This window comes from Mustela nigripes, chromosome 2 (assembly GCF_022355385.1).
Source record: "Mustela nigripes isolate SB6536 chromosome 2, MUSNIG.SB6536, whole genome shotgun sequence".
Lineage (NCBI taxonomy): Eukaryota > Metazoa > Chordata > Mammalia > Carnivora > Mustelidae > Mustela > Mustela nigripes.
In genome coordinates, this window is record NC_081558.1 from 159,880,781 (window position 1) to 159,999,627 (window position 118,847).

The 118,847-nt window shown below is 40.1% G+C and overlaps 2 protein-coding genes across 5 annotated transcripts; one reads left to right on the forward strand and one right to left on the reverse strand.

The window, feature by feature from the left end:
* The first annotated feature begins 70,754 nt into the window (after window positions 1-70,754).
* On the forward strand, window positions 70,755-82,701 carry NEPRO (nucleolus and neural progenitor protein). Of its 3 annotated transcripts, none has more exons than XM_059391966.1 (9): window positions 70,755-70,974; window positions 72,565-72,719; window positions 74,295-74,374; window positions 74,744-74,875; window positions 75,310-75,387; window positions 76,019-76,380; window positions 76,555-76,616; window positions 79,286-79,539; window positions 81,540-82,701. In XM_059391966.1, exons 1-9 carry the CDS (start codon window positions 70,872-70,874, stop codon window positions 82,000-82,002), a joined length of 1,689 nt encoding a protein of 562 aa, XP_059247949.1. In that variant the 5' UTR covers window positions 70,755-70,871; the 3' UTR covers window positions 82,003-82,701. The 3 variants fall into 3 exon arrangements, with proteins under 3 accessions (XP_059247949.1, XP_059247951.1, XP_059247950.1); XM_059391968.1 differs by having other exon boundaries at window positions 79,286-79,484; window positions 81,540-81,653; XM_059391967.1 differs by having other exon boundaries at window positions 81,513-81,590.
* A 3,198-nt stretch (window positions 82,702-85,899) lies between these two features.
* On the reverse strand, window positions 85,900-97,821 carry GTPBP8 (GTP binding protein 8 (putative)). 2 transcript variants are annotated; one of them, XM_059391970.1, is made up of 6 exons: window positions 97,398-97,821; window positions 95,706-95,804; window positions 93,801-93,931; window positions 93,093-93,192; window positions 90,840-90,958; window positions 85,900-86,148 (listed from the first exon to the last, which is right to left on the reverse strand). In XM_059391970.1, the coding sequence occupies exons 1-6, from the start codon at window positions 97,692-97,694 to the stop codon at window positions 86,046-86,048; spliced, it is 849 nt and encodes a 282-aa protein (XP_059247953.1). In that variant the 5' UTR covers window positions 97,695-97,821; the 3' UTR covers window positions 85,900-86,045. The 2 variants fall into 2 exon arrangements, with proteins under 2 accessions (XP_059247953.1, XP_059247952.1); XM_059391969.1 differs by having other exon boundaries at window positions 97,359-97,818.
* Window positions 97,822-118,847: the final 21,026 nt, after the last annotated feature.

The following is a 118,847-nucleotide window of genomic DNA, read 5'->3' on the forward strand; positions in this document are numbered from 1 at the left end:
TAGGACACATCATAGGAAGTTTTCTGTGTATGTCTAGGTACGTATGGGGAAGCAGGTTTTGAGTAGAAGGGGAAGCTGAAAGAGTGGGAGAATCTATTGCTTTTTACAGATTTTGTCTTTCTCCTTTGTCCCATCTGGAAAATTATTTCTGTTCATTTGAATGCCCTTGAAAAGTAAGGAAAAATAAGGAATGTAAGATAAATTAAGGAAAATCAGAAAAAACAAGGTGAAAACACTTCAAAGCTAACATAAATTTAAATTAGATAATACTGCCAACAATTTCCTAGAATTTCGTTGATGCTTGAGTGCCAGGTGATTGGGACCACGTGAAGAGGTTCATTAGGGAAGTGAATTTTGGCTTTAGGTCTATTCAAGCATGAAAAGTTTTCATGGCTCCTAGAGAAATGTTGAAGAGGAATCTGAGCCCATCTTACTTAGCCACTCGTTTTTTGAGATCTAACCATTCTTTTTTTTTTTTTTTTTTAAGATTTAATCTACTTATTTGAGAGAGACGGACAAAGAGCACAAGCAGGTGGATGGGCAGGGGGAAAGAGGGATCCCAGTGCCTGGCTTGATCCCAGAACCCTGGGATCATGACCTGATCGGAAGACAAATGCTTAACCTACTGAGCCCCGCAGAGACCCGTGAGATGTAACGTTCTTGGTCTCATTTAAATTTCAAGAGAACTTGAAAATCCAAGAAAGACATGATAAAGACTTTTTTTTTTTTTTAAAGACTTTATTTATTTATTTGACAGACAGAGATCACAAGCAGGCAGAGAGGCAGGCAGAGAGAGAGGAGGAAGCAGACTCCCTGACGAGAAGAGAGCCCAATGCGGGGCTCGATCCCAGGACCCTGAGACCATGACCTGAGCCGAAAGCAGAGGCTTCAGCCCACTGAGCCACCTAGGCACCCCTGATAAAGACTTTTTAAGACAATCATTTTGTCCTTATATTCTGATAAGGAGAGAAGAGATGGGAAGGGAACCCATCGCGAAGAGTACTTGAGAAGAGAGGCCCTGATCGTGACTGCTTCTGCAAGGCTATGGCTTATGCTTTTTATATATTTTATTGAGATATCACAAAATTCACATTTTAAAGTGCATTATTCAGGAGGGTTGAGTACATACCTATCGCCACTACCTAATTCCAGAACAATCGGATTCTTCACCCAAGCCCCGCCCTCAATCCAGTTGCTTGTGCATTGGCCTGCCTCAAGTATACAATGTTACTCCTTCACTCGGCAAACATTTGTTGGGCAGTGACCAAACTCTGGGAACAGCATAATTTAAGCCTACCCTTCTTCACAGAGAGACCACAGCACAAAGTGTCAAAGCTTCTTTAGGGAGCAAAGCCTTCAGGGGTACAGTAAAGTGTGCAGGAGTGGGACTGTGGTAGATGGGGGACGGGGGGGCATTCGCCAGTGGCTTGGTGCTAGCTGAACGGGGAGGAACTGTGATTGGCAGTGAGTGTGCGGAGGGAGCATATGGTCTGCAGGAAGATTCCCTTAAATACCCAGAGGCTCACGGCTTTCAGGAGTCATTACCTCCCCAGAGGAGCTTGGGCCAGCAAACCAGCCCTGTGTGTTTCCAGACTCCTACTCCTCTCGTCCACATTTCCTGCTCAGTCCATGCCCAGCTGCAAAACTTCTTTCCATCTTTAGCAAGTTCCATTTTCTTTTTTCTCCCTTAGTTTTCTTTTGCATGTCTTTCCCCCATTATTTCCCCCAGAAACCTCCTTGCTTTTATCACCTTTTCCCTTCACTTCTTTTCTCCTAGTCCCCCCCCCCCCCCCCACAGCCCAGGTACCCAGCAGGCTTGGCGGGGAGAGTTGTCACAGAAAGAACTGTTTAGAGCTAAGAAAGAAACTGTGTCCCTTCCTGCAATGCCATTACTTAAAATTACATTAACATAAAATAATAGCTATTCAGCTCTGACTCGGAACTAGGCACTGTACTAAAGTCTTGACAGGTTTTGTCTCATTTAATCCTCACCACAATCCAGTAAGGTAGATGCTGTTATGATCCGCAGTTTACAGATGGGAAACCCCAGCCTTACAGCAGTTAAATCACTTGTTTGATAGAAGCTAGTAAATGGTGGCAAGCCACCCAGGGCCAGCTCTGTTTGAGTGCAAAGCCTAGGTTGTGATTTATAAAACCTTACTTGCTTTCTGGGCCTCTATCTTTCCTCAGACCCACCTCCCACCGAAGCTGGCTCCCTCTCTCTTCCTGAAGTGAACTTTGCCGTAGAGTTGGCTTCTCTCCGGCGTAGCAAGCTAGAGGATCCTTGGCCTGGCCTTAGCTCTGAGCTCCATGGAGCATTGTAACTGCTGGTACTAGGGTAATAAAATCTTAACGGTCTCCAGAAAAGACGGCTGTAAATTCTTCTGAAGTCCCACTTTGGGTGTAAAGGTTCACGCCTCTCTTCCCCCTCCTCCTCTTCTTCCTCCACTCCCGCCTCCATGAACTCTCCTGGGTTTCATGAAAGGGGCCATGCACTAAAACAAGGCACAGAAATCCCAGCAGCCTCCAGCTGCAGCCAGGGCTGTGTTTTGTCTAAAGAACGTTCTTTAAAAACAAACAAAAAAAAGTTTGGAACCAACTTTGTTCAGGATCATAGACGCATAGCTTGTGCTTTGGGGAACAATATGGAGAAAAAAAAAGAAATAGAGGAAAATGGCCAAGAAGGATAAGAGAAAGGAAACAAGAATAACCCTGAGCATGTAAGGATGCCCAGAAGAAAAACTTTGTGAAAACAACACCCAAGGGCTTCTGGGATTTTTTCCTCCCTCAATTGTTTGTGATATTGTTACCTGGGTCCTGACAAGCCATCTGTGGTCTTTCTGAAAAATGCATTTGGCTGTTTGGAACTGAGCTGGGAAATAAATATCAGCAGAGACCCGAGAGGGACTCAAATCTCATTTCTTCCTTCAGGGAGCAAGTGAGCAGATTCGGAGCACCTGGGAGGCTGGTGCGGGGAGATTAACAAAGGGGCCCCTTTAGGAGTTCCCTTGCTGCCTCTGCCTAATAACTGACCCACTCACATTTAGAGAAAGTGTGAATGTCAGACAGTGACCTGGGAAAGTGACCACTGGGACAGATGTCTTAGGAGCAGTATGACCCATTTCCCAGCCATCACAGCACAACAAGGTCGCTTTGACTTCTCTCCCCCATAGAAGAGGCAATCCCAAGTGGGGGTCTGGAGGGCCAAGCTCAGACAAAGAATGTATGTGCAAGTTAAGGATGGGTGAAGCCCAGTGGCCTGGGTTTTATGTGTCCTGTGTGATAAAAGCCAAATATACTTGGGGCGCCTGGGTGACTGAGTGGGTTAAGCCTCTGCCCTCAGCTCAGGTTGTGATCTCAGGGTCCTGGGATCGAGTCCTGCATCCTTGTATCAGGCCCTCTGCTCAGTGGGGATCCTGCCCCCCGCCCCCCGCCCCCGCCTGTCTTTCTGCCTAGTTGTGAACTCTCTCTCTCTGTGTCAAATAAATAAATAAAATCTTAAAAAAAAAAACAAAAAGCCGAATGTACTTGTTCAAATCCTGCTTCTCTCTTCAATTCTAAACCCTTGTGTATTTCATAGGAAATGAAATTGATGTTTGTCAGATTCCTATACTCCAACCTCATTGAAAGGAGGATAGGTTGGAGTTGGCTTACGTACCAGGAAGTCTAGGATTTGTTTCTCTAATTTACTTCTCATGCTTTTCTGATCAAGATTAGAGTACAATGGCAGGACCAGCAGCAACTAGGTCCATCCTTGGCTGGCCAACTGGTCAAGGACATGATTGCTGCCAAAGTGTGTGCGTGTGTATGCGTGTGTGTGTGTGTGTAAAGGAGAGGGGGTAGGGAGTAGATAATCTGCATTACCACTGTTCTCTGAACCCCCCACCTCAAATTTGAGTCAAGCGCTTAAAGAAACTTTGGGGGTTGTTTTGTTCTTTTCCTTTCTTCAGATGTCATGTTGGGAGGAATGTACAAATTTTTTTCTATTTTCTTCTGTATATATTTCCATGTTCCTAGGGGGAGGAGTCAAGATGGCGGAGAAGTATTTCCATGTTCCTTGAAGGCAGGGATTTCATTTTATGCATTTCTCTGAGTCTAGCAGAGTACCTGGAGCCCAGTATTTGCTCAGTTATTGTTTGTGGAAGAGAAGTCAACGTCGTTAAGGGAGTGCATTTCAGCCACTGTCTTGAGCTCCTCCTTGTGTCTCCTTTTCCTTTTGTAGCCCTCCTGTAGATCAGGAGATGGTGTCTCCAAAGTCCCCAGACTTCTCTTTCTCTCCTTTTATTTTTAATACTTAAAAAATATTGCCTTTCTACAGACAACTTCCAAACTCCTTTGTTCTTGCCACTCCAAACCACCTTTTCCCCATCACCCCCTTCTGACTCTTTGGGAACCTTATTTCAGAAGGAAAGCAGTAGGCAGAAGATATTCTTTTGGCATCTCAACGTGGCTAAGACTGCTCTTCTGTGACTCTTTTTTCCTGGCAAAGCTTCTCCCTTTGCACCAGCCCAGAGCCTTAGACTCCTCCACTGTTTTCATCAGGGACAGAGTGGGGCAATGTAGTGTGCTGAAGTCCAGAGTGAGAGGGGGGTTGGAGGCGCCCTTGGGCATTGGCGTCTGGGGAGGGCCTAAGGTGTGGAGGACAGAAGGCACTCTGTGGTTGGCAGGTCTCAGAGTCTGAGTGTGGCAGGGCTGTGCACACAGTGCCTTTGCACCTGGGGCCTCATGGCCACTGGTGAGATGTCTATCCTTTGGTAGGATGCTTCGGGCTACCATCCCTCTACATTGCCTTTCCTCCTAATTTCAACTCACAATAGTGTGAAAGATCTTTGTCTCCGTTTCCTCTCCAGAGAAGGAGGTCCTGCCTCCTTCTTTTTTCTTCTTTTCTTTTCTTTTCTTTTTTTTTTTTTATGATTTTATTTATTTGTTGACAGAAAGAGACACAGCAAGAGCAGGGACACAAGTAGGGGTAGTAGGAGAGGGGAAGCAGGCCTCCGGCTGAGCAGGGAGGCCAATGCGGGGCTTGATCTCAGGACTCTGGGATCTTGATCCAAGCCAAAGGCAGATGCTTAATGACTGAGCCACCCAGGTGCCCCAGTCCTGCCTCCTTCTTGAGCACAAAGGAAAGACCCTAAAAAGCTTGACCCTAAAATGCTTCAAACTCTTTGCAAAGCCTCCAGCCTCCAGCCTGACTATCTACCCTGTGGTTCTCCAATTTGAGAGTAATTAGCTTATGAAAGCGCAGGGTACTGAGCCCTATTCTGGGAGTTTCTGTTCAGTAGGTACTGGGTGGGGCCTGAAATCTGGCATTTCTAACAGGTTCCCAGGATATGCTGACATCACTGAGGGGGGACCCCATCAGACCAGCAGGCCCATTGATCTGCTCATCAGAAACCACTCAGACCCTATCTCCCTCAGCCACGTCAGGGCTGCCGATTACTGAATTTGCTTCCTGCTTAGCTTTTCCAATGCTTTTATCTCAGTTAACCCTCACAACAACCCATGAGGTAACTACTGTCAATATTCACATTTTAAGGAGGAAGAAACTGAGCCACAAAGAGGTTATATATCTTGCCTAATAGAAATGGCTAAGCTGAGTTTCAAAGCTGGGCAGGACTGACTGAAGCTTGTGTATTTAATCACTCTGCCATACTGCTTTCATGGTCTAAGGATATTTTTTTCCAAATGGACGTCTTCTACCTCAGAAACATGGGGCTTTGCAAACAAGGTGCCCTTTCATTCCAAGCCTCCCCCTCCCCAAGTTTCTCTCCTGCCGGCTAAGTACAGCTGGAGAAAGCACACATTTAATCTCCATTAAGACCTTCAAACTTTTTGGAGAGGAAGTCTGACTCTGGAAAGAAGGCTGAAATACTGAAGTTTTTAAAGAAAGGCAGTTTTATTGCCTTCCATAACATGGTAATACAAATGAATGACTAATGGAGCAGTTCCAAGAATTCCTCTTAGCCTTTTGGAATAAATAAATATGGCTCATTTACATATAAACAACTGCGTTAAAGAGCTGGGGCTGATTATCTGAGTTCCGGTTAAAAATACATTAAGAATTTTGCCACTGGAGTGCCTTGGTGGCTCAGTGGGTTAAGCCTCTGCCCTCGGCTCAGGTCATGGTCTCAGGGTCCTGGAATTGAGCCCCACATGGGGCTCTCTGCTCAGTGGGGAGCCTGCCCCCCGCCGCCCCCGCTCTGCCTGCCTCTCTGCCTACTTGTATTCTGTCAAATAAATAAATAAAATCTTAAAAAAAAATAAATTTGGGTGCCAAGCCGTGAGGAGTCAGGGAATGACCAAATAATAATGAGTTAGCAAAGACATCAGACTTTATTTCCTAGGCCCTCTAAAACATTCCTAGGAGATCCCCAAGTTTAAGTTCATGTGGATTTACATATTAGTAATTATTTGTCTGACAGTGGCAAAGAGGACCGGGCATGAGAGAGAGAGGAAGCTTGGTTCCCTTAAACAGCAGCTCTTCAAAACAGGATTCCACATACAAAATGCCTATTGACATCGCTGCAGGAATGAGAGGGAACAGGAATTTTCCTGCCACAGGAAGTTTGGTGTGTCCGTGGTTCCCAACGCTCAACCCCAGCAGCACAGAAGAAGATGCAAGAAGGGAGCGAATGCACGGTAGCCGCAAAGTGGAAACAATGTAGCCGCAAAGTGGAAACAACCGGATAGCCATCATAAAGACAGTGGATAAACAAATTGGGGTGCATCTATACAATGGGATAGTAATAAGCTGCTGATAAGCACATGAATGAATCTCAAAAACATTATGCTGAGTGAAAGAAGTCAAACACTAGCGTGCATATATGTACCTACTACAATTCCCTTCATATGAAACTCTAAAGAAGCAAAATTGATCTCTACACTCAGCAGATTAGTGGGTGTCTACGACTGGAGGTGAAGACTGACAGGGAAGGGGCATGAGGGACGCTCTGGGGTGATGGAAATGTGGCTGTGTGTATACCTTTGTCAGAACTCATTGAAATGCACACTTAAAATGTATGCTACCTATCTGTAAGTTACACCTCAATGAAGTTGATTTTAAATCTAAAAAATAATAATAATTTTGCTACTGATTTTTTGGAGACTCGATATGAGTCAAGAATCCATGTTGTGGAATATGCAACCTTTAAGATCATCTCATCAAATGATTCCTTTACCTTTTGCTGCTAGATTTGGGTGTCAGTGTCTCAGGAGAACTCTCTGGCAAAATCCACAAACAGGTAACTATGAAGTCGAGACAAAGTTTGATGCCAACCAGGCAGGCTAGGATTTGATTTTAAACAAAGACAGTTCAGACCTCTTGGTGCTTTGCTTCAGCCCGGGTTCCTACACTTACTGAGAGCTTGCTTAAGTTATAGATTTTTCCGGCGATTCTAGTTTACACTGTGTCTAGAGGGACCATGGAATCTGTAACATATATTTTCTCAAATTTTATTTTGTTCTTCTTTTTTTCTCTTATCAATGTTTTTTTTTTAACCCCTGCCTCTGCAGTTCAAAGGCACCAGACTTTGAGAAACAATGCCAGGTTGTTGGGGGGAGGGGAGGGGTTTGGGGAGGGTCTCAGACACTTCCAGTGGTTCCAAGGCTTGCTTCACATTGGACTCACCTGCAGCTCTTTAAAAAACAAACAAACAAACAAACAAACAAAAAACACCAATTCCCTGTGCTCTCCTTAGGACTCAGGAAAGTGAAATTTTTAGAAGTGCACCTGGATAGTGGCATTAACAGAACAAAAAGCAAACCAAAAAAATGCCCCTGGGTGATTCTAAGGGTGTGTGTGTGTGTGTGTGTGTGTGTGTGTGTTGAAAACCACTAAGTCTGATTTGGGGCAGCACAATTAGGGGTCTGTGTAGCTGAGGGTAAAAAGCGAAAAAGGAGAAGACACGATATGCTGAATGTATGGGTGGATGGGTGGGTGTCTTTTCCAAATTAGAAGGAACTCCTGCAGGCACCTGGGGGGTTCAGTTGGTTCAGCAACGGGCTCCAGCTTGGGTCATGATCCTGGAGTCCCAGGATGGAGGGAGTCCCGCATAGGGCTCTCTGATCGGCATGGACTCTGCTTCTCCCTCTGACCCTCCCCCTTCTCATGCTCTCTCTTTCTCTCTCTCTCATTCTGTCTTCCTCTCAAAAAAATAAATAAAATCTTAAAAAAATAATAATAATAATAAAGAAGGAACTCCTGAGATAGAAGACCCCACCTAAGGAAAGAGCTGCTGCCCACTTTGGAAGCTTCTGTGGGTCCTTCCTGCATCCGATTCCTCTCCTGTGTACTGTAGGGACCATCACGGAGGGTGGGGGCCATCAGCTGAAGGTGTCTTGGGCAGGGACTCCATGCTCACTTCTGTGGGGCCCACAGGCACTTGGCTCTCCATCCGTCCTGGGCTGCTCTCCGCCACTCAGATCTGGCAGTCCCACAAACCTCTGGCACCCGGTTCTTTCTGAATGATATCCCTTCAGCTTCAGCCCAAGGGCTCTGGCTTTTCTGTTTGTTTTCTTTTTTCTTTCTTATTTAAGAAGCTCAAGAGAACTTAAAAAGCAGACCCTTGAAAGCTAAGCATTTCTAATCACATAAAGGTGTCTCTGCAGGGCCTGGGCTGAAGAGGGTTTGTTTGGGGGCTTTCATCTTTCTGTGGATCTCCTTCCTTCTTCAAACAATCTTTCTGGGCTCTTATCCACCCAGCTTGTTTGCTGGACGCCCACCCCCATCATCTCCACGTTTGGGGCCCAGAGAGGAGAGGAGTGGAGGGGGTGGCTGAGGGCCTGAGGGGGAAGGGAGGAAGCAGTCGGCCCCCATGCTGGGTCCAAGGAGACTTTGTGAGAAAGGCCCTCTCCATCTGCGGCCCAGCCCGGTGGGAGTCAATTAATTCTGAATAACCTAAACCGACAGAGGTATTTGCATTCACAACCTGACTGATGACCGTATAAAATTGATTTATGAATTAAAGTGCTTCCCCTCCCTTTATCCCAATTCAGGCTGTAATTGATTATACGTGCTGCAGCGAAATTAAATAAAAGAAAATTAAAAAGAAAAGAAAAAGGAAAGTGAAAAAAAGAGAGGCCCTTGCTTGGCGGTCTGGCCTTCTCAGGGCTCCTTGGGATTAGCCATTCTATTCATCACATATCAGTTTTTCTTTAAAAAGTTACTTCCCCTTTGTCTCCACCCCACAGCGGCTCCCCCCCCCCCCACCTCTGCATTCTCTCCAGCCTCCTCCCACCGGCTGATCCTTTGGGGGTGGGGTGCGGGTAACCAGCCAGTTACCCTCCTGTTCCCTGGACCTAGACAGGGAGAAGCGAGAAGGGCTTGTCCCAGGTAGCACTGTGCCTACAGACACTGAGAAGCAACAAGGGTGTCTTCTATCTTCTGCCTCCCTCTTAGGTGCCAGTCTCTGACCTTGTCTCTTTTCTGACTGCCTCCCATTCCACAGGCACACAGTCAAAATTTCCTTATTAGAAATATTCACATAAATGTTTTCTCATAAGTATGTAAGGCATCCACTTATGATAGCGGTTTTCATGGCTCATTCCTCTCAGTTACCAAAATAAAGTGTTGGATAAAAGAATAAATCTCTAATTGAAAAATTTCAAGCTCCTCTGCCTGGGGGAGGACCGTTTCTTGGTTCGAGGAGGGTCAGGACTCTGGGATGAGGGGAGCTGGTTTCAAACCTCCTAAACAGCATGAGAACAGGCTTTGGAAGTTGGAGGAAGACAAAATTATGAGTCGTGTATCCTTGTGCAAGTCACTTGACCTTTCTTGCTTTCATTGACTCTGATTTAACATAGGGATAAGGACCTAACCTGAGGTAATGTATGTAAATCCCTTGAAGTGGGGCTCAGAAAACATGGCGGTCCTGTGCAAGTATTTGAGCTCACTTCCTTGCTCGGTCCACTTATGAGGCAGGGCAGCAGTGACTCAAGTTTTTTAGTGGTAGGATAATCAATGGCTTTCTCCCAGATAGTAGTTGCTATCTGAACGACAAACGGAGAATTATTTTTCATTGCCAAACCAGTCTTGAGAGCAGAGGACTTCTCTCTGTATCCTCACAGATTCCCATGCACAAGACACCATAATTAGATTCCCCCATTCAATTCATCCTCACTACTTTGTCACCATTTCTCTTCCCCCTGCTACCTTGGGACTGCCAAAACTGGGTCCCCAGTTCCTGCTACTTCCTTTTCCTGCCTTACTTGTCACCTCAAAAGCCCACTTCCAACTTTCCTCCTTTCTTGTCTTTGACAGGTTACAGTATTGTTCCCTCTCCTCCAAAGTGCTAATGCGCAGTTTCATGGGTGATCTTGTGTGAAGTGCTGTTGGCCACGTTTCACACACACTTAAACAAAGTAGAGAGACAGTGTGTGGGCCTGAACAGGAGAAGCCCACTTTGCTGACAGCTGCCATGATGCTCGTGTTCTCCAACTAGGACCTCTCCCAGAAACAGATCTCTGAAAGTGAGTGTGGGGTGTAGACCCCCAAAAGAGTCACCATGAGAAATCTGACAGTTGAATCATCTTTGGGGAATGTTCAAAAGGTGAGCTATATGATGAGCAAGTTTCCGATAAATGTTTTGGCAGCTCTAGGATGCTAAGCTGAGAGGGAATTTTAAGTGGACTGGAAGGCCCTTCTCACTTCAGGAGGGCTAAATTGCTGAACTTTGACTGGGCTCAAGCCTCTTGAAACTTCACATGGCTACTCTACTGCTGGCTGATCCACAAATTCCCTCTCTGAGAGGCAATGAAAGGGATTCCAACTACCACAGGCCGGAAGACCTGGTGGTGCTTTAGCTCTTCTGGGCCCTCTACCCTTTAGTACAAAAAGAAGAGCGTGCCATCTGAGGAAACAGACCACTTCTGTTGCTGATGGAAGCTTCGTATCCACAGAAAACCCAAATACATTTTAATATACGTGGAAGTCAGAAGGCCAGCAAATTAACACAGAGAAGAACCCAATAGAAGAAGCCTAAAGCAGAGAGTTCTAATTAATAAGAACATCCCTTTTCTTAAAAAGATTTATTTATTAATTTTGGGGGGGAGAAAGAGAGTGTGTGTGTGTCCGAGCGATGGGGAGGGGCAGAAGGAGTGGAAAACAGAATCTCAACACAGGGTTTTATCCCACGACCCTGAGATCACAACCTGAGCTGAAATCAAGAACCGACCTCCCAGGTTCAAGTACTTGAGCCACCCAAGTGCCCCAAGAACATCCTTTTTGAAGTGAACCAGAAAACATGACTATTTCCCTGAGGCTGGAGCCCCCACATGGGTAGAAAGGTGATAAGCGTGGCATATGGGATAGTATCTAGCTAGCTGCAGATTGACCTCAGAAGATGAAAACTTTTTATATATGGCACATGACTAGAAATGGTATTTCCATGTGACTTCTAGGACAGAAGTCGAAGTTTCATGGGCCAGAAGCCCTGGTGGTATTGGGCTCCCCCCGATCAGCCGAGATTGTCTCTTCTCTACAATGGTGGTCTCTTAGGGCTCAGCTCACCCTGGACTGGGGTCAGACATTAGGCAATTTGGGTATAACTATGACCTTAACTTCTGTCATCGTAAGCTTGGAGGAGGACCGAGAGCAGTTGTGAGGACTCAGAAAGTCATGAGGGACCAGGTAGTCAGCAAGCCCGGTAGGGAAAGTGTGGGGATATGGAATTCTGGGAGGCTTGCTCCTGTCACTCAGCTTCAAAATTAGACAAAGCTGCACATGGATGTTCATAGCAGCTTTATTCATAACTGTAAAACTTGGAAGCAACTCCAAGATGTCCTTCAGGAGATGAAAGGAGGAACAAACTGTGGTGCTTCCATACAATAGGAGATTATTTAGAGAGAAAAAGAAATGAGCCATCCTGCTACAAAATTACAGAGGCACCTTGAATGCTTATTATTAAGTAAAAAGTCAATTTGAATGATTCCAACTACCAGGCAATCTGTATGGTTCCAGCTATATGAAATTTTGAAAAAGGTAAAAGTATGAAGACACTAAAAATTACCAGTAAATGCTGGGGGTAGAGGGGAGAAAAGAAGGGATGAATAGGTGGAACACAGGGGGCTTTTAGGGCAGTGAAACTACTCTGTTTTCATCTGTAATTGTGGATTTGTTTCATATCCTTCGTACCTTTGTACTCTCCATTGTACCTTTGTCAAAACCCATAGAATGTACAACACAAAGAGTGAGCCCTAATGTGAACTATGGACTTCAGTTAATACCAAGGTATCAATATTGGCCCATAGGTGGTAAGAAATGTACCAACACCATTACAGGAAGTTAATAGCAGGGGAAACCACGGAGGAAGGGGGTAAGGAAATGGAAAGGAGGAGACCATCTATGGGAACTGTCTGCACCTTCAGTTCAATTTTTCCAGGAACTTAAAACTGCTCTACAGATAAAGTCTATTATTTAAAAAAAAGAGAGAGGGAGAGCCCTCTGTTTTTAGTATTGACTTTTAGCAGCTTGTTGGAAAGATCCTACGTAAATGCCAGTTTACTTGCTTATTCCTAATGAAAGGTAGAAATGAATTCTGAAGACATAAAAACAGCTTGCTAATATATAAGAAAAGAGTCAGGCTGCAATAGTGACACTGTTGGTGTTGCTCAGTAGTGCCGAGGAGCCAAGGAGCCATCCCTGCAGTGATGCCCATGTCCCATGTCCTATACGCAGGACTGTCCACAGGGTGTGATGCACTCTCACAAGCAGAATCTGATCCTCTTTAAGCAGTGACTTCCTCTGACCTCCCAAAGACAAAGAGAACGAAAGGTCCAAATTCCCACTTATGTGAAGAAGGGCAGTCTGCAGAGAACAGATGACCGGTTGTCGAAACCCCAAGAATGAGATCCTGGAATCAGTGTTGCCGTAATGGCCCAGTCCAAGATTCCCAGCAGCCACACTGATGCTTTCCTTTGAACATCTTCACCTCTGGTGTCCAGTGGGTTTGCTTGCCGTTCTCAGTGCGGACATATCTTCTGAACTCTTGCCCACAAATGGTACAGAGGAGGCCCTTCCTTTTGTTCAGAGGAAATCCAATCTTAAACTTCTGTATCTTCAAAAATCCTAGATAGTCTGCCAGGGATCCCGTCCTGACCTAGGATCACCTCCCAACATGCCAGACTGTGGCCCAGGCCAGACCAACTTTTCTCTTATTCTTGCTCAGATGCTTTGTCTACTTGGCCTAGTTTCCTAATCAATTCACTGCTGTTACACTCAGCGATCAGACTTCAGGGAACGATGTCATTTATATATAGCACTCTCTCGAATTCAGCTCAACAGATTTGTCTGACCTACAAAACAAGACTCTGCAGAATCTTCAAAGAAAAAAGAATAGTTCTTTTCCTTGGAACCTGGTCTCTAGCTAAGATGTATGTAAATTAAATGAATAGAGAACAGTTCTGCGCCAAGATAATAAACAAAGCCTTGGCATTGAGGTACTGTCTGTATATGAAAGAGCCAAGAGGATTGAAAGAAAGGAATAGATACCTGGGGGAAAAGCCTTGTCAGTGAAAATTTTTGGGAAAAACTGATATGTAAGATCTAAAAGAAGACTTGTTTGTTCTAATGTACACATTTTCCTTGGCCCAGCAAAGTGATTAAAAACAATTGTGGTTTCGGTGTTCAGGAAGAGATAGGCTAAAATAGTAAAACCAACCTGGTGGACCAGAGGAAACACAAGGAAAAAGTAAAAAATTTCACCAACTGTGTATTTTTTCAGTTGAGTTATTCGCTGAAGTCTTCCCATTTGCTGTGATAATGAAGCTTTCAGCCAGGTGATTTGGGAACACCTATACCATCCTTGTCTTCTTTTAGATTGCCTTCGCTTCTAGTGCTGCTGGAATAGGGAATTAGTAGGATAAATATGAAGACTTGACTTGACCAAAATTGAAGTTGCCAAACATAACTCAGGGAGTCTTGAATAAGACGTTGTAGATTGTGGCGAGTTTAAGGCGGACATGGAGAAGGTGGCAAAAGAAGAGTAAGAGGAAGAGCTGTAATGACTGTCTTAAAAGGTAAGTCACTTCTAACTCTGCAAATGAACAAGCCATCAGAAAACCTGATGTGCGGCCATCATCTCTAAAGGCTGGAAAACAACCATGTACTCAGAACACTGTTGATGTCATTAACATTCTCTCTTCAGACAAGGAGGACAATGGTACTGCAGAGAGTATCCCGATAATTTTAAAAAAGGGATGCATATAAAGCATTTAGAACAGTGTCTGGCACATAGGAAGTATTATAGTATTAACTTTTATTATTCATTTGTGACAAATAAACACAAAGGGTTAAAAAAAAGGCAAACAAAAACCGAGTCATTCTTAACATTTGGTTGGTATATTATTTTTAAGTAACCACATATTTGCTCTTTCCAAAATAAATGATATCTAGGATGGAAATGAGACAGTTTAAATGAACGCTGGTCTGGGTTTAATAACAAATTCATGTTTTTGTTCGGATGAGGAAATAAACCTTAATAATTACATGAAAATGACCTTTGATTGCCTGATATTAAGATGTCCAAGATAGGCAAATGTTCAGACTGTTTAAAAACAACCATACTTTTTCCTGATTAAAGGCTGGTTTAAGAGGATAAACCAATATCACTAGAAATGGGGGTTTGTTCCATCAGAAGAACCTTCTTTTGACCTTGGAGACAATGTTCCAAACCTGCTGGAAGAGTGAGCTCTCCAGCTCTGTAAGTTTCCCCGGTGGCCCCCACGAGTCCTTGTGCCATACCAAAGTTCTTGCTCTGGATGGATGTCCTTGCCATATTATGGCCCCTGCTTGTCGATCCACATGCTGGAAGACGCAGAGAGAAGGAAAAGGTCCCTGAGGTGCCCACCAAAGCTGTGATTCAGTGGAACAGAAGAACAGCTGGCTAGAGAACTCAGCCCTCCTGGCTGGTTGGAAAGGAACATCCCTGAGACTGCCTCACTGAATTCTTCTTATTTTCTTCTGTGAAACTGAAAAGTGGGCAGACTCAGTATCTTGGCTGCTTGAATGATGTCTCTTCTACTTCTTCCAGCTGTCAATGTTAGTGCATCTAATAGATTGTTCTGGTCCTCGGTTCCTCAGGGTTTCCTTGGTGAGGAAGACCCTTCACATCATATATCAACCTCCAATCTTCTTTTAAAAAGAAACATTTTGGCTCCCCAAAATTACTTTTTCCTCAAAGTACAGGTATTTTGCTTGTAAGATTTCCTAGAGATATTCCACAGGAATATTCCAGAGACAAATCTTTCATTAAAAGAGGCTGGACAACAGAGCAGCAACCTGAGAAGGTAAGAGTCAGAACTACCGCGAAGGCATACCTCATCCCTGCAGGTCGTGAGCAATTGGAGGTGAGGGACAATTTTAAAGAAAAGTAGTCTGCAAAGAAAAAATGTGCAGAAAACTTATTCTGACTATCAAAAGGCCAAAATTAATTTTAAAAGCTTTTTGTATGGAGGGGCGCCTGGGCGGCTCAGTGGGTTAAAGCCTCTGCCTTTGGCTCACGTCAAAAACATTTTTTTTGTTTGTTTTTTAAAGATTTTATTTATTTATTTGACAGACAGAGATCACAAGTAGGCAGAGAGGCAGACAAAAAATGTTTTTTGTATGGAAAGTTGAATGTTTACACAAATACTATTTTTGAAATGAAGAACAGGTGCAGGAAGGTGAGGCCAATAATGAAAGAAAAGAAAAGAACTAAAAGTCAAAAGCATCAGTTTGTAAATTACCCGATAAACCATTCTGGCTTTGAAAACAACTTACAATTCTTAAAATCATTTCAACGTGTGTAAATTCGTGTGCTAGTCACATTAGAGGCCACTGCTTTTATTTTTATGGAGTCTCTTTACTATTGAAGACCATGTCCTACAAAGGTTTGAGTTTTGAAAATATAAAAGTCCTTGGAAGCTAATTCACCGCGGGTCTGTGGTAAATCAGTCTTCAGGATGTGATAATGGTGCATCTTTTCCAATTTTCTGTTTGGCCTAAACAATTTTAGCCCATAAACATGATCATTATTAAAAGGAAAAAAAATAATGTCCCCTTCTAAAAGAACAAAACAAAACACGAGATTGCTCAATAAATAAGATCCGTTGTAAAATTAGATATTTGGTTTCAACTCCGAGGATGAAGTTGTAAAGAGTTGGTCACTTTTGATTCTGAAGTGGGCCTTTGTAGCTGTCTTCGAACCCTTGGAATAAAGAGGGTTGATTTGCGATGGAATCTCTAGAGCCTGCAGTCATATATTACAATATGTTGTAAATCCAGAGGGTACAATATAGATTTCACAGGGGGCCCTGGGGTTAATTGAAATTCCATCTGTTTCTTCTCTGTGGCAAACTTAGTATCCTGGGATATTAGCTCAGGATCAGATATGACATTTACAACTTTTTAAGTTTTAGGCTAAATTAGAAGTTTGCCTAAATTAGCTCCTCCCTAGTTTCTACATCCTACCTTCGATTAAAAGAAGAGTTTACAAGACAGCCTTTATTTTCCCCACAGCTGCCCCCGAGGCACCCCCCCCCTCTTTCCAGTGCATGCCGGGCAATGCCATGTATTCTTAGACTCCCAATGGCCCCCATTACTGTCAATTAGTTACGGAATGCTACAGGGATTCATGCCTGACAGCTCGGGTAAAGGCAGGAGAAATGGGCCCAGTAGGGAGCGAGGGGCCTGATTCTTTTTTGTGCACAAGAAATACCTTTCTCAGCAAAGCTTTTAATGGCTTTCCCTTCATTCTTTCCCTCTGCTCTCGTGCTGCACCCCCCATGATCCCTAACACATCATACACACATGCACTCCCATATTCACACACTGACACGTTTGTGTGACTATCGCCCAGGACTGTGAGAACTCTCTGAGCGGGAGGCTCTGAGATGTCCTTCTAACCTTTGACAGTTAGAGAGCTTTAACATTCCAGTATGTATCTTTGCTATAATCTGAGTCCTAACTTCCTCTCTTGAGAAGGTTTCTTGTTACCAAGTGCCTCTTTGCCTCTGGCTTTTTAGCATATTTTCCTTCTGCAGTCCTCCTCCTTCCAAAAAAGAAATGTGTTCTCTCCAGCCACAGACTCTGGGTCGGGAGCCCACTGCACCTACCGTGTGGTCACTGAGTGGGGCAGACAGTGGTGCTTGGCATCTCCTGCCACTCCCAGGTCTTTGTGACTTCTTTCTCTTCCTCTTCCCTTCCTCTCTCCTACTTTTCTCCTTCATTTCTCCCTTTCCTCCTCCTATCTGTGCCTAGATCATTCCATTTATTCTGGAGACTTGAGGCCAGGGGTTTGGTTTTACTCATTTTTGTTCTCTCTCCTCTTCCTTACCCACTCCAAGTATTTATCACAATGGGATAAAAAACTTTGTTTTGTTCACCCATGTATCTGTACTCCATAGAATAGCACCTGTCCCAAGTAGGAGCTCAGTAATATGTGTTGAAAATGCATGCATTAAAAAAAAAAAAAAATGATGCCATTGGTGGTACACAGGGTTAAGGCGAGCCCAGCATCACATCAAAATGGTCTGCCTGTTCCTGGTCTACTGTCTTTGCGCTTTTGTAGGACTACCAGGCTTTTCTAACTCTTCAAAAACAAAGATACACTTAAGAAAAGCCTACTAGGGGGCGCCTGGGTGGCTCAGTGGATTGAGTCGCTGCCTTTGGCTCCAGTTGTGATCTTGGGATCCTGGGATCGAGCCCCGCATCACGCTCTCTGCTCGGCGGGGAGCCTGCTTCCCCCTCTCTCTCTGCCTGACTCTCTGCCTACTTGTGATCTCTCTCTCTGTCAAATAAATAAAATCTTAAAAAAAAAAATTAAAAAAAAAAAAGAAGAAAAGCCTACTAGGAAGGTAACAGGTCCCATCAGGAAATAAATAGAATGCTTAAAGTGATTAACACGTCTCTGATGGGTTTCAAAAAGATGACAGGGTAAAGGGAGGAGATGATGTCACATAGAGAAAAAACACTGGGCAATTCACGCCCAGGTCATACATCGTTCCAGAACATTCCTCTCCTGGAGCCCAGTCTCATACAGGGCACTGAGGAGTCACTCAAGGGCAGTGGCAGGAAGACATTTTCAGCCCATCTAACCTAGACATCTAGAAAAGGGCAGAGGAAAGATCCAGAACAGCGAGGAATGTCAATGTTGGAGAGATTTCTTGAGCCGAAGAGTAAGGCTGCAGGCATCTCTTTCCAGGATCTTGCATCCCGGGCAGTAATGGATGGACACTGCCCATAGCAGGACTCTGGTTTGCAAAATGCAGCTATTTTTATAGTCAACCCATCACCACCCACATACTGCTTTAAGATTCCTACAGATTCATCAAGCTTCTTATTTAGGCCATCTGAGAGATATTTCCCATGCTGTCTGTTTTTTCAAATCTGCTTTACTCCAGTGCTTTTGAAATGGGAACAGGAATGGGAATCACCTGATAATCCCACGAAAGTGCCAATTCTGTGGTGTCCCGGGATTCTGTGTTTCTAACAAGCTGCCAGGTGATCCATTATTGCTGGTCCACTGACACACTGAAGACTTTACTTCATCATCTTGGCAAGAAGTAGGGAGGGCTTCGTAAAGATGGATTGACTCTAAACTGAATTAAAGAACCCAACGTCTCATTAATAAAGATTTTGATTCCTCAGATAAGAAAAAAGATGTATGTATGATTCTCACATCTTTCCTTTTTGGTGAGTGTAGGAGGTGCTTGGAAGTAGTCAATGAACTCATGAGTTAGATATGCAAATGCTGTTTGTCCTGGGTAAATGTCAATGCTTTTTCTACTGACTTGAGCAGGAATTCTATTACAAAGTTTCAATTTTGTTTGTGTTTGTTTTAAACAGTGAAGTTACTTTGTCATGAAGAAAGAAATAAGTCACTGTATGATAAATGAATGAGGTTATTTGGAAGACAGTATGATCAGCTGTCTATCATGCTTCTTTCCTGCCTGCTAAAGAAGAGGCAAAAAGAAAAGAAGAGGTAGGGTACATAATATAGATTCATTGGTAACCAATAAATATGATTTGGATTGGAAAGAAATACAACAGAATATCCATATTTGTATATGGTTAATCCTGCCCAAGGTGCCTACTCTCATAAACACAGGCTTGGGATTCAATATACAGGGGCAACCTATATTTATAAATACACAGAAATTCAGAAATCAACCGCTAACATTTAATACATCTGGTGCTAGGTGCCAGCTGGGGGTCCAGATCCAAAAGGAGTGGACAGTCTAGTTAGGAATATAACACAATGAAAATGAAGCAATAATTTAAAATGTAAACTATTCCATAAACATCCACATTCCATTATTCCATAAACGTCCAGGCATTCATGATAGTTAAAGGAGTTTATAGGAAGAAAAGATTCATTGTGATTGAGATGGTCAGGAAAGGTTTTCTAAAAGGTAAGATATGAATTGGAATTTGAAGGAAGGTTAGGCCGGAAGAGATGGCAACAGAGTGATGAGAATGATGAGAAGGACGAAAAACTTTGTGGAGACAAGAGAGAATAAAGTGTGTGGGAGCCTATGGGCACAATAGCCTGCTGGAGGGATTTATTTAAAGGAAATATGGTAGAGAGAGAAATGTGAGAACAACAAAGTTGGGAACAGATTAAGAAAGGTCTTAAATGTTAGGCTACAAAGGTTGGAATCGATTCTGCTAATAAGAACAACAACAACAATAATAAAGCACTCGATATTTTGAGAAGAGTACATTTTAACAAAAGTATTTTGATAAATTGATTTCAATAGCCCGAGTGTAAGGCATAATTAGGACGGTGGAAAAGGACACCGACTACGTGGAATAGAAGGAGTCATAGACTTTAATGACTGATTATACTTAATGGATGGGCAGTGACTCTGAGGCTTGCAGTTAGTAGAATAGAAAAAACACTGTGGGAGGGATACAATTTGAGATACTTTAAGTTTTAAGTACTAGTGTGACAGATAAGTGGAAAAATCTAATAGTTAACTAGAAGTGTGACAATGTTACCCTGCTGAGACGTGGCGGGAACTGATGTCCTGGGAGTGAAAGACATCTCTAGGGAAAAACACGCAGAGACTGAATCTTGCGAAATGCCCGTATGTAGGGCCTAGAGGGAAGAGGCACAGGCACACAGAGAATGAAAGAAGAGAGGGGAAGATGGGGGTCCGCCGAAGGGAGGGGCCACAGCATCGAGTGCCTCAGAGGAACCCAGCATGACCGGATCAAGGGAAGATTCCCTCAAGGCTACTCGTGCCTTTCCCAGTGTGGACAACACAGAGCGGAAGGATGGAAACCAGATGACAGGAGATTAAGGGGTGAGCAAGTCATAACAAAGTTAGAGTTTATGGACTTCCCTTTAGATAAAAGGAAAAATAGAATGGAAGCTGAGAGGGGAAATTAAGACAAGCGCTTTTGTTGCTTTTTCATTTATTATCATGGTGACCCAGATTTCTTTGTTTATTGATTAAGGGAAAGGCAAAAAGGGGAGGGGAAAAAATGACATCTTAAAAACCGCACAGAGACAGGAATTTGAGGTGATAAAATACTGCCGGAGATAGGCCTCCTGGTAAAGGGTGAGCCCTATAAATGACAGCAAGACCAAACCAAACCAAACAAATCTACACCAAAAAATTCCCCAAACAACCCTGCCTCCATATACTTGAAAGAAAAGGGGGTACAGGCTCCTGGGAATACCATCACCTCAATCCTGTGAGACTTGTTTTTCAAGTTCTGGGTATGGAGGTAAAGTGGAAGAATGGAGACTATTTGTACTGGCCATTGTTTTCGGAAATTGGCAAAAGGGGTATAGAAATAACTGCCAAACAATTGTTGAGATGATGTTAACTGGCCAAAAAAGCACAAACACACACCTGAAGATGGTACGCAGTGGGCATGACTCAGGGGTATGGAACCAACACCACAGACTGGGGACCACGAAGCACCAGACACAAATGGTTAACAACCTCAACAGGCATGATCCAGAAACTACGGCATATCAACCAGAGGGGGATGATTAAGAATGCTGAACCAGAGCTGCTATTTAAAAGAGACCATTTGAAAAGCACTTGTTTCGAGTCAAGCAAAGGACAATAAACTTACTGAGCTCTGTATGTGCAGCATTTGGCTTGGGCATGTTGGGATTACAGAAGAGTCACCAGGTAGTGTTCCTGCCCTCAAGGAGCTTCAGTGTATTTGGGGAGCAGAGAGGAGCACAATCGAACCCTAAGAGCACATCCACATTGTGCCGCAGAGACAGGCTTTCAAGTGCCATGAGGAAGAGCTGACAGGAGAAGAGCCGGCTGAGAAGCAGCCAGAGCAGCGGAATGGGAGTGGTCCCCCATCCTGTGTTCTTCACAGCCTCACCAAGGGTCACAGCCGAGACTCACAAGGGGATACCTGTGAGATCGGAAATGCAGCTGAGGAAAGGGTAAGTGTGACTTTCTCCTCATGTGAAGGAGACCTGAAAGCTATACTCTCTCTCCTCAGAGAAAGAGCTGAAAGCAGTTCTCATCGTCCTTCTGTTCCTGGTGTGGGGTGCTCTGCTCGGCACAACAAGCCATGTTATGAGCAAGATAGGAGATCTGGGAGTGGGGAGAAGTCTGGAGTCCTTTAAAAAAATCTTTTTATTGATTTCCCCCCAGGTTTCTTGAAATATAATTGACACAGAACAGTAGATATGCTTACGGGTACAACACAAGGATTTGGTATCTGTATATATTGCAGAATGATTACCACAAGATTAGTTAACACCCATGACCTCACATACTGATGTCTTCTTCTCCTTGTGATGACAAATGTCAAGATCCACTCTCTCAGCTCCTTTCGAATACATGGTGCAGTACTATTGAGGATAGTTGTGGTGGAGTCCTTGATGAGAAGGCAGCTGCCAGACGCTGATCGACAGCGCACAGCCACTGAGTGCCTGAGCTGCCCTTAGGAACAGTCCTCTGTGCTGTGGGGAAGCTGCTTCCCCAGTGCTCCCTGCTCCAGGGGTCTCTCTTCACTTCCGAGCAAGCATTCTGGGTCATTCAAACCTCGGGGTCAGTTTTGGCTCTGCGATTACCAGCTGGGTGGCTTTGGGTTAGCTGTTTAAAACAAGTGAGTCAAATACTCTCCTCCAACAGGGTAAGAATTCTTGGAGGAAAAGTGTGTGGTATCAGGCAATTGCTTGATGTTCTTGTCATTTCCAAGTACTCTCTCCTTCCCTTATCTTCACTGCTTGGGAAAGAAAATGGTAGTTTCCTCCTTCCTATTTCTTTCATTCAGTCACACTGCTCGGTAGTGGAGAGTCCTCCCCTGATCCGATGGATCCTCCTCAAGCAACTGGCCATTTGCTTGGCGCTGGACCAGTGCCTGTTATTTGACTAATGACCCTCTGATCCAACACACACACACACACACACACACACACGTGAGGCCTAGAATTCATATTTTTAAAAGTTTCTACTCCTGATTAAGATTGTTATACCCACTCAGACTCAAGAATGCCATGAGAACACATAATGATATTGTATGAAAAATCGATGAATTGTTTTCTATCAAGACAACTGAGTTTGGAGGCGGCAGTTGCCTCAGTCATAGACTTGGGAATACATTGAAAGGGATTTGTCTTTTGGGGACTTGACATTTCAGAGAAGTCCCTCATCAAAAACAACTTCTTTTTATTTGCTGCTTTTTAGAACAGTCTACCGTGCAGGCTAAGGTTAGCCCCAATCTTTTTGCTTTTTTGGGGTTGAAAATTATATTCACTCCATTGTGGATCTTTCCTTTACCTGTGATCATGTGACTCGTGTCCTTATAAGGACTCAGGCATCTGCCAAAGGAGGAGAGGAGGACTGTACCACAGAGGATGGAGGGAGCAGAGGCTCAGTGTGGGGTGGTAGGAGAAGGCAGGCAAAGCAGTGGGGCTCACTGGCTGTGGGCTGTCCCATAGGTACAGTTCTGGCAGGTGGACGTTAACATTCAGCAAGACTGACCCAAGGGAAAAAACTTTTCAAATGTGTCTAAAGTCTTGCCCAGTGTCCCACACTTTTAGAGGGGTGTGTGTGTGTGTGTGTGTGTGTGTGTGTGTGTGTGTGTGTGATGGGGGTGGGGTGGCTGTATACTCAGAGTTGAAAATAAAAAAGCTCCCTCTATTGACTCCTGAATGGCTGAGATAAAGAGAACCACATGGGACCCATTGTCAGAAATGAGAGCTCAGAAGCTGGCCTCCTTTTTCCCATTATTGTGCTATTCTCCTCCTTCCCCCTATCCCTCCCACCTCAAAATGTTTCCCCAGCCTCCACCCAACCCCCACCCCCCCTTCCCCAATAGCCCAAAGACCCTCTTTTCAAGCTCCCACTGTTGAGGCCCCCTCCACAGAGCCCAAGACCTCCATTCAGAGTCACTGGTTTGGGTAAAATCCCTTATTCACCCCCTAGCCACCCCCCTGCCCCGTCAGCTGAGCCTCAGTTCAGACCTCACAAAACAAAACAAAACCAGCCCATAGAATTGATGGTTGCTGCTGGAGGACCCCCCTCCGCTCTGTCCTCCAGGGGCTCCTGCCCAGGCAGCTTCTATTCTCCGTGTTCCCTCCCTCCCTGCCCCCAATCCTGCTGGATTTTTGTAGTTAACAAGCGCACACTGTTATTATTGTGCCCCCTATCATATTTATTCCCTTTCAGAGCTGATCTGCACTTTTGTCAGAGGCAACCCAGGCATCTTTTGACATTTTAGCCTTTCTGTCTGCCGGGGAGTGATGGCATTGGTGGCAGCAGGGGTGACCCAGGCTTCTAAGATGAAGCAAGCAACGCAGAAATGAGGAAGAAGAGAACAAAACCCCAAAACAACAGGGACTGGAGAGGAAAAAGAAAAACATAGTAACTTGTTAGTGACCCAATGCGAAAGAGGTAAGCGGAGGAGGATGCTAATGAGTTTGAGGACAGTTGTATTTAAGAGTTTTATTTCCCAGCAAGCCTGCAAATTTGCTAACTTTGTGATAACCCTCAACTAAGCTTTCATTTTCACAAGTTACCTAAATTTGGGAGAAATGAGAAAGGGAAACAGAGAGAGTGAGAAGAGGTGAAACCCAGGGAGACTCAGACAGAAATACCAACCAAAAAAAAAAAAAAAGTGTGCTTAATATAACACACAGTTCCAAGTGGCTAATAGATTTGGCAAAGGTCTTTTGTGCTTTTTCTAAATGGAAAGCTTAGGAAATGTCACCAGAATCCCAAAACTTTGGTGATTAGTAAACTTCCCTGATTCTTTCATATTCATTTCCATTAAGAATTTTGTCGTCATGGGCTAGAAGTAATATCTGAAAGTGTTGCTCCAATTAATGCCAGCAGAGTGCTGAAATGTCAATGGAGAGAAACTTCAAGAAAACACAGCTAATTAGTTTTCACTTGACCTCGCATAGAGGCGCATTTTTATTCCAGTTGTACATCTGAGGAAAGGAAGTTGAACAGCACTATGATTTGCACTGGCCCAAGGTAGAGCAAGGGACAGACAACATCTGACTGCCGGGCCCCCAGCCAGCTCCTTGAAAAACCACAGCCTTCATTTTTTATGATCATATTTCTGGGAAAGAATGCATTTGTGCTGATGAGGAAATCTGAATGACAAAATTCCAACATACTCCTATATTCCAATATACTCCTTCTCCTATAGGAGAAGACCATGTGTTGAGAGAACGTTTAGGGAAGAGATTAGCCTGTGGGATTAGTCATCTCCTGACTTGATTTTCTTTCCTTATAAGACCAAAACAGAGGAATCTCGTGGACAGTCTACATAGAGGGAGATGCTCCAAGTCCTCTCTGATCATAGTCTTTCACTTTTCTAAATAATCTGTTGTATCCTTAAAGACTTTGTCCTTCCAAATTGCTCAAAGCACTCACAAACATTAATCGAACTTCAGGACAGTTGTAGGTGACATTACCCTCCACTTTCAGATGGAGAAACAGGCTTAGAGAAATGAAGTTTCTAGTAGCTTTCTAGAAACTGTAGTAGAACGAGGTCTAGAATTCATCATACTCAGGTTGAAATCCACCCATGTTGCTGTGAGATCAATGACATCCAACAGATGTTCCAGCAAAATCTCCAATGGCTAATTTTTATTTTTAGGCCCAAGTTTTCTCTTGTCTCCTCCTTCTGCAAACTTTAAATGGTGGCCAATTACACTTTTTATAATCTTTCCTGAGATATGAAATCTAAGATTCTCACAGTTTTTGCCTCAAAATAAATCCTTCAGCCTTTTCTTTATTCTCCCATCATATAATTTCTATTCACCCTAGGTTTGATACCTGCCCCGGTTTCCCTTTCTGAGTACAGTTACCCCCACTGGTATTGGTACAAAAATAATCCCTCCATGATATTTGGATAGTGCTTCGTGGTTCATCAGAAGGTTTCATTTAACCCTTTCGTTGAACTTCACTATAGTCCTAAGACTTTTATAGACAGGGAAAGTGAGTCAGGCTTAAAGAGGTTAAGAGTCTAAAGTCACATGGCTAAGGAATTTGTATGGAGGTGTGTGGGTGGGTGTGGGAGACAAGAACCAGGTCTTCTAGGGCTCAGATATAGAATATTTCATGTTAATATTGGAGAGAGCTGCTGGAGAATGACTTTATGTATATACTGAAGAAGTCAAGAAGGGCAATAGTGTCTGAAAATAATTCAACTTTGCAGACAATTTGTAGGTTTGATCTAGTAGAGTATTCCTTAAGTGTTACTAAGGAACCTAGAACCACTACTTGAGAATCAGGAATATTGTAACAAATGTAAGGTAAACTGTAATCTATTTGGGTGCAGGGACCTGAGGTTTAGTTGACATTGATCATTCTTCTACATTGTGGGGGATAATTCATTCATGTAACAGGGACAAGTTTTGAGATCAGAGTTATCACCAATTTTAGAAAAGAATGTATGTTCTGTAGATGTTGTATGAAATGTTTTAAAGTATTAATTAAGTCAAGGTGGTCAATAGTGTTGTTCAAGTCATCTATGTCTTTACTAATTTTTTTTGTCTAGTTCTGTCAGTTACTGAGAAAAAGGTGTTCAAATCTCCTACCATGACTGTGGACTTGTCTATTTCTCTTGTTAATTCTGCTTATTATTGTTTTGTATATTTTGCAGCTCTGTTATAAGGTGCATACTCATTATTTTATGCCTTCCTGATGAATTGACTCTTTATCATTATGGAAATACTCATTATCTCTGGAAATACTCTGCTCTGCAATCTGCTTTATCTGATATTAATAGAGCTTTCTATCATTTTTAGGCTTACTTTGCATGGTTTATCTTTTTTTTTAAACTTTTTTTTTTTTTAAGAAGATTTTATTTATTTATTTGACAGAGAGAGATCACAAGTAGGCAGAGATGCAGGCAGAGAGAGGGGGGGAAGCAGGATCCATGCAGAGTAGAGATCCTGACGTGAGACTTGATCCCAGAACCCTGAGACCATGACCTGAGCCTAAGGCAGAGACTTAACCCACTGAGCCACCCAGGCGCCCATGGTTTATCTTTTTTACCTACTTACTTTCAACCTGTATCATCTACTCAAGATCAAATACATCTCAATTCTTGATTATATAAGAACTTTTGTAAATTTAATTAGTTTTAGTGAGATACTGAGAGTACAATCATCTCTGGCTGAATCAATAAAAAGGGAATTTCTGAACTTAGATAAAAGGTTAAAATCAGGTGCAGGTGGCCCAATAGATAGTAGTGGCCGCTCCTGTGACCCATGTTCAAGACTTATTATCTGAATTCTCCATATCTTCTCCTTTCTCTTCTCAACTGGACTTCCCCAGAGTCTTCTCCCCCTTCCCACTGCCATCTTTCCCCCTTTCTCTCCAGAAAGTAAATGCTAGTATGACCTTGTCACTTAGTCCACAATCATTAAGGTTTTCTTTTTATCTTTTTAGTTTTTTTAATTTAAATTCAATTAGCCAATGTCTAGTACATCATCAGTTTCAGATGTAGTGTTCAATAATTTATCAATTGCATATAACACCAGTACTCCAACATCCCTGCCTCTCATCTCTTCAACCAAAAGACTAAAGCAGGGAGTCTCATTGAATTTCTTTCTTTCCTGAGACTCTCTCCTCAATGCTCCTTTTGTTTCCTTTTTAACCCCTTGGTTTGGTAATAGCTCCCACTTTTGATGCTCCTTTATCCCTTTTCAAATCCTTCCATAAAACTTACTTCTTTTTCTCAGTCTCAGTTTTTTTCCTCCTTTCCAGCCACATCAACTCAACTAGATGTCTCCCTGTTTATTCAGTGTTTTGTTTAAGCCTAAATCAGACAGTCAACGCCTTGACGCTGGGGTTTCATGCTCAGAATTCTGTGCTTTCCAAAATGCCATCTGCACTTACCACACTCTACAAATAATAAATAATCAGACCAAAGAATCAGAAAACCGGTGCCAGATCGCTGATTAGCATAAGTCCTTAACACATAGAAAGAGCTGCTTCTGCTGCTACAGAAACGTTTTCTCCAAGAAAAAGAGAGCAATGAACAAGAACCTTGGAAGAGATACTTGGTCACAGTTCAATTTGGATGATGTAGAGGACAAACTGACTGTGGAGGGGAAGGCCCCCGGGGCTCCTTCTCCCCTACTGTGTCTTAAGAAACTGTGGCCTGAGAGCTCTTTCTAGGCCTTATTCTTCCTCTGTACCCAGTCCCTGGCATAGTACCTGACATGAAGGAGGTGCAGGATAAACATATTCTTGAACTGTTGATTCGAACCTAAAGATTTAGGGGAACGGTGAGCTCATTCCAGTACCTAGCTATGGAATTGTTCTTACAGACAGAAAAGTCTGACTCCTGATTGATTTGTAGATATCCAATTGCTATAGAAACTGGATACTACATTAAACCATATTTGATATTCATAATTTGATGCTCTAAACATAGACAGCACTGTGCAAGGTGGTCTGGTTAAGAAGGCAGATCTCATATGTATAACATTTTCATTTGTTATACACAAATATATATTTATATATATTTATTTTTATAGATAGTAAGTGAAAAAATCTGTGAAAATGAATATATCTATATCTATAATTTCAAAATGGTTCAGTAAAAATATTTGATCCTTAAAAGGACACATCCTCAGTTACATAGAAAACTCACATTACGGAGGACTTGTAAGGAAGGCCCCCAGTGGGTGGGGTCTGAAATTTCAGTTTATTGTCATTATATAACCTAGCTATATACAGAGCACATACCTTTCTAACTTGCTCTAGAAACACCTGTACTATATCTTTTCAAATGAGGTATGGAGTTGGGGTTCTCCAACTACTAAGCTGTAGGGTTCAGTGCTCTGGGTACTGGTAACCTCAACACTCATGTGCAACAAGGCTGAGAATGACCATTTATCTGTTCATTCAGTACACACTTCCTGAGCTCCTTCAATGAACCAGTTCCTTCATGAGTAAGATAAGGTGCCAGCCCTTTGGAAGACTACAGCAAGGCCTTCAAGTCCTGAAAAAGTTGAAAGTTTCCTTTGGTGTAGCTTTACTTTGGGATGGGAATTAAGTCAAGGCTGATAAACACATGACACTGATGGTCTAGATACCTTGCTTGTATTTTCTCAACTCTGAATATGGAAGACTCCTCTTTCATCTGGGACAAACCTGCCTACTGACTGGACTAACAGGCAAAACCTTAAGGGCAAAGATAAGGCAGAAGCAAAAGAAAAGACTGAACAAACAGATTGGGGAAGAGGAGGCAGAGATGAAGCAATGTATACCCATGACTGGTCCAATATGAATCTTATGGACATCAGGTTCATGCTTTGGGGTCCAGGGTTGTTCAGATCTGTGCTCCCTTTCTTGGCCTGAGTGGGCCTGCACCAGGCAATGATTAGCTAGAATAGAATGACTTAGATGGAAATACTAGGCTAATTCAGACAGTTTTAAGCCCCTGGAGAGCTGGGGTATATGCCTCTTGTAGGAAGGGAAGTCTAGAAAGGTGATTTATAATATACATTTTTTGGCTGTGTACAGAAGATTTCCTCAAGAAAACTCAGCTGGCTCTTCATTTAAGGGCCTCTGGATCTTAAGACTGGCTTCTGTTTAGAAATTGGTTAAGGGGTCTCAATTCTCTATTATGGTGGTTCAACTCATAATTCTCTTGAGCAAACCTAGTTTTTCTGCTTTCACAAATTTAGTAAAACTTTAGTAGACTATCCATCTATTTAGCTTTAGAAACAGCAAAATTAACTAGCCAATGCCAGTGACCTCTGAGGTTCAGACTGTTCCATATATTATTTTGGCTCGTCTACCCAGTCTAGTAATCATACCAGCCTTGCCTTTGTGATTGCCTATGACTTAGCCCCTGCCACCCCTGAATCCCAGGGAACCAGTTAGATGGCAACACAGAGCAGGTCGGGGCTCTGGATTCTGCAGCTCCCTTCGTGAACATATTTATCTCTTCTAGACTTAAAAAATGGAGAGTCTTCTGGACTCTCTTGTGGGACATAGTTGGAAAGCACATATCTTACAAGATAAATCCACTTTAGTATTCAGATGTCCTGAAGCCTTTGAATACTCTCCTCTGTAACAACTGATTTCAAACTTTTTGGTCTCAGACTATTTGACATTTCTTAGAAATTACTGTGAACTCCCATGAATTCTTGTTTATTTGGGTTACATCTATTTTTTTTTTTTACTGTATTAGAAATTAAAACTGAAGAGTTTAAAATATATTCCTTTGATACTATACCAGAACTTGATAAGTGGTAGTTTCTTGAAGGTTACATTATAAAATTTATTTATTTACTTTTTAAAGATTTTATTTATCTATTTGACAGAGAGAAAGAGAGAACAAGCACAAGCAGGTGGAGAGGCAGAGGGAGAGGGAGAAGCAGGCTTCCTGCTGAGCAGAGAGCTGGATGAGGGAATTGATCCTAGGACCCCGGGATCATGACCTGAGCTGAAAGCAGATGCTTAACCCACTGAGCCACCCAGACATCCCTAAAATACCAAATTTAAATGACATCAATACATTTTTAAAATTTTATAAAAACCACTGGTCTATCTTGAACTTTGAATGATATGGAATGATGTTGACTTATAAGATATTACATACAGGGTCATGCATTGGTCATTTGGAAAATACTGGTTCACTGACTTATACTAACCTTCTAAATGTTGATACATGTTATTGTATAATATTGAAAATCTCATTTCTTAATATTAGAAATTAAAAGCTATCGAACTTTAGTAGCAGATATAAGTTTTATGTATCTCTAATTTTTACTAGGAAGTTTGAACTTTTATCATCAACAAATGCTGCCAGTTGTTTTCACAGAAGTGACATGAAATGTGAAGAAAAGTCTATAGTTTGTCAGTTTTTTTCAAGTAAAAGATGGTATGCCATGAAAAAGAAAAAAAAACCTGCTAGTTCAGCTCCCAACTTAAACAGTCACACAAGAGCTTTTCTCAAGACAACCATCATATTTCAGCATGCAGAAGAAGTGCTTTATAAATACTTCCTATTTGGGGGCGCCTGGGTGGCTCAGTTGGTTAAGCAGCCAACTCTCTTTTGGCTCAAGTCATCATCTCAGGGTCATGGGATCGAGCCCCACGTTGGGCTTCCCACTCAGCATGAAGTCTGCCCCAAGACTCTCTCTCTTTCTCTTCCTCTGATCTCCTCCTCACCCTCCTCCACCACTCACACACTCTTTCTCTCAAGTAAATAAATAAATCTTTAAAAAAATATTTTCCAGTTCATTACAAGAATATTAAAAAGATGTGCACTAGACAATTAAAACCTAATATGATTAATATTATTACTGCCTCATCAAGGCTATTCTTAAGTGCAATTAACTCTTTTTATTATGAGTGAAGACTTAAAGAAAAAGAATAAAGACTTTTTATTATAGCCGTGAAGACCACAGGGGTGACTGGTATAGTTTGGTGATCTTACTGGATTCTTACTGACACACACTACCCTAACTGCTTTTGCACCATCAGTGCAACATAGTGAAACATGGAAATAACATCTTAGTATTATTATGAAAATAGTTTTGATCTTACGAATTCTGTGAAAGGGTGTTGGAGACCCCCAGGGCTCAGTGGACTATACTGTAAGAACTGCTGTTCTACAGTTTATCAAAGAGGTTCTGGCATTTTATTTAGTACAGGCCACCTTTGCATCCAGAATTCAACCAACCAACCCATGGTGGAGCGGTTTCCAGCTGCTCTTGGCTGATCAAGCTAGTATTTTGAATCCAGAATCTCTGTTTAGTGCACCTATATCAATGAATTTGGTCATGTCCAACATTGTATTCCTTCCACCCTGACCTGTCACTTTTAGGATCTATGTAGGATTCCCATACATTTTCCCACATTTTCTGTGAAAATGGGCAAAATTGCACAATTCTTTTGGTGTATATTTCACCTTCTTATGGATTGTCAATTCTGTACATCACTCTTTGGGCCTGCCGGGAATTGAGTCTGGTCATAGGTCTAGAAGCAATGAGAATGTGTGAGGGAAGTTCTAGAAAAAGACCAGTTGTCTCCTGCAAGGGCACTACCTCACGATTGGCCATTTCAGATTCCTTGGGTGAGGGAAGACTAAGTTCTTCCCTCAGGGAAGGCAGGCAGGCAGGCAGACATGCAGGCAGTTTTCTTTCAGCAATGAAGACTTAGCAGAATTTAGGGGTTTAAGGTCAGGATGTGCCCATATGTCTTCATTACAATGTGAGTTGAGAATCTGAAGCTCTGAACTCACAATTTTCTTTCTCCCAAGTTCTCCAGTTTCTTAAGAAGCATATAACTAGCTCCTTTATACTTCTTATCTTTATGTTCTATGACAACATCTGCTTGTTCAGGAAAAGCGTAAAGTTCTGTTAGCAGTTGATTACATGTGTTTGCAGGTAACAGGTGATAATACAAATTCTGCATCGGCATGATAGAGATGACCAGTGTCCCCCACTTTACCATGGGCAGTAAGGTAATTGATACCTTTAAATCCAATCAGATCAAAATAACAATTCCAGAAAACCCAAAGCTAATTCAGAGAACCCATCCTTAAGGCCCCGCTGCTCTAAAATCACTTCCAATACTAATTTCCGTATCAGTAAGAGTTTGGAGAGAAGCACACCCATGAGTGGCATTGAGTAAGGGACTTTTAATATGGATTAGGCCTGGGTGTGGTGAAAATATAATGAATACTGTTTTTCTGAAAATAAATAAATTGAAAAAATTAAAAAAAAATATGGATTAGGCCTTGCACAGTAATGGGTAAGCGGTCTACTTAAGGCCCTGTTTCCATATCTCATGTGGGGCCCCAAGTCACCAGGGCCAATAGTTAGGAAAGAAAATTAGACATAAACTGGGGAGAGCAGATATTCATTAAGTGCTCATTATCACATGCCCTCTGCTCTTCTAGGCCCCACAGTGGCATCCTTTGTTCACCTCATCCCTACTGATATTGCTGGCATTCACAACTAATGCCAGAGGCTGGTGTAATGTTCGTATAGGTCCCTTTTGACTCAGCTATGGATAGTAATCACGGCTGGCAGTCTTGCCTCACATGCAGATCCCTCTGGAATTGAGCTAAGTCCTATATTTGCCCTTGGTTCTGGTCATCTCCTCTGCTGTGTATAATCCCATGTCAGATTGGCAGGCCCTCTGCGGCAAGTTCTCCAGATAGATCCTCAGCCAAATTTGAGTTCTGCATGCCCTGGGTAGCTGAAGGTGGTTTGGACAAGCTATATTTATATGCCTTCCTCTGTTCCACTACACCGTACTCCTGGGTTTACATTAAAGAAACACTTTGATCAAGGGCAGCATAGGAAGTCGTCTTCCAGAGCCCTAAGTGAGGAGTCAGAATAAAGATTACATTCCTCAGAGTTCACTTAATTTTAGTGGGTGCTTCTAAAGCACCCCTACCATTTCAGCTTATGGTCTATGTACAATATGTGCATAATGGGTGGGATGGGGGCCGGGGGGTGGGAGAGAGAGAGAGAGAGAATGAGTCCTATGGATCCAATGGATCCAATAGTGTGTTGGTCATCTGGCTCTGTGAGGGAGAAAAGCCCTGGCATGTAGTGTGCTAATTTCTGGGATGAAATGGCTGGTTTCAAGCTAGCAATGACTTAACGACCTGCTCAGAAAATTTTTGAATTTTTAAAAAAGTAACCTTGCTAGCCAGGATAAGCTGACTCCAGCATTCAGCTGCCTGGAACGTTCCTTTATCTGTCTTTGTTTCCTTCGTATTTATCTATTGTCTTTTACAACTCCACAGCCACAAAGTGTAGGCTTTGTTTTCTTTTTAAAATTTTTTAAAAGATTTTATTTATTTATTTGAGAGAGAGACAGAGAGAGAAAGTGAGCGAGCATGTGTTTGAGCACACGAGCAAGGGGGAAGGAGTAGAGGGGAGGGGAAGAAGACACTCCATTAAGCAGGGAGCCAGATGTGGAACTTGATTCCAGGACCCTGGGATCATGACCCTAGCCCAAGGCAGATGCTTAACTGACTGAGCCACCCAGGTACCCTGGGCTTTGTTTTCTTTCCAGTCTATCACATCCTTCTATTTTTGGAGTATTAAGCCTCTTAGCTAGGGAAATCATATAATTTGTCATCTGAATCAGGACTTTTTTGAAAGTGAAAGGGAGCACTCTTAATTATTCATCAGGATAATAGGAACAAACCAATACTGTCCCAGAAAACTGGAATATGTGGTCACCAGACTCATGACCTAGTCTTCATAATGAGTAATTGTATCTTCCATAAAATATAGGAATACTCTATGACCTGAGTTCTCCATGCTTCCTTCCCAAAGAAATTTAAGAAATCTTTCGCATCCAAAGCCTAGTTTTCAAGCCTGTTGTCTTGTTAAATATGCCTCCAATGTGGGGAGGCTACAAGGAAACATCCACTATTTTAATATTTTTATCCCTTCCTGTCAATAAATATAAATATCCTTACAGACTGTTGAAAGGGAAGCCCTGTCTTTGAAGTCAGACTGGGATACAAATTCAGGTTCTGCCATCATATAGTTTGTGATCGTGAGCAAGTTTCTCGATTTCTTAGAGCATTAGTTTTGTAGTCAGTGAGTTGGGGCATGGTGGAGTTGGAGTTTAGTGGTGTTACCAGCTCTTCCTGATTCACCGAGACTATCCTGATCTTAAAACTAAAATTCTGTATCTCAGGAACCCTCCCAGTCCTGGGCAGACAACCCAGAACAATTGGTATGAAGCTCACATATCATGTAATAGTACATCTCCTCTAGATGGAACTGCTACCCCCAGGGGAGGGTGAGTGAGTGGTCAGAGATCAACTACCTAGAAATTTTTTTTTAGTTTTGCTTTATTCTGTGTCTCTATTGTTCTACTTTATTGCCCCCTCTGCCAGGAAAGTTACCATCTGTCTGATGGACATACTCACTGATGAAGAGTTTGTCCTTTAAGTCATCTCAGTAATGTGATTAATTATTAGGCACAAAATAAGAATTCCGAAGATGAATTGGATATAATTCTAGCCCCAAAATGACTCTTTAAAGAAAACCTCTGTATTCCTCTTGCCAAGAAAAGTCTATGTTGCCAGTGGTGGATATTATCCTCCTGTTACTTCTGTTGGAATGATCACCGCAATCTGAGAGGCAGAGGATCAATCAAGCGAGACATTCCATCCACACCTCTGGGGACCAGTATGGCACTGTTTTCTCACAAAGGCTTTATTTAGACTGGCTTAATAAGAGTCTCTCTTTTTAAAACATAATGTGAGTTTAATACTGATGACAGGGGCTGGACGGCCAGTGGAGAAGCAAGTCTTCTATTCCCTGAGAAGGTTCAGCTGATGTAGCTACAGCATGAGTTCCTCTCCCCAAGTCTGAGTGGTGCAGCCCTGACAGGTAGGAATTAGCTCTCGAGGGGCCTGTTTGGTCTCAGAGACTCATTCCAACTGTGACACCTTGGCCTCAGCTACCCCATTATGCGAGGTGGAATAAATGACTCTTGCAGAGGCAAGGCTTGGGGTGACATCAACGTTTTTCCATCTGGAAAGAATTGAAATCATCAGCTCATTTTTGGTAGTTTTCTAGGGAGTAAAGTTTGTGATTTAAGAAATTATGACTTGGAACTCAATTTGGGACAAAAGATGCTTTTTTCTACTTTTACCATGCACAACACCTTCATTATCATCTCTTCAAGCAAACCTCCCTTTTCTAAGTTGGCAGGCACTTCACGGTTGGTGTTACTAAACCCAATTCTTCTTGAAACAACACATATTCCATGCACTGGCTGGAAGGGAAGGATTAGCGAACTTCCATTCTTCCTTTAATTCCAATCTGCCTCCCATTCTTGCGAGTAAGTCATACTGGAGGCAGCAGTAGGAAGAGCAAGGATTAGGAACCATCACAGTGCCTGGCACGTGGTGGAGGTAATGAATGAGACCTAGTTGCTGCCCTGGCCATGCCATTAACTAGTTGTATGACCTACAAGTCCTTCCACCACTTTGGTTCTATTCCCACAGCTCTAAGTGAGGGGTTGGGCTGGGTAGTCCTCAAACCCTGTCCCATCTGTAAAAGCCAATGAGTTGCATGCTTCAGCAGCTTTTCTACTTTCTCCTTCTTTTTCTGGTTTGTGTTCCTCTCTGCCCCTCCTTAGAAACTGAGTAGATTGATGAGATGGCCTCTGTCAGGGATGAGGAGGGGATGGTGATTAAGCCTGGTTAGGAAAAAAAAAAATGGATGGCTCTTTTATACTCCACAGTCAAGTACTGCTTTCAACAGGAGCCTCTCCAAGGCACCAGTTGGATCTGTCCTCTTCTGCAGACATGGCTTCTGTCCTTTCTCGTATCAATCCTCATATTCCTTCTAACTCTAATCGATCATCTCCAACCTCGGGGAATGTCCCTTTATGGTTACTGGCAGTGTGTGCTGGTAAACCAGCTCTCTTAAAATGAAGTCCTAATTTGTAGTGTTTGTTCATTTTCAGGGTGTAAATATTATTTCTGTGGCTGATTTCAAGCCAACAAAATTTGAACAACCTTCTTGAGAATTTCCTGACTATTTAACTCTGTTCTTATGAGCTGGTGTGAACTGATTCCAGCACACCACTTGGCCTGGCATAGATTGTAAATAGAAACCAGACCTTCTACTTCTTACATTGGTCTATAGTATTAACACAATGTGGCACACATAGTAGGAACACAAGTGAAACCACTGGTTGACAGAGCCTCTTTGCACCTTGATTAGTACAATCTTTCTTACTTTCTGCTGTAGACTGAAGGCTTATATCTTCCCAAAATTCATATGTTGAAACCTAATCCCCATTGTGATAGTATTAGGAGGTGAGGACTTTGGGAAGCTGTTAGTTCATAAGGGTGGGGCTCTCATGAATGAGATTAGTGCCCTTTCAAAAGAGACCCCCCACAGAGTTCTCTCACTCCTTTCCACCACATGAAGACACAGTGAAAAATGGCTGTCTGTGAACCAGGAAGGAGACCCTCGCCAGACACCAAATTAGCCGGTGCCTTGATGTTGGGCTTCCCAGCCTCTAGAATTGTAACAAATGAATTCCTGTTGTTTATAAGTCACCCAGTCTATCCTGTTCTGTTATAGCAGCCTGAACAGACTTAAGTATCTCCATAATCTTTCTTAGGGACAGTAACTGTAATCATTTCCAAGATGGTCTTGGCCCAACCCCTAATTCATTCTATTTATTGTGACTTTCTCTTCAGTTTATAAATTAGTCTGGTTTGCTTTTTTTTTTTTCCTGTTCCTGTCCTCTTCTGGTACTTTGATATTTAATGCACACATACACACCCATAAAAACAAAATCACCTTTAAACTTCCCTGTTTGTATCTTGGGAAAAAGAAGGTACACCTAGAGCTTAGCTTCAAGCCTTGTGAACTCCACCTCACACTGGAGTTTTCTTGTGGTCCATGTCAGTCTGTAAGGTACTCAAAGGTTCCTTCTTGAAATGTCATCCATGGTGATCTCTGGGAGTTGTACATCAGGTCAGAGGAATATTTTAGAGACCAACATATTATTAGCAAATCAGATACTGACTACCACAAAAGCTTTCATTAAAATTAAAGAACCGCCTCTACTGCGCTCTTTCCCCTTTCAGTTCTTTCCTTGTTTAACTTTTGCCCTAACTTTGTTATGCAAGCTTACTTTGTAGGGCTGTGCCAGTTGTGGCTCTGGGACCAAGTGTTCCTTTTTCAGGCAGAGATGTTTCATCTGGAGCCAGCCTTGCCTTTTCTTGCAGCCATAATGTAAGCATGAAAATATGAAAATGAACAGCACAAATAAGGTTTTATGGCTTTCTCCAGCGACGTTGGAAGCCGGGAAAAGGCAATAACAGAATTCAATCCTTCATCCTCCTTTCCTATTAACTTGATTTCAAATTTTCTTCCAGAATAAATAATCGACAAATTTCTTTATTAGTGTGGAACTGGAAGAAGTGGAAGAAGTGTGGTCATTTTGGCTAAGGCATGTCAGTACTGTTCTTCCCTGGCAGTTCTGCTTTGTGGAGTTTAGTGTTGGGTTTGCAATTTCTACCAGGCAATATGGCAAAGACTAAATTAAGAGGGTGATGAGGTTGCTGTGTAGGGGTCCAAGAACAGATATCAGGGGTCAAGGCTTAGGTGTGCTGGCAGAGATGAGCTCAAGACCAAATTGTGCATGCATTGGCTATACTCATGCTCAGGGGTGCAGTCCATTCTCCAAAATGGAAAAATGTAAGAAAACTACCAGAAATAGTGAAGTCTTCCACAAATTAAAAGCAATCATATTCTTCCTAGACTTCAGGAGTCAAAGCATTAGGACCTATTTAGCAATCTGATTGCAAATTAGATTAGAGAGCAGAGACACATATACACATTCCAAAAGTGGCACACGAGATAATTGTGAGAAGGCATGGTGAGGGCCAGCCTGTAGAAAAATTTTATGATTACTTTTGGCATCCCCAACTTCTCTGTCCTACCTTCTTATCTTGTTTCTAGAGTCTTACGACTTCTTACCCTTTCCAGGACCTTCCAACTCCACCCATTCAGTGAGATGGTGGATTCTTGCTAAAACAGAGATGCTTCCAGGAGAATGCCAATTTACACATAAATATCACCCTCATTTTGTGCTCTATTCCAATGATGTACAAATGTGCATGCATACTTAGAATAATTTGGGAAGCCTTTCAAAATGCCAATCTATTCCCTTCCTTTCTCACTTTCATCCAAGGAAACAGGGCAGTAAAGGGGTGGTGGTACTATGAGGATGTGGTATTGGGAGGCAGCCTGATGGCTGAGGAACAAAGTGAGAAGATGTAGAGGTCACAGCTGGAGAAGGCAGCTGGAAGGCTGTGCATTGGTTGCTTTTAGCAAATAAGCTAATTGAGAAAATGGGTAAAATATTGAGGAGAGTCCATTGATATTTCTCAACATCTGAGGCAAGATCTTCAAATGTGGAAATAGGGAAGGCCAGAAAGATCCCGAGGTGTTGGACTGAAGCTGTAAATAATGGTATGAACTCATGAATTCTTACATATATACATATATATACACACACAGGTATAGAAATAGTTTGAGCATACCATGTCCCCAGATCTTGATTTTTACACTCTTCCTCCACTCAAAGGAGCAGGGCTCCTTAGAAGAATGGCTGACTATAAGGCTAAGGTGAGGAAAGAACCAGATGAACCTGAATCATCGTGTGTTAAGACCAAAAGTAATGCTCAAAGAATGATGGGGATATATCAATAGGACAAATAAGTCAACTTGAAGAGCTCCCACTAGCCAAATCTAGGACAACTAAAACATCAAATAAATAAGGAAAACACTGGATTGAAACTCATGAATAAAATAAGGATCCGTAAGTTCACATTGATATAAATAAATGTGTAAACAAACAAATGAAGGAAAGAAGTGGTTCTTCCTTACATTATAGTTCCAACTACTAAGTGTACAAATTTGATGTATAGTATATCGGTGTGATATTGGATTGTCTCCCCACAAAATACTAATTGAATAAAAAGAAAAGTGGTGAGTTTGCAGTGGAGAACATGGCAGACATTTGGCCAGATGATCAAGATTAACATCACCAATAGTGGGACAAGCCATAATGTAGCCTCTGAATGTGACATGCTGAGAAGAGCACAGCAGCTTTTCTCCACTTCTTCTGCCAAGAATGCAGGGCTTGTGTCTAAGGAAACATTCAACTGATCCAAGTGGAGGGTCATCCTAGTGAATGAAAAGTCTGTTTCTTTAAGACTGTCAAGTACACAGAGCCAGGGAAAGGAAAGACTATTCCAGACTGAAGGAGAACAATGAGACGATGGGTGTTCCTCGGGAAGAATGAGAAAAGAGACATTCAGACAGTTGGAGAAATTTGAATGGGGTCAGTGGATTGGAAGGTGGTGTTGTGTTGATGTTGATTTTTGATTGGGACAGTGGTCTGATGGTTTCACAAAAGAGTGTTCTTGTTTTGTGAAAGTAGACATGGAATATTTAGGAGTCTTGAGTCATGATGTTACAAAAAAGACTGTCTCTCTCTGTACATATACATACACACACACACACATAAACATACACACAGACATATACATATATATATATATCACTTATATTTATACACAGATAAGCAAATAAAAACCATGTATTTCTCTATTAATAACTATAAATATACTTTACAATTATATCTGTGTGTTAGAGTTACTAAAATTAGTATAGATATATAAAGCTCTTGGACATTAATAGAGAAATGAAATGGTAACTTCTGAAATTTTTTCCATCGTTACTTGTCATCATTTGCATCAAATGCACACAAGAAATAATGGACCCATTTAACTTCCTCAGAGTTCATGAAATATCCCTTTTTGGTCATCACATTAGAATGAAAATCTGTGACACCAAACTAGTCATTCATTTAAAGATTTTTTTTTTTTTTTGAGAGAGAGAGAGTGTGTGTGTGTGTGTGTGTGTGTGTGTGTGTGTGTGTGAATGAGTGGGGTTGGGGGCAGAGGGAGAGACTCTTTAAGCAGACTCCTCTCTGGGTGCAGAGCCTGATGTGGGGCTTGATCTCACAATCCTGAGATCATGACCTGAACCAAAAACCAAGAGTCGGATTCTTTTTTTTTTTTTATAAACATATATTTTTATCCCCAGGGGTACAGGTCTGTGAATCACCAGGTTTACACACTTCACAGCACTCACCAAAGCACATACCCTCCCCAATGTCCATAATCCCAGCCCCTTCTCCCAAACCCCCTCCCCCCAGCAACCCTAAGTTTGTTTTGTGAGATTAAGAGTCACTTATGGTTTGTCTCCCTCCCAATCCCATCTTGTTTCATTTATTCTTCTCCTACCCACTTAAGCCCCCATGTTGCATCACCACTTCCTCATATCAGGGAGATCATATGATAGTTGTCTTTCTCTGCTTGACTTATTTCGCTAAGCATGATATGCTCTAGTTCCATCCATGTTGTCGCAAATGGAAAGATTTCATTTCTTTTGATGGCTGCATAGTATTCCATTGTGTATATATACCACATCTTCTTGATCCATTCATCTGTTGATGGACATCTAGGTTCTTTCCATAGTTTGGCTATTGTGGACATTGCTGCTATAAACATTCGGGTGCATGTGCCCCTTTGGATCACTACGTTTGTATCTTTAGGGTAAATACCCAATAGTGCAATTGCTGGGTCATAGGGCAGTTCTATTTTCAACATTTTGAGGAGCCTCCATGCTGTTTTCCAGAGTGGCTGCACCAGCTTGCATTCCCACCAACAGTGTAGGAGGGTTCCCCTTTCTCCGCATCCTCGCCAGCATCTGTCATTTCCTGACTTGTTGATTTTAGCCATTCTGACTGGTGTGAGGTGATATCTTATTGTGGTTTTGATTTGTATTTCCCTGATGCCGAGTGATATGGAGCACTTTTTCATGTGTCTGTTGGCCATCTGGATGTCTTCTTTGCAGAAATGTCTGTTCATGTCCTCTGCCCATTTCTTGATTGGATTATTTGTTCTTTGGGTGTTGAGTTTGCTAAGTTCTTTATAGATTCTGGACACTAGTCCTTTATCTGATATGTCATTTGCAAATATCTTCTCCCATTCTGTCAGTTGTCTTTTGATTTTGTTAACTGTTTCCTTTGCTGTGCAAAAGCTTTTGATCTTGATGAAATCCCAATAGTTCATTTTTGCCCTTGCTTCCCTTGCCTTTGGCGTTGTTCCTAGGAAGATGTTGCTACGGCTGAGGTCGAAGAGGTTGCTGCCTGTGTTCTCCTCAAGGATTTTGATGGATTCCTTTCGCACATTGAGGTCCTTCATCCATTTTGAGTCTATTTTTGTGTGTGGTGTAAGGAAATGGTCCAATTTCATTTTTCTGCATGTGGCTGTCCAATTTTCCCAGCACCATTTATTGAAGAGGCTGTCTTTTTTCCATTGGACATTCTTTCCTGCTTTGTCGAAGATTAGTTGACCATAGAGTTGAGGGTCTATTTCTGGGCTCTCTATTCTGTTCCACTGATCTATGTGTCTGTTTTTGTGCCAGTACCATGCTGTCTTGATGATGACGGCTTTGTAATAGAGCTTGAAGTCCGGAATTGTGATGCCACCAACGTTGGCTTTCTTTTTCAATATCCCTTTGGCTGTTTGAGGTCTTTTCTGGTTCCATATAAATTTTAGAATTATTTGTTCCATTTCTTTGAAAAAGATGGATGGTACTTTGATAGGAATTGCATTAAATGTGTAGATTGCTTTAGGTAGCATAGACATTTTCACAATATTTATTCTTCCAACCCAGGAGCATGGAACATTTTTCCATTTCTTTGTGTCTTCCTCAATTTCTTTCATGAGTACTTTATATTTTCTGAGTATAGATTCTGTGTCTCTTTGGTTAGGTTTATTCCTAGGTATCTTATGGTTTTGGGTGCAATTGTAAATGGGATGGACTCCTTAATTTCTCTTTCTTCTGTCTTGCTGTTGGTGTAGAGAAATGCAACTGATTTCTGTGCATTGATTTTATATCCTGACACTTTACTGAATTCCTGTATAAGTTCTAGCAGTTTTGGAGTGGAGTCTTTTGGGTTTTCCACATATAGTATCATATCATCTGCGAAGAGTGATAATTTGACTTCTTCTTTGCCGATTTGGATGCCTTTAATTTCCTTTTGTTGTCTGATTGCTGAGGCTAGGACCTCTAGTACTATGTTGAATAGCAGTGGTGATAATGGACATCCCTGCCATGTTCCTGACCTTAGCGGAAAAGCTTTCAGTTTTTCTCCATTGAGAATGATATTTGCGGTGGGTTTTTCATAGATGGCTTTGATGATATTGAGGTATGTGCCCTCTATCCCTACACTTTGAAGAGTTTTGATCAGGAAGGGATGCTGTACTTTGTCAAATGCTTTTTCAGCATCTATTGAGAGTATCATATGGTTCTTGTTCTTTCTTTTATTGATGTGTTGTATCACACTGACTGATTTGCGGATGTTGAACCAACCTTGCAGCCCTGGAATAAATCCCACTTGGTCATGGTGAATAATCTTTTTAATGTACTGTTGAATCCTATTGGCTAGTATTTTGTTGAGTATTTTCGCATCTGTGTTCATCAAGGATATTGGTCTATAGCTCTCTTTTTTGGTGGGATCCTTGTCTGGTTTTGGGATCAAGGTGATGCTGGCCTCATAAAATGAGTTTGGAAGTTTTCCTTCCATTTCTATTTTTTGGAACAGTTTCAGGAGAATAGGAATTAGTTCTTCTTTAAATGTTTGGTAGAATTCCCCCGGGAAGCCGTCTGGCCCTGGGCTTTTGTTTGTTTGGAGATTTTTAATGACTGTTTCAATCTCCTTACTGGTTATGGGTCTGTTCAGGCTTTCTATTTCTTCCTGGTTCAGTTGTGGTAGTTTATATGTTTCTAGGAATGCATCCATTTCTTCCAGATTGTCAAATTTGTTGGCGTAGAGTTGCTCATAGTATGTTCTTATAATAGTTTGTATTTCTTTGGTGTTAGTTGTGATCTCTCCTCTTTCATTCATGATTTTATTTATTTGGGTCCTTTCTCTTTTCTTTTTGATAAGTCGGGCCAGGGGTTTATCAATTTTATTAATTCTTTCAAAGAACCAGCTCCTACTTTTGTTGATTTGTTCTATTGTTTTTTTGGTTTCTATTTCATTGATTTCTGCTCTGATCTTTATGATTTCTCTTCTCCTGCTGGGCTTAGGGTTTCTTTGTTGTTCTTTCTCCAGCTCCTTTAGGTGAAGGGTTAGGTTGTGTACCTGAGACCTTTCTTGTTTCTTGAGAAAGGCTTGTACCGCTATATATTTTCCTCTCAGGACTGCCTTTGTTGTGTCCCACAGATTTTGAACCGTTGTATTTTCATTATCATTTGTTTCCATGATTTTTTTCAATTCTTCTTTAATTTCCCGGTTGTCCCATTCATTCTTTAGAAGGATGCTGTTTAGTCTCCATGTATTTGGATTCTTTTCAAACTTCCTTTTGTGGTTGAGTTCTAGCTTTAGAGCATTGTGGTCTGAAAATATGCAGGGAATGATCCCAATCTTTTGATACCGGTTGAGTCCTGATTTCGGACCGAGGATGTGATCTATTCTGTAGAATGTTCCATGTGCACTAGAGAAGAATGTGTATTCTGTTGCTTTGGGATGAAATGTTCTGAATATATCTGTGATGTCCATCTGGTCCAGTGTGTTGTTTTTTTTTTTTTTTTTTTTTTAAGATTTTATTTATTTATTTGACAGAGAGAGATCACAAGCAGGCAGAGAGGCAGGCAGAGAGAGAGGAGGAAGCAGGCTCCCTGCTGAGCAGAGAGCCCGATGCGGGGCTCGATCCCAGGACCTGGGATCATGACCTGAGCCGAAGGCAGCGGCTTAACCCACTGAGCCACCCAGGTGCCCCCAGTGTGTCGTTTAAGGCCTTTATTTCCTTGCTGATCTTTTGCTTGGATGATCTGTCCATTTCAATGAGGGGAGTGTTAAAGTCCCCTACTATTATTGTATTATTGTTGATGTGTTTCTTTGATTTTGTTATTAATTGTTTTATATAGTTGGCTGCTCCCACGTTGGGGGCATAGATATTTAAAATTGTTAGATCTTCTTGTTGGACAGACCCTTTGAGTATGATATAGTGTCCTTCCTCATCTCTTATTATAGTTTTTGGCTTAAAATCTAATTGATCTGATATAAGGATTGCCACTCCTGCTTTCTTCTGATGTCCATTAGCATGGTAAATTCTTTTCCTCCCCCTCACTTTAAATCTGGAGGTGTCTTCGGGCTTAAAATGAGTTTCTTGGAGGCAATATATAGATGGGTTTTGTTTTTTTATCCATTCTGATAGCCTGTGTCTTTTGACAGGGGCATTTAGCCCATTAACATTCAGGGTAACTATTGAGAGATATGAATTTAGGGCCATTGTATTGCCTATAAGGTGACTGTTACTGTATATGGTCTCTGTTCCTTTCTAATCTACCATTTGTAGGCTCTCTCTTTGCTTATAGGACCCCTTTCAAGATTTCCTGTAGAGCTGGTTTGGTGTTTGCAAATTCTTTCAGTTTTTGTTTGTCCTGGAAGCTTTTAATCTCTCCTTCTATTTTCAATGATAGCCTAGCTGGATATAGTATTCTTGGCTGCATGTTTTTCTCATTTAGTGCTCTGAAAATATCATGCCAGCTCTTTCTGGCCTGCCAGGTCTCTGTGGATAAGTCAGCTGCCAATCTAATATTTTTACCATTGTATGTTACAGACTTCTTTTCCCGGGCTGCTTTCAGGATTTTCTCTTTGTCACTGAGACTTGTAAATTTTACTATTAGGTGACGGAGTGTGGGCCTATTCTTATTGATTTTGAGGGGCGTTCTCTGAACCTCCTGAATTTTGATGCTCGTTCCCTTTGCCATATTGGGGAAATGCTCCCCAATAATTCTCTCCAGTATACCTTCTGCTCCCCTCTCTCTTTCTTCTTCTTCTGGAATCCCAATTATTCTAATGTTGTTTCGTCTTATGGTGTCACTTATCTCTCGAATTCTCCCCTCGTTGTCCAGTAGCTGTTTGTCCCTCTTTTGCTCAGCTTCTTTATTCTCTGTCATTTGGTCTTCTATATCACTAATTCTTTCTTCTGCCTCATTTATCCTAGCAGTGAGAGCCTCCATTTTTGATTGCACCTCATTAATAGCTTTTTTGATTTCAACTTGGTTAGATTTTAGTTCTTTTATTTCTCCAGAAAGGGCTTTTATATCTCTCGAGAGGGCTTCTCTCATATCTTCCATGCCTTTTTCGAGCCCGGCTAGAACCTTGAGAATTGTCATTCTGAACTCTAGATCTGACATATTACCAATGTCTGTATTGATTAGGTCCCTAGCCTTCGGTACTGCCTCTTGTTCTTTTTTTTGTGTTGAATTTTTCCATCTTGTCATTTTGTCCAGATAAGAGTATATGAAGGGGCAAGTAAAATACTAAAAGGGTGGCAACAACCCCAGGAAAATACGCTTTAACCAAATTAGAAGAGATCCAAAATTGTGAGGGGGGAAAAAGGGGATAAAAAGAGGTTCAAAAAGGAAGAAAGAAAGAAAAAGAAAAAAAAAGAAAAAAAGAAAAAAAAAGAATTTAAAAAAAAAGAAAACACCTTTCAAAAAGTGGTTGTTTTTCTGTTTCCAGAATTGCTGTTCTTCTTCTCTTCGATCTGCCGATGGCTTTTCAGGTGTTTGCAATCTTTAGATAAGCTATCTAGCTGAAGTAGTCTCAGCCTACTACTTCTCCGCCATCTTGACTCCTCCCCCCAAGAGTCGGATTCTTAAGTGACTGAGCCATCCAGGTGCCCTTCATTTATACCAGTATTTTAATAATCCTTCAAAGCCACAAGTAGCATTCATTCACACAGTATTTAATGAGCACTTACTATGTACCAGGCCCTGTTCAGCTGCTTTCAACAAGTAAGATCCCTGTCTTTGTGATGTTTCTATGTTAGATCGTGATTTCTGTGTGCTGTCTATGACATAAGGACAACAGTCATCTGGTGGATACCAGATCATGAAGTTGTGACCACACTGTAGCAGTATTAACACACACTGTGTTTATTCTGACTGAAAATGGAAACCGTTCATACTGTGCCTACTGGCGCAATCTTTCCACAACACCAGGCAACTGAGAAGCTCTTTTATAACATAACCGTGTTCCCTCAGTGATCTGCATGGGCTACACCTCTTTGGGCCATCTTGCACACAGGTGACTTTCAAAATTGTCTAAAACTTTTCAGCACCAGCACTCCCCTGAGAGAGCCACATGCTCTTGTGTGTCTGAGGCAAATATGTTTTCTGGACTGGAAATCAGAACCCTGTGTCCCCATTCTTGTGAATTCCAAACATGTGGGCATGAAAGAGATGAACACAAACCCTTACTTCTGTCTTTACCTGACTGTGGCTCTGACAGGCTCCGCGGACGAGGCTTAATGTGTTACCAATCGAAGAGAAGCTGAATATCTAGGCCTTGGACCCTGGAGGGAGACTGGGCATGCCAAAATGCTTCCTCTTCTCTGGGTCAGCTTAGGTAGAAGACTGGCCTTGGCCTTGAGCCCGACGTCCCCCTGGCTGCCCTGGCAATGACCCCAGCCTGACCTGGCTGAGCTTTCCTCCCTCTGCTATGAAATGCAGGTTAGGGAGGCTGGGGCAGGCCAGAGGGGTAAGCGTCTCTGCTAAAAGTTTCTTTTACCACAGTGTAGACATTGTGGTTTTGTTGGAATCAAATTTAGGTTTATGTGCATTTGGTTTTATGAAATACCCAGGGCCATTTGCCCAGGAGTGAAATGAGTTGACCCAGCTTGGCCACAAATGACATTCTGGTTAGAGATAAGCTCCTACAGGGAAGGGAAAGCCTACCTTCTCTAATGTTAAAAGTTCTCAAGGGGACAGTGTGGTGAGGGAGAAACAACACGAGGACCTAGGTTCTGCCACTGCTCTGCTGCCAGTCAGCTGTGTTACCAAAGGTAGGCCACTTGACCTCTCTGTGCCTGTTTTTTCGTCTCTAAAATGCATGGGGGGGGGGTGGTACTGGTATCCTCTTAAAACCGCCTCCAACTCAAACACTCTATGATTCTATTCAGGACTGCCTACATAATTTGCAGGGTCCAGAACAAAAATGAAAATGCAGAGCCCCTTGTTCAAAAAATATTAAGAATTTCATGACAGCAACAGCAGAACATTAAGGGATGCATACGGTCGTTCTAGCACAGGGCCCATGAAGCCTTGATTCTGTGGGTGTGTCCCCATCACTACCCTTCACTGATTACACTTGAAGGAGCATCTGCTTGATATAGTAAGAAGCACAGCATCTGCTTGATATAGTAAGAAGCACATGGGCTCTGCCATCAGAAAGACTCGGTCCGGGAGCCTGGGTGGCTCAGTCGGTTAAGTGTCTGCCATCGGCTCAGGTTATGATCCCAGGGTCCTGGGATCGAGCCCTGCATCGGGCCTCTCTCTCTCTTCCTTGCTTGCGCGCTCTCTCGTTATCTCTGTCTCTCGCTCTCTCTCAAATAAATAAATAAAATCTTAAAAAAAAAAAAAAAGGAAAAGAAAGAAAAGACTTGGGTCTTTCATGTTGGTCCTGTGTACTAGTGTGTGATCTTGGGTTACTCACATAACCACTGCGTGCCTCAATCTCCCCGTGTGTGAAACAGACAGAGCGCCCCCCACCCCAGCAGGCCGGTTGTCAGGGATAAAGACCAAGGCAGAGAGCACGCAGGAGGGGTTCAGGAAGCAGCAGTGCTGCAAGGTGCCATGTATTCACACGGAACGAAATTCCATCTGAAGGATGGTTTTGTGGAGCTACAACTTGTCAAAGCAAGGTTATGTGCTGTTAGAAAGACAGTCAGATTCAAAACAGACTTCATTTTTGTCAAAAAAAAAAAAAAGGCACAAGTGGTTTTTTACAGTAACTGCGTCTGTGGCGCTCTGCTTTCTGGACCACACACTCTCTGGTTTAGGAAGGCATTCTGTTCCCAACTGTAAATTATCTCCTGGGCCCCTTACTTTTTGCCCTCAGTTCCCTGTCCTCCCACTCTATCCCCTGGTGTTCAGGACTGCACACAGCTTCCGAGAAAACCATCTGAGTTTCACATTTATTTCATGGCTATTATTCTTGTTTGCTTTCCTTCATGTGCCGGCACACGTGCAGTCTTTCCCTGTTCCTGTGCAGCCAGAGATGACCAGCCTCACCTTGGGTCTCTCTCTGCTCTGCTTAATCCACCCAGCACAGGTCAGCTTCTGCTGAGGAGGGAATTCCACTCATTCCTTCCTATGCTCATTCTTCCCACCCTTCACTCACTCAGCATTTTTCTAGCACATATATGCTCTGGCCATGTTGCCATGTGCTGGGAATGTAGAGATGAATTAGGACTTTTGAGTAGCTCCAGAGGTAATGGGAGAGATGGAGGAGTGAACATAAAACCCCAGATACAAGGTATATACCTTTGGAGGGATTGCAGGGATGGGGTGGGGGAGAGAGGACTCCCATGAGTTTAGTTTCCACCTGGGTGAGTCAGAGAAGGGAATCTTTGGGGCTGGGTCTTGAAGTAGGAGTAGGAGTTTTCTAGGAAAAGATATGTCCATCTGAAAGCAACCCTGCAATCTCACTGCTGCTTTGCCATCCTTGAAGTTATCCCTTGACATTTCCCTGAGACATCTGTCTGAGGGTTACCCTTGGGAACTGCACGTTCACACACTGGACAGGCCCTGACACACACTCTACCATCTTGCTCTAGTGGATGAGAATGTCTAGAGGTGAGGACCCTCCATTCTCCTCTTTACCTTGGTGCTGTGGTGCTTCATTCCTTCCCCTTTTCTTTCCTTTTCTCTTAGGGGAAGATGTCCTTCCTCCTTCCAAAGGCAGCTCTTTCTCAGGGACTCCAAGCCAATATTGACAGAAAGGAATGGGAATAGAACTTTCCAGGTGAAGTAAAAAATTTCAACAACTGGGTAAAGATGGGAAAGTACCATGCATGTTTGGAAAATAGCAAACAATCCAGCTTCCAGCTTTGCTGAAGCTATCTAGTCTAAATTAATCTACTTGATGGGTATGAAAATCTACATATTCCTTTAGCAAAATATATACTAAATGACATAACTTAGGACATAACTTTGACATAACTTTGGCTTATGCTTCAACAAAAACGTTTATTTGAGTGCTTTATGTTTTTGTTAGGGAATGGATACACACACACACACACACACACATGAGATCATGAGGAGGGAAAGGAAATTAAGTTGGCATGGATTGTAAGGGAAATAATGCAGATAGACAGCATTTGATATAGGCCTTCAACAAAAGTACAATCTTTCAATGAAAAAGGGAAAAGTAGGATGTTTTGGGTAAATGGAACAGGAAGAAATTGTGTGTGTGTGTGTGTGTGTGTGTGTGTGTGTGTGTGTGTGTGTGACTGCATGTGTAGTGGGGTATGGTGTGTGAAAACATGTTCATAGAAGGGTAAGTTGCCTCATGGGCTAGAGTAGTGGTTCTCAAAGGAGGTGAGGTATTTATCCCTGGTGGTTCTCGATGGGGGTGATTTTATGTCCCAGGAAACAGCTGGCAATGTCTTTGGACATTTTTTGATTGTCATGACCTTGGGAGTGGGGTGCTACTTGCATTTAGTGGATAGAAGCCAGGGTTGATGCTAAATGTTCTATAATGCACAAAACAGTCCTGGACAACTAAGAATTATCCCATTTGAAATGTCAACAGTGCTGAGACTCAGAAATCCCGAGTCCTAGAAATGGCAGTCCTCGAAAGAAGTGACAAGAGATTAGGTTGGGAAGATAGATTAGTGTTAATTTGTGAAAGGTCTTAAATGCCATATAATATAATGGAGTTTTCTAGAAAAGCAAGTTTTATTTTTATTCATTTGATTGGTTGCATTTTACTCAGTGATACACATTTCTAATATGGTTCAATTAAAAGTGATGTTTAGAAGTAATAACAGAGAATTTTCTGCACAAAATTCTATTAACTAAAGCTTTGAGATCACTTGAACAATGATTTCTTACAGAAAAGGGTTTATTCCTGTCCCCTCACTCATTGCCAGCACGATTCCTTTGTCTCCTGCCACTCCCTCCTCACCTCTCCCTAAGGTGTCCAGAGTCACCTGGACCCATGAAGTACAAGGGTTGAACTCAGGGTAAAATGTGAACCCGGCCCCTTTGCCACTATGAGTTAACTGCTCACTTTTTTAGAGTTACTGTTAGGTGTGGGCTTTCAAGAAAGATGGGCTCTGATCCAGGACTAATACTGGATGTTTGTGAACAGAAGTCTGAGGATCACTTTTCTAAGCCTTATTTATATTGGAAAAGCTGAATTCAGAGTCTCCTCACTTGATTCAGTACTCCCCGCCCCCTACTCTTGTATATGAATCCTTGCTCCATCCCCAGAATTGGATGCTGGATCTACTCCATTATTAGGAAGTTGGTAATGAGCTGGGACTTACTTAGGAAACACAGAACTTCCAAGGCCTTCTAAAATCAGGTATCTGCCCAGAAAGTATTTCCCAAAATATGGGGGACTGAGCCACCCAGGTGCCCCAGCACCCTGTATTTTTATTTGCTAAATCTGGCAATCCTATCCCAGGGAGAAAATGAGAAGGCAGTCTTCTATTTTATTCAGTCAGTATCTGTGTGCACACACTTCTCAGGGGCAGCCTGCCTCTCTGAATATTATTGCTGGTGAAGATGTACCTCACATGGGCCCTTGACCCAAGACAACTACCTCACCTAAGGTTCTACTGAAGAAATCCTAGTCTTTAATGCTGGAGGTGGAGAAAAGGCTGCCTGGAGAGGGTTTACTCAGAGATACTGGTCTCTGATGTGGGAGATTTCGGAAGCATTTTCTTCATTTGACAGATACTAATTGAGCCCATTTAGTAAGAAAAAGGAACTAAGTAAGAAATACTTAGTAAGAAGAAGGAACTGAGTCATTTCTTATTAAAACAAAAGGTTCATTCCTGTTTTCATGATGCTTATATGCTTAAGAGGGTAGAGTTTTAATACTAATTTTAGTATCCTTAATTTTTATCCCAGAGTAGAACCTGAGTTAGATGGGACTCCATGTGTTGGCTTTGTCACACTTTAGCTTCCTGTTACTATTTGAATACATTTGCGTATTGCCCTGGTCATGTTTTCAAAATTCTTGCTATGTGGCATCTCTCACAGCAGATTTTATGAGAATACATAGTGATATATACTGGTGCAAAAAGAAAAGCTTTTAGGAGCATGACTGTCCTGGGCACTTTTTGTTTCTTGGCTGTGTGCATGTGTGTATGTGTGTTTGTGACTATATCTGGGCACACAGATGGTGAGTTTCTTAAAAATGCTGGGTGTACAAAGACTATCTCCTTTCTGAGTGAACCTTAATTAAAAAAAAACAAAAAACAAAAAACATTTTCTTGACTAGTTTAGTTGCAAAAGCAAACACATGGAGAAGATTCCAGTAATGACTTCTTACGCAGGAAAGATGGCCGCTGCTCAGAGCCTGGGTGAGGAGCAGACATTGAAATGTGGTTTGGCTCAGTCCCCTGGCAGAGCATGAGGGTGTTATGTTCCATTAGAGGCCCTGGTACTTTCTCAGAAACCTGTCAAATCAGGCACAGACTTGCTAGCAGCCACAACCGAAGGATCCTACTGACCCATGCCCAGTTCTCAGGAGGTAACTGGCAAGAGAGAAGAAAGCAAAACAAGCAACCAAATCCCTACGCACATTATAAATCTGACTTGGAAATTTTGCCTCAAGGCTGTCAAAAAATAGTAATAATGATTCCTAGGCCAGTTCTTGGGCATTTAGTCTTTAACGTAGAAAAAACATACATCCAATTATCTGACTATCAACTTGCTTTTTAAGTCTAGCCATTTCCAGGATCAGATGCTTCTGGTCCTTGAAAATAAACTTAGGTTATGCCACCCCCCCACCCCCGCCCCACGCGGCCAAAGCAAGGCCTTCGGGCCACTCTTCAGGAACCACACCTTGAAATCACATGCATCTCCTTTCCCTGTGAGATGTTTCCTTGATTATCTGAATCTCCACGCCAGGGATAAGTTGATTTGTCTCCATTCCGTCTGAAGTTGTGGTGATAGGTTTCCCTTGGATGAATGGAATGTGGATTAAGTTCCTCTGCTTGGCTTCTAAGTGAAGCCAGAATGAGCTAGAGAGAGTAATCTGGATATGGCCGTTTGCTGCCCTCTGGTGGAAAAGGTGGGGACTGAACTAGCGGTAAAGACTGTTCTTGAGCAAACACTACTAAAAGTGTCCACGCCCAGGTCCACCAGGAACAATTATACCTAAAGCTGTTAAGTTAAACTAAAATGTGAATCTACATGTCACAATAAAAAGCTATGTTAAATAAATGGAGTTTAAAAGGTTTCTTTATGACAGTCTGCTTTCACAGTAATGGGACTTTAATTCTACCCTCCTTTACTTCTGTTTGCTAAGAACTTGTTTCTCATTTTGCTATCTAAATTCCTTTTTTCCCCTTCAACCATTATTTCATGTATCTTGAGACAGTTATAAGAATCTTGTAAGGAGTAATCTTCAAACATTAAAAAAAAATGAAAACCAGCATTTGAATGAGAAAAACTAATTCTTACACACTCCAGATGATAAACTGGGATTTATACCTGTATGTTCAGATCAAAAGCCAAACCAAAACTCACTTCCAGAATTCAAATGAATCATGTTAGTTTTATACCTTCTGAGAGTCCCTCAATGCAAGTGAGAGGCTCTCTTTTTCAGACTTCTGCATGCAAACTGCACTTTGTTTATTTCTAAGTAGGCTCCCTGCCCAGCATCCAGCAAGGAGCCCAGCTCAAGGATTGAACTCAGGACCCTCAGATGCAGACGTGAGTTGAGATCAAGACTTGGATGCTTAACCAACTGAGTCACCCAGTCGCCCCTACAAATTACATTTTGAAGGAGACCACGCCTTTTTTTTTTTTTTAAGTCCTAAAAATGCCAAAATTCTCAAAAAGTCTAGACAGTAGAAGCATGCACTTCACATTTAAATCTAGGGCAGAATACATTTTAGAATCAGCAAAATTTTTGGAGTCTTGTGTGTGGGATATTAACATATTATGCATATAAGTGTATGGCTGACCTTTCAAATGTGTTCCAGTGACATCCAGAGCTATTATGTATTTTGCTTTTGTTTTTGTTTTGAATGAAGAAACTCTTCATGCCAGGCTAGTATTTGGTTCTATGGGAAGGCTTATTTACTTATGAATTAACTCAGTATATATTCAGCTGAGCACCCATGTGCCAGCAGGATGGAGGATATGCACCTTCTGCCTGGAGGTGCTTACAGAACTGAGTACCAGTGTCTCAAGAACAAGACCAACTGTGGTCAATATCATGAGAGAGGCAGAGATGAAGTGACATGGAAGTTCAGAATTGGAAGAGATTAATGCCAACCTCTGGAGCAGGCAAAACGAGGGGCGCCTGAACTGGGAATTAAGGGATGAATAGGATTTGGACATAAAATTATGCCACATGGCATAAATTTGGAAACTTCTTTGAAAGCAATAATTTTCCTGAGAAAATAAATTAAGGACTGCTAGTGAATTCCATGGAGATAAACTTTCACCACCCATTCAGGTGACTTCAGATACTGTCAATTCTTGATCGACTTCTGTCCTTTACAAAGAGATGTCTGCTTTCCTCCTCAAAATACTCTTCTCTCTCCTGACCAAAAGCAGTAAAACAAGAGAGGAGGTCGCCATTTTATCCCATCTCTCTGTCCCTATCGTTTCTGTAAGTCACCAATGCTACTCATTTGATATTTAGCGTGCACTTAGCATATGCCGGATACTCTGCAAGATACCAGAAGGCAACAATTAAACAAGCATACCTGATCCTTCATCTGAAAAAGCATTTACTGGATGGAGATAGCCAAATAAGCAATGGAACAGAAATTCTTAGTGTACAATAAGAAAACCATACACCCACAGAGGTCAATAACCTGCCTTCTGGTTTAAGGCAGTCTAGATTCGAATGTGGGCTCCATTGAATATACTCCCTCATGTGACCTTGGGCTACTTACTCAACTTCTTTTCACTCCAAAATTTTTTTTAAGATTTTATTTATTTATTTAGAGAGAGCATGAGTGGGGTGGGGGAGGGGCAGAGAGAGAATCTCAAGGAGACTGGATGCTGGGTGGGCAGCCTGACACGGAGCTCAGTCTCATGACCCTGCAATCGTGCATGACTTGAGCTGAGATCAAGAGTTGGATGCTTAGCTGACTGAGCCACCCAGGCGCCCCTTCATTTTAATATTTGATAGAAATATATTCCTAGCTTACCTAACAGTGCTAGACAGTCACTGGAGGTGAGGACAATAAGGCTGAACCCTGTAGACTTTATAACTTGAGCTCCTTTATTCTCTGGCTTCTAATGAGGTTTGACCAATGGCAATTGTTTCTGGAGTACAATGACTTCCCTTCAGGCAACAAATTCGCCTTGTGGGTCTGCCGTCCTCTAGGGCATCATCCTAACTACTGAACAGGAAAGAGAGAGTGTGGAAGAAGCATAGCTATTTCTTTCCCTTTTTTTTTTTTTTTAAGATTTTTATTTATTTGTCAGAGAGAGAGAGGGAGAGAGCGTGAGCACAGGCAGAATGGCAGGCAGAGGCAGAGGGAGAAGCAGGCTCCCTGATGAGCAAGGAGCCCGATGTGGGACTCGATCCCAGGACGCTGGGATCATGACCTGAGCCAAAGGCAGCTGCTTAACCAAATGAGCCACCCAGGCGTCCCAGAGGCATAGTTATTTCTTAAAGACACTAGTCTGGGGATGGCATCCATCGTTTGAAACTCAGTGACATGGTCACCCTGAATTCCAGAGTGGCTGGGAAGAGCAGGTCAGCTGTACATCCAGGAATAAGAGGAGAACATAGATCTTGTATAGCTAGCCATCTTTGATACATGGTTTGTATATCACGTGGTGAGTTTCAGGCTTTATCGTGGAATTAATATGCCATTGATAGCAAAGGAGTAAAATGATCATATTTTTAATTTTAGAAAAGTAATTCTATCAGCAGCAAAGAGAATGGCTTGGCTGAGATAACCATATGGAGAGAAATGTTATTCAGTCAAACACAGGAGGAGGTGCAAGGTTTCAGGGCGGAAGGTAGGGGGTGAGTTCAGTTTGGGGCGTGTTGTTGAATATGAAATGCTTTGGCATCATCAGGGGTAAAATACAGATACATGCTCTAGTTACCTTCTCTGAAGCCTGAAGCTCAGGAAAGAAATCTGAGCTGCAAATGGGGATTTGTATTTTCATCTTCTGGATGTAGACATGGGAGCAGGTAGAGAACACCATATCCAAGGAATGCGCAGAGGGAAAGAGACTGGCAAAGGACACTGAGTGGGAGCATCCCAAGTGGGAAGAAAAATAGCAGATTGGAATGTCAGATGTCACCGGAAGAAATTATTTCAAGTAGGCAGTAGTTGACAGTGTCCAAGCAAGACACTGGATATTTTGAAAAAGAAGCTGTGTGAATGTGCAGGTTATTCTGTTTATTTACCCTTCTTTCCCCTTGTCTGTATCCCAGAGGCTGTATCCCTGTAGACTTTATCACTTGAGCTCCTTTACTCTCTGGCTTCCAATGGGGTTTGGCCAATGGCAGATCAGAAAGCAGAGAGGGCAAGATATTTCTCCCTGTTTCCTGTCTGGTCTCAGGAAGTAGGTGCACTCCACCTTAACCTCAGTTCCCAGCAGTGTCCTCTTCTCCCTGGTTCTAGTTCTTATTGTTCTACTTCCTGTTCTGTCTCTTCAGCCCCAGGAATGATAATGGCTTACCACTGTCCCTACTCTCTGGGCACATCGCCATTACATGGTTGTTGCCAGATCTCTGTAAGTAGCCTCTTCTTTTGGACCATCTGGAGTGGATTCCACTTCCTTCTGACATACACACTGATAAAATAGTTAGCAGGAAGTTAGAAACCAAGCTGTCGTGGGTTGAAGACTGAATACCTGGTAAAGAAGGAGTTAGACTTTCAAGGAGTTTGACCATGGGATTAATTTCTCCCTCCTTTCATTGTGAAAGGAAGGAGTGAGTGGACAACCAGTATAAACACCCTGAAGTGGAGGGAGGAGTTTGTTCTTTCCAAGATGGAAGACTTGTTTAAGTTTAAATGCTGATGAGAAAGAGCCAATAGAGAAGGGCATATTGTTGCTGTTTAAGAGTAGTGGGTTCATCTATTGCCTAAAGTGTATAAGAAGGCAGATAGTTTTGAGACATGGAACACAGACAGGGGACCTGTCTTAGGTGAGGGGAGGATTGCCTTGTCCAATGTAACTGGAGGACTAGAAGATGGAATGGGTGGTGAAGACAAGTAGGTTTATAGGTTTGGCATTAGGAAGTTGAGAGAGTTCTTGTCCAAGGACTTGTTTTTACCTGCAATCACAGAAAACTCAGAGAACGGAATTGATATAGGAATAGGTATTTGGCAGGCAAAGGCAATTGAAATATAATGAGGTGAGGGAGTTGGGAACATTGACATAGACTGGGAGAACCCAAGCTCTATACAAATCAGGGTGCAGGGGAGAGAGAAAAGAGTTAAGGACTGGTGCTTCAGGGATGTGTAACATCAGATTTATAAGGAGTAAATAGAGTAAGAAAGTTGAAAAGACGGGAAGCTGATGTGATTGCAGAGATGGAACAATTGTGGATGACAGTAAGATTGAGGACATGACTCGTGAATGAATGGCTGAAGTGAAGTGAACGTGAAGATCACTGGAGATGAGGACAATAAGGTAGCTGGGATGATAGAGGACTTGGGATGGAAAGGAACTAGGGTATTCAAGATCCCTGCTTCAAAGAAGTAAAAGTGAATGGAAAAGCATCTCTTCCACATTCCAGGGGTCCTTAGAATTCTCGTCATCATCCTACTCTATGTCTGCCTCAGAATCCTGGGTCTCATATGACCAGGCCAGGCCTAGAAATTAGCTTTGCAACACTTCCTCCCTCCAACTGCATCAGGGGCTCACTGACAAGTGCCAGCTCCTGCTTTTCCAGTGGGAAAACTGGTTCTGGGGCTATGGCAGGGTACAAGCTGCCACTCTGCCTACTGGGGCTTCCAGTGGGGGGAGGGGCAACACAAGCTGAGGAAAGATGTGCTCCTGCTACCATCCTGACTGTGGAAAGCACTTTCCTCTAAGAGTCCTGGGATTCATAGTTGGCCTCTATAGAACCAACGGCAGGGACGGCATGTATGTTGAAGTCAAGTACCTTTGTAGAGCTGGTTCTGGATTCTAATCATTACCCTTTATAAGAATTTTATGGGGAATGCATGCAAACAATGGACTTAGAAATGACTCATCTAAATTAAAGATTTCTGTATTAAAATTGCGTTGGCCTCTCAATACCTCAGAAAATCGAGTGGCAAAAATAATGCTATCAATAACATTTTTTTCTTTACATTTCTATGAGGTTCTAAGAGTTGAGATAGAAGATTGACTTGTCAGCAGTGTTCCTTGCTAAGAGTGCTTTGTATTTGCACTTTAGATAGTTTAATGTTGAAAAATATTATTTATCATGTTATTGAGATCGTTTGGGCTCATTGAACACACTTCTGAAAGTAAAAAGAAGAGAAAATGAAACTTCTGTATTCTCACCAGTCAGAAATGACTATTATTAACATCCTGACATCATTTTCACTCCAGATACCATCTTTTTTTTTGCCTCTTCCCAAGTTAAGAATCATATTCTGTAGAAAGTTTTATAATCACTTTTATTCGCTTAATATAATGTGGGCATTTCCCTGTGTTATTACACATCTTTAAAAAAGGATTGTGGCGCAGACTTTTAGCTGTTCACCAAAACCCATTTCCTTCTACCTGGTCATGCACTGGACTACATTTCCAGGGCTCTCTTGCAGTTAGGTGCAGCCAATGGAATATGAGTCAGTGTGGTATGTGCCATTCCTGAGCAAATGCTTTCAAGTTGACAGTGTGTTTCCTATATGTTATCTATTCCCCCTTCTTAAAGCAAGATGCAGATGATAAGGCCCTAGGGGAATTCAAAGTCAAAGGGAGGAAGGAGCCTAAAATTCTCAATAATCATGTATTGAATACATTGTGGATGAGAATAAACATCTTTTGTGTTTGAAGCATTGTATTTTTGGATCTGTTACAGCAGTTTTGCCTACCCTGTTTTTCATCTTATGATAATTTTTCATTTTCTGAAATTTAAAATTGTAATTTATTTTATTTTTACTAATTTTTGAAATTTGAATATAGTTGACACACCGTGTTACATTAGTTTCAGGTGTATGACATAGTGATTCAACATTTGTCTATATTATGCTCACCACAAATATAGCGTTTTGATTGATGGTCACCATACAACACTATTAAAATATCATTGACTATATTTCCTAGGTTCTACCTTTTATTTCTGTGACTTATTCATTCCATTAACTGGAAGCCTGCATCTTCCACTGCCCTTCACCCATTTTGCCCATTCCCCACCTCCTTCCCCTCTGGCAACCATCAGTTTGTTCTCTGTATTTATAGGTCTGATTTGGCTTTTCATTTACTCATTTGTTTTTTTAAAGTCCGCACGAGTGAAATCATATGGTATTTGTCTTTCTTAGTCTGCCTTATTTTACTTAGCATAATTCCCCCAGGTTCATTCATGTTGTTGCAAATGGCACAATCTCCTCCTTTTTAAAGGCTATGTAATATTCTAGTATGTATGTGTATATGTATATTGTGTGTGCCTATATATATATATTTATATATCACGTCTTCATTATCCTTTCAACTACCAATAGACCCTTGAGTTGGTCCCTTAAATTGGCTGCTATAAATAAATCTGCAATAAATATAGGGGTGCATGTCTTTTGAATTAGTGTTTTTGTTTTCCTTGGGTAAATTCCCAGTAGTGGAATATATCATATGGTATTTCTATCTTTAATTTTTTGAGGAACTTCCATACTGTTTTCCACAGTGGCTGCACCAATGTACATTCCCACCAACAGTGCACATCCTTTCTCCATACCTTTGTCAACACTTTTTATTTTTTTGTCTTTTTGATTTTAGTCATTCTAACAAGTCTAGGGTGGTATTCCATTGTGGTTTTGATTTGCATTTCCCTGATGAGTGATGTTGAGCACCTTTTCATGTGTCTGTTGGCCATTAGTATGTCTTCTTTGCAGAAATGTCTATTCAGGTCCCCTGCCAATTTTTTTTTAATTGGATGGGTTGGTTTTTTTTTTTTTTTATGTCATATAAGTTCTTTATATTTTTTGGATACTATCTCCTTATCAAATATGTTATTTGTGAATATCTTCTCCTGTTCAGTAGGTTGACTTTTTGTTTTGTTGATGGTTCCCTCTGATGTGCAAAAGCATTTTATTTTGATGTAGTCCCAATAGTTCATTTTTTGCTTTTATTTCCCTTGTCCCAGGAGACACATGTAGAAAAATATTTCTATGGCTGAAGAGAAATAATGGCCTGTGTTCTTTATTAGGGTTTTTATGGTTTCAGGTCTCACACTGAGGTCTTTAATCCACTTTGAGTTTACTTTTGTGTATGGTATTAGAAAAATGGTCTAGATTTCATTATTTTACATGTAGCTGCCCAGGTTTCCCAGCACCATTTATTGAAGAGACTGCTTTTTCCCCATGGCATATTCTTGATTTTTTTTTTTTGTCCTAGATTAATTGGCTATATAAACATGTACTTATTTTTGGGCTCCCTGTTCTGTTCTACTGATCCATGTGTCTATTTTTGTGCCAGCACTACACTGTTCTGATTACAACTGGTTTGTAATATATCTTGAAATCTGGAATTGTGATTAACTACAGCTTTGCTTTTCTTTCTCAAGTTTGTTTTGGCTCTTTGGGAGCCTTGTGTGGTTCCATATAAATATTAGTATTATTTGTTCTAGTTCTGTAAAAAATGCTGTTGCTATTTTGAATCTGTGTATTGCTTTGGATAGTATAGGCATTTTAACAATATTTGTTTTTCTAATTCATGGAATATCTTTCCATTTGTTTGTGTTGTCTTCAAGTTCTTCAATCAATATTTTATAGTTTTCATAGTACAGGTCTTTTACTTCCTTAAGTTTATTCCTAGGTATTTTATTCCTGTGGTGTGACTGTAAATGGGATTGTTTTCTTAATTCCTCTTTCCACTACTTTGTTATTATTGTATAGAAATGCTACCAATTCTGGGTATTAATTTTGTATCCTACAAATTTGTTGAATTCATTTATTACATATAGTAGGCTTTTATTTATTTGTTTGTTTGTTTGGTGAAGGCCTTAAGGTTTTCTATGTATCTGCATGTCATCTGCAAATAGAACAGTTTTAACTTTTTCTTTACCAATATGGATGCCCCATTTTGTTTTCTTGTCTGATTGCTGTGGCTTGGACTTCCGGAATCATGTCGAATAAAAGTGATAAGAGTGGACATCCTTGTCTTACTCTTGATCTTTGAGGAAAATCTCAGTTTTTCACCACTGAGTCTGATGTTAGCTATGCATTTTTTATATATGGCCTTTATTATGTTGAGGTGTGTTCCTCTAAACCCACTTTATTGAGAGTTTTTAAAAGTCATGAATGAGCATTGAATTTTATCAAATGCTTTTTCTGCATCTGTTGAAATGATCATGTGACTTTTATCCTTTGCTTTGTTGATGTGTAACACATTGATTTGTGAATACTGAATCACCTTTGCATCCCTGGAATAAAGCCCACTTGATCATGGCAAATTACCTTTTTAATGTATTGTTGAATGTAGTTTGTTAATATTTTGTTGAGGTCTTTGCATCTATGTTCATCAGGGATACTGGTCTGTAAGTTTCTCTTTTTTTGTGGTGTTTTATCTGGTTTTAGTAGCAGGGTACTGCTGGCCTTATAGAATATATGTGAAAATTTTCCTTTCTCTTCTATTTTTTGGAATAATTTGAAGAGAGTAGGTATTAACTTTCCTTTAAATGTTTTTTAGGGGGCACCTGGGTGGCTCAGTGGGCTAAGCCTCTGCCTTCGGCTCAGGTCATGATCTCAGGATCCTGGGATTGAGCCCTGCATCGGGCTCTCTGCTCAGCAGCTCTCTGCTTGCCTCTCTCCCTACTTGTGATCTCTCTCTGTCAAATAAATAAAATATTTAAAAAAATGTTTCTTAGAATTCACCTGTGAGTTCATCTGGTTTTGGACTTTTGTTTTTTTGGTAGTATTTTTTTTTAATGCGAATTAAATTTTGATACTAGTAGTTGGTCTGTTTAAATTTTCTATTTCTTCCTGATTCAGTTTCGGAAGATTGTGTTTCTAGGAATTTAATCATTTCTTTTAGGTTGTCCAATTCATTGGTATATTCGTTTTTGTAGTATTCTCTTATAATCCTTTGTATTTCTTGTGGTGTTGCTTGTTACTCCTCTTTCATTTCTTATTTTATTTATTTGGGTCCTTTCTCTTTTTCTCTTGATGAGTCTGGGTAAAGGTTTATCAATTTTGTTGATCTTTTCAGAGAACATCTCTTAGTTTCATTGTTTTTGTTTTGTTTTGTTTTTTAGTCTCTATGTCATTTATTTCTGCTCTGATCTTTATCTTCTTCCTTCTAATCACCTTGGACTTTGTCTTTCTTTTTCTAGTTCCTTTAGGTGTAATTTTAAATTGTTTATTTGAACTTTCTTTTGTTTTTTGAGGTTGGCCTGTAATGCTTTATATTTCCCTCCTAAAACTGCTTTCACTATGTCCCAAAGATTCTTGGACCGTTGTGTTTTCATTATCATTTATCTCCATGTATTCTTAAATTTCTTCTTTGATTACTTCATTGATTCATTGGTTGTTTAGTACCATGTTGTGCCTCCACAAATTTGTGTTTTTTCTAGTTTTTTTTTTTTTTTTCTTGAGATTGATTTCTAGTTTCATACCATTGTGGTTGGAAAATATGCATGGTATGATTTCAATATTAAATCTTGTTTTGTGGCCTAACATGTGATCTGTTCTGGAGACTGTTCCATTTGTACTTGAAAAAAAATGTTTCTTTTGTTGTTTTGGATGGAATGTTCTATGTATCTGTTTTGTCATCTGGTCTAATGTGTTAATCAAAGACACTGTTTCCTTATTAATTATCTGCCTATGATCTATCTATTGATATAAGTGGGATGTTAAAGTCCCCTACTATGATTGTATTACCATCAATTTCTCTCTTTATGTCCACTAATATGTGCTGTATGTATTAGGTGCTCCAGTGTTGGGTGTGTTGATATTTACAACTGCTACATCCTCTTGGTGGATCCATCCCTTTATCGTTATGTAATGCCTTCCTTTGGCTTTTGTTACAGTCCTTGTTTTAAAGTCTGTTTTGTTCCATCCATATTTTTTTCTTTTGCTTCCATTACATGGTAATGTTTTTCCATCCCTTCACGTTCTTCACATTAGTAAGATGGAGGTGGAGTGTAGACTGTCCACCAGCCCCTTCCACCCAGAGAGTGTTCCAATAGCTCCCCTCCTTCTGCAGCTGCCAGGTGGTAGAGTTCTAAGCTTGACTCTCTTTAAAGCTAGTTGCTCTTTTAAACCATGGCTTTTTTCTGTGCCCCAGCATGACTGCAGCTGGTGTGGGTTAAAGGACCTGGCCCTTGCTGAAGTGGCAAGTTGGCTATAGTGTCTGGACCCCGCTCAATTCTGTGATTTCAAGGTGGAGGAGAGAAATAAACCTTGTTGTTCTCCAGATCCTCCCTCTGACTCAGAGAGTGCTCTTGCAGCTTCCCCTACCACTGGAATTCTGGGGGGTCGCTCTTTCATATGCCAGTTGTCTTTTAATCAAAGGCTTTTTTTCTGTGCCCATGGACAGATTCACCTGTCCTCAGTACTATCCCTCTCCATGGCAGTTTGCAGTGCTTGGGGTGGAGTTCCCTTTGTTGAGATTTCCTTTGTTACCAGTGTCTGTCACTCTTGCTATTCTCTTTTGCCATTATCTCTATCTTTTGTTGTGCAAAAGCTGTTCAGTAGGCCCTAAGTTCTTCTTCAGGAGCAATTACTCTATAAACAGGTGTAATTTGGTGTGTTTTGTAAAGGAGGCAAGTTCAGGGTCTTTCTACATCGCCATCTTGGACCAGAACATTACCATTTTTTTTTAAAAGACTATACTTATTTATTTGACGGACAGAGATCACAAGTAGACAGAGAGGCAGGCAGAGAGAGAGCAGGGGAAGCAGGCTCTCCTCCAAGCAGAGAGCCCGATGTGGGGCTCAATCCTAGGACTCTGGGATCACGACCTGAGCCAAAGGCAGAGGCTTTAACCCACTGAGCCACCCAGGCGCCCCTACCATTATTATTTTTTTTTTTTTAAAGAAATGCTTCTTATTAGACTGTAGTATGTGGTTAAAAAGGGCCTCCAAAGAATGACTGATGTCTCCATGTGTCCATGCCTCTTTGCAATGTGTCTTCACTGCTTTTTCCAATAAGAGCTGGAGTCTGTTTGCCCATTCTTTGAATCTGACTGCTCTTATGACTTGTTTTGGCCAATAGAATGTGATGGAAGTGGCATTCAGGAACTTCTGAGCCCAGACAAAACAAAGCCTGGTAGCCTCTGCTTTTGCTCATGGTGGATCCAGCTGCCATATAAAGAAGTGCAGATTATCCTACTGAAGAGAGTCTAGATGGAGAGATAGGTCCTAGAGGATGAGATGCCACATGAGAGAAAGTCATATGGAAGAGAACCAAGGTCCCAGACAACATGTGTGAGCCCAGCTCATGCCCTGAAAGGAGAGAGACCCAGACATCCCTTCTCATTCTCAGCCATCTGAGCCATGCCAGAGAGAGGGCCAAAATTGTAAGGCCATCTTGGGTCTTCTAGATCCAGTCCAACGACCTGTCACTAAGATCTTGATTGTTAACTAGCAATAGGTAACTGAAATTTGGACATTTAAATGTTTCCAAAGTTTTGTTACTGTAAATAACAGCGATGAACATCTTTTTACTGGCTTCCTTGTCTACCAAGGGAATCTATGTTGTTGAACTTGTTTAAGTCTGTAAATTGAATAAGAAGTCATCCATTTTGATGCTCAAATGAGGTTTCTGGCCCCTGCTATACAGATGAAGCAATATTTCATTGGGCTGTAATCTATTGAATTTCCACAGACTCTATCATCAGTTAGCTACTACTTAAGATCCCTGCTAGTCAAAACAATTTGATTACTATTTTCTTCCTATTGTCTGTTATAGTAAATGCATCAATCTTGTCTCTTATAATTAATTGGTATCATGTGGCCTTCATTATTCTGGGAGCAGCTTTCAAGTGTGGTATCTTCCTATCATTGCCCAAGCCTACAGAAGACAGCCATTACAGAGCTTTGTGAGGATACTGGTAGTACCTCATTAATGTATTTCCCAGTGCCTCAGTGCAGGGAGTGACTTTTAAGAGGACATAGTTGGGGGTGAGTGGGTGGATGAGTATAAAGATCACAGATTATATATCCATTCCATTATTCCAACCTCCCTAAGAATTTGGATTCCTCCTTCTACATCATGCCAGGAAATTGGACATCTTGCCTTTATTGAATATAAACCATATAGCCGAGTTCAAGTTTCAATCAACAAAGAAAATTGTCAGACATAGTTCTAACTGCAAAAATCTCTAGCAACTTGTATGACGAGACTCATATTGACACATTTGGTCCAATCCAGTGTTTCATATTCCATCTGCTTTAGTTTAAAAACCTTAAAATCCACTATTACTTCTGTTTCTGTCACCAAAAATTAGCAACACTTTGCAAATATTTTGGAGTATAAACTATCTCTTTCCATGTCAAACTTTATATTTGTCTCTTGGAGTAAAATGAGATCCTACTTAAGGTATAGCTCTAGGGGTGATGGGAAGTGGTTGGGATGGGTCTTGAGGTTTTTATAGGGTCTTCACACAAGCTTCCTCAGCTTTTTCCAAATCAAATTGGATAATTCCTATTCCAAGTCTGAAGAGTCCTTCTTGCCAATCAATGTCCTAATTCATATATATGAGACTTAAGAGTCAATAAATTCAATTTACTTTGGAATTATTCAACCAACAAAAGTAAATTTGGGAGCACCTGGGTGGCTCAGTCGGTTAAGCCTCTGCCTTCGGCCCAGGTCATGATCTCAGTGTCCTGGATTTGAGCCCCATATCGGGCTCCCTGCTTGGTGGGGAGCCTGCTTCCCCTCCTCTCTCTGCCTGCCTCTCTGCCTACTTGTGATCTCTCTCTCTCTCTGTCAAATAAATAAATAAAATATTTTTAAAAAAGTAAATTTGGGATCAAGTTCAGCCCTGCAGTTATAAGAAATAAGTGATTCCTTCAGGGCCATCACAGAAGCTCTCTGATTCTCTATGACTTGAACAAAGAGTTAAAGATCTGAGCTTGTCATTTTTTGTTGGCTCTCCAGGGCACTCAGAAGCATCATTGCTACCATAATAGTCATCTAGTGCTCTTGGGGCTTCAGAAGGCATTTCATCACAATCAGCCTCTGGTAATTAAGCATGACAGTTCAGTACAGCATGGATTTATCATGTCCCCTTTCCTCTTGATAAGGAGCTACTGAGTTCAAAGGCTAAGGGACATGGCCAAACCAACCTCGTTCCATTTGAGGGGCTATTTTCCAGGAATACTTCTTGTTCTAAGTATCATAATGGTCAGAATCCATTAATAAGACAGACTCAAACTACCTATTTCACCAGAGAGAACTTAACATATGGAACTAGTTAAATAGGTGTTGAAGAACTGAAAAGCATATATGCAAAAGCTGGAGGTCCAGCAAATCCTGGAGCTGAAAAAAACAAGGGGAAGAGTTTAGGGATATTAGAATGTAGACTTTTGGAGGAAGGGATATGCAGAATTGGGACCAAATTTTTGAGCAGAGAACACCATCCAGGTGCTGCTACTACCTTTGAGGGGTCAACAAGTTCTGCTAGTGTGTCAAAAGAGTCAGGGACTAGAACCAACTGCCATTACCCAGGAAAAAGAGCTATTGCAGAGTGATACTGTTAGAAAGAAAGGAGCAAACAGGAAGGAACAAGTCCCTTTTCTCCTCTTTCTGCCTTTCAACCTCCCTCTAGCAGTCCATGTTGATGTAACTATCAGCTGGCAAAGATGATTTGGTTTTGCACTGTCCCAGCCATAGAATCACAGAGGAAAGTATAGAAGGGTAGGACTGAAGCTGAGAGCCCATAGTAAGATGCATAATAGAAAGCATGTATCTCTAAATATACTGTTGTGTGTGTAGAGCATGGGCACATGTGCCTGTGCTTGCACATACATACATCCTAAGGCCCTGGTATACACTATTTTGGCATTAAAAATATTTTTTCTTATTATAATATTAACACATATTTCTTTCCTTATTTTCCTTTCCTTTAAATAAAAAATACACCTAAGTTCATAGAAGAAGAAAAGATGTACCCCATTGCTGGAAAGATAATCATTGTTAACACCTTCATTTAGATCCTTCTAGACCTTTTTTTCAATGTATGGGTGTGTATTCTTTCATGTAATTGTATTATACATGTCGTTTTTTAAGCTCCTTTAAAAAAACGCCTTACTGTATCACCAAAAATTGCTCACATCAATACATATTTATTTATTTACAACTGTGGGTTTCAAAACTGTTCCTCGAAGTGTCTTCATAACACTTAATGGGAAGGCCTTGCATTCTACCATATACCTCAAAAACTAATTTCACTTTTACTTGTTTTAGATATTTGATTTTTGTGGGGAAAAAAATTCAACTACCAAAATATTAGAAACCAACTGATTCATCATGTAATTATTAAAAATTTTCCATTTTTATGAAAACAAGAAAGGTTAACTTTGTATCTAAATTTTTGTCCTAGTAACATGGGACACCATGCTTTTTAATCTTTTTACTCTGATAACACCTGAAAATCATTTTAACTGGTATTTCTTGGATTACTAATGAGATGGCCAGGGTTTTGTTTATTTGATGGTCATTTGTATCTGTGGCAGTCTTTCTTTACAGATTCTAAATTTTCCAAGCATGGCCTTAAAACCTTACTTTCTGTCTAATGTACAGAGTCCATGTCTCTTCCATTTACCCACCCTCCCCCAGTTCAAGGAAGCTCTGACTTCAAATATCCACTGCTCACAGGCAACCCCATTTCCCTGTCCTCTACTTTTGGTAATGATAGCCAGTCTTCCTCACAGACTACACAGATGCTTTTGCTCTGGTGTCCCTCATCCTCCTAGCACCCCACGCTAAATGTCTCCATATCTAAAGCTATTTTTATTTTTCTTCCTGACTTGGACCATAAAGGCTTTTTTGATCTTTAAGTCAACCTCTTTACCTGAATATTTGATCCTATCCTTGTCTCCTCTGGGATATAGTATGGTACCTGGCAAACAACTGATGCTCAAAAACTTTATGGAGTGGATAATGGGTCTTGTTCTATTAATTTTCTCCCCTCTATCTCCATGATATGGCTAGCTTCTCTAACTCTTTGGCTCCTTTCCTTTACCCTATATGTGAGCAAGTAATTTCCTGTCCGTGAGAGTCAATTTTGTGTATCAATTGGGCTAGGCTATAGAACCCTGTTACTCAGTCAAACACAAGTCTAGGTGTTTCTGTGAAAGTATTCTGTAGATGGGATTGTCAGCTACGATCAGTTGACTTTATGTAAAAGAAATTATTCTGGGAAATCTGGGTAAACCCAATCCAATCAGTTTAGAAAGTCCTAAAAACAGAACGGAGGTTTCTCTGAAAATAAGAAGGAGGAAGAAATCCCATTTATAGATAGTAGTAGCTACAGCTCCTGACTGAGTTTTTCACCTGCTCTTGTTGGCCTGCTGTTATGGATTTCAAACTTGATTATCAAGCCCCAAAATTGTGCAAGCCAATTTCTTTCAAAAAATCCCTTTAAAAATTTACATACATATATATATATATATATATATGTATATATATATATATATATATATCCTATTGATTCTGTTTGAACAGTGGAACCCTGATATACTATCTTAAAATGAGAACCAAAACAATACCCTATTACAAGTTAAATGGTCTCCCCTTTTTAATCTAACCTTTTAAAAATATTATCCTATATTCATCATCTCTGTATTCCTCCCTTTGCAATCACACTTTGAGCTATAGTTCCATTTACTCAACTGGTGAATTGTCCATATACTTGTGGACAGCCTGTGGGTGACTTCAAACTTAATACATCAAAAGTTATCTCATTATCCTTGCCACCTACCTAAATCTGTTCTACTTTTGAATGCTACATCAAAAACTCAAAGCAAAAATCTAAAAGTCATGCTAGACAACTCAATATCTAAATACCAGACATTTAAATAAGTTCTACTATTCATCTTCAGTGCCTATGTTTGAATCCAGGCTATAATCGTGTCTTGCCTGTTTGCAACAGATTCACCTCCTTATGTCTAGTCTCATCTCCTTTAAATCTGTTCTTCAGGGTGCTCTTTGATACAAGGTGACCAAAATTGTCCTGCCTAAGACTTAGAGACTCCTTTATCACCTAAAGCAAGGGCTCCCCAATCCAAACTACCATCAAAAGGAGCTTTTAACAAAACAAAGATTAGAGACGTACTCATACCTAATGAGTAAGATTTTCCAAAGTGGGGCCTGATAATTTCTATTTTTTAAAAGCTAACTAGGTTAATTATGATGAGCCAGTTTGGGGAACCACCAGCCTTCAGGGTAAAATCCAAGTTCTGCCCAGAATCTGATACCACCACTCCCACCTTCACCCCTCAGCACATATCATGCTCCAGCAATATTGACCCAGGACTAGTGCTTCTTCCAACCCATGTTGTTTAACATCATTCTGTCAGGGATGTCCTTCTTCCCTTATCTGTCTGAGAAATTCCTTATCATCTTTTAAAAACTCTATTCAAGGTGCTCAGCTAGCAGGAGCTGCTGACCACCCGCAGGCGCGCGCTGACCACCCGCAGGCGCCTGCGTAAAACAAAAAAATAAAATAAAAAATAAAAACTCTATTCAAGCATTATCTAGTCCCTTATTCAACCAGTAAATATTGACAAACAAATTTTATACATTAAATATGTGTGGTTCTCTTATAGTAATTGTATAATTACTTTACTCAGTAAAGTTATTAAAATTTATTCAGGTTCTACTAGATGCCAGGCTCTCAGTTAAGCACTAAGATATAAAGATTAGTGAACTATATTGGTTAGTATTGCCTTCAGTAAGCTCATATGCCATTGAAGAAGACATACAAATACAACATAGTGAGAGTGTGTATGGTAACTGAATAATGGCTCCCCAAAGATGTCCACATCCTAATCCTCAGAATCTGTGACTATGTTACCTTACATTGCAAAACAGTTTCTGCAGATGTGATTAAGTTAGGGATTCTGAGATGGGATGCTTATACCAGGTTATTTTGGTGGGCCCAGTGTAATCACCAGGGTACTTCTAAGCAGGCAGGAGGATGAGAGAAAGAGAACATGGAGGGAGACTGGAAGATGCTACGTTACTGGTTTTGAAAATGGAAGATGGACACATGAACAAAGGACTGCAATGCAAGTAGCCTTTAGAAACTGGAAAAGGTAAATGAATCCTCCACTAGAGCCTCCAGAAGGATCCAGTCCTGCCAACTGTAGTCTGGTGGGATCCATTTTGGATTTCTGACCTCCAGAAATATAAGTCTTTTAAGCAACTAAGTTTGTAATGATTTATTACAGCAGCAATAGGAAGCTAATACAGAGGCCAATTCAAGGCACAATGGTAGTATATAAAGGGGTCTCTATATCAAGTTATGGACTGGGGATGGGAATTACTCAGAGGTGATGACACCAGAGCTGAGGGAGACTGTATTTCGAAGCAATGATCCAAGTGAGGGATTAGTATTTGTAAGGCTTGTAGGAAGAGCATGGCCAAGTGCTTCAACAGGGCAAGGTTACTTGTATTAAACAGTATTAATTCTGGTAAGAGTAAATAGCTGCTTATATGCCAGGCACTGTTCTAAAGCACTATACAACCCTAAGGTAGAGACTATAATTTTTATTTTACCTACAAGGATACTAAGGTTTGGAGGAGTTACATAACTTTCCTGAGGTCACAGAGCTAGTAAACGGCAGAGCTAGAATTAGAACCTTAGTGGTCTGTCTCCAAAACCCACGGACTGCCTCTTTTATACATTACAGTGAATGACTTTCTCAAGTAAGGTAGTGTCAGTGTGGCTGAAGATAAAGACTCTATGAGAAAGTTATTAACGAGGTGAGGATCAGCAGAGCTGGTGATACCGTCATGTCTTAAACACTGACAGAGGATGGGGTTGATGGAGAGAGTCAGATGGCCTCTAAGTTTCTTTGATGTGATCTCGGTTTTGCTGTTGGTGGAGCTAGAGGAAACTTCCTTGACGGTCTTGGACAAAAGAAATCTCTTCTGTGTTTCAACTGCCACACCGTTTATTGTTGATGAAGATAGAGGAAACTTCCTTGACTGTCTTGGACAAAGTAAATCCCCTCTTCTGTGTTTCACATGTCACACCTTCCATAAACCTCTTTATTTAATTTCTTCCGTTCTCCCTAATGTCTGATGCGGAGAGAGGGGTGTATGGGTAACCTCAGTTTCTACATCTGTAAAATGCCTTGAAGTTAATTTCAAACTTCCCTGTGTGGGAGCCTAAACCCAATGCAGATTCCTCCCCCCTTCGGCGATTCTGATTAAGCAGTACTGGGACTGCTCCCTAGCTCCCAACCCCAAACTCCCCCAAATGCTTCTGATAACCGGCCAAGCGTTGGTGACCAGAGTCCGGACGACCATCCTCTCCAGTCCGCTGTATTTGGCACACCATTCGAGAAGGTCCCGCCCCCACCACTGGGCCCCGCCCCAGCCCCACCCCTTGTCCTCTCCCTCCCCCAGATTTCCTCTCTTCTCTCCTCCCTCGGTCTCTTCATTAGGTCTCACCGAGCTCCGCCCTTCCGCGCCCTTCCGCGCCCCTCCCCGACCTCCCGAGATGGCTACGGTGCGGCCGGGCCTGGAGCCGTGGAACCGCGCGAGAATCCCGAAGGCGGGGAGCCGCAGCACAGTGACCATACCGTACCCCGACGCAGCTCTGGGTGAGAGAAGGGCCCGGAGAACCGCAGACGCTTCCGGAGGCGGCGTCCGGCCGGGCCGGTGCACGTGCGCGGTGGGGGCGGGACTTCCTGAGCCCTCGGTCCCGAGTTTGCTAGGAATTTTGTAGGGGCTCTGGTTTGCTTTGGAATCCTTCACTAAACCCACTGTGCCCACGGCACGCCGTGCCTGGAGCGACGGACGCCCAAGGCCCGGCCCCGCTCCCAGGGGAGCGGAGAGAGGTGGACGCCGCTGGCGTCTGGGAGAAGTGCTGCCTGGAAAGCCTGGGCTCCCTCCGGCCACCAGCAGCCCCCTCCACCCTGCAGTCTGTGTCCTGATCTCTTAGGAAGGCGCAGGGGCACTCTGTGTTTAGACGGCAGTCTGCATCTGTATTACGGGTTAGGATTAGTGCTCCCTGCCTATCACCGGTTGTTGAAAGCGTCTAATGATGTCATTAGGGGAAAGTGCTCTCGTGGTACGGCTGTTTTCAGGCAGTAGGGCCCAGTAGTTAGGAGCGTGCCTCAGGAGCCAAATTGGGTTTGAATCCTGGCACTTCGCTCTGCGGGAGGTGGGCAGGTTGGGGGGTGTCGTTATTTAACCTTTCTGTGCTCAGCTCATTTTCACATGCGGATAAACATAGAACCTGCCTCAGAGGGCTGTTTTGAGGAAGAGGTACAGTTAGAAAGCATTTGGAACAGTGCCCACTTAAGTGATAGTTAATTTTAAATACCACCTATCTAATCACATCCTCCTCACCATCCATCCAACCTGCGCAATTTATAATCTTCCTCTTCCTCTATTAAAAAATTCTTTAACAGGATTCTGTTAGGCCTGGAAATTCAGCAACTCCCCATTCTCAAAGCAGTCCTTTCTGGCTTCACATAGTTGGGACAAAATAAAGTTCTCCCTGTTCTGTAGTAATCTGCCTTTATAGTCCGTCCATCTGGGATGCTAGTGCTTCCCTTAGTGACACAGAGACATTACCTCCATCTTCTACTTCACAGCTTTTCAGACTAGGAAGCTGTTATATCATTCTGAGCACCCCGTGTTCAGTCAAACATTCATCAAGTAGTGTAACTTCCAGTTACATTACATTACGGTTACATACATTACATAACAGTTGGCACAGTTGTTTCTCTTACCTGAATGTATTCTTACCTGAAAGTAGTACACTCATACCACACCTTTGCTTTTAAGAGTATATCATTCTGCCTTGCTTATGTACGTAACAAAATAGAGGATTTAGGGGATTTAGAGAAGCTTAGAACAGGTACCCCACCATCAAAGTACTTAAGGTAAGTGTACACCAAATGACTGCAAAGTATTGATATGAAAGATTCTTAAAAATCATAATAAAATGTGATACGAAGATACGTGTTATTGTTTAACAGATGATTTCTAGACTTTGTATCATCGGTCACCATTTTCCATCTTCTCACATACTTAAAATTGTTAATAGTGTTCTTGTAGTTAAAGCTGATTATATTAATTTGTTCTTAATCCCCTTAATAAGGGAAATACTCTTCAGAGTATTTTTACATAATAAATTTCACATAGAACTACATACTAAGTTTTATTAAATATCTCTGGTTTAGACCTTTGTGTTGCAGCTGTAATTAGAGAATGCTGTCTTGTTACACTGTCACTGAAGAACCAAATCTTAGATGCAGAGACAGATGTGCTATGTGCAGTCCTTTACAGCAATCACAACAGGATGGGCCGCCACAAGCCCCATTTAGCCCTCAAACAGGTAAGGAGGAAGCCCTGCGTTTACGACTCAACATGTTTGCTTGATGAAAATGAGATTGCACTGCCACTTAATATTTTGTTATTATGGGAAACCCAGTCAATTACTTGTGACTTCATAAATCATCAGTCCACAGTTGCATGTGGGATATCATTTTTTTTTCCCTGAAACCATTTCAAAGAGCAATTTATTTAGAAAGGTACTATGTTTAATTCTTTGCCAGTCTTGCTTCTAATGGGTAATTTTTATGAAAAATTCCATTATATATGACATAATAAATTACAGTACTTTTGCCTAGTTCACAGATACAGTGATTTGAGCAAGACAAAGTGTTGCATTAAGAAACAATTTCCTAATCATAATGAAAATCCTAAAATCATAAAAAGAACAAAGTTGTGGTTTATATATTATAGGGCATATAATCTAATCAGTAATATTTAGACTAAATAGCTGTATAACAAGTTATGGGAAGTGGTTTCCGTAATATTTAGAGTTTAAGACACAGTTGGGCCCTCAATTTAGGGACTACCCTATACAGACAAGTCTCCTAAGCTGGATTCCTTATAAGGTCATAAATTCATTCACCTTATTAATTCTGCAGGTATTTTTTTGTAAGTTCTATGTGCCAGGCATTGTGCGTGGTGCTCGGAATACAGGGGTGAAACAGACATATTCTCTAAATTTACAGATTGTACCCTTTGGTTTTTTTCTACTCCCATTACTTAAGGCAAAAAGAATGGAGATTTCTTCATCAAAGAAAGATCTGGGAGTGTGTGGTTCTTCCCTAAGTTTTCTTCGCTGGGGCAGATTTTTATCTCCTTATGAGTCTTTTACTCCAAAACCAAACCTGAATGTATTTCATGTTGAACATATCAGATCGAACTTCTTTTTCCTCCTGGCTTCCAAGCTATGAATAATTATCTATCAGAAAAATTGGGTGTTCTGTTTTCTCTGCATCTTCCTTTTAGGTATCTCTCCCATTCAGTCCATTGATCAGTCAAAACTTTCTCTGCATCTAGTTCCTTCTTTTAGTTCTGGCTGCATCTTCTTTCTTCAGAACTTGTCAACGTTTAGTTGTCTTGCTATCGTAATTGATTCTTCCTCAACTCCAGTTTTTCCTCTATGCTTGCATGTTCTATATGCCAAAGCCAGGGTAATCATCCTAAAACAAGGTTTGATATTTTTAATGGTGCTCCATTGTCTTCTGAATAAAGGTGAAATCTCTTAGCTTTACTATCTTGTTTTAGTAGTTTCACTATTAGAAAGCATGTTTTTCAGAAAAATCTTGAGAATAATCTCATACTTACTTTGGTGCCCTTTAGAGCATCAGTGACATCCTGACACATAGTAAATTCCTAGTTATAAACTGATTTGAGAAATGCATTTGGCTGGGTTAATTTCACATCTTTAAGTAGGGGCAGCTGTTTTTGGGCTACACATTACTTTACCCTAAAATGAAGGTATTCTCTTGTGTTGAGTGTATTTCCATACTTTGAACTTTTCCATTTCTTTGCTTTTGTGATCATATTAGAGGCCATGTTTGTGTGATATAAATTTGAGCTGTTCTTCCCCTTTCAGGTTGAACAATGTTTAAAACGTTTGAAAAACATGGATTTGGAGGGTTCAATTCAACATCTGTCTGAGTTGTTTTCTTCCAAGTAAGCGGGCCAGTGGCTTTGTAATGGTCTGTGTGGTGGGCTGGGAACTCATAGTCTTCAATGTGATCTCCATTGGACTTCTTTGCTTGGTGTTGGGATACAACCCAACTGGGGAGTTTTACAAATTTTATTTTAATAAGGGGCACCTCCTATTTGTGATAATCTCTCCTCTGTTGGTTTGTGGGAGGGTCTAGCAGGACACTAAACTCTGGGTCAAGATAGATTATATTGAAACATTGTTGTCAGTCAACTCCAGTGAGGAGTGTCCAACTCATCTGTGCTTGAAAATAGCTGTGTAAGTGCTTCACAAGTAATGAAGTTTAAGAATGAAAATAACAGAAAATAAAATTCTTTTCCATTTTTGTGAAGTGAAAATCAGCCTGTAAATACCAAGGCATGTGTCATTCCTAGCCAACCAGTGGTTGAGCTGGTGCTCATGAAGATTTTGGGAGCCTGCAAGTTGTTACTTCGCTTCTTGGACTGTTGCTGCAAGACATTTCTGTATCCTTGATCAACTGAAATGCTTTCCTCTGAATTGGAATTCTTTGGATATATTTAATTGGTATTTCTGTTTGAAAGCTATGAGGTTATAGGAAGGAGGTTATAGGAAGTTATAATGTATGTTTAAAATTTTGCATCTTGGCCTCCTTTTCCTAGGAATTGCCTGATACAGCCATTGCCAGAGACTGTCCGTCTCCATCTAGCATGTATTATCCTAAGGGCACTGACAGTTATAAATTCTACATCATAGAAGCTAAATAATGAGAGCTCTGGAAGAGTGCATATTACTTTAAGTTTCCATGACTGAAATAGAACATTTTAAGGCTTTAATTTCTTCAAGAAAATTCTATTTCCCATCTGTTTTTTTCATAAACGTAACTTGCAAAATTCAGATTACTTTGGTTTTGTTTTCCAACTTTAACTTGATTCTCCAGCTTGACTGTGAAGCACCTAGGCTTGCAAGAATTCATTATTTTAAACCTTGTGATGGTTGGGCTGGTGAGCAGGTTATGGTATGTATGTATATAAAATCCTTCATTTCTTTTTCATCTAACTCAGCCTAGGTTTTCATATTTTTTTTCCCCTGGGATGCTGATGGTGCAGGGGTTCTGTTTCTTCACTTGATTCATGTTTTACCTGTGGTGGATTGGGAACCTAAATGTTCACGGTTACGTCTTTGATGTCTTTCAGGTATTATTTGGGTCTCTCAAGTATTATTTGCGATCATCTTGTGTATTCTGCTTATTCTTAGAGGTGATAAGATTAGAATGAATAACAGCTAACTTATTATTCTTTTCTATAATGGAAATAGCTTTAATTTTTGCTTCTTTTAAGACATTCCAAAAGAACAGAGACGATGTAGAGAATCTGAAACTTGCCTAAAATCTCACCATGTAGCTAAAACCATACATATCCTTTGAGACACCTTCTCGTTGAGTACTTTATTTAGTTTTAAGTAACATTTTGTACTTGGGTTTTTCTGCTTGGGCTGGAATAATCTCGCTCTTCGCAAATATGTACTAGAGGATTTTTAATCTATAGTGGCAGACTGATACTTATTTTCAGCTTTGAATCTATTGTGGTTATTACATAAGCTGCAAATTATAATTGCTTGCTAATTCATGACTTCCTCTCTTTTTCTAGGGTTCTCTATAAAGGTGTTTTGAAAAGGCTGACGTCTTTATATGAGCCATTGTTCAGATTGCTTCAGCAGGTCTCTAGGATTCAACCACTGCCTTACTTCAAAGATTTTACTTTTCCTTCTGATATTGCTGAGTTTTTAGGACAGCCCTATTTTGAGGTCTTTAAGAAAAAAATGCCTACAGCTTTTGCAGCTAAAGGAGTAACTAAACTGTTAAATAAACTGTTTTTAACAAAAGAGCAATCACCAAGGTTTAACCAAGAAACTATACTCAGAATTTCCAAAAAAGCTAAACAAATGAGGATCAATACACAGAATAATGTGGATCTTGGACAGCCAATAAAGAATAAGAAAGTTTTCAAAGGTAATTTACTTTTATATAGCACAGACTTTTATAAGCCCCTTTATTTCTTTTGTAGTAATTTGGCAAGAAATGTCATATACTTAAGAATTTGATTTGAAAATAGTATGCTAATAGTATGAAAATAGCATGATATTGAAAACAGTTTTTGTATCCGTGGTCTCTCCATTTCTACAGAAAAGTCATCAGAATTTGATGTGAGAGCTTTCTGCAAACAGCTGAAACACAAAGCTACTCAGGTTTGTCTGGCTTCTATTACTATGGCTTATGATTTCTGCTAATTTGTGGAATAGATACCATTTACCAAGGGCAGAGATTGAGTCTCTGTTTTTATCCCCAGCTCTCAGCTTAGTGCCACCTTAGTTTTCCTCCTAAGCTTCTGAATGAATAGAGGCCCAAGGGACTGAGTGCATCCAGTAAATTCAGGTTATAGAATGTCTTCAAAAACATTTTACTCAGAGTTTTGCTAGAATTCTAAAGTGTCTCTAGGATCCATTGTAGGTGTAGGATTGTGTTAAGGGTATGAGCTTTGGCGGTGCCTGGGTGGCTCAGTCAGTTGAGCGTCTGACTCTTGATTTTGGCTCAGGTCATGATCTTGGCATCCTGGGATTGAGCCTCACATTAAGGCTCTGCACTCAGTGTGGAATCTGCTTATCCCTTTCCCTCCCCCTCTGCTTCTGTTCCCTGCACATGTTCTCTCTCTCTCAAATAAATGAATAAAATCTTAAAAAAAAAAAAGAGTATGAGCTTTGCAGTGAGACAGAAATGGTTTGAGTCCTGGCTTTAGTTGGTACTAGCGGTGTGGCGTTATGTAAGTTTCTTGACCTGCCCATACCTCTGTTTTCTAATACAGTATGCCCCTCATAGGGTTATGCAGTTTCCATGCATGTAAAGTCTTCAGCCCAGAGTCTGGAGTATGGTTAAGCACTTCACTGTGGTCAGATGTTATTAACTACTCTCATCGTTATTGTCATCCTCATCTTTCGTCAGGAGGCTTCTCTTTCTTTCCCAGTTAGGCTTCAAGCTTTAACATGATCCCTCTTAGTCATTGTCTGTAAATTCTGTTCTGGACCTAGCAACAGATAAATACATCAGTGTTACCCACTTTCATGTGGTAACTACTTCTTTTATCATCTGTCCTCAGATTGTTTTCTCCTGGTGTCCTACATGGATGATATCTTCTTTTCTATTTAAGAATTCTTAATTATTTTTGATAAATCAGAGTTCTTTCTTGAATGTTTACAAGGATTCTAGCTTGGATTTATATTCTGTCCAATTTATGAGTTCTAGAGGGAGGAATCATCATCATCATAGCCCTAATAATAGCTAATATGTATATTGCGTTTACTCTTGAAATGCTTTATGTGTGTTAATTCCTACAATCCTTGCAAAAGCCCTGTTGGGCTGGTGCTATTATTATTGTTTCCATATTTCAGGTGAGAAAATTGAGGCTTAGAAAGGACAAGAAACTTGCTTAGGCCGCACCGCAAGTATGGGGCAAAGCTGGGATTTGAACACAGTTTGGTTTCACAGTCTGTTCTTTATCATTATATCAGTGCCCCAAATCGTTTTGTCAACTCTGTCTCAAGAACTATGGCTCTCTGACCCTTGAAAGTTCTGCAGTACATCTATCTGTTCCTGGGTGAGCTGATTTTAAAGCCATTTGGTTGGTCCCCAGTCCCTATTCATGACTAATCACTACCACAGTTTTAACAGTTAGCACTAACATGCTCAGCTTGCTTCTAACGTCAAATTTCTTTTATCAGTTACCAACACTAAGTATTGATAGGTCTTGACTTTTATATTTTCTACTACTTTTTTATGTTTTTCTTGAAAGTGAGAAATTTGGAGCAGTTTTGAATGAAAAATGAAAGCAGATCTAGTAAGTGGCATATTTTTGTAAACAATGAAGGCTGGTATAATTCAGACTTTACTTAACATAGAAAGATGGGGTTTGAAGAGACACATCAAAAGATGGCTGAATTGGAAGTGTTGCTCAGTTAAGCATTTTTAACACACATTCAGCATCATCCCTTTGTGCATTTTCAGTAACATTTTTGACCCATCATTGAGGAGTAACTTGGTATAGAAATAAGTGAAAAACAAATTTGTGATAGTCTAGTAATGTCAAGGGAAAGGGCTCTTCAGTGATTTTTCTTTTCCCTACCAGATAGACCTTGACTAATATTTATTCAGTTTCATTTTTATGTATAGATTAAATAGCTGTATGTGTTAGAATATTTGTATTATGATTCACATCTAAATTTAGTTATAGATAGGGTCTGTTGTTGCATAGAGGAGGAAAAAAATCTTGTGTTAGTAGCAGTGGATAAAAAAATTAAGTTTTTTAAAAAATTTAAATTCAACTAGCCAACATTAGTTTCAGATGTTGAGTTCAGTAATTGATCAGTTGCATATAACACTCATTGCACATCACATCACATGCCCTCAATGCCCATACCTAGTTACCCCAACCCCGACCCATCTACCCTCTAGCAACCCTCAGTTTGTTTCCTACAGTTAAGAGTCTCATGGTTTGTCTTCCTCTCTGATGACTTCCCATTGTTTTTTTTTTTTTTTTTAATATTTTATGTATTTATTTGACAGAGAGAAATCACAAGTAGATGGAGAGGCAGGCAGAGAGAGAGAGAGGGAACCAGGCTCCCTGCTGAGCAGAGAGCCCGATGCGGGACTTGATCCGCAGAAGGCAGCGGCTTAACCCACTAAGCCACCCAGGCGCCCCCCCACCATTGTTTTTTAAGACAAAGGAAAGCACAGTGAGCTTTAAAAGTTTTCCTTCTTTTAAAAAGACATTTTCTAATTTTCATAGGGGTCAACTTTTCTCTGGTTATATATTTGTAAGTCAATAGGAAATCCAATATATTTTTCTCACCTTTCCATATTTCAGGAGACCAACTTAAAATGTTCGCAGTCCAAACTAAAGGCAACCAAACATTCTTCTCAGAAAACAACAGGAACTCCCTGTGCCAAAAGTTTTGTGCAGAGATTTCGAGAGGCTGAGAATTTCATTCAACTTTCTGAAGAAATCCGAACAGCAATTTTGTGGTGCAGGAGCAAAAAACTCAAGGCTCTGGCCTCCTTTCTGGGTAACAAACTTCTTAAAAGTAACCGGCTTAAACATGTAGAGGCTCAAGGGTGTAGGTAGGTATATAATAAGAATTCCATTCCTATATTTTTTCTGTTGTTATTTAGGGCAAAAGTATATATATATTCAAGTTAGCTTTCTGAAAAATGGGATAGCCCCCCTAGGGGGGCTAAAAGAAGAATCTATTCAAACTGCAGTTTTGTTTGCTTTTGTTGGTCACAGCTGTCTCACTGGGAAGAAGAAAGTTAACTTGGTTAATTAGATTTATTCATTTATATTCTTCACCATTCCATTTGTTCATTCAGAAAGCCTTAGGAGTGTTTGTAGTATGCTAAGCCAGGGGATGCATTGTGTAAGACAGACTTAATCCTCATGGAGCACTAGCTCTCACTCCTGCTCTGGTAGGAGAGACAGCCAGTCTCCCCACAGCTTCAGGGCAGCAGGATGAGGGTGTGAGAGCAGAAGTACACACCAGACTCTGGGCTTAGGGTTAGGTAATGTTTGTTCGTGAGTGCCAGACTCTCCATGTATTGATTTCTTCCTTTCCCTCTGGTTCTTAGGTTCACAGAACTGCTTAAGGGTGGTTATCTTTGATTGTGAGTCAGTATTACTTGAAGCATTATAATGAAGTCAGATGCCTTAGGGTTTTATATTTTTATTGAAAAAATAATAGATGCCCATCATAACAATTTTAGACAAAAAAGGCTGTAAAGATCAACAAGAACAAGTTTTGATTGAGAGCTGTGGGAGAAGTTAAGTATTCCTAAGGAAAGAATTGTTGGAAGGGTTTCTACATTAAGGTCCTTTAAAGAACTGTAGCCATCTAAAAATGATCCATTCTAGGGTGGAACTCAGCCTGAGATGGAGAAGGGGTAGAAGAGACAGAGATGATAACAATTAAGAGTTAGTGAGAAGGGTAACAAAGTGGTATTTGGTTAAACCATTATTCCCTACCCCACAAAAAACCTGCTCTTTTGTACTGTTGTTTTGCTGTTTCAATATGCTGTAGTATGTTTTAAATTTGCATAATGTCCATAGCTCTCTGAGGTAGGCAGTATTATTCCCATTTTGTAGCTGAGGATATAGGGGATTTTGTTCAGATTGTTACATCTGGAGATCTAGAACTCAATTCAGATCCTTCGATTCTTCTGTTCACATATTTTTCTATTTCCATTTTAATTAGGAGGTACACTTACCCTCTCCCCACTTAAAAATCACCACTTAGAGTAAGACAAGGAAAGCTTTTGGAAACTGGTCTTGAATCACTACATTATAAAGGCTTCCTCAAAGTTATATATTTATTTAAAAAGAAAAAGGGGGAGTGACGGGGTAGAAGTTACAGATCCGTGCTAATCTTTTGAAATGTAACATCTTTTGAAATGTAACACATTTCAAAATGTAATGTAACATTACAAGACAATGTAATGTACCTTGTCGCAGTATACCTTATTCAGAAGCAAAGCACCTAAAATAATCAGCAATTTGAGTTCTGAATTCCCACCCTTGAGGAAGATGTATGAATCACAATTAGGGCAGCCCAGGGTATCAGGTGGTCTACCCCAGAAGCTCTGTCTTCTCATTCTTAGGTAAACTCCGTCTCTGACTTTGATTCCTTTTCCCTTGTTCACTCCCTGCTACAACATGAAGTTACTTATCCGGATATAGATTAATGCATCCAGGCGGGATGTTCTATTTGTGATAACATCCTTTCCCCAGCTCCACTCCTGTTACATTAAGAACAGTTTGGTGGTTATCAGGGAGCTACCTGACAGCTACCTTGCTAGGCAGTTGTAGGAGGTACTTCACTTAGGGAACAAAATGGGGACATACTTGGCTATAATCTGAATCAGAGGGAAACTCTGCTCGGAAAACACAGATTTGGGTTGAAGCTCCTATTTATTTTTTGTGATGATTCTGGGGTTGTACACAGTTATAGGACCTCTATACAGTTTTGTGTACTTTTCTTTTAGGAGTTGACAAAAAGGGAGACAAAAGTTTTTGAAAATGTCTTTCTGTGTCTTAATCCCAGATTTTGCCTTTCTCTTGTCCTTTAAAGTTTGCCAAAGAAATTAGAGTGCATAAAAACATCTGTTTGCAACTGTCTTCTTCGTGGCTCAGGAATCAAAACTTCAAAGCGTCATGTGAGACGAAGAAGATCTCAGAATAGATTTTTACTGGAACAGAGGAAACTACAGAGAAAGTTGCAGTTAACTCTTTCAAAAGAAATTCAGCCATCCCCTCAAGAGACTCAGAATGCTACAGATAGCAGTAAATGGCGACTCTCGCACTATACAGTTCAGAGAACTGATCTCTCCCCTAACAGTAAGCTTCTCCTGAGTAGCAGAATTTCAAATCCTGTCATACAAACTAAAGAGAAACAAATTCATGAAAACCTTACAGGAAGCAATGAAAATGAAACTGATTCATGGACAATACTGCAAATGAACAAACATAATACATCAGGAACCATTAAGGAGACAGATGACATTGATGATATTTTTGCTTTAATGGGAGTTTAGATGCTCATTTGTGAGACATTTAAGTGCTTAACAAACTGATCTGGTGTCCTGCTGTTTTATGTGGAACTGCTGAAAAAAAATCTGGAAAGACTTGGAAGTACCACTTGGACTCATAGAGGAGCTGCTTTAGTGTAACATTGTACAGCGGTTCATTTCAGTTCAATAAACATTTATAGTAGCTCTGTGTCATTTAACTGACAAGTATTTGAATATTAAATAGTCAAATTTTGAATTTGACTTTGTGTCAGGGGTTTAGATGAAAAAAGAAATCTACCATATCCTGTCCTTGAAAAGCAGATATAATTCCTTGATTAAACCTGGTGGGTCCCTGAAAAACAGAATAATTATGATTTACCAGGGAATTAAGAACTGAGTAATTAGGTTTATAAAACCCTACCCTGTGCTTTAGGGTTATATAGGGAGTCAGCTGGCCTAGGAAGTATCAAGGAGTGCTTGAAAAGTCACTTTGGTCTTAACTGGCTCCGTTGTAGGTAAGTCCATCTCTGAATACCCATATTTGTAGCTTCTAATGATTGTGCTTACTTGGTTATAAATTAGAATTGATCATCAAAGGGTCTAAAAAATTTTGCCACTAACTGTATTCTCAGGGACTGGTCACTACCATTATTGTACTTCATTTGTTCACCTTATCTCACAGGAGGGCAAATTAAAATGCTTTTGGAGTTCTCTAAAAGTTTTTGGTTTTTTTTCTGGTTTACTTATTTGGGTACTAGTGAGTGATTCTGAATAAACTTTTTTCCCAAAAAGGAATTAAGGTGACATGTATAACCATACATGAAATACAAAGAAGATAGCAAAGTAGAAGTAGATAAGAAAGTTAAATGAAAAAATAAAGCTTAGTTACACAAAACAGAACCAGGAATGAGGCCACACATATATCAATAATTTACTGTTGATGCTACCATCTGATATTTTTATATTGTTTTACCATTGCCAGAGATGGTAAATCTTACATATTTTCAAATATTCTAGTTTACTAGAATTAGGTCAGTAAGCTTCTATTCGTTAAGAAGTTTGTGGTATTAAGTTTTCTGTTACATGTAGACTTATAGAAAAGTAAAACAGTTCCCCAGTATGTATCATACCCACCCTTTTGCTTCACCATCCTCCCTCTGTTTCCGTTCCATTCTTGATCTGGACTTGTTCTTTCTGTACCTTTCCCACTTATCTCTACTGGGGGTTCTTGTTTTGAGAATCACTTGGTGGGTTGTTTAAAATGCAGATTCCCTTTTGAAGAGACTGATAAACACAGCCAGGGGACAGGGACAGAAGCCTGCATGACCTCATGGAGCCTGAGATCAAAACCCAAGTCGAGATCTGGAGTCAGATGCCCAACTGACTCAGCTATCCAGGTGCCCATAAGCCTGCATTTTTAACAAGGCGCTTAGGTGATCTGATGCAAGTAGCCTGCAAAGCAAAGTCAAACACCACTTTAGATTCTTTTTTTCCTGAAGCCTTGCAAACATCCTGATTTACTTCAAAGTTCTTAATACACTTCTAGTCCCTTTTCATTGTTTATATTTTTCCTGGCTTCCTACCAAGTGATAGTAGCTACTTAGTACCTTAAAACACAGATAATACTAGGGAGATCTCATTTATAACAAGTCTAGCCATAGCCATCAGCTTTTGTGATTTTAAGATTTAAGGTCCAGTCTTGCTTCTGTTTTCATTTGCAGATGAATCCACATAGTTAGTTTCCCTGGACTTTAACTGCTTCATCTGAAGTGGCATCATTGTTCAAGAATCAGAAACTTGAAGTGTTCAAAGAGATTTTCCCTCAGTGAGAAAACCAGAGTGTTCAGTGATTTGTCTATGGAGGCTAGAGCCTGGATTGAACTACAGGCCTATCACTTTTTTCTATTTAATTAATGTTCCTTTGGAGTAAGTTTCCTCATCTCCTCTTCTGCTCTCTTGCTCCTTAGAATTCTGGGGGAATAGTAAAAAAGCTTCACATGTGTTCACCAAATGATATTTTATACATATTTATAAGAAATGTAATATCTTAGATCAGTTAATCTTTCCAAACAACTTGAAATTCCAATATCTTAAATTTTTAAAAGTAAAATCTAAAATATACAAACCATAACTTACTAGTAAATTAGATTAGAAACTACTGTTAGTGGGGGTGCCTGGGTGGCTCAGTTGGTTAACTACCCAACTCTTGATTTCAGCTCAGGCCATTATCTCAGGGTCATGAGACTGAGCCCCACATTGGGCTCCATGCTGAGTGTGGAACCCCCTTAAAGTTCTGTTTTTTCCCTCTCCCTCTGGTCTCCATACCCCAACCAAAGAAAAAGAAATACTGTTAGTGTCATCGTAAATACTGGTTTTACCCCTCTGGTAGCATTAAAACACTTAGATCATTCATAAGAGCACTGTGGTGAGACCTCCCATGCCCAAATCCTCTTGGCCTTACTTCAGCCACTCCTGTGGCCACCAGTTTCCAGTAGGAGTGGACAACTGCACTTTGCATGATGTTCCAGAGACCTCTCTCATGCTCCTGACTAGTTGCAGGAACTGCTTGGCCCTTAGGCACGCACAAGTTGGAAGAAGTGTGGAGCCACCTTCTCCCCACTTCAAAGGCAACACAGAGGCACATTTCCTAAGTCTCCCCAAAAGGTGCCTCAAGATCAAGACTAGTACCTATGTGATGTCCAACTCTTGCATCATTGGTTGACTTTCCTTTCTTCTGTTTCCTTTTTCCATCACTCCTATTCCCTGGGGTCACTTGCCAAATAAACGACTGTATGCAAACTTGTCTTGGGCTCTGCTTTTAGGAGAACCAAGGCTAAGATAAGGAGTAAAGTAATACTGGCAGGCAAAATGATGACTTCTAAGATTGTTCTATTGTCACCATATATTTCACTTTGTGAATGCCTACATAAAGTTTTTTGTTTCTTTCAGCTTAAAACACTGGTGGTAGAATAGACCAGGATTATCAATTATAAAACTGAAAATATATTCATAATTGAATTCCCTAAAAAAGCCACAAACTTGTTTTACAGACTTAGTTTTTAACCAGGGCTACTGCTATAATCTTAATATTCAGCCTCACCTAAAAAGCTATGCCACTTACACGAACAGGTCAGTGGCATCTTCATAAAAAATTTTTCTGTTAACTTTAGCTCAAAGTACGGCTTTATCTTTCCATTGTGAATCTTACTGTACCAATTCTACACTGGTCCATCAACTTTTTTCTTCTCCCTTTTGCAAATATCAGTGTTCTCACTTAAAACTAGTCCTTGGTTTTTGTCTTTCAGTAGAGAAAATGTTACCTCCTTTATGACAAGAGGCTTTCTGTGATAAATCTGAATTTTGCTGTATTCTTCGTTGGTTTCACTTTACGAATATACAGAGTATACAGATATTCTTTACACATACAATACCATTTTAATCTCTGTAGCTTTGTGAATTATAAATTAAGGGCAGAGAAATCAAGTAATTTGCCCAAAGCCCAAACTAATAAATACTAGAACTGGAACTTAAATTCTGATCTTCTGATTCTGAATCCCTGTTCACTTGAAGGTGAATGATTCCAGTTTGCAAAGACTGATGTTTTCAGCATGGACTGACTGAAATTTTATCAAGAATATTTTATATTCAAATAAGGACTTGGATAAAAGACTAATTATAGGCATAGAGAGAAGCATTTATCTTCCATCTACCTGAAAGTGCTCAACAGAAAAGTAGCCCCTTTTTACCTAGTCCATTTTAATACTTAAATATACATAACAGACATTTTCTTTAAAAGACAAAAGCCCAATAAAAACCATTCTCTACATAGTAGTAAATAGGTTTTCATATTATGGACTTCTATATGCTCTTGTTTGTCAGTTTGTTAAAACAGAAACGTTGTTAAAATAAGAAGGGTATCTGTTCTAATGAACTGCACAATTTAATTATTTACAAGATCTTTTTCCCCAGCACAAATTCATTTGTGCTTTGGAAAGATGCAGGTTTTAAAGCTGAAATGTTCCTTCTGCAAATTACAGATACACAACATTTAAAACAATGTTGAAATTCTAGGTATTCAACTCCAGTTGGCCAAAGCCATCAGTCTTAAGATTCCCCGTTATATCTGCTATAAAGCATCTCAACAGATGGATTCCAGAATAGGTCACGGAACTGTGAAAAGAAAAGAAAAATTTTCTTCTTTACTTAAGATGTAGTAACATACCTGAATTCATCTAACTTAAAAACTGCTTAAAAACTTTTGAGTTCCATGTATGAAACAGAATGTCTTGATTTGTTCTACCTTTCCTCTCTTCCACCTTGTATTCTAAATCTGATGATACACATTATTTGATCCAGTTTCCTTCAGGATCCTAAAAATTTCACCACATCTACTACTTTGCCTTTTATTAAGCAGACTGTTTGTTTTTTATTTTTAAATTGAGGTATAATTGACATGTAATATTAGCTTCAGTTGTACAACATAATGCCTAGGTACTTGTATATATTGTGAAATGATCACAATAAAATTTAGTTAACTATTGTCACCAGTCATAATTATAATTCTTCCTTTTCTTGTGATGAGGACTTTTAAGATCTGCTCTCAGCAACTTTCAAATATGCAATACAGTATAAACACCACCATGCTGTATATTACATCTCAATGACTTGATTATAACTGGAAGTTTGTACCTTTTGATCCCCTTCACCCATATCTCCTATCTCCCAACCTCTACCTCTGACAACCACCAATTTCTGTATCTATGATTTTGCTTCTTTGTTGTTTCTCAAATTCTACATATAAGTGAGATCATGTGATATTTGTCTTTCTCTGCCTGACTTCTTTCACTTAACTTAATCCCCTCAAAATCCACCCATGTTGTCACAAATGGCAAGATTTCACTTTTTTAATGGTTGAATTGTATTCCATTGTGTATATATATATATATATATATATATATATATACACACATACCATATTTGCTTTGTCCATTCATCTACTAATGGACAGGCTGTTTCCATATCTTGGCTACTGTAAACAATGCTGCAGGAACATGGGGGTGCAGATATCTTTTCAAATTAGACTTTTTGTTTTCTTCAGAGAAATACCTATAAGTGGTATTTTTTGATCATATGGTAATTCTATTTTTTGAGGAATCTCATACAGTTTTCCATAGTGTCTGTACTAATTTCATTTCCAAGAGTGCACAAGGGTTCCCTTTCTCCACATTCTCACTAATGCTTGTTATTTCTTGTCTTTTTTTTTTTCTTTTGTCTTTTTGATAATAGTTATTCCAGTAGGTGTGAGGTGGTATCTCATTGTGATAGTTTTGGTTGCATTTCCCTGATGGTTAGTACTGCTAAGCATCTTTGTTTTCATTTTTTCCTGTTGGCCATGGGTGTGCATTCTTTGGAAAAACGTCTATTCAGATCCTCTGCCCATTTTTTAATCTTTTTTTTTTTTTTTTTGCTATTGAGTTATAGGAGTTATGTATTTCAGTTACTAACCCCTTATCAGATACAAGATTTGCAAATATTTTCTTTCATTCAGGAGGTTGCCTTTTCCTTTTCTGGATGGTTTACTTTGCTGTGCAGCTTTCTTACAGTTCAATGTAGTCCCTCATGTTTATATTTGCTTTTGGTGTTGAATCCAAAAAATCATTGCCATGTCTGATGTTAAGGGCCTATGTTTTCTTCTAGGAGTTTAATGGTTTCAGGCCTTAACATTCAAGTCTTTAATCCATTTTGAGTTAATTTTTATATACAGTGTAAAACAGTAATCTAAGTCTCATTCTTTTGCATGTGGCTCTTCTGTTTTGCCAACACCATTTACTGAAGATGCTGCCTTCTTCCCATTTTATATTCTTGGCTTCTTTGTCATAGTGACCATATATTTGTGGGGTTATTTCTGGGCTCTCTATTCTGTTCCATTGATCTATGTTTCTTTTTTTAATGCCAGTACCATACCTTTTTGATTACTGTAACTTCATAATACAGTTTGAAATCAGGGAACATGATACCTTCAACTTTGTTCTTTGTAAGATTGCTTTGGCTATTTGTGGTCTTTTATTGTTCCATACAAATTTTAAGATTGTTCTATTTCTGTGAAAAATATCATTGTAATATATTCTATTTTGCTTTTTATTTTCCAGACTATAAGTTTTGATTTCTTTAGTTTGTTCTTTTTGTGACAAAGATTCAACAACCTTGATAATTTAGACCTTTTTTTGGTTATTTTAAAAAATCATAATCACCACTATTGTGTCTGTTATTGTCTACTCATCTTACTAATTCCATCCATATGTCAGCTGTAAGTGACCACATGATTTCTCAGGATACATGGACTTTTATGAATACACTATGACTTTTGTGGATACAAGAATCATATATACCTGTACATAAAACAGGCAAAATATTTTCTGCTGTACTCTTAATTCCCTTCTTGATATATTATAGCATTTTAGACTTTTTGACCAAAGCTGCTTGCTTGAGAACAGCCTATAATGATTTCTGGTTTATAAGTGAAGTTATATAGCTTGAAGGAGAAATAGAAGTTAGATTGTCCACACACTAATTATGGCATCTTGAACTCAACTGCAACATTTTTGTCAATTAATGTGATTTTCTTTGTCCTTAGAGTCCATTGTCTTTGCTTGGAATTCCACTATATAGAAAGCAATTATACTCTACCTACTTACATATTTCTCCATGACAGCTATAAAAACATATTGATCCCAGCATCATTAGGGGCTTTACTCCATTTACAAATCCGTACTCAGCTGGGGCAGAGTTCTGACATGAAGTTCAGCATTTAACTTTTGCCAAAGCCTTATAGGCCAAAGCTTGCTAGACTATAATTCCCCCTTTCTCCTACAAGGATCGTATAAGAAGGAAATAAAACCCAACTTATTTTATAATAATTATTCTGTGAACAGGCCAAACTTCTTTCTGGAGGGATGGACTAGGACTTGGTCTTGCACATAAAACCAAGGAACGTATATAACGCTACTTTCTGAGTTGGGTTTTGAGAGCTACATAGTATAGTATGCCAAATTCCTGTATATACAGTACATGTTGAAGTTCTTGGAAGTCACCAGGTTCCTGCATCTCAATTAAACTTGAACTTGTATGGCTTCTACAGTGCCTTGGTCACTTGTGGCAAGTACAGTGGCAGCAGTGATTCCAGGGTCATACAGGAGAGAATGCTGATGTATCTAAAGAAGGGAGTATCTTTAACAAGTAGTGAGAATCTGATACTACAGGTTGTTGGCCTAACCTTGCTACTTACTGACTTGGCAAGAAAGGAAGCTAACATTTAGTATATGGCTGTGAGTGCATCAGTCACAATACATTTTATTTGATCCTTGTAACAATCATATTTTTACTAGTGAGAAAACAGACTCAGAAAATGAAGTAAGTTGCTTTAAAATCTATGGCCAAGAAAGTAGAGGAACCATGCAAAATCTAGGCTGTCTGACCTCAAAGCCTATGCTCCTTCTATTTAAACAATTACCTCTCTGCAACCCACTTCATTTCCTTGACCTGTGACCGTAACTGGAAATAGGGATGTTGACCGTGAGGACCAGGTGAGTATTATGAATGATGTAACCTTCCCCAAGACCATCTGTTTTCAGATAACTCTAGTTCTTAATGTCTAGCCACAGTCTATCCTGATTGGTCTGAGGGCCTGTAGCTCAAAGCAGTGTGGAGCTAGTGTTAGATCATTTCCTTGCTTGGAACACTATAATTCTATTAATGTAGGTCAAGAAAACATTGTCAGTTTCTCCCTAGCTCCAATAAACTGTTAATTCAAATTCAGCTTACGGTCAACTAAAACTTAATTTTTTCCCCAATAAATGCTGCTGTTAAGCCATAATCTGTCCATCTTATGTTTGTGCTGCATTTTTAGTGAAGGTCTCACTTCCTTCTTATTAAACAGTTAAAAGAATAGCTATTCTTCTATGCCAATGCTCAGGGCTCTAAGAAATGGGATTTCATACCTGCCCTTAGGAATCTTCATTATATAGATGGGACACAGACAAGTGAACAAGATAAATACTTGAAAGAAAGTCAAAGGAAAAGAGCACTTTGTAGGAATGACTGAACGAAGGATTCTGATAGGCATGTTCATAATTACAAACAATTTAAATGTGATCTGGATTGGTAGGACCTTGAATGACTGATTAGAGGACAGTTTCATACACAACTATTACTTGTTTTTAATTATTTCTCATTGCAAATACCCTATTACTTTCCACAAAGAAGTGAGAGTAAGAAAGTCAAATGGGAGTGGCACTGTATCTCGGCTCTAGTACAAGGTACAGTATATCCAAGGTATATGAAACTCGTGTTTCATCACTAAACTATCAAATATCTCAAAATTGTCAGCTCTAGAAGTAACCATTCTATCTGCTACCAATGCTTAATTCTAACTTAAAGGAAACATTTCTTTACATATGGTCCTTTTAAAGAAAAATTTTTATTCCTCACAGCATGAATAAGCTTTCTACCATAAAGATAATTTTTCTTTGAAATTGAGAAAAGCATGGTAGTATCTTTATTGTGGCTGTTATTTAGCTGATTTTATAAAGTAAGAAGTTTTTATTTCTGCTGTGATCTAGGATTGAGCTAGGATGAGGCAGAAAGAGAATGAAGATACCTATAGGGAAGATACCTACCATGTAGAAGGAAGACAAAATAGAAGGAAGAAAAAATAAAAACGCTGATGGATTGTACCAATAAATCATGGTTAAGTGCATAGTCTTCCAAACTCCTCTTATTTTAAGAGATACCTCAATTTAAGAAATACTATGTAATACGAAAGGATGTTAGTACATAAAGTTACAAAATAATTTAGCTCTTACCTTACAGGAAACAACTGAGGAAAACATCCTTGTGTTTCACTGTCAACAAATTTCTGGATCTGAAGTACTTGTTTTAAAAGATGTCCCTTGGAAGATTTGTCAATTTTTGTTAATACCATCTTTAAGAAAATAAATATTTAAGCATTAGAAATAAAAAGTCTTTAATACAAAATTTTGGGCACCTGGGTGGCTCAGTGGGTTAAAGCCTCTGCCTTCAGCTCAGGTTATGATCCCAGGGTCCTGGGATTGAGCCCCACATCGGGCTCTCTACTGAGCAGGGAGCTTGTTTCTCCTTCTCTCTGTGCCTGCCTCTCTGCCAACTTGTGATCTGTCTTGTCAAATAAATAAATAAATAAATAATCTTTAATACAAAATTTTATGTTTTAGCTACAAATTTTTTAAAAGACTTATTTATTTATTCTAGACAGAGAATGAGTGCACAGTGGTGGGGGAGGGAGAGGGAAACAGAAAACTTAGCAGACTCTGGCTGAGCGCAGAGCCCCATTGCAGGGCTCAATTCCACCATACCAAGATCATGACCTGACCTGAGACCAAAAGTCAGACACTTAACCAACTACACCACCCAGGCGCCCCTAACTACACATGGTTAATAACAACTAGATGACCCTGGTAAGTTTCTTATTCTCTCTATACTTATTTTTTCATCTATAAAATAAAAGCAACACCCCCAAAAGGAGTTACCATGAAGATTAAATGAGTTAATGTATGCAATGGATAAAACATATACTATATGTTTGCTGTTTAATGGTGCTTTAACTACAAAGGGCCAAAATATCTTGGATTCAAGACCAGTGAAAAGGACCTTGGGCCATATTTGTAATTGACATAAGACAAATTTCATATGGTCACTATATATCTTATGTTAACTAAGACGAATAGTATTAGGTTGATCCAAATAAAATTGCCAACTTATAATCACTTTTGACCTACAAAATGGTTCTGCCTTATATGCAATAATACAAAGGAAAAACTAGAAATCAGGCTATTGTATCTTATATCCACTACACTTATAGGAATGATTACAAAATCAATTAAAAAGTAAAACTTTGATCCATCAATTTCCTGGGGAATTTCTACAAAATTAAAATTTCCTGACTAATCATTTATGCTTTCCAGTTATTAAAAAATGTTAATGGTAAAAGAAGTGAGTAGCAGAAAGCATGTGGTTTCTAATGACTTGTGAGTCCTTCCAATTGGGAGTCTTTTCTCATAAAAGCAAACATGCTTGTATTTAAAAGGAGGCATAATTCCTCTATCACAACCTCTTTCCAAAAGAGAAAGTAGAATTTCTTTAAATTTGAAGCTGAGAAAAATATACAATTTTATAAACTGGTACCTATGATACCAAATCAGGAATACTGTATCACTTAAAACCAGTTTGGCACTACTGGGTGGACTATAATCAAACCTTTGACTCCTCATACTAACTGTAGTTATAGCTTATGCTTCATAGGGCTTTTGCAAAATCCCAAAATTCCATAACCCCAAGAAAACAAAAACATCACTGACTAGTAACATGGTTTGATTTGCATTAAACTTCACTGTTACATTTTAGTGGTTTCTTTTTTTGAAACCAAATTACAGTCAAAGGATTCTTTTTCTTAGAAAGGAACTTCAGAGGTCTATGTTATCTGGAAAACTCATGAAGCAAAATAAATGTGGATACCAACCTACTAATCTGTATTCTATTCTAGGGCAAACAACAGAAAAAAAATACAAGTAAGATATTCCCAGAAGAAATATTGTTTTCCTAAGGAACATAAAAATCCTACCTGTATGTGCTGGAGCCTGTTATTTTCTTGCAATGGTTCTTAAACTACAAATTGCTTTAGCAAGTTTTTCAGTTGCAACTTCATTTACACTTCGATATGTACTATATGCCAAACTGCTGTTAAAGAGCCACTAATATGTTTTAGACAAATATTTATATTGCCATTAAAAAAATGAAAGGAAAAAGCACTTAGGAACACTAAATGAACAGCTTAAAAATACTTTATTTTGACTATAATTCTGAAAACTTAAAGCTGAGAGAAAGAAAAGAGAATTAAAGTACCACAGAACTTATCTACTACTGGTTGATAATTAAAAAGATTATTAAAAAACTATTCTTGCAGAGATAAGAACTGCTCTCTCACTGAAAAGACACACACACACACACACACAAGCATTTGCACATGTATACACACAAACTGGTATTTCCAATAGCAACTGTGATTCAAAGGAAATACTTACCACATAAGGTAATGAAAATTCTTCACACATTCCTATGGCAATACTGTCGGTTTTTTGAATTCCGACAACACTATCCACTAACAGAAATGTTCTCATCAAACTATAAGAATGCAGAAATAAAAAATTAATGACAATATCAAATATACTCATTCATTTCTTCCCTGACCCTCATTATGCGGAGAAATTTTTTGAATAATTTTCACTCCAAAATATAAAAATTTTTTAGGCAAAGGGAATTTTCAGTTTATTAGAAGTTCATCCTATAATCCAATAAATCTCAATGCTATTACTTTCAATAACTAAGTTTACTAAATATTAATTTATTTTAATAGCAGATATTAGACCTAAGATCCTCTGCTTGGGCTGAACACAAAGATGAGTGAGTACCTTCCTTTAAAAGCTTGAATAGGGATGCCTGGTGACTCAGCTGATAAATGTCTGCCTTTGACTCAAGTCATGATCCCAGGATCCTGGAATCAAATTCTGCATTGGGTTCCTTGCTTGGCGGGGAGCCTGCTTTCCCACTGCCTGCTCTGCCTGCAGCTCCCCATGCTTGTGCTCTCTCTTTCTCTCTCTCCAACAAATAAATAAATACAATCTTAAAGAAAAAAAAAAAAAAAGCTCGAACTCTAGTGGGAGAAAGAGACATGAATCCAATTAACTATAACATGCTTTTGGATTAGATTTATAAGAAAATATTTTCCTTACTTCCTTCGTTCTTTTAGATAGGTCTCTACCATGTCAACAAAATCTTCGGGAGCTCTATAACCATAACCTGGCATGTCCACCAATGTAAAATATTTTCCAACTTTGAAAAAATTCATTTTCTTTGTGTGCCCCTGATAAAATAAATGGAAAAATAAAAGCTTCCTTAGAATACATCCTGTATATATTTAATGACTCAACATTTTCTATTCAATCAGCAAATATTTATTAAAAGGCTAAGTGTTCTGAATATAATCCTAGCTATGCTGATGATGATACAGGAAAAGAATATAGAAGAGAAGTGGCTGGAGATAAGCTTAGTTGATGCCACTTCTACCCTCCAATTCCTTTTTAAGAGCATCTATATGACTTAAGAAGAACTTCTGATTAGAAATATGTACCCAAAATATGTTGGAGTCTTTTCATTAGCTCTTTCTCAGTGAAAGGTTATTCTATAATGGTGTCACTGCATTAGTCAATATTCTCTGATGAATAATTTATCTAAATTTTAAAGGGATATAAATTATGGCACAGATTGGTTAAACTAAAAATACTTACTGTTAGTCATACAGGTTTTCATAAAACCTAGATGCAAAACTTGAGAGTTTGTTACATCTAGACTACTGCTTCCCTAGAATCAAGATGTTTTGCATGTTTCATTAGATGGTTTTAGAGCTTTCGGTAAACCATTTTTTAAAAGCATGTACAACACTAAAAATATGTGTTAAACTAAAATGATGTAAAGATGGTAAAAAGTCATGGTTTTGTGTCTAATGACGCTATTTATCAGAAAACAAAAGATTACGATAAGCAACTTAAAACGTCAATTGTTGAACTTAGAACAAATATTTTCAGAGAAAATATTCTGTAAAAACAGTGCTTAGGTTCCCAGTCAGTTGATGTGTCTATCCATAGAAAAATGACAGATTAGGAAGTCAAGAATACACTTCTTACATTGTCCTCTCAAGCAGGAAGGGAACCCACCCTACCTAGAAATCAGAGTTTAGCTGTGTTATTTGAGGAGACAGAGTAGGCCTAAGGATAGGAGATTTAATGAATACAATCATCAGCATTAGCGATGAAGCCAGATTAACTACATGAAGAAATGGGGAGCAAGAAAAGACTAGGAAGCTTCATGTAAGGGTTCCAATGCAAAGAAAAGGGGGGCAGTGAGCCGCAGGTTGGTGGGAACATTTTGCCATGGATAGATAATAAGGTGAGAGGAACTAGGGGTGAATTTTAATGACACAGTATCTTAGATATTGGTAGTCTGCATCATTGAGAAAGAGTAGAGGAAATTTTAAAAATGCCAGAAAGCTACTATAGCAGACTGGCTGGGGTAATCACATCATTTGGCCTTGGGTAAACTGGGGTGTGCCTAATATATATATATATATATACATACATATATATCTGTATCTATATCTATATATAAAGAGAGAAGGGGTAGTAGAAGAAGGGAGGGAGAAAGGACTTAGCAAAGTATACAAGATTATAGGATTATAGGAGAAAAATCACTTCAAAGCAGTTTCCTCTAAAATCAGGGCAGGAGTAGATGATCAATCTTAAAGAAGCAAATACAGAATGGCAACAATACTTCATGCAGCAACTCTTTGGAAAAGATCTGAACAAAAGATTTCCTCAAGAAACTGGCAAGACAACCAAAATAAATCCAGACATACTTCCTTCTTCTTCAGGGATAGGTACAGGTGTCAATAAAATGTCTTAGTTTACTACTTGTTTGAAAGAAATCACTGTTCTAGAAACTTAGCAAGTATGATTTCTTGTACCTCTCAACATTAATTATTCACTTTAGTCAATTCAGAGATGGTTTAGACATGTTTTACATTTCAATATACTGTTTCTTTTATATTCCATGGGCCTCCCCAACACTTTCCTTCAACATACCGGTTTCTTGGAGACTCTGACTTCAACCTCTGGAGCCAGGGCAAATAAGGCTTTTATTAGAGAGGATTTTCCAACATTGCTTCTGCCTATAAAACACACCTTATACAAGGAAAAAGAAGATAACTGAGTACAAGGTTTATATATACATTTTTATTATATATTGTATTCGCTGCAAAAATCTGTTAAACGACTGTCTTTCCTAGCCATGTAAAAAGGAGGCTTATGTTTAGTTGAACCTCAAATTCTGACATAGAACTACTATCTACTGAATGATTCCCAGGGCCAGGTACTGTTCAAAGCACTTAGCATAAATTTTCTTATCTACTTTTTATCTTTCCCTATCAGGTAGGTAATATTATTATCCCCATTTTACAAATGATAAAACTAGAGGCAGGGAGAGGCTAAACAACTGGCCCAAAATTATATAGCTAGAAGGGAAGAAGTTGGAATTTAAACTCAGGACATCTATATCCAGAACTTGTGCCTTTAATTACATTATACTACTCAAGAACATCTGGGACATTTATTAAGCATTCCTTATTTACAAAGTTTTTTGAAGTTAAAAATTATATGCATGTCAACAAAACTTATTCTAAAGTACAACTACGTCTCAAACTGCATTGCCCCACAAACTCCCAGAGTTGACTATAACACCATTGCATTTATGAGGTTATTATTTTCTCTTGATTCTCTTGTTGCAATTAAACTTCTCTCCTTTAGACCTCTATAGTGTAGAAAGGAACATAATGTTCCCGATACTAACCATTAATATACATGACTGCTTTTTAACATGGTATTGAAGGGGGTACAATACCAATCAGTGGTTCTAGGGGAGAGTGGTTATCACCCTCTGGGGGGTGTTTTAGAAATTTGTAAGGGCATTTCTACTTATGAATAGGACTGGGTGGCACTTCGTGGGCGGGGCCAGGGATGCTACATATTTTGCAAGACTGGGTCAGTCCTTCAGTATGAATTGATCTGAGTCCTGCATAAATTTCAAATGCTCTGCCAGATTAAATCCAATGATAATATATAAATAAAACTAAATTTCAAGAAACAAAAAGTTACTGGACAAAAAGCCCAGCAATTCAGAAGCTTCAGTCAAAACACGATGTTGTCTCAAAATTATGAAACTACTTCTATTCCCCTTAGCTCTGACTATTTAAACTATCATAGCAGTTCTAATTCGAAGGAAAGTTTCCACTGCAGTGGTGCAGTTGCAAATAATGAGATCTCTAAGACATGCATAAAATGCCTACTCGTGGAATTTCACTAAAGTTGTTTAATAAAAACCACATTGTGGCCATGTATATGTAATTATTATTTCTGCACGACAGGAAATTCAGATTGGGTTAAAGGACCATCACATTTGTGTAACTATTGCACTTTTCCTATTCACTTTGTCTCATTTGTCTCAGCATGTTTTTCCCTACGTCAATTAAGAAGGAGAAAGAATAAAAAGCCATTTAATTTTTGCACTGGTTTGGTTTTTACAATCATTTAATGTATATTCATTACCAAAGTAACTAAAACTATATATTCGTATTTAGTTAATTTTATGCGTCCCCACAGAGCTAGAAAATCTCTCTCGTTCGGTGACAAGAATAGGCGAGGGCAAAATGCCTGCCCCAGTCCTCACCACCTGAGTCTCACCTCAGGGTGGGCGAGGTCCGGGGCGTGGTCGAGACGCACCGCGGAGCTGAGGTACTCGATGCGGTTGCGGCCGGTGGCCGTGAAGACGCTCTCCGCCTTGGAGATGTCCTCCAAGCTCGGGTCGAAGATCTTCACGTGAAGGTCCAACCTCGCGTCTGGAGTGAGGTGCCGCTGGAGTTCCTGTAGTGGGAACGCGAGCTTCGTCATTTGTCTCTTGGGCAGCCTGAGAACTTCCGCGAAGGTTTGGAACGTGCTGCAAGCTCGGTTCACGCGCCGCAACGCCCCGGTAAGCTCCAGTAGCTTGCGGGGGATCGGCCGCAAGCCTGGGGCTGTCATTTTCCTCTCCCAGAAGTCCCGCGCAGGGCTTCGCGCCAAACTCCGGCCTGCGCCCGGGCGACACCTCTTCCGCTGTGCCTGCTGGGAATTGTAGTCTCATCTGGCCTCACTCGTTTCCGCCGCAGCGCTTCCAATCCAGAGAGCCCGAGGCCGCGGTTTCTCAGAGACCGGGAGGCGGGGGTGGGGACTCGGGGGCTGACGGTTGACTCACGCTCAACGGCAGACTGACGACTGAGCCTTTGACTTCTGTATCACTGTAGGGAGGTCGTTTGACAGTTTGCAGAGGTGAAAAGACACCCCTGGGCCCTGTGGCCTTTGAGTGTCGCACGAAGGAGCAAACGTGTGAAGCTCTGGTGGATTCCAGGCCTGTTTACTCCTCAGAGAATCCAGTTATCTCACGGATCATTGATGTTTGTTGACGTGCGCATCACTCGGCAGACCGGATTCCGGTGGAGAGCGGCAATGCATATCGAGTCCGAGAGGGAACTGTCGAAGTCCAGGAAGATCAGACCAAATCAGTATTAAAGGGATTCGGTCTGGTGGATGGGATGTGGCAACACCATTCTCCATGTTCTTGGGACATTCTCACTGATGGTGAGAACCAACAGCATGTTGGTTCCACGTGGTCCGTCTGGCTGAAGGAGCATCCTCTTCAAAGGATCTAGCCTCCTGGCTAGGTAGGGTGTCAGGGTTTAGATTCAGAATAGGATTTAAATCGTAGTGGGGGGAAAGGAAAGTGGATTAGGAAAGCTAGCAGCCTCTGAGTCCTGTGGATTGCGGAAATACAACAAGGACGTGAGATAAGGCTTGAATTGATCTAAGGTGATCCCTCCTCCCAGAGAACTGTGGAAATCCCACCCTGGGTCTAGTTCCACATAGCTGAGGTTGGGTGTATTTTGCTAGACTGGAGAAGCCTAGGGAGGCCAATAAATGAAGACTGTATTCATGTACTGTACTATGATGTACTCCCCTGTTTAATACTATAATGTACTTATCTAACAAAGTCATGAGGCATCCCTGCTAGATTCCATCATTTGTTAATTCATCAACTATATAATGAACACCGATTATATGCCAGGCATTACACTAGGTGCTGGAGATATATCAGTGAGTAAATGAAACAGATAAGAATTTCTGTCCTCATGCTGTTGCCTTGAGACAGTCGTTAAGTAAAACACAGAATATATTAGATAATAAATGCTTAGGAAAAAGCCAAAGCTGAGTCACTAGGTTCTGTGTGTGTGTGTGTAGAGCTGTAGGGGTGTTGCATTGTAGTATGATCCTCACTGAACAGATGGTATTTGAATGCAAACTTGAAGGAGGTGAGAGAAGCATTCCAGATATATGTGCAAAGGCTCAGAGGCAGGAGTGTGTATGGCTTTTTGAAGAACAGCAAGGAGGCCAATGTGGCCAGAGTGGAGTAAACAAGGATATATGCATACAGTGACTCTAACTATTCCTATCAAATTAGTGTTTGGATAAAAACATTTGAACTGAATGTGTATTGTCTTTTGCTGTTCAGCATCCCTTGCATAGAGAGGAAGCATCTGCTCCTGTGGTACTGTTGGGGCTATTGATAATAGAACTCTACCGATCACAGGAGGTAGGGTTTGGTCATACATTGTATGTATTATGAGAATAATGACTGCGTGGGTAATGTGCAGGTGACCCCAACCGGGACAGTCATTATGTTGAAGTTGGTTGGGCAGCTGGCTCTGCCATTAAGTCAAAATGCTAGAATGTGAGTCTAGCACTCACGATGGCCATTCTTTCCAGCTACGTGGGGGACACCTACAGTGCTTTAAGAGACAATGATGCTAACACACAAAAACAATACGGAGAGATAGGGGTCCAGGCAGTGTGACTCCTGATGAACTATGTTGAATATCATGTTCTCTGTCCCCCAGCTCCTCAATCACACAAGTCAATTCATTCCTCATCTTGCATTTACTGGATCTGATTTGACATAGATTTGACTGCAATCAGCGTATTGATTAATACAGCATTGTAAGATGTTTTGTTGTTCTCTTGTAAATCCGGAGCCATCAGACTAGTGGGATAGTAGGAGTGGCCTATGTAAATGTCAAACCTATTACAGAGGACACACAGTAAAACTTTAGGGCTTAAAGCACCTGTGGCTACAGGTTAGGCAGCCAAAATGCTATCCTTCCTGGACTTCAGGGAGTTCATTTTCCCCTTCCATTCAGGATATTTTCTCATCCAGTGGGTATTTATGATGTTTGGTAAAGGTCACTAATCTAGTTACATTGTGAAAATTAGCAGAGTTCAGGATGTGTTTATGGTTCATCCTCCTGAGAAAAAGTACCTTCTGTTTGACAGCTTGGGAGGTTGTTCACCACAAAGTTAACAAGATTTTCCTATTTAGTAACTTGGGGAGGTATTACCTACTTTGCATGCATTTCTTAGCACCAGCTTTTATTGCTACACTCTATCTGGCCTAAATGCCATAGTTTTGTCATGTTCACCTAATGAGAATGGGGGGAACACAGGTAGAACAGTGGCAGGATCTTACCATGAGGACAGACAACAGTGATGTCTGTCTCTATAATGATTGGCCATTAGTTCCAGAGCGATCTCAATTTATGTTTAAATTCTGTAGATGTCACATTTAGGGAATCTATCTAAGGCCCTGAGAAGGCCAACACTGTAGGCCAAAATAGGTAGAATCAATAACATCAGAGAGTCAGCAAGTGTAGCATACACATAGATCAACTCTCATCTTAGGCCAAAAATGGTTTATATGCTCTGACAGAAGCAAAGGCAGAGATTCTAGGAAAACTCACTTTTAAATGAGGAGAAAAGTAATGGACTAGGTCTCAGTGTCCAGTCTACATGCAACATTGTCCTACCATATTCTCCCCTTGTTTTAGCAATAGTAATTAGCATGTAATAAGTGCCTGCTGTTCCTGGCATTGATATGGGTGCCAGGAATAAAAATATAAGAAAAACATAGTCACAACCTAATTGGGACCTCCAACCCGTGTTTTAGGAAGAAAATATTGGGGGGAAGGAAGAAAGAAGAGGCACTATATGAATGAGAGCAATGTGTGAGAACCTACCACATGTGACTTAAATTGCTTAAGTTGTCATAACTACTATCTGAATGAATGCTGTAAATTTAAAATGCGCTTAACTATTTTTTCTCAAGTTTTCTGCACAACAGCTCATTTCATTTAAAAAATGTACATTAGCAGTGCCTGGGTGGCTCAGTTGGTTAAGCATCCAACTCTTGGTTTCCGTTCGGGTGGTGATCTCAGGATTGCTAGTGGGAGCCCTGCATTGGGCTCCGTGCTCACTGTAGCGTCTGCTAAAATTTCTCTCTCTCTCTATCTCTCAAATAAATTTAATTTAAAAATATACATTAGGTATCTCCTAACATGTTGACAAATCTTTATGGCCCACACATACAACATGATGTATGACTTATTTCTCTAATTTTCTAACTGGATTATAAATATTTTTGAGATTTATTATTTTGCCATCATTCAAGAAACAGCAGAGATGTATTTCCTACGATCCTCTTCTTTGGTAGCTCATCAAATAATTTAGTTTCACTTTATATTTCATTAATGTACCTTTAGAGAATATTTCTGACTTCAGAGAGGGTTTTTTTCTTTACATAAGTCTTTTGAGCTTTCTTTTAAGGTTGTGCCTACTGTACTAACAGATTTCTTTAAAGAGATCTGGAGATTAAATAGCAGACAGTGCTCATGTGTAGGAGGTGAGTTCTTAGAATGATTTGGGTTTGGAGGAAGGGTAGTGTAGAGCTTCACTTCCTTCAAGGTTGTTTTTCTCAATAGAAAAAGTTGTTTTATGTAGTCAGTTTTTCTCATTTGTACTTGTGTGTTTGATTTCTCTGCCATATTAGTGCTATTAAAATATTTTAGAACACTCTTCAACTGGTGTTTTTATATATAGGTTTGTTTGTTTGCCAGAAAAAAATGTGGATTTTGCTGTTCTCACTCATAACTTCAGTAACTTTTAATTCTTCTTGCCTAGTAGACAAGGTTATTTTAATGCGTACATTTACCTTGTTGTATATCTCCAGTCTGTATCTTCATTGCTTTATTGTGAGTGAAGGCTGTGTTCTCTTGCACCCTGAGTAGATGAGATGGTGTTCTAGAGGCAGAGAGGTTGAGATATGTTCAGATTGTTTAATTCACTTACAGATAGATTTTTTTCAGGAGTCCCCAAGATTACTCCCCAGATTTGGTGGATCCTTAGGAAGACTCACAGGGCTCAGCATATGATTGTACTTTTGGCTATGATTTATCACCATGAAAGTATACAAAGCAGAACTGGTTAAGGGAAAGGCACTCAAGGTAAAGTCTGGAGGTAAATCAGTCACAAGCTTCTATGTGTCCTTTCCCAGTGGTGTTGCTCAGGATGCACCTGACTCTGCCATAATGTGTGAAATGTCTCCCAGGAACACCTGCTTGAGCCTAGACTTCAGAATTTGTATCACAGTCTGGCCTTGTAAGCCCGTAGTGGCTGTGTAACTGACTATACACTGAAATTCCAGACTCTCGGAAGGAAAGCAGGTGCCTAGCACAAGCCTCATTGTATTGTTCATACAATTAGTAGAGGTACACTGAGCCACTGTTATCATTTAGGGAATGTTTTCTAATCAAGTTCACAGACACCAGCCAAGGGCCAATCTGTAAACAAGCCTCTCTGAGACTGCAGTCACAAGCCTGCTATGTTAACTCTTTTTTGTACCTAGATTAAAAGGTAAAAAATTTAAAGATTTTATTTATTTATTTAAGAAAGAGAGAGAGCAGGTGTGAATAGGGAGAGGAGCAGAGCAGGAGGGAGTGGGTAGAGGAATGAATTCCGAGCAGTCTCCATGCTGAACACACAGCTCAACCTGGGGCTGGATCCCACAACCGTGAGATTACCACCAGAGCTGAAACCCAGAGTTAGATGCCCAACAGACTGAGCTACCTAGGTGCCCCATAAGGTAAAAAATTTTAAAATAAGAAGTCTCTCATCTGTACTTATTATGAGATTGTTTAATTGTAGGGAAATTATATTGCAAGTTCTGCTCTAAATACAAATGACTTCTCTGGAGATTTTTGAGAAAAGTGTGATAAACCTGCTCTCGTCTTTTTAGTAGGACATGGCAAAACTAGAACTTTGGGGGAAGTAGCTACATCAGCTGCCTGTAATGAAGTATGGGGCCTCTAGAGAACAGTTTGCACTGCACAATAGTGGCTGCTTTGAACAGCAGATCCTAGGTTGACTAGGTGTGCCCTGGGGTATTTAACTGCTGTTGAATGCAGCGAGGTCCTTGGTCATTCATTCCCTCCAACCTGCTTACTCATACCCCTCATGGGCTTGATAATATATTACAAAAGATTTTTTAATGATTACTTTTACAAAGCAGTAATGCCTTTGGTAGAGGTACCAGGCCGTTACCTGATAGACAGATCTCATGGGTGGAGGGTACAGGAGTGGTTAGGGTAGAATGTAATGTTAGGTTGTCTTCATGCTGTGATGTACCCCTCTACTGCCTAAACCGGTAAAAACCAGGGCCTAGATGTTGACTCTTCTCCATGGATATTTGTTATTTTCCAAGGTAGCTAACTGATTTTACCATGATGAGATGAACTCACAGACTCACATTATGAACCTAGAATGAAAAAAAAAGAAAATCATTCTAGAAGTAGTAGAGTGAACAGACTTGGTGCGCAAAGAATTTAAAATAAAACCAGTAAATATCCTCACAGAAATGGGAGAATCTAGGAATTATGAAACAGGAAGCTTCCAAGAAGAACAAATTAGGTACTGGACATCAATATATTCTTGTTGAAGTAAAGATCTCAATGGATGGGTTTCATAATTGAACAGCAGAGTGAATACAACTGAAGAACAAAATAGTGACGGCTCAGTGGGTGAAGCATGCGACTCTTGATTTTGGGGTAGTAAGTTCGAGTCCCATATTGGGTGTAGAGATTACTTAAAATAAAATCTTCAAAAATAAGTAAATAAGAAAATAAAGACATTAAAAGCTGTTGGGGATAAGAGAGGGAAAGTTAATATCAGCATGGCTGGAGTCACTGTAAAATAAATGGTAAGATGTTAGTATTTGAAAAGTAATTATTGGGGTGCCTGGGTGGTGCAGTCAATTGAGGCTCTGACTCTTGGTTTTGGCTCAGGTCATGATCTCAGGGTCATGGGATTGCATTCCGCATTGGGCTCTGTGCTCAGCAGGGAGTCTGCCAGAGACTTTTTGCCCCTCAGTCTTCCCCTCCCTCTCACTCCCCACTTCTTCTCCTCCCAAGCTTGCTCTCTTTCTCTCTTTCAAATAAGTAAGTGAATAAATACAATACAATCTTTAAAAAAATAAAAAGAAAAGAAAAATAATTACTGAAAATTTCTGGAATGGAAGATGTAAGACCTCAATTTGAAAGGGCTCATAGAACCCTTTCCAGATGAGAAAATTCTATACCTAGATATTTTAAATTCACATTTTAGACCACCAAAGTCAATAAAGCAAGTGCTAAAACTTTCCAGAGGAAAAATGCAGGTCAACCACTAAGCAAAAAAAAACAAACAAACAAAAATCCGACTGAGTTCTCCGAGTTACAGCACTTGATGCAAGAAGAGACTAAAGCAGCAATTTTAAAACATTGATAAAAGTAAAAATCAAGCTTAGTAAATTTTATTGAGTAAGCAGTGACACATGAAAATATATCCTAAAATCCAAGATCAATGCTACTCAAAGGCCCAATCCAAAAACAGTTTATTGTCCTTATCTGGATGAGATAAGGAGCTTGTGTGTGAATGTACATCAAATCAATACGCTGCTTCTTTTATTGAGAAAATCTTGCTAAGAAAAGAAAGTCAGCTGGACTAAACTGTGTGCTTAGTAATAGAGTATTTACACTGGCATAAACCTTTTTTTTTCTTTTTTTTAATTGCAAATTTGTGGACCAGTGCTTGTTTGTGGATCATCTTTTTAGTAGCACTGGTCTGGAAGCTATCACCATGTTGTGAGTGTGGGTGAAGGTGTGCAAGACCCTAGGAACAGAAGAGTGAGCTTAGAGGTTTTTCTTAGTTTTGCAGTGGAGAGAAGATGTAGGTACTGATAAACCTTAACACTTCATAGGGAAAAATAAGCATATATATGAACTTATTAAGTTGGACTATACACCATAAGACTAGAACTTATTAAGTTGGACTATACTCCATAAGACTATTCTTTTAAAATAGAACTAGGAAATAGCATTTTTTTTCTAATGGAAAAATAAGAAAAAGATAAGTAAATAACCTTAAAGATAATGGTAACTAAATAATTAGAAATAAGATGACTAAAATAAGACCTAATATCGCAGAAACATAATAAATATAAATAGTCTAAGCCAATTAAATGGTAAAAGATTCTTATATTGGTTAAAAAAAACAAGACAACAAAATACAAGTTTCAAATCCATCAGATAATTTTATATGTTGTCTTTGAGTCAAAGTTTAAAATAAAAGTATGTAGCCTTTCCAGAAGACATGAATAGACATTACTGCAAAGAAGACATCCACATGGCCAACAGATACATGAAAAAGTTCTCCACATCACTTGGCATCAGGGAAATACAAATCAAAATCACAATAAGATACCACCTCACTCCGCTAAAATTAACAAGTCAGGAAATAACAGATGTTGGCAAGGATGTGGAGAAAGGGGAACCCTCCTACACTGTTAGTGGGAATGCAAGCTGGTGCAGCAACTCTGGAAAACAGCATGGAGGTTCCTCAAAAAGTTGAAAATAGAGCTGCTCTATGACCAGCAATCAAACTACTAGGTATTTACCCTAAATATGCAAATGTAGTGATCGGAGGGGACACGTGCACTCGAATGTTTATATAGCAGCAATGTCTACAATAGCCAAACTATGGAAAGAACCTAGATGTCCATCAACAGATGAATGGATAAAGAAGATGTGGTATATATATATACAGTGGAAAACACTCCAGTCATCAAAAAAAAATAAAATCCTGCCATTGCATGATGTGGATGGAACTAGAGGGTGTTCTGCTGAGTGAAATAAGTCAATCAGAGACAATTATCAAATGATCTCTCTGATATGATGAATTTGGGAGGCAGGGTGGGGGGTTATGGGGGGTAGGGAAGGGAAAAATGAAACAAGATGGGATCTGGAGGGAGATAAACCATAAGAGACTCAATCTCACAAAACGAACAGGGTTGCTGGGGAGTGGGGGTGGGGTATATGGACAGTGGGGAAGATATGTGCTATGGTGAGTGCTGTGAAAAGTGTAAGCCTGATGACTCACAGACCTGTATCCCTGGAGTAAATAATACCTTATATGTTAATAAAAATAATTTTAAAAATGTAGCTTTCATTTTCTTCTAAACTATTTATTGGAAGCAGGAGATAGCTGAGGGGACTAATATCTAGAATAAAATTATAAATATATGTATGTATATTTACATGTGTATATATAGACACACATACACACATAAATAAATAAATATATTTAACTTAAATAGAAAAAAAGCTAGGCAAAGCATATGAGTGGTTAGTTCATTAAGGGGGAAACTAAATTGTGTAGAAATAAGAAATGGATTTATAACACAATCACACAATGGCTTATGACTCTTCTAAATATAGAGGGACCATTAAAAGAACACCCAGGCTTAATACTAGTAATTAAATTTTGACAAATTTGATATTTTGCCAGCATTTGTCCTTACAAAAGCTACAGGTTATATACAAGTATATGTTTGGAACAAAAAATTTTTTAATGGAAACCTGTAGTTTTTGTAAGGAGGATAGAATGTATTTCATTTAACAATTTTTTACCTTAATTTATAACTTTAAAAAAATATTTGGCCATACCATCCATGGGCCTGCACCTGCGCTCTCACCTGGCTCCACAACTATTAGGGGCAGGCCTGATAAAGGAAGCAGAATTATAAAGCAACATCATAGCAGGCCTTTATACCTACCGCAGAAGTTTGAGTAAGTTACTGCAGTGGTTAAATGATGTAGCAATTTCCTATTGCTCCTGTAACAAAGTAACTTAGTGACTTATAACAAGACAAATTTTTTGTCTTACAGTTCTGGAAGTCAGAAGTCTGAAATGGCTTTAACTGGGCTAAAATCAAGGTGTTGGCAAGGCTGTGATCCTTCTGGAAGCTCTTGAGGAGAATCTGTTTCCTTGCCTTTATCAGGTTCTAGAGGCAACTTGTCATCCTTGCCTTGGGACTCCATCCTTCATAATTAAATCAGCCTATAAAGTTTTCTCTCTCTCTCTGACTCTGACTCTTTGCCCTCCCTCCTTCCCTTAAGAGGACCTTTATGCTTATATAAGACAAAATAATCTCCCCATTCCAGGCTCCTTAATTTAATCACACGTGCAAAATCTCTTTGCTATGTACGGTAACATATTTACATATTCTAGGGCAGAGGACATGGACATTCCTCTCTCTAACACAACTGGAGCATGGAATTGGAAGGCAGGTGGAAATTGGAGATCTTGGATGAATATTGTTACTTTTTACCTTATATTATTTTGTACCACTGTTTAAATTGGTTTTGCCAAAAAATATTACTTTTATAAGAATAATTATCAAAAATATTTTGATCTCTCAGTCACTTTTGTTGTTTCTTTTAATAGAAAGTAAATTTTATATTATGCTTCTCTTCGCCTTGTAGAAACATTATTTCTATGGACTCTTAAAATCATTGGGTTGAACCAATCCCATTTAAAAAAAAAAGATTTTATTTATTTTAGAGAGGGAGAGAGAGAGAGAGCTTATGCACGCAAGTGGGGGAAGGCAGAGGGGGAGGAAGAGGGAGAGGGAGAGAAAATCTGAAGCAGACTCTGAGCTGCAGCACAGAGCCTGAGGGAAATAATAATCCCATTTAATAGAGATCCAAACTGATATATACAGAGCATAATTGAATTACCTAATCTTTGCACTTGAAGGGAATATCTTTTGGAAGAAGGAAAAATGTAGGATAAACAACTGTAAGTAAGGCATTAAAAAAAAAAAAAAAAAGATGTTTAGGAAGTATTTCAGCATGTCACTTCCCCCAAACTAGTTCCAGTCTGTGTATGGAGTCTTATTCATTAATATTGCTATTCCAGGGGACAAGGAGTTAGTTACTTTCAAATGGGCCTAAGACAAATATTAAGTTAAATACTCAATGACATCTAATGCCATCTTGGACAATTCTGCTCTGAGGACTGCTCTAGGACCTGAAGCCTTCTTAGGTACAGTCTCCCACCCCCACATTCTTTCTTTTGTTCAGCCATACCCTTAGTACGCCCTCTAGGCACAACATCTTTGATCTGCTGTGGAGATATGACCATGACTCACACCAATTCTTAAAAGTTCTCTTGGGTGATCCCCCAGCAGTTTCTCAGCTTCTAGAACTATCAAAGCAGGTCTCTAGAAAGGTGGGGCTGCTGAGCTGTACTTGTCCTGTGGTACTAGAGACACACGTCTCTCTGTAAGTCCCCTTAATAAACCACTTTTTATCAGGCTGGACTTGTCAGCCTTTATCTTCAGATGTGTGGCTCCTTCAGCCTTTGGAGGCCATTTTGCAAACACCTCCCTTTCATGGAACACCTGGAAAACTTAACTCTTCGCAGTAATAATTGTTTATTTCCCTCTTTTCCTAGTAATTTCATACTGGCAAACCCGATTTAAGTGGTCATAAAATGCATGATCTTAAAGCAGACATTATTTAACACATGTACAATGGACAAAGATATAAGCAGCCTACTTTTTACATCACTGCCTACATCCTTTCTTCCCAAATATCTCCCAAAAGTCAGGGTGCCGTCCCTGTTGTTAGAGGTGCCTCAAGGTAGATATTGTGATAGTGATTGACTTTTGAAGATGGAGGGATGACTGCTGGTGTTTCCATGGGTGGTGGTTCTGAGGTTCTCGTTTTGAAGAATTAGGGTTTATAGATTAACTTGTGGTGCAAGCTCATCCCTGTCTCATTCTCTCCAGGGTTCTTATAACCAGTAGTGGCTCAGTCTTAATTGGTTTACTCACTCTTAGGACGATTTGGTTAGAAGCTTCTCAGAGTTCTAATTGCTTTATCATGCTCAGCCAAGTAAAATATAGAAACACTAAATTAAAAAAGAAAAGATCTTATCTACCTTTTTCTCAGCACAGAGCATTTAACATCTAAACATTTTCAAGTCTCATAACCTTTTTTTCCCCCCAAAGGTGAGATAATCTTAACAGTGTTCTTTAGAAAATTCCCCTAGATACACTTTCAAATCATATTAAACCACTCCAAAACCATCGGTAGCATATTAAATAGGAATTTAAGAAGAAGAAACAGAACATTTAAGAAAGAAAGGTCACTAGCAGGAGAGCAGTCGATGGAAAAATAATTTAGATAGATGTTAATGCAGGTATTAGTACTCAAGGAAAAGTACTCAAGGAAAAATATCTAAATGTAGGACTTAAAAATTTTTTGGATTTGTTAAAAGGAATATCTGAGTTTTTATATTTCATTAACATAATGTGACAAGTGTCTAAAATAAGGGACGTTTTGAAGACTGAAGGAAGTTTTATGAAATGAAGCAGCTGTTAAACACAGGGTTCTTCAGCTTCTGTTGTCTCTATGTTTTTGCTGCTGCCCAAAAGTTAAGTGATATATTGTTTTATTTTTAAAAACCATGAATTCACAATTTTATCCTCTTTTTTCCCCTAATCCAATACAGTGGACACTGGTAAAATGGTCAAAATCTGGAAGTATTTAAAGGAGGAATCAGAAAGACTTGCTGAGGGATTGTGAGAGATTAGGAATAGTGAAGAATCAAAGGATGAGACTTCCATATCCAGTAATGGCAGACAGAAATTTATACTAACCTTCCCAATAAAGGAAAGTAGAAAAGTTAGCAATAGCAATAAGTATTATAATAATTCTTCTGGAATTCATCATGGAACTTGCAAGGTAACAAAGAATTACCTGGTCAAGATTGAGAAAAAAATATAGGGATTCATGAAGCTGGTATTTGGAACTACTTTTACTTTGGGATATTCATTAACCTGAATGAGCTGACTGAAAGCTTAAGGGATTTTTTTTTTTAAATTTATTTTTAAAATTTCTTTTCAGTGTTCCAGAATTCATTGTTCATGCACCACACCCAGTGCTCCATGCAGTACATGCCCTCCATAATACCTACCACCAGGCTCACCCAACCTCCCACCCTCCACCCCTCCAAAACCCTCAGATTGTTTTTAAGGGGTGTTTTGATAGCCTTTTCTGGGGCAGGGAGAGGAGGGAAGAAGGGGGAGAAAATAAAACCATTCCCCACATAGATTTCAATCTAGCTTTGAGGTTAGATTTTATGAAAATCTGTCCTTAAAATTGGATTAAGATGACCCCAGATTGTTAAATCCACAGAGTCCTGACAGAACTCAGTGAACATTGTCTTTGGAGGAAGATAAGATCATTATACGTCCTCAAATTATTTCTACAATTTAAAAAGCAAAATGTAATACCTGAAACAGGAGGAAACTAACTTCACAGAAAGAACAGAAAGAAACAATAGATAATATTTACCCACAGACACTCTACATACTGGAATTATCAGAGAGAGACTCTAAAATCGTCATTTAATGTTCAAAGAGACAAAAAAAGGCAAAATTAAAAGTTTTGGTAGAGAAATAGAAATTACAAAAACAACAGCAATTTTTAAAAAAGATTTTATGTATTCATTTGACAGACAGAGATCACAAGTAGGAGGAGAGGCAGGCAGAGAGAGAGGGGAAAGCAGGCTCCCAGCCGAGCAGAGAGCCCGATGCGGGGCTCGATCCCAGGAAGCTGGGGTCTTGACCTGAGTCGAAGGGAGAGGCTTTAACCCACTGAGTCACCCAGGTGCCCCAATAACAGCAATTTTGAAAAAAGAATAAAATAAATATTCTAGAACAGAAAGAAAGAAAGAAAAAAAAAACCCAAAAAACCCACAATACAGTAAACAAAAACTAAGTAGCAAAACTAAAGTGTGAATTGGGGAAGTTCATCTTCAGGGACCAAAGTCCTAACAGTTATTTCAAAACTAGGAAAAAAAATTCTAACATTTCTAAACTTCCAAATTTAACTCCTTGAAGTTAAACCACTTAGACTATTTTCTATTTATTCATTAAAAATGTAAGAACATCTTATAAAAGATAGACAGCATGGTTCAAACAAGTACTTTGGAAACAAAAATTTTAAGTTGCTGATATAGTAAAACCATAGTAGTTCAAAAGAACATTTCTCATTCTCCTGAAAAAGGTCCATTGTAAATTAAATGAAATTGCAGACAGATAGCAGCTTTTTATGTTTCATATTCTTTTTCTAGAAAGTTACACAGAAATTGTTTATTGTTAATTTAATACCGTTTGAAACATTTAAAGTGATCCCATTTGGCTCATTCTGGAATATTTCCTTTTTTTTAAAAGATTTTATTTATTTATTTGACAGACAGAGATCACAAGTAGACAGAGAGGCAGGCAGAGAGAGAGGGGAAACGGGCTTCCTGCTGAACAGAGAGCCCGAAGTGGGCCTCCATCCTAGGACCTTGAGATCATGACCTGAGCCAAAGGCAGAGGCTTAACCCACTGAGCCACCCAGGCGCCACTGGAATATTTCTTTTTCCTGTCCCTTCTTGCCTAAATGTTAGGTTTCAGGCATGGCATATGACTTGGGTTTTCATTCTTTCTAATCCATTTCTGTATTTTTCTGGACTTCCCCTTCCCATTTGTCATTCATAGATGAAAATAACATAACTGCCTTTAAAGTTCACCTCCCATCCCCCACTGTGAGAATTGCTGTCTAGTCCCAAAGTGGCCAAAAATCATCTCAGAAGATTCACCAAGAGGTGCACGAGGGGAAACAAGAGGATCAGACTCTTGTTGAGGAGCTGATCGGGACATTACAGAAAGGGGTAATGGTGGGAGGGACCCCAGCTATCTCTCCCTTTTCTAATGCCATGAGAAAGGGGTTCTCTTCTGGCCAGCACCCTTCCCCATTGCCCATGTTCCCATCCCTCAGGTCTAGTTTCCCTTCAGGGAGGTGGAATATGGGACTGTAGGAAGAAGGTGTAGTATGTGTAGGCCTCAGGAAGTGGAGGGTCCCAGGATTGGGGTAGGGATTCCTTTTTCCTTTTTTGCCTGCACCTTAATGTAGAAATCCCCCAGGTTCTGTTTCTTGTTTTTTTTTTTTTTTTTTTTTTTTTTTTCTTTCTTTCTTTCTTTCTTTCTTTCTTTCTTTCTTTCTTTCTTTTTTTTGAGAGAGAGAGAGAAAAAACCGTGAGTGGGAGGTGAGAGATGAAGAAGAAGAAAAAGATGAGAGAGAATCTTTAGCCGCTCCATGCTGATTGCCTGATACAGGGCTCCATCTCATGACCCTGAGATCATGACCCAAGCCAAAGTCAAGAGTCCCACACTTAACCCACTCAGCCACCAAGGCACCCTGGTTACATTTTCAACAAGATTTTTATTCAGTAATTTGTTTCTTGGGGGTGAAAGACAGTTGGCTGACTGACATACCACTGTACTTGAGACCAGAATTAGATAAGATTATCTTCCAAGATTTATCCACATGGCAGGCATTGTGAGGTACCACCTGATTCCTTTGGTAAAGGATTTTTTTCTCCAGTGTTGGTAAGTGTTGTCAGTTAAAGTCAGGCCTTTCATGGATGACCTCATCCTATGTCAGGCTTCTTCTTAGGAGCTATATCTAATGACTGATAGATACAGGAGGATAAAATATGGCCATTTTAGCAAAACAGAGGACAACTCTAAAGGGCATTCAAGCTCCAGAGCTTCCCATGGGGTTAGCTGAACTTGTGGACCTACCTTATCATTTTAATTCTGGCTCTGCCCACTCCAGTTCCTGTTCCTTCATTTTCACAAGTGATGAGTTCAAGGTTATTCTTTAATAAACATCTTTCACACTAAACTCCATTTTAGAGTATGCTTTCTAGGATATTCAACCTATGACAATTTTATCTCAAATTTCCCTGGAAGGAGGCATGGAATCTATTTTCCATCCATCCAGCCATACAGCCAACCATCCATCCATCCACCAAGCCATCCATCTCTTTATCCTACCATTTTTATTGAGCCATCTGTGTCTCAGAAGATAATTATTCTTTTCAGTAATATTTTTTTAGGTCATCATATTTATACTGCCCACCAAGTAGTCATATATTGTTTCACTAGCTTCCAAAAGAGATAAATAAATGTGCAATGTGAGGTATGCAATCAAAATCACATCAAAACATCACCAAAATCTCAAAGTGCTTCTATTACTGAATTTATGAAATAAGTTTATGAAAACATTAATTTTAGTTTCACCAAATTATCTCCAGGGGGCAGCAGAGAGTAATTTTAAATTAGTAAATTCGCAAATAGATGATTAGGGACAGAGCAGGGTTTTTTCCTTTCTTTTTTTCCTTCCTCCTTCGTTGCTTCATTTCCTCCATCTCACTTCCTTTCGATTCCCACTGCTCTCTCTCTCTTTCTCTCTCTCTCTCCAAAGCAGGTGACTGTGAAGTTGTAGGAGTGCCCAACTTGTTCAAAAGAGTGAGTGAATGAACAGATTTAAGAGAGGTGAGGAGTGTAGGAGATGTATTGGAGACAAGGCAGAGAGTTAAAACATCAATAGTAAGCTAATTAATCCCTTAGTTAAGGGATAGACATTGGGGTGAGATTTCCTGGGGTCAAATAATGTCTTCCTCACTCATTAGCTGTGGAACTGGACAATTTACTCAATCTCTCTGGCTTCAGTTTTCTCAACTGTAAAATGGGGATAGTAGTATGCATTTCATAGGGTTGTTAAGAGGATTAAATGAGGCCATATTTATAAAGTGTTTAGAATGAGACCTGCATGTTAAACTAAGGGTTTGACATACGCTATTGTATGAACATGAGTGGTGCCTAGAATTAATATTTAGAAAAATTCAAAATGTGGTTACTAATTTTTCTGCTCTGGCTTTCCTTGGTGATATTGCACATATTTTATTTTCAAACATTTTCAAATTTTTCTTTTTGCATAAGCTTTGAATTTTAACAAAAAATAATGATTAACTCACGTGGTAGATGTTATGTCTAACTTTTTAAGAAGAATTATAGGGATGACATAGCATTAGCTGTATATTCGAAGTGAAAAAATTCAGGTAAACATTGGCATAATAGTAGAATGTAGAAATACAAATAACAATTAGTGAGGCTCTTTCAAGTTATTTATTGGTACATTTAATGATTATGCATGGAAGAAGATCCAGGATTTCAGAAGAGCTTGAACCTTCAAAGCTTGAAACAATGAAGATTGCAGAGAGGTGAAGGAGAGAATGGGGAAATAGGGTATGGCCAAGACAGCAGCCATTTTATGTTATTGTACATTGAATTATCATGTCTCAATTATAGTAGTAATTCATTAGCCTCAAATCTCTAACCATCATGCCACAAGGGCAGGGCAGAAGTGAAATAAATACTTGAGGATTTATGTATGTTGTAGAGTTTGAGGTCTTTGAAATTCTCCACATTGCTAGGCACTGGTCTTTCACCTCTGTGAAATTGTTACATTAGTACTTGGGTAGTAGGAGGACAGAGTTGATCGAGAGATCTGGGACCAAGTGTTTAGTAGTGTGTGTGTGTGTGTATGTGTGTGCGCGCACGTGTGCGCGTGCAGGGTAAATTAAGCCATGTGTCTAAGGCAGAGAGCTCACAGAAAGTAAAAATAATAAGACAAATAAGTATTGGCTCATTTTTGCAAGAATACACATCCAGAAAATTCAGCTAAGAAAGGAGAGGCAAGCAGGTACTTGTGTTCTAGGCAGTGAGCACTCAGATCCAGGAGGCAAAAGACAGGCAATGGAGAACAAAGAGTCAGGAGCAAAAGGCCAATAGAGTCTGTCCAGTAAGTATTCAAGATCATGCAAAGCTTCTACATAATGGACAAGAGAGCAACATCTTACCTGGTTTCAGTTGTGGCTAAGTATGAATCTAACACTGGGGACATTTGGCTGGAAAAAGTTTACTTCAAAAGCATTTATAGGCAGATAAATCAGTTTTTTAGTAAATCAGCAGTAATATAATATAATATAATGCCCCTAATCAATTTGGGGGCATTATATCTTAAAGCAGCTCTAATGTATTAAAGCTTCCTAAGCCCCTTTGTTTTGGCTACCACAACATTAACCAGCATAATATAGTTCTCTCTGTCTCTCATGTGTGCTGACTCTTTTTTTTTTTTTTAATTTTGATTCCAGTATAGTTAACATATGGCATTATATTAGTTTCAGGTATACAGTATAGCAACTCAACCATTCTATACATTACTCAGTGCTCGTCATGATAAGTGTACTCTAATTCCTGTCACCTATTTCACATACCATCCCCACCCACCTCCCCTTGGGTAACCATCAGTTTGTTCTTTATAGTTAAGAGTCTGTTTCTTGGTTTGTCTCTTTCTACCCCCTCCTTTGCTCATTTGTTTGTATCTTGAATTTCATATATGCGTGAGAGCATATGGCATTTGTCTTTCTCTAACTGACTTATTTCGCTTAGCATTATACTCTCTAGCTCTGTCCATGTTGTAGCAAATGGCAAGATTTCATTCTTTTTTATGGCAGAATAATGTTCCATTGTATATATATGGACACTTGGGCTGCTTTGCAATGTCTTGGTTATTGTAAATAGTGCTGCAAGAAACACAAGGGTGGGGCGCCCGGGTGGCTTGGTGGGTTGGGCCTCTGCCTTCAGCTTGGCTAGTGATCCTGGAGTTCTGAGATTGAGCCCCGCGTCGGGCTCTCTGCTCGGTGGGGAGCCTGCTTCCCTCTCTCTCTCTCTGCCTGCCTCTCTGCCTACTCGTGACCTCTGTCTGTCAAATACATAAACAAAATCTTAAACACACACACACACACACACACACACACACACACACACACAAGGGTGCATGTATCCTTTTGAATTAGTGTTTTCAGGGCACCTGGGTGGCTCAGTGGGTTAAGCCTCTGCCTTTGGCTCAGGTCATGATCTTAGGGTCCTGGGATCGAGCCCTGCATCAGGCTCTCTGCTCAGGGAGTCTGCTTCCCTCTCTCTCTCTGCCTGCCTCTCTGCCTACTTGTGATCTTTCTCTGTCAAATAAATAAATACAAATCTTTTAAAAAATAAAAATTAAAAAAAACCAAAAGAATTAGTGTTTTTATATTCTTTGGGTAAACACCCACTAGTGCGATTACTGGATCATAGTGTAGTTCTATTTTTAAGTTTTTGAGGAACCTCTGTATTGTTTTCCACAGTGGCTGCCCCAGTTTGCATTCCCACCAATAGTACATGAGGGTTCCTATTTCTCTATAGCATCACCAACACTTGTTTCTTATGCTGTTGATTTTAGCCATTCTGACAGGCATGGGGTGATGTGTCATAGTAGTTGTTTTTTAATTGCAGTTTTGATCAGCATTTCCCTGATGATGAGTGATGCTGAGCATCTTTCATGTGTCTGTCGGCTATGTGTGTGTATTTTTTTTTGGAGAAGGATCTGTTCATGTCTTCTGCCCATTTTTAAATCAGATTATTCGGTGTGGTTATTTTTATTATTTATTTATTTATTTGGTGTGAGTTGTATCAATTCTTTATATATTTTGGACACTAACCCTTTATTGGTGATGTCATGTGTAAATATCTCCTTCCATTCAGTAGTTTGCCTTTTAGCTTCATTGACTGTTCCTTCCTCTATGTGAGGCTTTTTGTTTTGATAGTCCTCACAGGCATTGATTCTTAAATGGCAGTACTGAAAAGGAGTGGAAGACTTGAGAGAACAAAAGGTTTGGTTTGAGAGAAGGAGTGGAAGACTTGAGAGAACAAAAGGTTTCTGGTTTGAGCCACACCCTTCTCTTGATCATGTCTTACTCTTCTGCTCTGCTTTTGGGTCTCTGTGCCAAGGACCACAGCTCAGGAGAATCTGGGGCCTTTAGATTTTTTCAAGGAGGTGCATTTACTCGATAAGCACGTTTTTCTCTTATTATATTGACGTTCATGGCATATTGTTGGCTTGCAAACTCCTGGTCCCTTTATTGTTTTTCTAAGCACTGGCACTCCGTAAGAGGTAAGGGTGAGAGTTGGGAGGTCAGGGGTTTACTTCCCTAACCTCTGGATGGAGGAGGTAAAGAAATGGGGAAGAAAGCCTCATCCTCCCAAATCTACGTAGAGAATTCTATGTGTTTCTACACCATTCTGTTGACTGCTAATTGTAGATGCGTCTGACTGGCATGAGAATATGAGTATCTCTGAAAGCTGTTGGCCTAACATTCAACCCAGAGAGACCACCAGTGGGGAAACCATCAGGCTAGCACACATGAAACTCTGGTTTTACACCCAGCTATGTCGCCAGTCACTTGGAGATCTTAGGCAGGCCATTTAGTCCTTCTGTGTTTAGTATGGGCTGTGGAATTGAAAAGGCAGTAAAATAGATGAACATCATAATTTTTTGATGATATGAAATGATGTGAGAAAAAATGCTCATGTCAGTATAATTCTAAGTGGAAAAAACAGGTTCAGACTTGAGTAAAAAACTTGCCTCATATCATTAGACGAGTAATTACCCAGCAGAGGCTCAGCCCTGGATCTATCCGTTATCAAAACCCAAGGTCTTGACCTCTTAGCCTTAGCCTCTTCATGGTGGAAACCAGAATGCTTTATTTTTTTTAAAGATCTTATTTATTTATTTATTTATTTATTTATTTATTTCAGTGAGAGAATGAGTGAGAGAGCGAGCATGAGCAGGGAGAGAAGCAGACTCCCAACTAAGCAGGAGTCCCATGTGGGAGTAGATCCGGGCACCCTGAGATCATGACCTGAGCCGAAGGCTCTAGGTGCTCTAGATGCTTTATTTTATTATTATTTTTCTTTTCTTTTTTTTTTTTTTTAAGATTTTATTTATTTATTTGACAGACGGAGATCACAAGTAGGCAGAGAAGCAGGCAGAGAGAGAGAAGAGGAGACAGGCCCCCCACTGAGCAGAGAGCCCGATGCGGGGCTCATTCCCAGGACCCTGAGACCATGACCTGAGCTGAAGGCAGAGGCTTTAACCCACTAAGCCACCCAGGCACCCCTAGATGCTTTATTTTAAATGACCTTTCGTTACTAATTTTCTGACACCTGGTGAAATATTAAGCAAAGGGGAAGTTGTCTTTGCTATAGTCCATCATTGTTACACAGCATATATCTTCAAGTACTCCATGCCCTCGAGTGTCTGATTTCACTGTCTTAATCAAGTTAGTTCACAGGAAGGAAAGCTTAAGAAGGGGAAGGGGGGGAAATATATATATAGTTTAATGTTTGGCAAGAGGGAAGATGAAACTGCTAACCTAAAAGAAAAAAATGCATGTTGTTTCATCTTTATCCTGTTTGCAGTGTTTTCTTCCCTTTCCTGGAGAGTTTTGCCTTGGGTTAGAAAATTCGTAACACATAACGGATTTCTTTCTTCCCAAACATAATTTAAATGCATGTGAGGTAGCCACATTAAGGCAGAGTTGTTTTGGGAAAGTCTGATTTCCAGGTATGTGACAGCTAAAGATGGGTGTTTATTGGTAATTTGGCTCAAATGATCAGTCTTTAGAGGCTCTTTGGTGGTGAAAGTAAATAAATGGAAGTAAGTACTAAATGGTGATAGAATAATGGCCTCCCAAAATGTCTGTGTCCTTGTCTGAAACTTATAGGAAAAGGGACTTTGCAGATGTGATTAAGAGTTTTGAGGTGTGGAGATTATCCTGGATTATCTGAGCAGTCCAATGTACCCACAAGGGTCTTTAAAAAAAAAAAAAAAAAAATATATATATATATATATATATATATATATATATATATATCCAGCCCCCCTTTTTAAGTAGGCTCCATGCCAACTCACAATTCTGAGATCAAGGCTTGAGCTGAGATCAAGAGTCAGATGCTTAAATGACTGACTGAGCCACTCAGGCACCACTCTGTAGGGTCTTTATAAGAAGGAGGCAGGGGGGTTTACAACCCAAGGAGATGTGACAAAGGAATGAGGTGAGAATGATGCAGCCACAATCCAAGGAATGCTGGTGGCCCCCAGAAGCTGGAAAAGGCAATGAATGGGTTTTCTGCACGTGTCCAGAAAGAACATGGCC

Bases quoted from the DNA above. Each gene is read 5' to 3' on its own strand.
- GTPBP8 (XM_059391969.1), bottom strand. From the start codon at position 97,694: ATGACAGCCCCAGGCTTGCGGCCGATCCCCCGCAAGCTACTGGAGCTT. The intron at 93,932-95,705 runs GTATGTTGAAGG...TTATTTTATCAG, and splicing joins TCAGAGTCTCCAAGAAACCG to GGGCACACAAAGAAAATGAA. The intron at 86,149-90,839 runs GTAAGAGCTAAA...TTCTTTTCACAG, and splicing joins CCTCAGTTGTTTCCTGTAAG to TTCCGTGACCTATTCTGGAA.
- NEPRO (XM_059391966.1), top strand. From the start codon at position 70,872: ATGGCTACGGTGCGGCCGGGCCTGGAGCCGTGGAACCGCGCGAGAATC. The intron at 70,975-72,564 runs GTGAGAGAAGGG...TCTCTGGTTTAG, and splicing joins GTACCCCGACGCAGCTCTGG to ACCTTTGTGTTGCAGCTGTA. The intron at 74,876-75,309 runs GTATCCTTGATC...TTGATTCTCCAG, and splicing joins TGTTGCTGCAAGACATTTCT to CTTGACTGTGAAGCACCTAG.